The sequence below is a fragment of the Argopecten irradians genome, chromosome 3 (genome assembly GCF_041381155.1).
Source record: "Argopecten irradians isolate NY chromosome 3, Ai_NY, whole genome shotgun sequence".
Classification (NCBI taxonomy): Eukaryota; Metazoa; Mollusca; class Bivalvia; order Pectinida; family Pectinidae; genus Argopecten; species Argopecten irradians.
The window spans coordinates 10,809,268-10,953,446 of NC_091136.1; the positions used below are offsets into that span (position 1 = coordinate 10,809,268).

Genomic DNA, 144,179 nt, shown 5'->3' on the forward strand with positions numbered 1-144,179 from the left:
AATCCAGCAAGTGTTGGTATCGGCCGTGACCCATCAACTGATGTCGCGGCTCAGTAGCTACCGTGATAGGTGAGCGAGCCGATACAGCAATAATACAATAGAAGTAAGTAATTTCCGCTATGATTGGTTGGGATAGCTGCGTGGGCGTGGCTACGATACGAAGAACAATCTTTCACTAGAGATTAATTTCAGGAAATTGCAACAACATACAACACTGACATATATTTTTAATCGGTATTATCATACGTATCTATATAAGTCTCAGTAACAACAGTCATTTCCACAGTAAATAAATTCACACATCATCCTCTCGATGGTGAACTTTAGTGCTAAGTGACAGTTGTTAAGGTGATCAGTGAAATCGTCTACCACGTTGCTATGTATGGTTAAATTTACAATTTATAAGGATATATTAACATTTAAAGGTATAATAGTGTGAAATAGTTTCTGGAAGTAAACAATTATACTTTTGTCACTGGGTGTTTCCGCTGCCACGGCTACTCCGGCGCAGTGGCCTGATTACTATATCCCTGATTTGTGTAGAATCACACTCTTTGTTGAATCAATCTTCTGTCTTCTTTATCCTTTCTTCAAATTCTTTAAGTTATTCCCTACATCTCTGTTCCGCTAGTATCTCCGCTAAAAGACCCTTTCCCACCGATACATGGCACAGCGGGCAACACCACATGGAGTATTGCATCGACGTCAAAACCACGTTCTCATTATCGCCCCGTTTATGCATGAAGAATAATAGCGTCGTTGGCAACGCCGGCATTCTGTCACTTTCACCGTCTGATCTTGGGCGATCGCGCTGCAAATTTTGCAGATCCACGGCTCGTCGACCCACGGTATCGCAAATAAGCCACTTCCTGAGGACTTGCTACCGTTCTTTGAGCCTCTTGATGAACGGAGGGTGATTATCTTTTGCCCCGCTCCTTTGTAATTGTCACCCATGTCCTCTCACCGGCCGTCACCAGGCATTTCTGAAAACTTTCTGATTTTTTTAGCCTCTCGGCGCCCGGGTGTTATGTGTTATTTTGTAGTGAGATGGAGAGGACACTAAATAACCGAAGCCATCACAGTTCGTTCATCACTGATATAATTTACACTTAGATTGTCAGATGAATGCCTCAGCTCTGCCGGAGCTAAGACAATAGCATATGTTGTCCTTTACACCGGAAGTAATGTTTAATAAAAGACTCAAAGTCCCATTCTATTTCATAGTAATTTATTTCAACACTTAATGGGACATCCAGTTAAGAAACCGATTTTAAATTGTGCCAATAATATGAATTACTCATTATTTTAATGGTGATATTTTCTGCTTAATTCATTAGAAAGTTCAATAATTATTGTCCAGTTTATCAAAACAGGTGAAGCAGAGGTGTTGAACATTCTTTATTTTTCATATATATTTTGTAATCCCCCCCCCCCTATTTTTTGCATATAACCCAAATACATGGGACATCAACATAGATTTCACAGGACATATATATTTACTTTTCTATCACAAAAAAAACCATAAGAAACATAACATAGCATGCTGAGTAAATACATGTACATGTACGTAGGAAAAAACCTGTTTACATATTTTGGTTAAGATGAATTTGCGAATTACTATATTTGATAAATTAGTTTTGCCGGCTATTAGAATCTTTTTGAAAAAAATATGTACTTGTACGTGTATTTTGATTGATTTATGAACAGATAAAAGTATTAATTATATTGGTAAGGGGAGGTAACCCAGACTCACTCCACACAGCAGCCATAAAGACAGGGAAAAAAAACAGACAAAAATTCAATTATATTAGTTAGGGGAGGTAACCCAGACTCACTTCACTCAGCAGCCATAAAGACAGGGAAAAAACATATTGATTTGCAAAGCCAGAGATATCTGATAACTAAAAAATCTAGAAGCCAATATGAAAATTAAATGCTAAGCACATGCATATAGATAGAGAAATCATGAACTGAAGATGGTTTGCCAGCCTTCCCAGAAATTTGCTGAAGTGATCAATACTAATATTTTTATGTGCAATTTTTTTAATATTAAATCGATATATCAAATATTTTAATTTCATTGAAAGTAAGCTTATTACTTTTTCTGGAAGAAACATAGATAAGGTATTTTGTATGAAGTTTTAAAAGATCTGGAGGAAAGTAGGTTTGATAATTGTTGTTTTTCCCCAATAGGATTGACATTGGATCTAGTTCTACATTTTCATCGATTGTATTTTGAATTTATCTAATAAGGTGTTGCCAAAGAATTGATTCAACTTTTAATTGATTCACATATCCCTCTATAAAACAAGAAATTTGAAGATTTTACATTAACTTTTTCTTTAAAATTTGTAAAACTTGTAAAAATTTTGATCTGTATCTAAAAAATCAGATACAAATTTCACTCCCTTCTGATAGCATTCTTTCTGGAAGAAGAATACATTGCCTATTTTTAGAGCTGGGTTGTACCAAATAGAAGATTTCAATAATTCTTCATAATTTGTTCTTAAGTTCAAATCCCATATCTATAAGATTTGAAGTGCAAAAATGATCTGTTTCAAATATGGAGATCCATTCAATTTCCTCGGCCAATATCAATCTTCGCATCCAGGTTAATAATTTGATAATAAATTTACTGAGGTCAATCACTTTTAAAAACCCTTTCTTCACAGTATTTGACAAGTGTATCACATTTTATTCTGTCAACAGGCGACAATAGGATTTGAAAGGGATAAAAGAAGGTGGTTTAATTTTGGAATCAATATGGATTTTAGTACAAATATTCTTTCTAATGGTGTAAGAATCCTTTTTTTGATCACTTAACCATACTTTTATTAATCATATTTTATTGCTTTATTGTAATTTATATCAACCATTTCATCCGATTTTAATGGGAATGCTAGCCCCAAAAGATTAAATTTTGTCTTTCCCTATTTTAGCTTCCATATGTAATGATAGACGTCTCTACTGAACTTTTTATTTCCAATCCAAATAACTTTTGTTTTTTAATGGTTTATCTATAAGCCTGATATCTGCCCAAAACGGTCTAGTATACACAAAGCTTCATCAAATGATTTCTGAGATCCATCTAAATGAGTTAACATTCTTACGTTGTACATTAAATTAAAAAAAACTATGCGTGAAAAAGGGCATAGAGAAGCACTCGTTAGCAATTAACCTCTTCGTACTTTTATTAACTTTTATTTATTAAATTTAGCTTATCTCTAGCGAGACATAAATACATAAAGGTTTATCTCTAACAAGACAAGGATACATAAAAGTTTATCTCTAATAAAACATGAATACATGAAAGTTTATCTCCAACAGAACAAGGATACATAAAAGTTTATCTCTAATAAAACATGAATACATGAAAGTTTATCTCCAACAGAACATGAATACATAAAGGTTTTTCTCGCACTGCGAAAAGGAAATCTCAAAGAAAAACGATGATCAATCGGTACATACTGTTTTAATAATTAAAAACAGCGACCAGAAATGTATGATTAATGACTGAATGTACATATCTCTAATGAAATTGATTGTTTGAAGCGTGTGACGTCAACGATTCCATAGTATGACGTCACATGCGCGAACTGTTACATATATGAATGCAGATGAATTGGTCAATCGGAGGCACAAGACAGGATAATTTTACATTGTACGCATTAACGGATGGTTTTATTATATCATAGAGGCGCTAGAAAAAAACCAATCAATTACCTGTAAGTGATCTCAGCCTTAAATTTTGTAACATCCGAACCTCGGCTAACAACTTGTACATTATACAATTATGGCCCTCTGTGGAGGGATACATCTAGAATTGTCTCCCTGGAAAGAGTTATTTTCTCGAGGGCGAAGCCCGAGAGAAAATAACTCTTTCCAGGGAGACAATTCTAGATGTATCCCGACACATAGGGACATAATTATTTTTATTATACCGAACAAAATCAAAAGAAAAAAATCTCTGTTAAAAGAATCCATGAAGATATTTCCCAACAACAACGTTGTTAAATTCGTTGGGCTACAAAAAAAATAAACAACAGCGTTGCCATTGTTGGTTGACGTTGCAGATGACGTCAACTTCCGGTCACGTGCGGAGCTTCCAAGGGGTTATTTCCCTGGGGTTATTTCCCTCGGGGGTTATTTCCCTGGGGTTATTTCCCTCGCCTTCCAATTCCGGGGAAACATCTAACTTATTCAATGTCATGTGATCAAGTTTAATCCAATCAGAACATTCTAAATAAAAGTGAGGTATAATAATTATTATTATTTAACATCTATGGCAAGCCGTTACCTATTAAAATGAAGATATCTGTATTCAAAATAAAGATATTTGTATTTCTACAACTATTAGATATATCTGTATTTGAATTACAGATATCTCTATTTAAAATGGAGATATCTCTAATTAAACACGAAACAGAGATATATCTAATTCAAACACAGATATCTCTAATTCAATTAAAGATATCTTTATTCTAATTAGAGATATCTGCATTTCATTGTAAATAAAGATATCTGCATTTAGATATTTTTAATTCAAATACAGATATATCTAATTCAAATACAGATATCTCTAATTCAATTAAAGATATCTCTATTTCAGATGCAGATATCTCTAATTGTTGTATAAATACAGATATCTTTATTTCAAAATACAGATATCTCTATTTGAATTAAAGATATCTTTATTTGACATGAAATAGAGATATCTGTATTTAACTATCAAATAGGAAAAAAGACTGCTCCCTTGACTCTCCGTTTTGCGCATGACAGAAGTAAACTAGTAGTGACGCAAAATATGGCGGGGAATGCAGACGGTATTACAACGTTATTTCAATATTATTCAATTATAGCTGCAACAGTTCGCTGTGTTTCGGAGAGCAGTTGCCATGTCCTGCTCTTAAGAAATCCAATCCAAATAGCAAGTTTATCGGTTTAATAGACCTACAGTTATCATACATGCATATGGGTTCTTAAAATCCAATCCAATTAAAAGCGTTTCATTAACATTAATCAAGATTAGGGAGTAATCATTATTGTCTTTGTGTTTCAAAATTAGTCTTCGTTCTGAGCAAACACGTGTAAATACATATATCTTTAATTCAAATAGAGATATCTCTATTTTGAATAGAGCTATCTGTATTGCAAAGTGATTGCAGATATCTCTAATTCAATTAAAGATATCTCTATTTTAAAAAGAGATATCTGTATTTGAATTAGAGATATCTGTATTTCATATATAGACATATCTATATAAACAAAATTAAAGATATTTTTATTTGAAATAGGGATATCTTTAATTAAATAGAGATATCTTTATTTAAATTATAGATAGCTTTAATTAAATAGAGATATCTTCATTTTAAATAGAGAAATCTTTAATTAAATAGAGATATCTTCATTTCAATAGGTAAAAACTCAAACGGCTTGCCATAAACATCGCCCCACAGAAAAGTATTTCATTGTCTTGTATTTATATTGTTATGGATATGTTTACATTATAGAATCACGATTGTGTTGTTTTGTATAATCAAACGTAAGTTTCAGAGGCGGGGTAATTTTTCAGATATGTTTGACAATATCTTTTCGTTAAGGTCTTAAATAACAAAAGATTCAAGTATATGGAACAAGTAGTGATGGGTTTACATATTGATGTAAAGACAATACGACATGAAGTGATTAAAACTACTACATAGTGAAATAACGTCAATACGTTTATCTAAAATATTTACAGTCAGTGGTGAATTGAGAGTATAAACCCCGTTGATTTCAACCAAAGGTTACTCAACTTTATTTCTCGATAGATTGAGTATGTCACGCGCAATTTGGATCCGCGCGGATGAATTTATGATGGTCCAAATCAGAAACTTTTGATGTTTTCAGTACCGAACGTACGTTCGATGAGCATGTACATGTATAAAATAGGTTTGAGCACATATATATGTATGTGTGTAAATACAAATGTAGAAAAGCTATATTGTTTATGTTACTACCGTACCTCTTTGAGCAATGCTTCCGTGCGTATGATAAATAAACAATGTTGTACTATGTACAGTTTTGTACATTCCGATGACGTCGCAATGTTTACATGTTGTGTGTCGGTGAGTCTGTGTTGTTCGCTACAACATGTAGATCTACATCCTATTTGTATTTTTAACATCTTTGGTTGTACGCAAATGGATAAATATGTCAGGACAACATCAGTCTTTGAGTTGCATAAGTTTAACCAAAACGACCTATCACGATAATGCATTTTTGTTCGCCTCGGAGGACAGACAAATCCTGTACGTTATCTACTGTGAATCGGCGAGAGTAGGCCTTACATAAACAATGTACGTTTGGGTGTTTCGAAATATCAATGAAATGGAATCCTACAATTGTAGCTTTACAATACTTGTAATAGATATCTCTCATATTTATTAAAGTGTTTGAAACAACAATGTAATAGTCCGGAGGCTTAAGGCTGGTTTTTGGCCGAATCGTGCACATTGTGATACAAGTATGAAATTTGGCACACAGTTACTATGGCCCATTCCAAATATTTTTTGACCGAGACCCCAACGAGATTTCACCTGTGGCGGCCATTGGGGATATTTTTTAAGATGGCCACCATGAAAATTTTCAAATTCAAATATCTTGAAAAGTAATTGCAATAAAAGCCTAATTTTTAATTCTCTGCCTATGTTTTGGGGGTCAGGGCATACAATAATGGCATTATATAGGAAATATATTAATGTCGGCCATCTTGTTTTTTCATTGTGGCGGTCATTTTGGCGGGAAAATCACTCATTTCTCAGTAGTATTTCACCATGATAAAAAGATTGTAACAGATTGTCTATTAATCAATTATTTTAATCCTATAATTATGTTCAAAAGTTGGTATAGATGTGTAGAGATAGGTTTATTAATGTAAAAAGGTTTATTAATGTAAAAACAATATTTAATGGTTGTAAGGAACATTGATTGTAAAAAACAAGATGGCAATTTATAAAGTTGTTTTTTAAAGAAAATAATACAATGTTTTATATAAAGTCCTTCAATTTCAAGCAATCCAATATGTTTTAATTTTACTTTGAGTTTCAATAAACATTAAATTTCTATTATTATGGAAGTGATTTTTTTCTTGTTGAGAAAATTGCCTTTATGATATTATTACAGATTAAGTTACTTCACTATCAATTTACCAGGTATAATAATTACATGAATGTATATTTCTATTTATATATAGAATATAATATCATATTCCTATTCGGTATTTTTTTTAAAAGTAGCAGATTTATAAATAAGAAGATGCCATGCAGACAACAAGAAAAAGGTAAGTAAGTAATTTTTGCTGATTTCACTTAAAGTGTAGATGGAACTTTTTTTCGAGGGCATCGTTTTCCACTCAGCACATTTAACATAACAATAATGACATCAATATTATGATAGGAATCCTTTTTGGTAAGTTACCAAAATTTTACAAACATTTATTTTTTTAATTTGACAACTTAGAACTATTAATTATATTTGTACACAATTTATTCAACTGAATCAAGTTTCTTAGAGATTTGATATATGTATTAAGATATGAAAGCAAGGTCATTTCAGTCCATCACATCATTTTGTTATTAATGATGTTTTTAATACCAATATATAGTTAAAATGTTAAAAACCTGTCGTTTAACAACTTATTAAATAGGCCTACTATTCACAATGAAAAAATAGCCTATGAGTCAAAAAAAAGTGCATTTAAATGTTCCCTCCAATACAACTTATTTATAATTGCTTCGGTGTCATGGGAATTTCATACATCCATTAAAAAGTTCCATGTTAAAAACCTTTAAAAAATTAATTTTCTTCGTGTTTTCTCACTTTTTGTTCTTTCTGATTTTTCATGAATATATATGTTGTCGTGTTTATATAATAAATCCTAAAAAACTGTATTTTAATTAATATAATATATTTTGTTTTTACAGATTCCTTTCCATTCAGACATCATGGCAAAAACGTTAAAACTGGTTGGAAATGACAGCCATGTGTCAGTTTCTGCACCAATTGATTGGAGTAAATGTTTCTTGTGTGAACAAACAACTGATGAAAAACTTATATGCCCTATTGAATATGCACATGGTGGTACTGGTTGCAAAACGCTCGCAAACAACCTGTCTGCTTTCAATGATCTTAGCCAATTACCTTCAACAATAAAACTCGATCGGCTTGTAGACGCAAGTGATAATTTTGAACTTACATTGAATGAGAAAACATGCCAAGTATCACAAGAGTTGCATCTTAAGTACAACAAATAATAAGCTAAAATTTTGAGAGCGGTAAACGTTTACAGTAGTGGGCCTACCTGAGTTTGTACATGTTCCTCGAAACGACGTCCGATACATTTTAAAATCTCCAAAATCCGGAAATGATGACATGGAACTATCTAAACATCCGTGTGTTCAAGAAATTTCTAACGTGAACTGATTAAGTCAAACTCAAGTGATCAAAAAACTGAAGAAACTCTCCGTTGTCACACCTTCTTGACAGAGGCGGTTTGAATCGGACGCCGCGTCACAACTATGTTAAATATCTTGCCACGTTATGAATTGTGTAAGCGTGTGTAATCATACGATATCATGTACCTAAACAGGAAGATGAATATCATTAACTAAGAAGTGAAAAGTTTAAACTCTTAATGTACTCGCTTTTACAAAAATAGAGGCAGCAAAATATAGACCTCATAAGATATCTTGATTTTTTCGAAAAATAAGCATCATAACACAATTTAGGAGAAAATATTCTTTGCATTCCACAACTGTTTACAAATGTACCATCTTTAAAGCTTCGCTTATGTAAATATATTGCATTGGACTATATTAATGATCATTGACACACGGAAATATATATTTGCTGGAACCATAGAAATTTAGAAATTGTAAAATAATCATTTATATGAATAATGTACATAGTATTTTCTTATCCTCAACAAAGAATGCTGTAAGATAAAGCTTAAAAATATCAACTGAAGCTTATTGCAAATCTTATCAGCACACGCGGCTTTGTCGATATACTTTAATTTAGTCTATTGAAAATTCAAGTAAACAAAGTTAAAGTTCAAATATAAATTACAAAACTATTAAAATGTTCACCTTTTCACATTACGATGACTTACCGTCACATAGTCTTTATATCGACGGTGGCATTATAATCCAAGTGTCGTTCTTGGCTCTTTACACCTGTATCTAGTCTCATTCATTCAGTCCCAGGCGTAAATACATAAACTACGTTTTAAGTATTGTATCAACCATTTTAAACAAAACTTACTTCAGGATTTTACACATTTATTTTCAAATATAATTCTTTTAATGAGCTCTCTACTTATCTCCCTCTCATCACTTCAACCATCATTTGACCTCAGCGACCCTCTCGTCCCAACTAACATCTACTATATATATCAACAACTTTGACAACTAAACAACCATCTCATTTTAACCATTTAGTCTCAACCGCCATCTTACTTCTACCACCATCTCATCTTAACCGCCATCTCACTTCTACCACCATCTCATCTTAACCGCCATCTCACTTCTACCACCATCTCATCTTAACCGCCATCTCACTTCTACCACCATCTCGTCTAAACTCCCATCTCACTTCTACTACCATCGCGTCTAAACTGCCGTCTCACTTCTACCACCATCTCATCTTAACCGCCATCTCACTTCTACCACCATCTCATCTTAACCGCCATCTCACTTCTACCACCATCTCATCTTTACCGCCATCCCACTTCTACCACCATCTCGTCTAAACTCCCATCTCACTTCTACTACCATCGCGTCTAAACTGCCGTCTCACTTCTACCACCATTTCGTCCCAACCACCTTCTTTCCTCTACAACTATCTCCCATCGATCACTATTTCAACTCATCTACGATCTTATATAAACTACCATCTTTAAATCTTTACATTAAGCTGTTATGTATAACTTTATTTTAAGAGTATAGAGCCCATAGACTCAATGTTTATCATCAGTGCAACATGTTTTATTCATTTATTCTTTTAATCATCATTTTAATTATTTTGTTCTTCATTTAAGTACATTGCCATATTCTTTAATAATTTAATATCTCTGTATCTTTGTAACACTAACTTTCTATCGAGATATGATTTCAATAGGGAAACAATAGAACAATTGGAATCCCTTCCGTTAGAAATATGATAATTTTTGTATAGTGTATTGCCAATTAAAGACAAAAGAACGTTAAATTCGCTGTAATTCTGATCAGCAGTCTTATAAGCTATAACAATTTTAAAAAATTCAACTTTACGTTGTAGTGATATTGTCATAAAATTATATCGATTAAATTCCACAAAGTAACTATGCATCGACGTGCAATACAATAGTGTTTATAATCATCCTTAAATTTACATATCAAACATTTGTTATCATCAATAAACATCTTTTAAGCAATATTCCATTTGGAAGAATATTATTAAATGGTACTCTTTTGTATAATTTTTTACCATTCTACATGATGATATTGTTGAAATATAAAAAATTCAAATAATCTACAATAAATCGAGCCAGTATTTACTAGTTGAATAAACACCTACCCAAATATCACTACAGTACGAAAGAGATTTCTATTTTCTGATAAAAGTAGAATAAATGAAAGTTATTATTGAAATTTTGTTATTGAACACCGGCAACTTTATATCACAGCAGTTGATCGGGACGTGTTTTGACTGTCACCATCTCCCTTCAGCTTACCTTTCCATTCTTTTGGAATAGCTTTCTTTACATGAATTACTTCACTTATCCAATTTCTTGTTTCTTTCAACTTCATTTCAACTATTCCGTAATTACCAATTATATCAATCCGCGTATTGTAGATAAGGGAACTTCCATTAATTTTGATGTATCTGTTTCCCCAAATGACTTCTCTACAAATATGTCGATAATTATAATCAAGGAATGGTATATTACTTTCTCTGAGTTTCAACTACGATTGCAATATATTGAAATAAAATCTTTGAACACCATTTTAAGGAAGATTGCGTATGTTTCCCGCAGGTATATGAAACAGCATTCTGGTCCCACCTAGTTTTATTTCTAAATGGTACTTTGGAATCACTTTCAAGATGAATATTTAATAAATAATAACCTTTTGATCAAGGATACATTTAAAACATCAATATGGGATTCAACATCCCTAATAAATATACCACCTTCCGATTAATTACCAATCATAACACTAGGTTCAATACCATCTGGTCCATCGCACCAAAACAGATTTTCCTATCATGGACAGTTTTCCTTTTTTGCCCATTTTTAATTAGAGTATCAATACTTTTTATTTTGCCAAATTAAGTTTCAAATATACCTTGAAGTTTGTACCAAAGTGTATACCTAACGACTTGACTTGCGTTACCCAGTTTATATCCATGAAGGTACTATTTCTATTTTTGTTCCAACCTACGTATAACCCCTCCGTCTTCGATTTATCCAATTGAAAACCACATACTTTCCAATACTCACAATTAATAATGCCTTTTTATGTCCCTGTACTTAGAAAATGTAGTGTAGCCGACTAGTTGCGAGGTTATTATTTTCCTATATCGTATTTTGATTCATCTAATGCTTACATCAGTGTTCAATTTCTGAGCCGGTACTTCCGTTGCTAGGACGAAAGTCAAACATGAGAGGGGGGGGGGCAACCTTCCCGGATACCACGTGATACAACGTAACTTCCGGTGAATCCGTTATTATTCAAAGAATAATTGTTATTTTTTGTTGTTCACTGGTGTATGAACTGCATTTTATGAGATATTGTAGATAGCGTGTCATGTTGAAATATGTTACACAATGCAGTTCATACACCAGTGAACAACAAAAATGCTATACACATAACTTCACAATTTTAGTCCACCGAAACCTTAAAGTTTACGTAAAGAATATATTCCTCTTCGAAATCGGAGCTAGATATCTTGCGATATTGACGAACGTCAACAAGCAGCAGCCGACTAAAAATTCGTAAACTTACAAGTATTTATTTCTTTAATTCATTGAAGCAAACAAAATCAGTCTAAACGTAAATGTTCATATTCGATAACATTTATATTATTGTGAAAAATGTGACGAGTCATGTTTATGAACAAAATGGAGCATCAAATTATGATGTATCTCTTACCAAAAATAGTTTTATTAACCGAAAGCAAATTGTATAGTAGGCTATCATCAATGTTGGCACCGTCATTTTGACGTGGGTATTATCAATATATTCATACGATTTTGGTTAATTGTTCATTTAGGAATGAACACTATTCATTTCAGTAACTTCATATAGAAAACACGCAGTGGAAATGTAAATATTTTAACACAGCCTTTCATATTTGTATGTAACACCTTAACCTATATGCTAAAGATGTTCAAATTTGCTAGCAATTTATCACTAAGAAAACTCTTCAAAAAGAAATTAATGAGTTTGAGAAGATAAAAGAGATGATCAGTAATATTTACTGATGTCAGTACTACCAAGATTTACATATTTCTGTACTTAATGTATTTTTTTTAAAATTACACCTATACCAGAACTTTTGGAGGGCATTGTTCTTCAAATTTCCCACACAGTTGAAATGGCGTAAACACAAAGGGAGACTACCCCTATAAGTCATTTCAATGTTTTTTTAAGGTGTGTAACACAGCGGTTTGCGCAAAATAAAGACTCAAAATCCAATTCTATTTCATACTAATTTATTTCAATACTTAATAGGACACCAAGTTTAGAATCTGATTTCAAATTTTGTCAATATGAGTTACTCCATATTTCAATGATGATATTTCCACCTTAATTCATTACAAAGTTAGGAAATAGACATATTCCAGTCTATCAACACAAGAGATGAAATAAAAGTGGAGATATTGAACGTTCAAACGTTTTACACAAAATCTAAATACTATGGATGAAAAAGTCATAAAGAAACACCTATTAGCAATTAACCTCTTCGTTCGTTCATTCATTGAGTTTCGTTGATAACTAGAAATACATGAATACATCAAAGTGTAATTCTAATAAGACAAGGATACATTTAAGATTTAATTCTAATAAGATATGGTTCTAATACACAATGCATCATAGTGCCTGTTTCTTTATTCATTTCCAGAATAAAACAATTAATAAAGTAAGACATATTCACAAATAAAATTCATATGATCACTGCAAAATATATCGTCAAATAGATGATTGAACAGCGCTAGACAGTTCTGATTACCGAGATAGTTATCAGGCTGATATTCAGCCCACGGGGGTCGGTTTCTATTCATCACAACTCCGGTTGTCCAAACGAACGTATCCTCAACTGCAATATCATCAGCTCCAAGGTGGTAATATTCGCTGACTGCCATCACAAGAAAATTCATGAAAGACATTGTACATTTATTATTATAAAACACCGCCCCTCAGAAAAGACATTGTACATTTATTATTATAAAACACCGCCCCTCAGAAAAGTCTTGTATTGTCTTCTATTATTTTGGATATGTTTACATTCTAGAATCACGATTGTGTTGTTTTGTACAATCACACGTACATAACCATTAACTCATACAACAATTTGCTAAAGAATTGTCAGTTAGGTTACGTACCCAAGTTTTCGTAGAGCAGATGAATTATTGATGACTTTTAAACTTATTAATGATATATATGTTACCAATTTGAATTAATTGTTACATTGTTCTATCTTGGCAACCGTATCAATGATACTGCCGTATTATGTAGTAATTATTTATGCATTTTGTTGTCATAATCCGGCTCTCTGATAAATGGCTTGTTTGTAGTTAGCCATATATTAACACTATTAAACAGTATTACGTAGGTAAACTCTAAATGAAGATTGATATAAATATTGATTTAGAATACCAGATATTAATTTAACGTTAATGCATTAATGTAAAATCTATCTAACCAATACTTACTCTGTATGTCTGGCAGTCCGGTAACATATGCAAATTTCTCATCTGTATCCAAAACAACCAGCCTTCCACCATCAGCGTTACAGAACGTCTCGGCGTCCGTGTGTTTAATCCATTGATCAGTAACAACTTTTATGAACCAATCTAATTGGCTGTTGTATACATAGCCTTCAACTTGAGCTAAAGAAAGGAAACAAGATTTTAAATTTAACATGCATTTCATCATTTAAAACCAAATGGTGAAATATCTTTTTTTGTAATATATTTTGTTTGTGTAGATCGTTTTAAAGCTTTTTCTATAATTGAAATACATTTTAACATTTAAGACCAAAGGATAAATATGGAATCAATTATAATATACATTTTTATGTATGAGAGAATCTAATTGAATTAATTGAATTTGATTTTAGTAATAATAATATATGCTTCGGTGGTTGAATGTAGTTTGTAGCATTCTTAGTGGATACGTTTCTTTTGATATCATTATCTTAAAGCGTCTGATAAAAAACGCTTTAAAAACGTCACGAAGTTACTTCAGAAAAAGCACATCTAAAATTGGGTTAATTTAGAAGTTAGGTTCAAAAGCTTATTTCAAGTATTGATATGACTTGTCTTTAATTGCCTTTTAACAATAGCTGCTTGCAAACTTTTGTAAGAATATGCAACGCAAAAAGGACGATTTACCTTTAGTCTTTCGATATTGATTAAGACTAAAAGTTATACTTATATAATTGTTTTTTCTTTGTTTTCATACTAAATCTGACAATCTGATTTTTCGATTTTTTTTTCCATACAACTCTAATTGTACTTATAAATGTGTTTTATTTCATCAAGTTCACCGTAGTGTGGCGAATTAATTATAATTAAAAGCAATGATGTTACTAGTTTTTAATTTCATCGGGTTATGAAATAAATTTTGTTTGTAGAGAAATATAGACTTGCATTATTTACTTACTTAATTTCCGCTTCCAAAGGCGATTTCCGGTTACTGGTGTAGCGGTAAGTAGACTGTTGAAACAATTACAGGTACTGGTAAATGTGTTGAAAGTGGCCGCTTTGGAGTCCTGTTTAACACAGATGGCCAGGCAGATGACCAGAGTGGTCGTAGTACTGGTCAGTACCGGGGAACTGTATAATAAACCAACCCTGGCGACATCTTCTGTCCAGCTGAATCCTTCCACTGTCACCATAGCTTCAATTCAGATATGATGTACCTAAACATATATTTTTTTCATATAAATTATATTATTGAAATAATTTAATGGACCCCCAAGTAACACTGTGACTTTATTGTGATTAAAATTTATCTCATACCAGGTGTAATACTGGTTTATCATTAAAAACACTCATGTCGCATAAGGTTGTATTTCATGTTTTTTTTATAAATATATACACAATAGTATTCTGTATTACATGGCAACCCACGCACATTTCTATTGTTACTGAACGAAATAATTATTTCCTCCTTGTATTTTAACAGTTTTCCCATAAACTATGAGGCTTTACTATATAGAATGCAAATTATGGGATTTGCGTTTGATATATTTTGCAATTTTTTATGTATGGGGAATTAATTTGCAGTTGCGGTTTTATTTATGTCTTAAAATGGCGGGGGAAGACACCGAAATTATTAAGTTGTTATCAAACGGCGAGATATGAGAGAAAAACACCTTCTGCATGTGGACTGAAAGAACGTGGAACAAATTTATTTGAACCGCATTGACTGATAAAGCATTTTCCGGGAGTAGTTATTGGTCAATATCTGCGGCAGTTGCAGGACATTATAAGACTCTTTTATAACAAAAATTATGAAGAATAAAGATGTTCCATTCGAGGGTAAATCCGAGGCATACCGAGAATTGTACAAGATTGTACAAGATTTAATGCAGTGACGTCACGAGGTTGTACTGCATGTAATATAGCCTCAGCCGGCATGAGTGCACAAATGATATGCGGGAAAAAACAATTGATTCATACTATCGGAGTAAGGAAGCATATTTGCGGGAAGTGCTACATATTTGAATTTTGTTATCTCAAAAGTAAAATATTGAAAATGGAAAATTATGAGTATTAAAAAGAATGGAATGAAGATTGGTGCGGTTGAAATACCGTTATAATATTTGATGACTTTGGAATGTCAATCCCATTATTAGAATGTCTTATTAAGGAAGGATTTTCAGTGTGAATTTGATCGAAATGATAAATATTACTTTTAAAACTTTTCGCCCCATATAGTTTACCTATAATAATTCTCAAAATGTAATTATAACACTGCGAAGAAATGGAACGGGAAAATCTTATCTCCGCTATCTTATGAATATTAAAACAGAGGGATACCGAGAGAGTCACGTGATCATCATTCGGAAGACCTCAAAATATATACCAATGCTTGTATGCTTTCGATAGGATTTTCCCATAGAAAAGTTGCAAATTGTTTCGCAATGTGAACTTATTGGAATAAGCATCTGCTGCGAGTGATATAAATAGTGCCGTTTGTTGTATTCGTCACGAATTAAAAAAAAAATACAAAATATTGTGGGGCACCATAGGGGTAATTCTATGAGAAATGAAACGGTGTTTTTGCTGCCAAACAAACTAATCATTTGAATGATTAGGTATAGCTGTTATGAATCATTTCTATCTCAGTATACCGAGGTATACAAACGCCGAGGACAAAACAAATTTCCATGCCCATCTGGCAGAAAACTAAATGGAGACTAATTACATGTATAACCCGACTTACTCCAACAATGTTAGAGGTATAGCACGACGAGACACTTTCGGAACATTACGTCGCGTCTAACTTCTAACTTCCGGTAGGCCATTTACCCGATGCTGAGGGTAATATTTTTAAAGTCTAGATTGTGACAATAAAAAACGTTTAAATCATATTTAAATAGTCATCAATGTCAAATACCTATCTCTTTTTCATAGATTAACAAGTATTTTGACAAAATCAGCCGTAGGTAAAATCATCTTAAACAAATATTAACATCTCCTAACGTTTTTCATGAGCCAAAACATCATGTAGATAGCTATCCGGCCGGTAAATAGAAAAAAAAAAAACGAATTGCAAAGTCCCCAAAATGCTTGACCTGCCTTTACTTTTGCTTGTATTCTGCCCGCTTGAATTCACGTTCCGTTTTTTGTAGCAACCTTATTTAAAACTAGGTCAAAATGTTACCGAAAGGATTCATCACATCTAATCCGCTGAAGTACTATTTTATGAGGCCTCAAATTATGGTTTTAATAGATAAATAGGATAATTAAAACCTAAACTGTAAGTACACATCCATGTTATCACTGTTAGAGCTATTAATATTGATATGATTGCATTTTTCCTTTCGCTTTCACCCGACGTCGGAAACTGCATCAAAGAAATAGGCCTTCGGAAATAAGAGTCGACAGTCAGCAAAGTAACGTCCGATAAAATAACGGCTGACCAGTCGACTCTCTTGTTATGGGAGTAACCCGACTGTGCAATACACGTACCTGGATATTTTTTAATGTACATTTGTATGCATTATAAAGTTACATGTTTATATTGTAATTACCGGTAATTAGTGTAAGCAAACATACTGCACACAACTATACATTCGCAGGATATTCGGCCCCATTGTAAGTCTGGAGACTTATTTCATTATATGCATGTGTGGGTAGAGGCATTACATGTACATATATATATATATATATTATCAATTTGCATTTATATGCTAACTGATGTGTTACATAATTTCATCAAAATAATCACTCCCTTTCTATATATATGAAAAGACACGATATTAAGTTATGCCATTTATTACATCAACAAACCTTTACATTGTATTTACAAAGAAATGTCCTTTCACCCTGTGGGTACAGAAAGTTTGAGTTACAGTTCAGACATCATCGATACTCCAGGGGTTCCGATCACTTACGATCTCTACTTCTACTTGATCGGAACCCCTGGAGTATCGAGGATGCAGTTCAGATCAACGCTGGTCGGTGGTTGTTTTCTGGGTACTCCGGCTTTCCTCCACCATAAAACCTGGCACATCCCTACATGACCATGTCTGTTAATAAAACATTAAACTAATAAAACTGTAGATTTCTAGTTGAAGTCCAATGTTGGGCAACTCCATATACTGACTGTTTTTCAGGGTACTCCGGCTTTCCTCCTCAAACAAACCTGGCACATCCTTAACTATAACAGCCCAAACCAAACCCAATCCATATGAATGAAAGTAGAATGCAAACGAAAACAATGGATTACCCATTTTAAGTATACTACTGTTTCTTTAATTTCTGTAGAAATGCTGTCGTTTTCTGCACCTATTTTTTAACATTTGCTGTCAACAGACTTTTTGGCAAGCATTTTCAATTGGGAAATGAAACCAATGCAGTTCCATCGTCTATGACTTGACTTGGTTGGAAAGAACAACATTGAAACTCCATCTGGATTATCATCGACATTAACTGTTTCATCTCTTTTAGTCTAATTTCACTGTTTTCGTACTCGGAACCCTTTCCAATATGTTGCGCGTGGAGGTCCAGATACATGTATTTCATGAACTCCGGATATTCCTTGTCCACTGAAATCAACATGCAAAATTTTATGAATCACATGTATTTACAGAGCAATTAATAGATGTAATACTCATTTTTCATACATTTAGATCGCATGTCGTATAAGTACTTTACATGGGCTGGGCTTACACTATCTTTGATTTTGGCAAAAAAGTATACTATCAATGAATACCTTAAGCTTAATTAGTGCTGGTGAATCTTCTGATGAAATATTTCCAATTTTATACCATACAAAGACATATTAGGTGGTCTGAAGCTAGTCCCTTTGTCGGGTGTTGATGTCATATTGGATGCAGGGGCCTGTCTCACTTTACTATAGCTATCAAAGCTGAAATAAAAACATATACATGTACATGAAAAACTATGCATAGTATTGAAACAGGCCGAGCGTAGTGTACCGCAGCAGGGCTCAAACCTTTGACCCAAGGCTTACTGGTCCGCCACTTTAACGACTGAGCTAAATGGAAACCCCCCTAACGCGAAGGTAGAAGGCAACCGTAACACTATATATATATATATATATGTATAATAAAACCTGCTATAGTGTTAAATATTTACATGTATATTGTAATGTAAATGAAAAGATGTAGAAATACATGTAGCAAAATATATGACATTCAGTTCAAGTGATAAATACAGCGACACGCTAAAGATTCTAAACATTCAAGGGCTATATTTTTTATCTGAGAAAGCGTCAGATCAATCACATTCTAATTTTATTGACATCATCATGCTCAATGTACAGTAGATTAGCCCTAATCTCTATAAACACACTGGAACTCTATGTTTTGATACAAAATCTACATTGTCAGAATAATTTCCACTCCAAAAGTAAATATATGTCCACACTTATCGATAAACGAGAGCGAAAAACGGTGACCCCGTTATATATTTGCTGTTGACCTCTAGTATCTATGTCACTGTTAACGATAACGATACTCACATGGCGAGGAGGAAAGCTGCTACTTCATGATGGAACTTGAGGTTTTCTCTTTCTTTTACCAAATTCCAATGCTAGATGTTTTCGCCAATAACCACTGTTGACATTCTAGTTTGCTTTCCTTCTTCTCAGATGGGGATAAGTATGACGGCCTTCCACGTTTTCGTTTTGAAGTGGGGGAAGCCATTTTTTTTGGTTTTTTTTGTTTTTTTGTGACCTGCTGCTGTGGGCGAAACCTATGAATTTTAGCAGTACTGCTTAAAATCGAATTTAATCATTTTATAATTTAATTACTTTTAAACCATTAGCTTATTTGCATCGTAATTAACGAAAAGTTCATAACGTTTTATGTTTATTAATATGTATTATAAAGTTCTGCAATAGTCGCGTCAGAGCTAGTTACGGCACATATAACTTTCACAAGTAAAAACCAACTTTTATGTGCCGTTATTTTCATATTCACGAATCAAAAATACATATTATGACTGAAAATGGTAGACTTAAAAACATAACAAAACTTACGTTATCAATACCTGTCCCTGCCATTATATTAAATCGAAAAGGTCTAGTTACGTACTGGATATCCATGGATAATGGAGTTGGTTGAATACTTAATGTTCAGACCAAGCCTAATGTTATTCATGCTTTGATCAAAAGATCAATGAAATCAATTATCTAATTGTAACGTTGGCATGAAAAATCCTCTAACCAAGCGTGCTCCTGTAGACTCAGATCGACGTTTCATTGTTGGATGACTGGATAATCAATAGCAAGGCTTACATTAACGGCTATTTGATGACTTGGTTAGAACACATTTTTTAATCCACTTGAGACTTCGTTTCAGGTGACCTAAAATGTGTTGTAATCGCCTTTTGTCCGTCGTCATGCGTTGTCCGTCATGCGTCGTCCGTCGTGTTTCGTCCGTCGTATGTCCGTAAACAATTTACATTTTCACTTTCTTTTCCAAAACTGCTGAATCATTTTCAATGAAAATTTGCAACATTATTCCAAGGCATAAGGCCAATCAAAATTGTGAATTATATGGTCCCCACCTCCGACGGGGCTTTGGGGGGGCTAAAAAGGGGTAAAATTGACTAAAATTTCAAAAAACTTCTTTTCTACTCACAGATGTGGTAGAATCAAATACGCTTCATAGATAGAAGGATCTTAAGGTCCTTTACAATAATTATGAATTATATGACCCTAGGATCTCCTGGGGAGGGGGTTACGTTTTCTATACTTTATAGAGGGAAACACATTTTTAAGCATTTTTTGGTCATTTGTAAAAAGAAATAAGTACTCTTCATAGATAGAAAGGCCTTAAAGTCCTTTACAAATACTGTGAATTATATGACCCTAGGGTCTCACATTCCCCCTGTTGAAGGGGGTCAAGGTAACTATAGTTTATTAAGGGAGAACACATTTATGATCATTTTTTGCTCAATTTCCTTACACATTGAGTCAACCTCTTTTAGAAGTAGATATAGATCTAAATAGCATTTTAACATCATATCCATATTGTCCCGGCCGACCCCCTGGGGGGCGAGGGCCGAGGCCAAAAGGGGTCAAATTGGCTAAAATTTCAAAAATCTTCTAAAATTCTGGATATAGTAGAATCAAATACTCTTTATGGATGGAAAGGTCTAAATGGATTTTATAAATATTGTGATTCTCACGCTTTCCCCTGGGGAGGGGGGGGCAAGTTTAAGTTAGTTTATATAGAAAAAAACACATTCATGACCATTTTTTGCTCAATTTTCTTAGCAACAAATGAGTCAAACATGATTAGAATAATTAGTCTGAGATAGCATTTTAATATCCATATCGGTCTCCCTGAAGGACCAGATTGCCGGGGCCAGCAGGGTCAAAATAACTGAAATATATAAAAAAAATTATCTGAGTTCACAGGTGTGATGGAAACAAAAACTCTTCATAGGATTAAAAAGTCAGATTTCCGAACTCAGATGACCGTTAAGGCCCATGGACCTCATGTACTTATTATGAGTGGAATGATTGTACATATAAATCTACTATCACTGCGCTCTGATCGATAATCGATATTCCATGTGACGCATTGCTGCATCTGAAAAAATATGGGCACTTGGTCAATCTATACGTCGATGTTTCTGTCCATTTCTTTAATGTCGTATAAGTAATGTACTCTTTGTTATTTATTAACCATACTAGTTTGGCACTGTGTGATATTTATTATAATTATCTAGGATATTTATATTGACTCGGTACAAGTGTATCCATTTTTGTTGATGTTTTGTGGTACGATAGTCTCGTTCGTAGTGTTAATGTAATCAAAGGAATCTTAAGGCTGAAAATTGCATTATTGCGATGTCTTTGGTAATTGAATATGGCTTCATATGTTTCTTATTTGTTAGAATCTTTACCAAAGATTCAAACTTACCTCTTAATAATGAACAAACAATTCAGAGGAGCAATCTAACGAAAGATGAAGAAAATGCCTTTAAAGCCTTAGCAAATGACAACACCATAGTTATAAAAGAAGCAGATAAAGGAGGCGCGATAGTGGTGATGGACAGGGAATTTTATAAAACGAAAATTACAAGCATACTGCTGAATGGGGAATATTACGTCAAGGTAGATGGTAATCAGGACAAATATTCAATGCAAAAAATAAAAAGACTCATCAGCAACAACTTGAATACTACGAAAATAACCAGAAATGGTAACGATTACCTGACAAATTTCGAATTCAATGAAAGTTGCTTTTATGGACTACCGAAAATTCACAAATCAAAACAAATTAAGGAAGCAATACAAACTCAAAATTCAGAATATATATCTTGTTTCAATCGTGATGATTTAACATTCAGACCAATTGTGGGTTGACCGAATTCCCAAACCCAGATACTCAGCAACTTACTAGATATCCTGCTTAAACCATTCTGTTAGAAAGTAATAGTTATGTACGGGATGATATGGACTTTTTTACCCATCTCCCGAAGGAAGTCAATGAAAATTCGTATCTTGTAACGATTATTGTCGTGAATCTCTACACAAATATCACCAAAGAACTCGGACTGAAAGCAATTGAATACTGGCTAGATAATCACCCAGAGAAAATACATCATCGTTTCAAAAAACAATTTATACTAGATGGGATAGAACTAGTATTATCTAATAATACTTTTATGTTCAATGACGAACATTACCTACAAATCAAAGGCACTGCTATGGGCACGAAAATGGCTCCAACGTATGCGACCCTTACACTTTGATATTTTGAAAAAAATCTGAAGAAATGTGGGATACAAACTTCAAACTGTACCTAATCAATAACTGAAAACGATATCTGGATGATTGCTTTATCATATGGAACTTCGATGAAGAACATCTGACAACATTGTTCAATCAGCTTAATATGCTGAATCAAAGTACAAGTTTTACTTTTGAAGTTGATGACAAAAAATACCGTTCTTAGATGTTCTGGTTCTAAAAAAGGATGATACCATAATAACAGATGATGTTTATTATAAACCAACAGACACACACCAGTATCTTCACTTTGGATCGTGCCATCCGCGACACAATAAACGGGCAATTCCATTTCTTGCTCGAAGGATTTGTACCATAGTTAGTGAGAGTGAGATACCTCCGCTTGAAAGAATTAACCATTTATTTGAAATCTCAAAAATATCCTGCCAAACTGATAGAAAATGGAAGCTGGAAAATAAAAGAATTAGATAGAACAATGCTCCTCAGTCCAAAAGAGAATCAACAAACAAAATCTTCAATATTACCATTAGTAACCACAAATAATCACGGAATAAAAACATATCCGTCAGCTAAACAATGTACTCCAAGCAGATATACATATGCAGATAGTGCTGACAAATACAACCATCATCAATAGTAAACGCCAACCCAAATATCTGAAGAGAGCACTATGTAAATCCAACTTCCAAACTGAAGAAAATTTCACCGTAAGAAAATGTGTGGACCCACGATGTGGAACATGCGACTACATTACAAAAGGTCCATCTTTCAAATTCTACTCCAGAACATTCGTACTGAATGCAAATATGTCTCATGATTCGAAAGACCTTATTTATGTAATAACATGCCCCGGATGTCAGAAATTTTACATTGGAGAGACCAGTAATACACTGAGGACTCGTTTCCGTGTACACAAACATATTAATGTACCGGAATACAGGAAAATAAATATAAGTGAACATTTGGACATTTGCGGAAAGAAAAGGTATACTACATTTCCGTTCTATAAAATGTTAAATTAGAATACTATCCAAAGAAAAGAACAAGAAAAACAATTTATTAGAACTCTGAAACCGAAACTGAATCGTTTATTGTAATTGTATAAATCAATTGTTATATGTATAATTACCTCCCTTAAAATGACGTCACAATATACAATGACTATACTGTCATGAAGTCATCTAATGTTGTTAAGCATCTGAAGAACATGATGAAAGCGCTAATGCTAAACTAACAACGTGTTTCTACTTTTTTTTATTTCTATAACGCAATCAATTAATATTCTGTTAAAGTACTAAATATATCTAAGTCCCATTTTAGTGCAAATGCGAAAAGATTTAAAATAACGCAATTCGATGGTTCAATGGCAGAAATATCATAATTACAAGTTGTAGTGCTATATCTGTATTAGCGCTTTAAAGATAGTGCGAAAAGCGAAAAAATAAACTGCCGCTGAAATAAAAATGTTTAGAGTAGCTTGGCTTGTCTCATGCAATGACGACTGGGTCGCCCGTTGTCAGTATAATGTGACCGGGTGGGGTGTATGCTTGGTGTTTTCGGCGGCATGCTTCAGTGATATAGCACTATAAAAAGGGCAACAGTTCCACTATACAAGAAGACACAACATGAATATACCGCAGTCTCCCAAAACACGCACCTCGCACAACATACACGCAACACGCCGCATACATGGGAGGCCGTCCTTACATGACTATAGCTGTTAATAGGACGTTAATAAATCAAACAAACAAAACTCATACAATTAACATCTTATCTGGTTATTACGCTGTCGATTTTCAACTTCCTATTGAAGGTAAAAATATTCACAAGAGAAAATCTTAAATTGTAGTCTACTACGTTGGCTTACAAATGCAAATACCTATAGAAACATTTAGCCTGAACTATCAACAAGGGATTACGTCAATAGCTTATATAGAAATATTCCATCAAATTAAAAAATTAACACTTAAACGACACAATTAGTCGGATTTCAGGGCTTCACCAGTGTTTATATAACACAATATGCTGCATTAAAGATTATTGACACACTCAGAAATATAGATTTGCTGGAACAAAAGAAATTTAGAAATTTACCGGAAAAATAATCATTCATTTAAATAATGTACAGAAAATTGTTTGATCCTCATCAAAGACTGCTGTTAGATACAGGTTATGAATATCCAAATCATGACAGCACACGCGGCTTTGTCGATACACTGTAATGTAGTCTAGTTAACAAGTAAACAATGTTAGGGTACAAATAAATATTACCAAACTATCAATATGTTCACCAAATCACATTACGATGACTTACCGTCACAAAGTCTTTATATCGACGTCGGCAATTCAGTTTATTATCCCGGTGTCGTTCTGTATCTTTAAACAAGATGCCTAATGCCTCATGATATTTGGATAGATAATTTACATAATCAATGATAAATAATCAATACGACAGCGACCAGGTTTATAAAGTAATTAAATTGATGCAGTTATTAAACACTGAACACTATCATTCACTAAATATCTCGTTAGTTTGATGATATAAAGCAATAACGTGATAATGCTCCTACTTACGTTATGTGGTCTGGGAACCGATCCTTGTGTTGTGACGTAGGACTCTGTTGCTCGTTCCAGAAAAACAGATCAGGGGTACATCTGTTTACTGTGATCAATGCTTCTGTTATATGCTACATAGAAACACATCAGGGGTACGTCTGTTTATTAATATCTATTTTTCTGTTTCTCGCTAAAGAGAAGCACCTCGGGGGTACATCTGCTTACTGTAATCTATTATTCTGTTACTCGCAACAGAGAAACAAATCAGGGGTACGTCTGTTTACTGAAATCTATTATTCTCTTACACACCACAGAGAAACACATCAGGGGTACGTCTGTTTACTGTGATCGTGATCAATTGTTCTGTTCCTCGCCACAGAGAAACACATCAGGGGTACGTCTGTTTACTGTGACCAATAATTCTGTTACTTGCCACAGAGAAACACATCAGGGGTACGTCTGTTTACCGTGATCAATGATTCGGTTACTTGTCACAGAGAAACACATCAGGGGTACGTCTGTTAACTGTGTTCTATGATTCTGTTACTTGTCACAGTAAAATACATCAGGGGTACGCATGTTTACTGTGATCTGTTTTTTGTAATACTCGCCACAGAGAAACACATCAGGGGCACGTCTGTTTACTGTGATCAATGATTTTTGTGTTACTGCCACAGAGAAACACATCAGGGGTACGTCTGTTTGCTGTGATCAATGATTAGTTACTTCCAAGAAAAACATATATATATCTGGTCTATAATCTCTTCTCGCCACGGAGAAACACATCAGGGGTACGTCTAATTACTTTGATCTATGATTCTAATAGTCTCTCGCAACAAAGAAACACATAAGGGGTACCTTCCTGGTTTATAATCTGTGATCTCTGATTCTGTTACTCGCCACAGAGAAACACATCAGGGGTACGTCTGTTTACTGTGATCAATGATTCTGTTACTTGTCACAGAAAAACAAATCAGGGGTACGCCATTTTACAGTGATCTATGATTCTCTTTCTCGCCAAAGAGAGAACACACATCAGGGGTACGTCTGTTAACCGTGATCTATGATTCTGTTACTCGCCACAGGGAAACACATCAGGTGTACGTCTGTTAACCGTGATCTATGATTATGTTATTCTCTCGCTTCAGAGAAGCACGTCAGGGGTACGTCTGTTTACTTTGTTCTATGATTCTGTTACTCTCCCGCCACAAAGAAACACATCAGGAGTACCTCTCTGGTCTATAATCTGTGATCTATTATTCTATTTCTCATCACAGAGAATCACGTCAGCGGTACGTCTGTTAACTTTTATCTATGATCGATGCTGTTACTCTTCACAGAGAAAAAAAAATAAAGCTAGAAATAAAAGCTATCAAACTATCGATATGTTCACCAAATCAAATTACGATTACTTACCGTCAAAAAGACTTTATATCGACGTCGGTAATACAGATTATTATCCCAGTGTTGTTCCATATCTTTTAACAAGAAGCCTAAAGCCTGCTGATATTTGTATAGATAATTTGCATAATCAATAATAAATAGGCAATAAGGCAGCGACCGGGTTTAAAAAATTATAAAAATCGATGCAGTTATTAAACATCACGGATCACTTAATCTCTCATAAGTGTTATGTTATAATAATATAACGTGATAATTATCCTACTTAACGTAATGTGGTCTGTGAACTGATCCTAGTGTTATGATCCATGATTCTGTTACTTTCACGCTACAAAGAAAGACGCCAGGGGTACGTCTGTTCACTTTGATCTTTAATTCTGTTACTCTCTCGCCACAAAGGAACACATTAGGAGTATCTCTCTGGTCTATATTTTTTTTTCTACGATACTGTTACTCACCACGGAGAAACACATCAGGAGTACGTCTGTTAACTGTGATCTATAATTATGTTACTCGCCACAGAGAAACACATCAGGGGTACGTCTGTTTACTGTGATCTATGATTCTGTTACTCTCCATAGAAAAAACAGTAAAGGTACAAATACAAGTTAACAACCCATCGATATGTTCACCTCTCTGGTCTGTATTTTTTTTGTCTACGATCCTTTACTCACTACAGAAAAACACATCTGGGGAACGTCTGCAAATGTTGGTCTTTGATTTTGTAACTCGCTACAAAGAAATAGATCAGGAGTACGTCTGTTGACTGTGATATGTGATTTTGTTACTCGCCACAGAAAAACACATCAGGGGTACATCTGTTTACCGTGATATATGATTCTGTTACTCGCTACAGAGACACAGATCGGTCTTTTTACAGTGATCTATGTTTATTTTATTTTGCCACAGAGAAACACATCAGGGTTACGTCTGTTTACTTTGATCAATGATTCTGTTACTCTTTCGCCACAAAGAAACACATCAGGAGTACCTCTCTGGTCTATAATCTGTGATCTATGATTCTGTTACTCATCACATAGAAACACGTCAGGGGCTCATCTATTAACTGTGATCTATGATTCTGTTACTCTCCATAGAAAAAAAAATGTACTAATACAAGTTAGCAACCTATCGATATGTTCACCTCTCTGGTCTATAATTTTTTATCTACGGTTCTTTTACTCACCACAGAGAAACACATCTTGGGTACGTCTGTAAACTGTGGTCTTTGATTTTGTAACTCGTTACAAAGAAATAGATCAGAGATACGTCTGTTTACCGTGATATATGATTCTGTTACTCGCTACAGAGAAACAGATCTGTCTTTTTACTGTGATCTATGTTACTGTTACTCGCCACAGAGAAATACATCAGGGGAACGTCTATAAACTGTGATCTTTGATTCTGTTACTCGCCACAGAGAAACACATCAGGAGTACGTCTGTTTACTGAGATCTATGATTCTGTTACTCGCCACAGAGAAACACATCAGGAGTACGTCTGTAAACTGTGATCTTTGATTCTGTTACTCGCCACAGAGAAACACATCAGGAGTACGTCTGTTTACTGTGATCTATGTTACTGTTACTCGCCACAGAGAAACACATCAGGAGTACGTCTGTTTACTGTGATCCATGATTTTATTACTCGCCACAGAAAAACACATCAGGGGTACGTCTGTTAACTGATCCCAATCATCAGCAACTCCTTATCAAACCTTATTAAATACAAGTCCACTTGCATTTCAGCTAGCGTCAAACATTTGGCGGTTTTGACTTTTAAAATTTAATTCTAACGAATCATAATTTCGAGGTCAGACATAAAAGGTGTACGATTCACTCATGAATTATTATATCGATGGTTACATTTTCGCGATCGCAGCTTTGTGCCGCGGAATAAAAAAAAAACCTATATGGTAACAGTGTATAAAATAACTGGTGACTGTATACAAATGGTCTTTTTCATATTAGGTATTTGATGCTATGCACTTAGATATAACGTTTCCAATTTATATTCTAATACCTGCAACTGAAATCAATATCTGATATGAAATTAACATCTTCTTTCAGAATAGACACTATTCATGTAGCCTACATTCACGTGTAAATGTTACTTCCTTTCATTGTATTCATATAAAAGGAATGAGTGTCAATTTGGGCCCTCTGTTGGCAATGACCGATAATCATTATTTTTTGTTTACAGATACCCGGGGGTTAAGACATCATGATATGACGTATGATTAAGGTCAGGTCGGAGTCCCTTGTGAGTTAGGGGGGTTAAACAGGAGGGGCAATTTTCTGTTTTGTCCAGTTTTGTTGGAACCAAATTATATTTTTGAATGTTTTTTTATGAATTGTAATACATTTATATGTTAAAAATAAAACATTTGGAAAATATAACTTGGTGTCAAAAAAAAAGGTCACAGTGACAAAATTTTTTAAAATGTTGATTATGTAAGAAAAAAAATGTATCTGGTACCATAATATACCAGAAAAAAAATTATATATCATATTAGATTGCATCGAACAATACATTTTTATATTATAAATTTAAAACATATATTGTGGATGAGATGGTATTGGGAAGGGAGAGGAGGGGGGAGGAGGAGGATTACTTTTATATTTTAAAATTCAAAATACATGTATTGCTATGTTCAGAAGTAAGATTATACAAGAGAAAGTGATTATACATAATACAATGCATATTTAAAATATTTACAAAATCATTATTGCATTTGAAAATTTTATAGTTAAGTATTTGAGCAAGTATATGACCCTCTGAACTTAGCAAAAACATTTATTGAAGTTTCAAAGTTTCAAAAATAAAAATCCCCCTCACCTCTACCCCTGCTCCCCCTCCCCAATCCCTTCTATTCCACATTATGCTTTGCCTAAGTTTATGAATTGCAAATATATTGCTTAATCTAATATAATATATAATGTATATAACATTTTGTCAGGTATATTATGGCACCAGATGAACTTTATTCTTAAATAATTGGTATTTTACAAAATTAGGTCACTGTGACCTATTTTCTAACACTAAGACTTATTTTCCAAAATCTTTAAAATTTAACATATAAATTCATTATAATTCATAAAAAAAATAATTCAAATATATAATTTGGTTCGAACAAAACTGGACAAAACAGAAATTTGCCCCTCCTGTTTAATCCCCCATAACTCACAAGGGAATCCGACCTGACCTTAATAAGATGTCATATCATGATGTCCTAACCCCGGGTATCTGTAAACAAAAAGTATTGCTTATCGGCCATGGCCACCAGAGGGCCCAAATTGACACTCAGCCTTTGTATGGGACTCCTTTGTTACAGAGAATCTAATTACAAAAGCTATTGTTTGTAACGACCTTTAGCATTCCGACTTCTTAAAACTCAGCTGAGGTTTTTTAAGACTCTGGCTGAACATCAACAGACTATTACAAAAACGTATTCATTATTGAAATCTTGTGGTTTCTAATCAATCCCATGTTTTATGTGTCGGCAATATTGATTCTACTGTATATACATGTACTTGGTGTTCTGTGTAACACTCTTATAACACTCAAATGGGATTTTGTAAGCAAGCAGCAAAGCTTTCAGACGCGGTGAAGCTTAAATCATCTATAGTTGTTAAATTAGTTTATTATACCTCAAGTGAGAATCCTGCATTCTGATTGGTCGAGAGATATATGGTATTTTACACTATCACACAGCGGGTAACATTAGAACAATAGGAAACAATAGACACGTTCGTAGCAACCCCCTAGCAACGGGTGATAGTGTATTTTTGAAAGTGCAAAATATTAACCGCTCGAAAAAGATGCGCACTCGTTTCTTTTTTCGACGCCATCTTTGTTTTTTGAAGCGACGCTTCAAAATTTATCTGGAGCTATTTAGTAATAGTTTTGCCAAATTACTCTGTTTATCAATAAAAAAATGATATTAAAGACGGAGCTTTCCATTAACGTCTTTTCGCTTACCGTCAAAGCGCTATGTGTTGGTTTTTATGAACCCGTCGGTGATTAGGTGAACGGAAGTAATGCGATTTCAAGCGTCATCGTGACGTCGCTAATGTTGTAAACAGACGACGGGACGAAATCAAAATTCATTGAGATTTACAAAAACGTTAAGATTTAAACAAACGCAGGAGACAAGACAACAAGAATTTTCACTAAATGCTTATTGTGAGTATTCTTTTTTATAATGCAGTGATAGTTAGCGCTACTGAGTAGAAGCTGATATGCTATTCTACTGCCGACGGTGACTGTTCGACTTTTGCTAAAATCAGTTAAAATGTTTCAATATGTTGCAAATACCTGAAAACTATTTTTGTTTCTAGACTTTTGGTATAATAAAATAAATACTTCCTGCATTAGAGGGTGACAGTGCCTAGTGTCACCCCTCGGAATATCACTGTCACCCGAGGCAAAGCCTCGGGTGACAGTGATATCCTCGGGGTGACACTGCCTAGTGTCACCCTCTAATGCAGATAGTATTTATATAATACTACATTTGACACAGCTGTAGGGTACTTACTCCAACAATGTTAGAGGTCTAGCACGACGAGATACTTTTGGAACCTGACGTCGTGTCTAACCTCTAACTTCCGATAGGCCATTAACCCGATGCTGTGGGTTACATTTTCAAAGTTTGGATTGTGACAATATAAAACGTTTAAATCACATTAAATAGTCAGTAATGTCAAATATCTACCTCTGTTTCATAGATTAACAAATATTTTCACAAAATTAGCCGTAAAATCCATCTTAAACAAATATTTACATCTCCTAACTTAAATTTTCATAACCCAGATAAAACTTTATGTCGATAATAATCCGGCCGCTAAATAGAAAAAAAAACGAATTGCAAAGTCTCCAAAATATTCTACCCGCTTGAATTCATATTCCGTTTTTTGTAGTAACCAGCCGCCATATTTAAAACTAGGTCAAAATGTCACTGAAAGAATTCATCACACTTTATCCGCTAATATACTATTGCATGAAGTCTCAAGTTATGGTTTTACTAGATAAATAGGATAATCAATACCTAAACTGTAAGTACAGATCAATATTATCTCTGTTAGAGCTATAAATATTGATATTATTGCCCTTTTCCCTTCCGCTTTCATCCGACGTCGGAAGTCGCATCAAAGAAATAGGCCTTCGGAAATGAGAGCCGACAGTCAGCAAAATAACGTAAGATAAAAAAAAAACGGCAGACCAGTCGACTCTCTTGTTATGGGAGTATAGGGTATTGAGAAATAAAACTGCAGTTTCTAAATCACAAAAGGGATACATTATTTACATGACAGAGTCCGTACCTGCTGACATTATATGCGTAGTAACTGCGTTATTTTACCGTATATGTAAACAATCTCAGCAAAACAAAACAGGACCTTGACACGAATGAAAATATCGTACATAGCGAAAAGTGTCGCACCCCCTTGTACTACCACGTGCATATCTATACTACTCTTCCAATTACTGGTCATTTGTATGACGACTTCGAAAATATTTTTGACCACGTGTGTCGACTTTATTTTTCAATTTCTCATTGTTCTATCCATTTTACATTATCACTTGCCATATTATTTCTATCCTCTAGTATATGCACATCAGCTCTATATATATTACTTGTTCCAATAGTACTCTTTCTTAGTGGTGATATTGAATGCAATCCTGGACGAGCTTTATAGTCTGAATCTAACCTATCTTCCTTTTCTATATTTTCTTTCGACTTCACAACATATCTGAATGAAGCAAAATACATTTTTGTTCACCTCAATGTACAGAGTATAAATCAGAAATACGACGTCCTCTACAGTGAATTATACAGTCTAGATATGTTATCATTTACTGAGTATGGCCTAGTCCTGTTTATACTACTTCTAATGGATTTTTCTGGGTTTTTTTCCACCCCAAGATCGCTACTGTAGACCAGACAGGCAACAAGGAGGAGTGTCTGTATATATAAGTTATAACTTATCATGTGAACGTAGATCCGACCTCGAATTACCTTCAGTCGAATGCGATTGGTTGCAACTAAATATATCTGGAAAATCTATCTTAGAATGAATATGAAAACTCGCACAAACCTCATAACACACTTGTCTCTAGCTGGAAATACATTGAACTCGGTTTCATCACTGGAACATTTAATATAATAATTTCCGGCGACTTTAATGCCAACCTCTTGGTAAAAATAACTAATGACATCTTTAAAACATCTTAACTACTTACAACCTGACACAGTGTATATCCGGTTCTACCTTCTACTCTTTCCTTGATATAGTTTTCTCAAGTGATCCATCATTAATTAATAAATATCATGTCGGCGGGAGCTTTCTTAATCAACCTTTGAGATACCATTTTCGCTTCCAGACATTATAAAATTTAATCCATATAAACCCTTCTCAGAAACTTCCTTAATACTGATATCTCAACTGCCCTCTCCACTTTTATCATCGTAAAAACAAGAAATGGTCAGATTTACCACTCCTGTCCTGGAATTGCAGTTCCCTAAACTCTTATCTATATCATCGCAATTTTATGGTTAGTCCTCGATGGTCAAATTACCATTCTGATGAAGACTCAAAACATTTCCGTCTTTATTGTCCGCATTACCAACAAACAAACAAGAATAATATGTTTTAGAAACCTACGCCATGATCTTTTACTTAATGGTAACCCTAATATGCCCGATCACGACAATGCATTGAAATGATACTCTGGAAAAATAAAACAATTACAAACAACATTTGAATAAAAGCTACATTAACACATTCAGGATTTGTATGACAATCCAAACTTTCTTAACGTAATAATGCCTCAAAATTAAAAATCAACATTCAACCCGAAAAAATGATATGATTAAGATAGTTGCTATGGCATCCTGGTAGGGGTAACCGACCTTCTTGTAAGCCTTCCAACTTACGTTAGGCAACAAACCTTACTTCAGTGGCAATTAGTTTTAAATGAAAGCATGTTTGAAAACAACTATTCTATTGTAAAATTAGTATATGTATTCATGGCATATATTAATTTCAACTGAATTGATCTACAGCTTTTATTCATCGCACTACTTATTTGTCTGATAAAGGTAACATGGTGCACATGATACAATGTTAATGCAATCAAAATACTGTTCAATCTCTATTTGATTACAATTTTTCTCAATATATCCATTGACAAAACATCTGTCTCACCACGGGGAATAGATTTAATTCCAATTGGCCATGCAAGAAAATGAAGGCTGAGATTCGTCTGTTGTACTGTTAGATAGTGAGATAATTGGTACATAAGATTAACAAGCTTTCACACAGACTGCCACATCATCTTGGTACGAACGGGTGGATTAGAGCTTTCACACAGACTGTCATATTATCGTAGATTAGAGCTTTCACACAGACTGTCATATTATCATGATACGAGCGGGTAGATTAGAGCTTTCACACAGACTGTCATATCATTCGTGTACTTATCGAGCGGATGGATTAGAACTTTCACACAGACTGTCACATTATCTTGGTATGAGCAGGTAGATTAGACCTTTCACACAGACTGTCTTGGTACTTATTGAGCTGGTAGATTAGAGTTCTTGGTGGTGTACAAATATTGTTATAGCATTTACGTTCTAACAAATTATGCGATTTTGGTACCATTTTAAGATTGATTAGTTTCGTATCATGAGAAGAATAGCATTCACATACAACATCGCCTGAAAGTAAACTTCAAAATACCCCCACAGTTGAACTGGCGCAAGTTCAAGGGGAGACTACCCCTAACAGGCATTCAATTTTGTTTTTACGGTGTGCAACACAGATGTTTGCGCATAGTTTAATAGGATTTAAAATGAAAAATGATGTACGTAAGCTGCAAACCTCTATGTCCATATCAGATAAGTATACAATCATTTACAGTGACGTCTGGTGTTCAATTTTTCGTTGCAATGTCTGTAGTTAAATCAGTGTTCATATAAAAATAAGTTTTTTTTATCAGTGATCGTCTAAAAGTATTTCAAATTTTTTCACATTCCTGGCATCCACAACATGTTGAGGTAGAGTAATCCATTTGTCAATCACTCGAAAACTGAATTTTTTCTTATCTCCATCGCTTTTTGAAAAGTGTTTTCGTGCGCCCCTTTGTTCACTAATACCATTTGCAGCTGCTGTCTCTAACAAGTTTTTTTTTAATTTTTTCCAATTATACTTGTTAGACTGACTGGCCTTTAGTTTCCAGTTTCCGACTTATCATTATAAAATTACATATATATTTTTTAGAAATCGCTGTAATGTTGGCCTCCTACCATTTACTATGAAGAATCCCTTCCTTTATAATGATTTATTGAAGACGTCAAGATATAGGCTTGGCCATTCTTTTAGAACTTTAGTGTGCATCAGATCTGGACCTTGAGATTTATTCCCATCCAATCTCATGGAAAGGGTGGGTTATCACCTTTTCATTAAAGTCTGGTAAGTATCAGAGGGTTCTTTTATGAAGACGCTACTAAAAAAACTCACTTAGACTTCAGCTTTGCCCTACAATTTCACTGCCATTTTGCTGTCATTTTCCAATTTCCCATTTTACCTGATTTCGTATTTTATCGTATTCTCGAATTTCTGCTCACTGCTTGTTTTCAAGTAACGCTACCACGCTCTGTGTTTCTTGTTGATTTTGCGCAGAATTGTTCCATTTAGTGGCGAATTTCTTTTCTGGGCATTATCTTCAACATTTCCTTGAATGATATCTGTACAATCGCAATTAATGCTCTCTCTCATCTCGTTGTAGTTTCATTTATGGTATTTGAATCGCGCCTCGGTATTGTTTTTATGTATGGTAAAGAAGAAGAAAATCGAAACGTAAAACAAGATGGTCACTGCTATCTATCGGACTATGATATTTTACATCTTTTACCATTTCTGCCTCATTTGTTATTATTAGGACCAAGATGCTGGGTACACTACTTCTAATCTCACACGTGCTGATATAAAGATTATCTGTTACACACTAGGTAAAATTCTCTCCTTCCTTGTCGATTGATGACAAGTATCCCATTTGATGTTATATAATTTAAAGTCACCTAAAATCAATAAATGACTTTAAGTGGTTTAGTATCCAATGGTTAATATAAAATTGTTCAATTCTTTAATATTTTCTGATGACGAGTTTTGGCTTTTTTAAATACATCCTATCAGAAAGCAATCACTTCCCGCTAAATTAATTTAAACCCATACACTATCTTAAAATTAACTTTCGATATTCACCTCTACTCCTCCGAGACTTTCCTTAATGTAAAACCCGACACATCTGTACAAGTGTTTAGTCGTTAATTCTAATAGATAAATGTAATCGGGAATTGAGAAGTATGAGGCCCCCTAACCCGAAAATGTAGAATCACACTTTTTGTTGATTTCATCTTCTATCTTCTTTATCCTTTCTTCAAATTCTTCAAGTAATTCCCTACACTTCTGTTCCGCCAGTATCTCCGTTAGAAGATTATTTTCCACCGATACAAGGCACAGCTGGCAACAACACATGGAGTCTTGCGACAACGTCAAAACCGCGTACTCATTAACGCCTTCGTTTATGCATGTAGAACAATAGCGTCCTTGGCAACGCCGGCTTTCCATCACTTTCACCGTCTGATCTTGGACGATCGCGCTGCAAATTTTGCAGATCCACGGTTCGTCGGCCCATGGTATCGCAAATATGCCACTTCCTGAGGACTTGCTACCGTTATTTGAGCCTCTTGATGAACGGAGGGTGATTGTCTTCTTCCCCGCTCCTTTTCAATTATCACCATTGTCCGCTGACAGTCACCAAGCATTTATGAAAACTTCGATTTTTCAGCCTCTTGGCGCCCGGATGTTTCTGTTAGTAGTGAGATGGAGAAGACTCTAAATAACCGATCATATCAGAATTCGTTCCTCACTGATATGATTTACACTTAAATTGTTAGATGAATGACAATAGCAGCTGTTGTTAGATGAATGACAATAGCAGCTGTTGTCTTTGACACCGGAAGTTATGTTTAATAAAAGACTCAAAGTCCAATCCTTTTTCATAATAATTTATTTCTTTCAAAACTAATGGGACATACAGTTTAGAATCTGATTTTAAATTGTGCCAATAATATGAGTTACTGATTATCTTAATGGTGATATTTTCTGTTAATTCATCAAAAATATAAATAAATATAGTCCAGTTTATCAAAATAACAGATGAAGCAGAGGCATTTTTTTATAATATATTTTTAAATATTTTGCATTTAACATATTTACAAATACATGGGACAACAATATGAATTCACAGGACATATACTTAACATTTCTATCACAAACAAAAACAAAAACATACGAACCATAACATAGCATGCTGAGTAAGTACATGTACGTTGGGGAAAACTATTTGATGCATTTTGGTTAAGATGCATTTGCGAATTACTATATTTGATAATTAGTTTTGCTGGCCATTAGAATCTTTATAGCAAAAAAATGTACTTTTAGGTATATTTTAATCGATTTATAAACAGCTAATAGTAATAATAATATTGATAAGGGGAGGTGACCAAGATTCACTTTACTCAGCAGCCATAAAGACAGGGGAAAAAGCAGTGCAAAAACAAACAAAAATAAAGAAACAAATAAATCATGCATAATACACAAATGAATAGGAGCCTATAGGTACAAGTATATATGTAGACAACAAAGCTAGTGATATCTTATAAGCTAAAAGATCTAGAAACCAGTATGAAAATTCAATACGAAGCATATGCATAAAGATAGAGAAATCATGAATTGAAGATGGTTTGCCAGCCTTCCCATAATTTGTTGAAGTGATTAATATCAATATTGTTATGTGCAATTTTTTTCCATATTAAAGCGATATTTCAAATATTATTAATATCATTGAAAGTAAGCTTACTTCCTTTTCTGGAAGAAACAAAAAGTAGATATTTTGTTTGAAGTATTAAGAAATTTAGAGAAAAGAAAGTTTGATAATTGCTGTTTTCCCCAAGAGAAATTGACATTAGATCTAGTTCTATATTTGTAACGATTGTATTTTTAATCCATCTAATTAGGTGTTGCCAAAGAAATCCTCACATTCCCAAAATGAATGTACTATGCTTTCAGTTTCTATTTTACATAAATTACTTTTGTTGTAATTCTTTTCTTTTTTTAAATACATATTTAGGGGAAGAATTCTGAGATTTTTGTATATATTTGTTTCCAATTTTCTATTTTGAATGTTGGGATTTAAAAGCCATCCAATTCTACAGTGTTTATAGTTGTATTGTGTTGATTTTGTTAGATTTCTATATATATCCTTGCATCACTTCTTGTTTTTTTAAAGAATGTGTATATGATGTGGAATAAAAGGTCTATTAATAATGCAACTTATTTCTTTTTCTATTTTATTTAATCTTAAGGCACTTTTAATCATTCACATATCCCTCTGTAAAACAAGATTACAGTGAATTTTTGCTTAAAATTGGTAAAACTGATCTGTATCTAAAAAATCAGATACATATTACACTCCCTTCTGGTACCATTATTTCTTGAAGAAGGAAACATGGCCGATATTTAGAGCTGGGTTGTCCCAAAAAGGAGATTTCAATAATTCTTGATAATTTGTTATTAAGTTCAAATTCATATCTGACCAGGCCGCAAAATCATTTTCTTAAAATCTACAGTTTGCTTTGTAGTTTTTTGTATAATCTGTTCCCATATCTATAAGATTTGAAGTGATAAAATGATCTGTTTCAAATATGGAGATCCATTCTTTTTCCTCAGCCAATATCAATCTTCGCATCCAGATTAATTTAGACTTTCCATAAATTTGCTGAGGTCAGTCATTATTAAACCCCCTTCTTCATAGTTTTTGACAAGTGTGTCACGTTTTATTCTATCAACAGGCGATTGCCATACAAAGTTAAAAAAATATTCAACATATCAATCTTTTCTTCATTAGAATTCGGAAGGGATAAAAAAGATACTTTAAGTTTGGAATCAATATGGATTTTAGTACAACTAGTCTCCCTAATACTGTAAGAATCCTTTTAGACCACTAAACCATACTTCTATTTAATACATTTATTGCTTTATTGTAATTTATATCAACCATTTCATCCAGATTTATTGAAAATGCAAGCCCCAAAATAGTAAATTTTGTCTTTCCCCATTGTAGCTTCCATCTGTGATGATAGACGTCTCAACTGAATTGTTTACTTCCAATCCAAATAACGTTTGCTTTTACCTGGTTTATCTTTAATCCTGATATCTGCCCTAAACGGTTTAGTATACACAAAGCTTCATCAAATGATTTCTGTGATCCATCTAAACATTGCACATTCTTACGTTGTATATTAAATCTAAAAACTATGAGTGAAAAAAGGCATATAAATATAGAGAAGCACTTGTTAGCAATTAACCTCTTCGTACTTTTATTCACTTTTATTTATTAAATTTAGTTTATCTCTAGCGAGACGTCAATACATAAAGGTTTATCTCTAACAACACAAGAATTTATATAGGTTTATCTCTCAACAAGATAAGGATACATAAAAGTTTATCTCTATCAAGACATGAATACATGAAGGTTTATCTATAACAATACATGAATACATAAAGGTTTATCTCTATCAAGACATGAATACATGAAGGTTTATCTATAACAATACATGAATACATAAAGGTTTATCTCTATCAAGACATGAATACATGAAGGTTTATCTATAACAATACATGAATACATAAAGGTTTATCTCTATCAAATCAAGGATACAGGAAGGTTTATATCTAACAAGACATGAATACATGAATGAACACATGAAGTATTATCTCTAACTTGACATGTATACATGACGGTTTATCTCTAATAACATGGACATGAATACATGAAGATTTATCTCTGACAAGACAAGAATACATAAAAGTTTATCTCTATCAAAACAAGAATACATAAAGGTTTATCTAAAACCAGTCATAAATACATAAACGTTTATCTGTAACAAGACATGAATACATGAAGATTTATCTCTATCAAGACATGTACACCTGAAGGGTTATCTCGAACAAGACAACTTTACATAAAGGTTTATCTCGAACAAGACAAGGGCATTTAAAGTTTTATCTCTAAAAAGACAGAGATAAAAGGTTTATCTCTGTAACAGTTATTCTCATATATCCGTGAAGCTGAGGTCATGATCGTCTCGTTTGATAACTGGTTATCAAGAAAATGGCTACTTGGTCTAATATTCGGTTTTTACCAGAAGGATGCATAAAATACAACATAGTACCTGGTTCCTTATTCCTTTCGCGAATGAAACAATTAATTAAGTAAGATATATTCACAAATAAAATTCATAGTGTCACTGCAGAAAACATCGTCAAATATATGATTGAACAGCGCTAGACAGTTCTGATTACCTAGATCGTTATTAGGCTGTGAGTCAGCCCACGGTGGTCTGTTTCTATTCATCACAACTCCTGTTGTCCAAACGAACGTATCCTCAACTGCAATATCATCAGCTCCAAGGTGGTAATATTCGCTGACTGCCATCACAAGAAAATTCATGAAAGACATTGTACATGTATTATTACTAAACACACCCCCTCAGAAAAGCCTTGTATTGTCTTGTATTTGAATTGCTATGGATATGTTTACATTATAGAATCATGAACGTGTTGTTTTGCATAATCATACGCAAGTTTTCAGAGGGATAATTTTCCAAATATGTTTGACAATATCTGTTAAGGTCTTAAAACAAAAAAAGTCAAATATGTAGAATAATTAGTAATATATTTCAAGATTGATGTAAAGACAATACGACATGAAGTTATTTAAACTACTACATGGTGAAATAACGTCAATGCGTAAATCTAAAATGTATGAAACTATTACGTACAATGTACATTTGGCAGTCCTGTAATATAAGCAATTTTCTCGTCTGTATCCAAAACAGCCAGCCTTCCTCCATCAGCGATACAGAACGTCTCAGCGTCCGTGTGTTTAATCCATTGATCAGTAACAACTTTTATAAACCAATCTAACTGGCTGTTGTATATATAGCCTTCAATTTGAGCTGAGGAAAAGAAAATAAATCTTTTTCTCTGACTGAAATACATTTCAACATGACTGAAATACATTTCAACATTTAAATTTAAAGGTTAAACATTAAATGATTTATAATATACAGTTTTATGTGTAAATTGATCTAATTAAATTGATAGATACATTGATTATAACTATGATAATTTATGCTTTGTTGGTTGTACGGAGTTTGTAGTATTTTATTGATTAGGTTTCTTTGGACATGATCATATAAAAGCGTCTTAAAAATGACGCTATAATCACGTCATGATCTGACTTTACAAAAAGCACACCTAAAATTGGTTAATTTTGAAGTTAGGTTCAAAAGGTCCAACTATCGATATGATTTGTCTTTAATCGCATTGTAACATTAATTGTTGGCAAACTTTTGTATGAATCTGCAACGAAGAAATGAGTATTGGACTAAAAGTTATACTGATGTAAAATTCTTTTTATGAGCATTCATTGTATCATACTGTACATAAAATTTACCATAAAACATTTCAAATATATAAACTAAATACATTTATGAAAACAGAACTATCTTATAGTCATTTTCTCCTGTTGGAAGATAAATAATTTTAGACTAGCATTATTTACATACTAAACTTCCGCTTCCAAAGACGATTTCCGGTTACTGGTGTGGCGGTAGGTAGACTGTCGTAACAATTACAAGTACTGGTTAATATGTTGAAAGTGGCCGCTTTGGAGTTCTGTTTAACCATGAAGAAATGACAACAGATGGCAAGGCAGATGACCAGAGTGGCCGCATTGGGATTTAGGCCGTAAGGGATATAAGGGTGTCACCATATCCCTACGGCCCAATAGTCCGAAGGCCCGTTAGTCCGAAGGCCCATTAGTCCTAAGGCCCGTTAGTCCGAAGGCCCGTTAGTCCGAAGGCCCAATAGTCCGAAGGCCCGTTAGTCCGAAAAGTAGTAAATATTGCAAGTTATAGAGTGTTGTTATAATTAACGTATTTTGACGAAAACATTTTTCGGCACTGCTGATCTGACAATTTCTATGGGCAGCAAGTTGTCATTTCTTCATGGAGCAATGCCAGGTCAAAATTACATCAAAATAAAAATAATAATAATAAAAAAAAAATCATAAAAACTAGATTTGATCGCGATCAAAACATGGGATTTCCATCCAGCAAATAATCATGTTATCGATCAGACGATCGCTATAATATTTTTCTCTTCGTATAAAATCGAACTATCTGTAATGAGCGAACAAACGGTCGAAAGAACGAACAAACGCAAGCCCGAAAGAATTTAGAAAACAATAAATATCGAACGAAAAAAGAAGCAAACGAACAAAAAAACAAACAAACAAAAATGAAAAAAGAACGAATATTATGATTATATACACAATGTATCTGGTTGAACACGGGTATCAACGTGTCCTTCCTTCCACCCGTCTTTTAATCGGACTGTGCAACGTCCGGTTACAGCAGGACACACTGCATGATTCAGTAAAATCTCAAGTAGTCGAAGATGAAGGGACTATCTTACAAAGTTCTACTCATCTGGACTTCGACGCATAAACTTTCTAGACAGTGCACACACTTGTGGTTTAGTTGATGTTATCACTTCCAAGGTTTTGAAGTTTTGAAGTTTGGTTTTCAAATTACATTTTAGTGGAACCGATGCAATAAAATCAACTGAATGGATCGCTGCCTGTCGTGTGAAACATACATGTGTATTGAACGGATCACTGCCTGTGATGGGATATTAAAGTATATCTATAAATGAAATCTCAACTTTTTGTGTGATTTATGTGAAATTAAGCCGTCACTTAAAACAAATTTTGTTTTTATGTAGTTATGAACACGCAACACTGCGCGTCTTAGTACGCTTTTAGAATGTTTTTTGCCTAATATATAGTCAGGGATTTTTATAATGTTTCAGTAAATGTATATAGGTTTCTGGCTTTATCTGGATCTTCAGAAGATTTTTTGAATTTGAATTTGAATTTGACTCTTTGGCTCCGCCTTATATGTACCTTTTGATCTTCTAAATGTATTCCGAATCTTTTACCAAATTACAGCTGTGTCATGGACGTGAGGTTGGGTTGGAGAACTCATTCTACATTTCTTTAATCTTCACAACACAAAAAAGCAACAACAAAAAAACACATCTATTTGGTTCCAAGTCTACTTTCATTCTCTTTTTATATGAAGACCAAGGGGAATAACTGGTACAATTAGAGTTAAGATTATCTCCCTTTGACCACATAATGTAATCTTATCACATTCACACATACAAAACATACCCTCACACAAAATAAAATTGGGCTTACACAATTTTATCCATCGTGATTAAGATTAGAAAAAGCTTTGATACAGAATAACCAAGAAAGAAAACAGCTAGAGAAAAGTGTTTTGTTTTAAATAGAACTTTAAGATTTTGCTGCCTTCTCACAGCAATACATGTTTCAGTATCCGTACACGGCGTGTCACGGTGATGTGTGAAATGTGAGTGACAAAAACCCTAACTTTTGATAAATAACGTTGATAACGGTGATATTATTACCATTGAAGTTGTTATTTCTCCGCCATTTGAATCATATGACCTTGAAATTAGTCATTATATAAACACTGTACATACAGGTCTAAAGGCGCTGAAACGTCTGCCGCAAGTACAAATAAGAATAAAAATTTCGATTATTGATGTCCAATATCTCCGCTATTTTGAATCATATGACCTTGAAATTGATCTTTTTATGTGTCTAAGAACATGCCCTTTCTCATTCAATTCAAAACATTTCTCTTGAAATTTCATAAAGTACGGTAAAATTTACGTTAAAAATGAACGAAACGCCATATTTGCAAGGCTATATTTTCGCCCTTTTGAAAGCTTTGTCTTTGAAATTAAAATCCTTTACAGAATATATGCCAAAGTCTACTTTAAATGATAAAGTCGTTACGAGCTCACAAATTACGAGAAAAATAAGGAAATGAAACACATTGCCATATTAGGATAGCTATATTTCCGTCATTTTTTCTATGTAGCCCCTTTAAAATCCATAACTTCTGAAGACAAATGTTCATACAACATAGGTATGAAAAATCAACACTGTACATACAGGTTTAAAGGCGCTTAAACGTCTCGGGCAAGGACAAATAAAAACAAAAATTTCGATTGTTGATGTCCTATATTTTCGCCATTTTGTGTGACCTTGAAATTAGGCATTTTATGTGTCTGAGAGCATGCTCTTTAATATCCATATAATTTTTTTTTCCATAAGTTACGGTAAAATTTACGTTAAAAAAATGAACGAAATGCCATATTCGGACGGTTATATTTTCGCCACTTTCAAATTCATTACTTTGAAATTACAAGCCTGTACAGACCATATGCCAAAGTCTACATTTACAAAATATCAACACCCTACAGTAAATGATAAAGGTCCTACGAGCTCACTATTTACGTAAAAAAGATAAGGAAATGGAACAAATTGCCATATTTGGAGAGCTATATTTCCGCCATTTTTCTATATAACCCCTTTAAAATCCATAACTTTTGAAGACAAAAGTTCATACAAGATAGATATGAAAAATCAACACTGTACATACAGGTTTAAAGGCGCTGAAACGTCTGCCGCAAAGACAAATAAAAAATAAAGTTTCGATTTTTGATGTCCTATATCTGCGCCATTTTGAAACATATGACCTTGAAATTGGTCATTTTATGTGCTTGAGAGCATGTTCTTTCATATGCGCTTTTCAAAACATTTCTATGGTAAAGTTCATTTTTTACCTTTGTTTGACCTCATTTGACCCTCTAGCGAACTCTTGACCTAGACATAATCTCTGATAACATTTAGTAAGAAAAAAACGTTAAATATCGCGATCTACCTAAATAACGAAATGCACACGTTGAACATCGTACGGTTATGAAGTTATGAACGTTTAAATTTTGGTCGAAAAAAGTCGTTTTTTACGTCTGTGACCTTGACCTGGAACATTTTTGTAAAAAATCGAAAGTTCATTTCAAGATCTTATGTACGTTGTTCATAATGTGTCCAAAGTTGAGCGTCGTACCCTATTCCGTTCGTGAGATATCCTGCTAACAAGATTTGTGGAAATAAGAAAAAACATAACAATAACACGGATGGAAATCCCTAAAAACATAACAATAACAATAGGGATTTCCATCCGTAAATGGAAATCCCTAATAACATCTTACATTTCATAGGACATCTCACAAGCATACATTCTGTGGATTATCTTACAAACATGCAAGCTTTAAATTGTTAGCCTTTTGTACACTATATTGCATTAGGATTAACATTGCTCCATGGATAAATGATGTGTATAATCAAATCCTACCGAAAAATGACTTTTATTATACAAGTAAACTTCGTTATATTGTACAATATATATGGTCAAGGGTACATGAATTTAACGACTTATTTTTTGCTTCCCCATTCTATGAATTGTTTATTCTACCCATAATGATTGAAATGGTCCGCATAATGATATTGTTTGGGTGAAATATTAAACAGGATTGCATTTTACATATAAAAAATAATACTCTTTAATATCAGATACGTTTATGTATTTCAAGATTATGCTCTTTTTGAAAATTCGCTACATTTCGTTGTTTCATATCATTTTCCGTATCAATTCTAGTCACATACATGTAAATACCTTAGCAAGTTTACAACAAATCTTTTGCATCGAAAACTGTAATAAACGTTTGTTTCATTTCAAGTACTGTTCGCATATAAATCCCAATTATATTATCTGTTTTCGGACTATCGGGCCTTCGGACTATTGGGCCTTCGGACTAACGGGCCTTAGGACTAATGGGCCTTCGGACTGACGGGCCTTCGGACTATTGGGCCGTAGGGATATAAGGCGGTCGCAAAGGATACACTGCGGAAGTTAGGATTTTGTTTACTTCATCAGCTGAAGAAATATAAACGATCTGATTGAACAATCTACCGTAATGTAAACATTGACTATAACGGTTACAACATAACTGTAGATATTTAATTTTGGAAAAATATTGCAGTATTTACTCAGTCATGGTTATAAAAACTTAATCTTTCACTAGGCCAAGCATAGCAGCTAGCTTTTTGTAAAACTGAAAAACTGCCGCCGTGCATGCGTTAAGTAGAACGAATGATCTGATTGATTTTGCTAACAATCAAGTTTATTATTTATAATCAGATTCGAAAATTATAAGCAAATACAAAACGAGATCTAGCACTACGTATAACGCTTATACCACTGGCCGACTCGCTGTTAAAAGTCAGTAGATCTAAATGTTAGTCAAATAATTAATATAATAACATGTACAAGCATGATTAACATAAAAACGAAATCCAATCACTATATTTACACTCACACGACTTTTTATTTTTTATTTTATGCAATAAAATCGTCATTTGAAAGTGACGTAATTATTCAATAAAAGTCGGTCAAAAGTGGGAGGAGCTTACTCAATTGAACAGCGAATGATGACGCTTCACGTAAGGTAGAATTATTCATCCGCGACGACAAAAAAGTTCAATATTTTAGTGTAAAATAAACATGACAAACAAAGTAAATTTCAGAGATAATTTTATTTAATCAGATCAGAACTTTAAATATATATTCAATTTTGCTAAAAGTTAATATATAGCGTAATAACATAAAGAAATTGTACACGGACAAATGTGTGAACTCGGTGACCGTTATTGTGCAGCGAGGCGAAGCTGACGCACGCTTACACACTTTAGTTTGCCGAAGTTGTCAAAACACCGATTTTCAAGTAGCTCAATGTGTTTGAGATGTCGTCTGACTTGACGATATAACATCCTTGGGAGCCATGTGATTATATAATCTACGCTTAGATCCATATCGCCATCGATAGATGAAACAAATTCACTTGTGTTCGATGGATACAATGTATTTGTGATGACGCGGAACTGTCAACACGTGGATTATTAGCGGTGCATGTTTTATAATACACATGATTAAAAATACTCAAAGAACAAAGACAAGAGGATATGTTTATAACTGACTTCTATCAGAGGGTCTCACACCCGTCCACCCCAAAGGCTCGATCGTAGGACGAACATAGGCACAGAGGTAATGTTTACATTTGACACCCATCATTTTTAACAAAAATGAAAGCACGTCGCCCCGGTCGGGATATTTTTCCGTTTCTTTATACAATTGTTAATTTAAAAATTGTTTGAATCATATATAAATATAAAACATGTATATATTGTTTACATTTTTCCAAAATTCTATGAAAAACAACAATATACACGTAATGTTGCGTCAAAATGTAAACAAAGCCATGTGTTTCTTTAAAAAAAAAAGTAGTCCTTTTACGTTGCACAGAACATTTCCTTACGCAAGTTCAAAGTTCAATGTTACCATGCAGTTATGGTAAACAAAATCGGCTAGTATTAGCGTATAGTGACCAAGCCTAGCAAGTGTAAATATATGCAGATGAAACTTGATAAATACATTTGATAATGCATTTATGGTGGTTTTTATAATTTAAAAAGTTAGACTACTCTCTTCCACGATGAATTTCAATGAAATTTGCATATGCATGGCAATTGAATATAATTATTGCCTTGGTCTTTTTGTCAACAAAGGAAACAAAAAAGGTACAAATAAAAAAAAAACACCAAAAAACAAACAAAACAAGAAAAAACCCCGAAAAAAACCAACCTCATAGCTTGAATATCAATGTAGATAAATGATCAGTCATGATTGGTCATGATTTGATATAGAGAAGAAAATCTCATAATTGGTCGGCGTTTGAATAGTAACGGCGAAATCTGTATACATGTATAAATGTAGAACGTCCCGAAAAGATAGACTTTTTATAGCCGGCCAAAGAAAGTGCAGCCGAAACCTCGCTCATGTATATTATATCGGCCACACCACCAGTAAGAATTTCAATTAGCTGACGTTCAAGGTGTTTGTCATCATAGGGCTTATTTAAGAAATGATTTTTAGTTTTTGTTGTTTACTGGTGTGTAAACTGCATTTGTTGGACATTCGAAGTTCTCATAGACACTTTTAATTGTCTTAGCGCGCCATGTTGAAATATCTGTCCAACAAATGCAGTTTACACACCAGTAAACAACAAAAACTAAAAATCATTCCTTATATTTACATATCAACCGACTATTTCTTTCAAATTTAATAATTCTGATAAAATAAAACTTTGTTTTTTTTCAATGTCATACGATTGATGTAACAGCAGGTCAAGTGATGGAATTCCGAAACAGCTGGCTCCAATTTGGCGGGAAATGTTGCGAAGTTCAGAGAGTACACAAACTGTACATGTAGTTGCACAATAACACTATCTTTTTCATTTCATGGATGCAATATTTTTCATATATTTTATTTTCGTTTAGTTGCACAATAACACTATCTTAATTTGTCCAATATTGAAGAATTGAAAATACAAAAACAATAAAGTCCAAATCTGATGCGCATTAACACTAATTGCGGAAGTTAGTGTTTCGGTGTATGGATTCTTGCGCGACAACCGACTGCGTTTACGCAAGTGTAAACGATTTCCCAGTTGGTAAGGTTATATAGCAATAAGAAAAACAGAAATGTAAATATATCGCCTTAATGAACGGCACTTTGTATATATGTGTAGAATGATTTTGAAAGGAAAATTATCGCTCTCTCCAACAGTAGTAACCTTTTTATGACGATGGACTAGAAATGTGTTTTTATAGCCGCTAAAGGTACAGTGTAGGCGGGTTAGAAATTTGGTATCTGTGAGTTTCCACCCTTCTCGTATATAGTACCATGTAGAATATGATTTTTATCGTTTTTTGTATCTAGACCTCTAAAACGTCTAAAACAGTCTTAGGACACTCTGGTGGGTCCATGATTATATAATCTGTAACTAATTCTCAGATCCCTGTGCTATGTAACAGATAATATACAGGTAAGCTATGGCAAAGTAATTATAGAGAATTGCAGTATTAGAGAGATAACATAACGGTAACACTAGCCCCCACGTGTTCCTGCCGAGAACCTATATATAGCTAATGCCCAACACCCCTTCCTCCCAGCTAACCTCTCCCTCCATCCCAAGTGTCCAAACGTTAAGTCAGCACTGTGTGGAAGCTGTTGTCAGCGCCTGGTAGGCAGGAAATGTATCCCCCCCCTGGGTGTTGGCCGGTTATCCGGCAATGCAAGTCGTTCAATTTACAGTGTAGCTTAGACTGGCCACCAGACCTTAATTTGTTTCTCAGCAGAGTTCTTTGCTAGAATATCTCCCCCTAGTTTAGAATCAGACATGTAGTAGAGAAAAAAGTTATCAAGCCAAATTCCAGTGATTTTTTTTTATTATTCTAGAGCATTGTGGTCAGTCTAAATTTAGCTGTGCAGCCCCTTTTATGACCCACTCTCCATGTTCCTATTTGCAACGTCGCACAACCATTCCGATTGGTCCAATCTATGGTATAAGCGCAGTGAGCCCGGAACCTTATACGACAACCCACCAATATCCTGTCCTATCGAGGGTAAATTTAAACACCAAGTTAAGCTAGACTGTCCAAGGATACAAACGATAGCCGCTATGATAATACTCATTCAGAAATGCACGCGGAATGTTTATATAAAATGTACATAGCCCTACCCTACCGGTGTTACATCAAACCGATTGAAACAATGAAATGGACCACAGCAATTATAGTACACACACCATAATAAAAATCATCATTAATCATATAAAGCGTGTGACTTATATTACCATAATCCAAATTTGATGCACACTATTTAAAATTTCCGAATAATGCAAGATCTTGTTGGTCCTTTTAGTAAAGACATAATTGTATTATTTCAACAATGTAGCTTTCAAAATCATCTTTTCGAGTCTTTGACCAGCCACATGAAGGAAGGAATTGAGTGATGTACAGATCACCGGAACTCCCTGATATTGATGGTCAGTGTTGGGTCAGTAGTTTCAGGCTTGTCTCGGTAAATATCCAGTTTCATGGTGTTCAAGTCAAATAGGGCTGAAAATATAGTAAGGAATACGTTGGTTTATCATATTTTGTTATTATTATATGCCCTAGTGCACACTTCATAAATAAATAGTGTCTCCTAGAAAAGATTTTATGATGTTATTTAGTAATCAATGTTAGGTTGTCTTAAAAGTGGAAAGCGACTGAAGCATAACGGCGGCTTGAAATGTTGGTAGGCTTTTCTTGACATACAAAACAATCGAGGTAGACAATTCAGACCTTTTGAGTATTCCCTGATAGTTGTTTGCTTTACTGACTGCCGATAGTACTACACGTATGTATTCACATGTATGTTTTGGTATAGGAATGTTTCCATTTGTCACAATTAAGTCTTCAATGAGACACTTTAATAAATTAATGATGGAAAATTGAGTGTACTCAAATACATTTGTCAGCCCAATACAACCTCTTCCTTTTTTCGAAAAAGATTCGTCAGTAAGATTCAATTCCAAAATGTCCATGAAAGTTAGTGAAAAACAGTTCACAAACAGATGTCTAAATTCGGATGTCAAGGATATAAACCCTATATCGTATAATGCAATTGAATTAAAACAATAGTCACAATTTTGATAATAATCCAAGGAAAATACATAATGTCATCTACTTATTCTGAACTATACCAATATCAGGTATAAGCTATACGTGCAGGTTTAATATTTTAAAGTTTAATAATATTGACAGAGGATTTCCATGTACACATCTATTATAAGCTAACCAATGTGAACAAATGTTACCTATACAGCTCGTGGTGAGATAATCCGGATATTTCCCGGTCCTAAACACTGGGAACTCGGAGTTTTCTTGATTAGAAAGAATCCTGATGACGTCACTCTTAGTGACGAGTTTACACTTCTGTTTCCAGGAATCCACGGTGCGTTGTCTCTGTACAGAACTTTCCTCCTGATAGTGTGGCATCGTCAAATAGTTATACCTGTCAAACAATGGCACCGTCAAATAGTTAAATTTGTCACATAATGACGTCAAATAGTTAAACATGTCAAACAATGGCACCGTCAAAAAGTTAAACCTGTCAAACAATGGCACCGTCAAAAAGTTAAACCTGTCAAACAATGGCACTGTCAAATAGTTAAACTTGTCACATAATGACGTCAAATAGTTAAACATGTCAAACAATGGCACTGTCAAATAGTTAAACCTGTCAAACAACGGCACTGTCAAATAGTTAAACCTGTCAAACAATGGCGCCGTCAAATAGTTAAACCTGTCAAATAATGACGTCAAATAGTTAAACATGTCAAACATTGGCACCGTCAAATAGTTAAACCTACCATAATGACATCAAATAGTTAAACATGTCAAACAATGGCACCGTCAAATAGTTAAACCTGTCAAATAATGACGTCAAATAGTTAAACATGTCAAACATTGGCACCGTCAAATAGTTAAACATGTCAAAAATGACACCGTCAAATATCTAATTTGACAACCAAGATCATCCAATGGTTAAAGCTTTATGTGACATAACTGGGCGAAAATTTTTTATTTTTTTTACATTAATCGTCAAACAATTTTAAGCATACCGTCAAATATTTAAATCGGTCAAACAATAGCACCACCAAAATAGAAACCTGCTAAATAACGACACTGTCAAATACTTAAATCTGTCAAACATCGTAAAATATAGTTTTAATCATAACGCAAATGAAACTACTTCAGCCTATCTCAGACCAAGTTACCGAAGGCGACATTTCACAACATTATAGGATGATAACTTACGCTCGTTACAAGCCAGACTACATGTCTTGAAAGGTGAAAATGACTCACAGGTTTGTGTGTGTAAAGAAGTCTTCACATGGATTGATGAAGTGCTGTTCTCCATCCGGATGTCCCGCAATCTCGATACAGGTACAAGTCAGGCCGACACCAGAACCAGGGTGTATCAGGTTGATATTGTACCCAGACGCTATTCCTGTAAATAAAGATAATATAGATACCGCTACACATCAGGGCGACTCCAGAATCAGGGTGTATTAGGTTTATTTTGTATCCAGACGCTATTCCTGTAAATAATCTAGATACCGCTACACATCAGGGCGACTCCAGAATCAGGGTGTATTAGGTTTATATTGTACCCAGACGCTATTCCTGTAAATAAAGATAATCTAGATACCGCTACACATCAGGGCGACTCCAGAATCAGGGTGTATTAGGTTTATATTGTACCCAGACGCTATTCCTGTAAATAAAGATAATCTAGATACCGCTACACATCAGGGCGACTCCAGAATCAGGGTGTATTAGGTTTATATTGTATCCAGACGCTATTCCTGTAAATAAAGATAATCTAGATACCGCTACACATCAGGGCGACTCCAGAATCAGGGTGTATTAGGTTTATATTGTATCCAGACGCTATTCCTGTAAATAAAGATAATCTAGATACCGCTACACATCAGGGCGACTCCAGAATCAGGGTGTATTAGGTTTATATTGTACCCAGACGCTATTCCTGTAAATAAAGATAATCTAGATACCGCTACACATCAGGGCGACTCCAGAATCAGGGTGTATTAGGTTTATATTGTATCCAGACGCTATTCCTGTAAATAAAGATAATCTAGATACCGCTACACATCAGGGCGACTCCAGAATCAGGATGTAATAGGTTATTGTATCAAGACGCTATTCCTGTAAATAAAGATAATCTAGATACCGCTACAATCAGGGCGACTCCAGAATCAGGGTGTAATAGGTTTATATTGTATCCAGACGCTATTCCTGTAAATAAAGATAATCTAGATACCGCTACACATCAGGGCGACTCCAGAATCAGGGTGTATTAGGTTTATATTGTATCCAGACGCTATTCCTGTAAATAAAGATAATCTAGATACCGCTACACATCAGGGCGACTCCAGAATCAGGGTGTATTAGGTTTATATTGTATCCAGACGCTATTCCTGTAAATAAAGATAATCTAGATACCGCTACACATCAGGGCGACGTCATAAACAGGGTGCATCAGGTTAATATTGTATTTAAACGCTATACACCTGTAAACAAGAACCAGGGTTGGTGGTTTGGTCGATTATGTTTATCGTTTTATTAACAGTGGTTTAAGGACGGTCATTGTCACATGGCACCACAAAGGATGCAATGTATATGTATATATAGCGTGTGACGAGTGCCAACTGCGTTAGACAAAGAAATTTAGAACAATATTCTCCCTAAAACGGTAGAGCGTTGTACTAGATATTCATGGTTAGCGACGTTGGATAAGTGCGTGTTTTGGCAGGCTCGCTATATTCACACTTTGTAATTGTTCTGCTCTTGTCCATTTTATAGGATTGTCTCACTGATGCATGATGCCAGAGACAAGACGTTATAATGACAACTTTCATGCTCGATGCTTAACAGAAATCAATCTTATTGAAATTAGACTTGTACTTCCGCTCCACTACGATGGAGTGCATACCGTAGAGCATCGTAGTGTAGCGGAATCACAACTATGAATTTGATTAGATTGAACAGAAATTAACATTTGATAGACTATGAAGTCACCAATACCTTAAAATCAATTATTGACTGACGTTGAAGTATTACCAGACATGTCCAGGACTTACTTTACCAAAGACGTGGTATTTGATCATGTACATACCTGGTGGTTTCTCGATGATGTTGATGACGTCCAGGTAACTATTAGCCGATAGAATTGCTCGCATAAAGAATCGTCGCGCTACAATACAATGCAATGCACATTAGTGGTATCCAAATAACAATATGATAGTATCAGCATCGCTGATCTAATCCACACCTTGTGATGGTGACCGCCTTATATCTCTACGGCCCAATAGTCCGAAGGCCCGTCAGTCCGAAGGCCCATTAGTCCTAAGGCCCGTTAGTCCGAAGGCCCAATAGTCCGAAGGCCCGATAGTCCGAAAACAGATAATATAATTGGGATTTATATGCGAACAGTACTTGAAATGAAACAAACGTTTATTACAGTTTTCGATGCAAAAGATTTGTTGTAAACTTGCTAAGGTATACTTACATGTATGTGACTATAGAATTGATACGGAAAATGATATGAAACAACGAAATGTAGCGTATTTTCAAAAAGAGCATAATCTTGAAATACATAAACGTATCTGATATTAAAGAGTATTATTTTTTATATGTAAAATGCAATCCTGTTTAATATTTCACCCAAACAATATCATTATGCGGACCATTTCAATCATTATGGGTAGAATAAACAATTCATAGAATGGGGAAGCAAAAATAAGTCGTTAAATACATGTACCCTTGACCATATATATTGTACAATATAACGAAGTTTACTGGTATAATAAAAGTCATTTTTCGGTAGGATTTGATTATATACATCATTTATCCATGGAGCAATGTTAATCCTAATGCAATATATTGTACAAAAGGCTAACAATCGGACGTTTTAAAGCTTGCATGTTTGTAAGATAATCCACAGATAGTATGCTTGTGAGATGTCCTATGAAATGTAAGATGTTATTAGGGATTTCCATTTACGGATGGAAATCCCTATTGTTATTGTTATGTTTTTAGGGATTTCCATCCGTGTTATTGTTATGTTTTTTCTTATTTCCACAAATCTTGTTAGCAGGATATCTCACGAACGGAATAGGGTACGACGCTCAACTTTGGACACGTTATGAACGTACATAAGATCTTGAAATGTACTTTCGATTTTTTACAAAAATGTTCCAGGTCAAGGTCACAGACGTAAAAAACGACTTTTTTCGACCAAAATTTAAACGTTCATAACTTCATAACCGTACGATGTTCAACGTGTGCATTTCGTTATTTAGGTAGATCGCGATATTTAACGTTTTTTTCTTACTAAATGTTATCAGAGATTATGTCTAGGTCAAGAGTTCGCTAGAGGGTCAAATGAGGTCAAACAAAGGTCAAAAATGAACTTTACCATAGAAATGTTTTGAAAAGCGCATATGAAAGAACATGCTCTCAAGCACATAAAATGACCAATTTCAAGGTCATATGTTTCAAAATGGCGCAGATATAGGACATCAAAAATCGAAACTTTATTTTTTATTTGTCTTTGCGGCAGACGTTTCAGCGCCTTTAAACCTGTATGTACAGTGTTGATTTTTCATATCTATCTTGTATGAACTTTTGTCTTCAAAAGTTATGGATTTTAAAGGGGTTATATAGAAAAATGGCGGAAATATAGCTCTCCAAATATGGCAATTTGTCCCATTTCCTTATCTTTTTTACGTAAATAGTGAGCTCGTAGGACCTTTATCATATACTGTAGGGTGTTGATATTTTGTAAATGTAGAATTTGGCATATTGTCTGTACAGGCTTGTAATTTCAAAGTAATGAATTTGAAAGTGGCGAAAATATAGCCCTCCGAATATGGCATTTCGTTCATTTTTTTAACGTAAATTTTACCGTAACTTATGGAAAAAAAAATTATATGGATATTAAAGAGCATGCTCTCAGACACATAAAATGCCTAATTTCAAGGTCACACAAAATGGCGGAAATATAGGACATCAAAAATCGAATTTTTTGTTTTTATTTGTCCTTGCCCGAGACGTTTCAGCGCCTTTAAACCTTTATGTACAGTGTTGATTTTTCATACCTATGTTGTATGAACATTTGTCTTCAGAAGTTATGGATTTTAAAGTGGCTACATAGAAAAATGACGGAAATATAGCTGTCCTAATATGGCAATGTGTTTCATTTCCTTATTTTTCCCGTAATTTGTGAGCTCGTAACGACTTTATCATTTAAAGTAGACTTTGGCATATATTCTGTAAAGGGTTTTAATTTCAAAGACAAAGCTTTCAAAAGGGCGAAAATATAGCCTTGCAAATATGGCGTTTCGTTAATTTTTTAACGTAAATTTTACCGTAATTTATGAAATTTCAAGAGAAATGTTTTGAATTGAATGAGAAAGGGCATGTTCTTAGACACATAAAAAGATCAATTTCAAGGTCATATGATTCATAATAGCGGAGATATTGGACATCAATAATCGAAATTTTTATTCTTATTTGTACTTGCGGCAGACGTTTCAGCGCCTTTAGACCTGTATGTACAGTGTTTATATAATGACTAATTTCAAGGTCATATGATTCAAAATGGCGGAGAAATAACACTTCAATGGTAATAATATCACCGTTATCAACGTTATTTATCAAAAGTTAGAGTTTTTGTCACTCACATTTCACACATCACCGTGACACGCCGTGTGCGGATACTGAAATATGTACTGCTGTGAGAAGGCAGCAAAATCCTAAAGTTCTATTTAAAACAAAACACTTTTCTCTAGCTGTTTTCTTTCTTGGTTATTCTGTATCAAAACTTTTTCTAATCTTAATCACGCATGGATAAAATTGTGTAAGCCCAATTTTATTTTGTGTGATGGTATGTTTTGTATGTGTGAATGTGATAAGATTACATTATGTGGTCAAAGGGAGATAATCTTAACTCTAATTGTACCAGTTATTCCCCTTGGTCTTCATATAAAAAGAGAATGAAAGTAGACTTGGAACCAAATAGATGTGTTTTGTTGTTGTTGCTTTTTTGTGTTGTGAAGATTAAAGAAATGTAGAATGAGTTCTCCAACCCAACCTCACGTCCATGACACAGCTGTAATTTGGTAAAAGATTCGGAATACATTTAGAAGATCAAAAGGTACATATAAGGCGGAGCCAAAGAGTCAAATTCAAATTCAAATTCAAAAAATCTTCTGAAGATCCAGATAAAGCCAGAAACCTATATACATTTACTGAAACATTATAAAAATCCCTGACTATATATTAAGCAAAAAACATTCTAAAAGCGTACTAAGACGCGCAGTGTTGCGTGTTCATAACTACATAAAAACAAAATTTGTTTTAAGTGACGGCTTTATTTCACATAAATCACACAAAAAGTTGAGATTTCATTTATAGATATACTTTAATATCCCATCACAGGCAGTGATCCGTTCAATACACATGTATGTTTCACACGACAGGCAGCGATCCATTCAGTTGATTTTATTGCATCGGTTCCATTAAAATGTAATTTGAAAACCAAACTTCAAAACTTCAAAACCTTGGAAGTGATAACATCAACTAAACCACAAGTGTGTGCACTGTCTAGAAAGTTTATGCGTCGAAGTCCAGATGAGTAAAACTTTGTAAGATAGTCCCTTCATCTTCGACTACTTGAGATTTTACTGAATCATGCAGTGTGTCCTGCTGTAACCGGACGTTGCACAGTCCGATTAAAAGACAGGTGGAAGGAAGGACACGTTGATACCCGTGTTCAACCAGATACATTGTGTATATAATCATAATATTCGTTCTTTTTTTTTTTTTGTTCGTTTGCTCTTTTTTCGTTCGATAGTTATTGTTTTCTTTCTTCTTTCGGGCTTGCGTTTGTTCGTTCTTTCGACCGTTTGTTCGCTCATTACAGATAGTTTGATTTTATACGAAGAGAAAAATATTATAGCGATCGTCTGATCGATAACATGATTATTTGCTGGATGGAAATCCCATGTTATGATCGCGATCAAATCTAGTTTTTATAAAAAAATTTTTTTTTTTCTTTTGATGTAATTTTGACCTGGCATTGCTCCATGAAGAATTGACAACTTGCTGTCCATAGAAATTGTCAGATCAGCAGTGCCGAAAAATGTTTTCGTCAAAATACGTTAATTATAACAACTCTATAACTTGTAATATTTACTAATTTTCGGACTAACGGGCCTTCGGACTATTGGGCCTTCGGACTATTGGGCCTTCGGACTAACGGGCCTTCGGACTATTGGGCCTTCGGACTAACGGGCCTTCGGACTATTGGGCCGTAGGGATATAAGGGTGTCACCCTTGTGATAGCTTTACCAAGGTCAATGTGATATATTACATGCTCAAAGGACCATAAAGGAATTTTAGTTTCCTCTACCGACAGATTTATCACAACATGGTCGACACCGCTGGATGTTTGCAGCACAAAATTTTGATGTTAAAATTATTAAAAAATCTAGGGAATGTTACATGTAATAATGTGATACAATTATCTTATATCAGTGTCCTTTCCATTGTATGATACTCGACTCTAAATTTAAATTTTGTCAGCTTTCACAAAAGTAAAAGATTCTTTGACCCCTTTCATAAAATGATATAAAATAAACACTCATTTATGTTAAGATCTTAGCTAGATGTGTAGGTTAATCAAGATTTATTCATTTTCTATTACAGTATATCTATGCGATTTAGCTGGGCTTAGTTGGGTTATATACAAGCGGTTGGTTCTTTCAATGATCATCAAGGCTATATTCAAACGAACTGACGTGCTGAACTGTCCAACTCACGTATGCCTGCCGGATTGATCGACTTTTGGTAGACATTATTGGCCCCGTTCATCAGATCATTCGCCATGATGTTAAACATATTACCTGGCATTGACCCTACAAAGGAACTGTTAATGATATAACGGTCCACAAGTTATCACCAGGGGTTATATACGTTCAGACTTTAAAACATAACGCAAAGATAATGCTTTTCATCACGATTAAATCTTTCACTTGGTGATAATTCAATATATACTTTATACTTTAGAAATCCATTTTCTGACAAATGGTATTTTTTCACTATTAAAAACAGGAACAGACGATTAAATATTTTTCTTCAGTTACAAAAGTTACTTACTTTACACCATTACCACCATTGAAAAGTTTGAGCTTCTAATTTTACTTCAAGTTAAAGATATGAAAAATAATTAATTGCATCCCGAAAAAATTCCGTGTCACTATATCCTATATGGAAGGAAGTACTGATTGCGCATGCATCAAAGGCGAAATAAAGCATTTTATATGATTTTTTGTGTTAATTAGACATATATATACATGATCAAACACCAATTATTGTTCAACTAATGAATATCATTTATGCTTTGTCGGCGGTGGATACTATACTTTAACATTAGAAATGCATTTTCATTATCCCATAAATACAAAATATGAAAATAATCACCCTCGAAACTCCACCAGTGGTTACTATTGCTGTTGTTATGTCCACCCCTGGAATATGTCATAGTAAAACTGAAGGTAGTTATAGTTTAGTTCTTTGATGTACTTAAACAGAATCGAATAACGGTACACTGTGGTTGACTGTGTGGCTTTGAAGTTGAGCGTCGCTCTCTCTGTGATCTTCAAAGAAAGTCTCATTCAGGCCTGTGATTTGTCAATATAGTTCTCCTGAACCGTTTCTAGTTTTACTATGAGATAGTCCATGGATGCATATGCCATCAGTGATAGTAACCCCTGGAGTAATGGGGATGGAATACTATATACATGTATGATGTCATGCTTCTTAAAGTTATATGTGTCGTATTTTTCATACTCATGAATCAAGAAGAGTTCTTAATATGCTATTCACCATCAAAAGTTACCATCACTTTTGAAAATTAAAAATCCTTATAATACGTAGAATAGGTTTTGATTTAACGAATAAGAGCTGAAAAAGATTTTGGCAGAACTTACAAAAATTATTCAATTAGCATCTATAATGCAGTGAAATGAGTACATACGATCAGACTATGGGAAAAAATGTCGTCATTTTTTTCGCCCAGTTAAGACACATATATATACCTTTAATAAAATATAAGTCCAGTTCTTTAACCGCCACCCACCAAACCCCATCCACCCTTTCCCTGTCAGTATATCCTCAATAGAAAGCATATAATAATTACTTTACAAAAATAATAATGTTTGCCTATGTGTTACAAACACTACTGTAAGGATGATGGATAATTACCAGCTCTAGTAAACGACAGGAACCTTTCCTTAACTGTCTCGCCTCTCCGTGTGTCGGTAATGTCCACATCTAACCATACACAAGCATTGTCCATCTCTGGAATGCCATCCTCAGAATGTCCGAGTACAAACTGAATACCAATTTAGTCGACGAGTTTAGACCCAAGTAATTAGACATTGAATGAATCATAAATACGACAATTTTGCCCCAAATTCGAAGAGTTTGATATCATTATTTTTCTTTAAAAATATTTTTCGTAAGCTTAGCGCGCAATTGTTGAGTCCTGGTAAATTTACGTTCTAGAAAGTACAATTTACTGGGTCTCAATTGTTTAATTAGTTTTGAGATTCTCCAGAAATAGAAATGAATAAAAATAACCAAAAATTGATTACTAGAGTGAATGTATAGCGACTCCAACACCTTCTGTAAAATGATTAGAAAACCACTGATAACCAAACCCAGTATAACGATGTATAATATTTTTAGGCCACATGGTAGTTAGAAATATTGAAATCTATGAAAAAAACCCAAAAAACAAGAGAGGCTGTGGCCATTTTCTCGGTATGCTCGGTGTGAACCAAGACTGTTGAGATATGAAACCTTCAAGAACCGCACAGACTCGATTATAACAGCTGAAATCTCAATAGTTCCGTTAATACTAAAAGCAGGCAGTTAGCTCCAACAAAGATTTATATATAATCCAATAATAGGTGTCTGGCTTTTCCCCCCAGATGTACACTGTGAGTATGATATGAGTGAAAGAACCTGAAATACAACATAATGAAATCATAAATCATATGCGTCTGGTATACTAATGCACTAAATAAACTGAAACCATTAACTTACGTAACTTACCGTATCTGTGTCCGGGTCCTAACTTACCGTATCTGTGTCCGGGTCCTGACTTACCGTATCTGTCTCTTGGTTCTAACTTACCGTATCTGTCTCCGGGTCCTGACTAGCCGTATCTGTCTCCGGGTCCTAACTTACCGTATCTGTCTCCGGGTCCTGACTAGCCGTATCTGTCTCCAGGTCCTAACTTACCGTATCTGTCTTCGGGTACGTCTCGGACTATTACTTACCGTATATCTGTTTCCGGGTCCTGACTTACCGTATCTGTCTCCGGTCCTGGTTATCAATTTACCGTATCTGTCTCCGATCGTCTCGGTCCTCACTTACCGTATCTGTTTCTGGGTCCTGACTTACCGTATATGTCTCCTGGTTTCAATTTACCGTATCTGTCTCCGGGTCCTAACTTACCGTATCTGTCTCCGGGTCTTAACTTACCATATCTGTCTCCGGGACCTAACTTTCCGTATCTGTCTCCGAGTCCTTACTTACCGAATCCATCTCCGGGTCCTTACTTACCGTATCTGTCTCCGGGTCCTAACTTACCGTATCTGTCTCCGGGTCCTAGCTTACCGTATCTGTCTCCGAGTCCTAGCTTACCGTATCTGTCTCCGAGTCCTAATTTACCATATCTGTCTCCGGGACCTAACTTACTGTATCTGTCTCTGGGTTCTATCTTACCGCATCTATCTCCAGGTCCTAACTTACCGTTTCTGTCTCGGGGTCCAAACTTACCGTATCTATCTCCGGGTCCTAACTTACCGTTTCTGTCTCGGGGTCCAAATTTACCGTTTCTGTCCACAGGAACCTGGCACGATTTTTTTGAAACTAACAGTATTCATATATATATATATTATAGTATCAAGGGTATGAACTCGACGGTCTAGAAAAACTGACCTATTTTTTTAAAAACGTTGATTATTTTAATAAATGGGTTCTATACAACATTGACGGATATCTTACCTTAAAGAGAAATAATTTATATTTCCATTAAGTGCTTGATGAATAAAATTGGCCAAGTATTGACGAATTTATGGCTTGATGAATCGGTAAATTTACGAAAAAATTGCTAGGTAGACATTTCCCTGTCCGGTCGAAATGTCGTCTCGGCACTAATGGGTACCTCAAAAACCAAGCCAAAATCACAAAATCTACGCTTGTGGTGGTAAACAGTACCCATAACTGTATTCATCCACAATCTCCTTTGGAGGTGTCATGACCCGTACTTTGTAAAAACTCCATTTAAACATCGTGTAGCTCTGTTACATTAACCGTCACAGACATTTCATTTGTTTTTCGGAACGCTTCTCGAGTTTACCCACAAGCACAACACTACATAATTTGCATAATGTAGTCACGATATGTAAAGTCGAGGAGCGTTCCGAGAGAAAAAATGAACATGGCGGTGACGGTTAAAGTAAGTGAGCTTACACAGACTCGAAAATAGAGTTTCTACAAAGTACGGGTCATGACACCTCCAAAGGAGATTGTGGATGAACACAGTTATGGGTACTGTTTACCACCACAAGCGTATATTTTGTGATTTTGGCTTGGTGTTTGAGTTACCCATTAGAGCCGAGACGATATTTCGACCGGACAGGGAAATGTCTACCTAGCATATTTGACGTAAATTTCCTGATTCATCAAGCCATAACTTCGTCAATACTTGACCAATTTTGTTCATCAAGCACTCAATGGAAAGATAAATTATTTCTCTTTAATGTAAGATATCCGTCAATGTTGTATAGAACCAATTTATTAAAATAATCAAGGTTTTAAAAAAAATAGGTCCGTTTTTTTCGACCGCCGAGTTCATACCCTTGATACTATAATATATATATATATATATGTATACTATTGGTTAAAAATTTTCGTGCCAGGTCCCTGTGTTTCTGTCTCGGGGTCCAAACTTACCGTTTCTGTCTCGGGGTCCTCATCTACTGTATCTGTCCCCGGTTCCTAGCTTACCTTATCTGTCTCCGTGTCATAACTTACCGTATCTGTCTCCGAGTCCCTGACATAAATATCTGTACAGCCATTTGATTGAGGATAAATTTGACTCCCGACAGTTGAGGACGCTGCTTCCACAGTAGAATTGTTGCCATATAAGGCAGTTAATTCTGGCTCCAAGTTGAAGAGAAAGAGCTAGAAATGAAGTAATATATTTGGATTTTATGATTGTCTGATTTAAATATCCCAAAATGTAAATTTCTTCTTTTTTTTTAAATTAAAGTTTCTTGATTGCTGTAATGGAAGCACATTTCTGATGGATATTATATTGATATAATATTTTTTTTCATTTTTATAATTGCCCGTTGTAAAGATGCTCCATCGCCGACAGAGCATAAATGATATTCATCATTTTAACAATAACTGATGTTTAATCGTGGAGATGTGCATGCATGTCTAATTAAAACAACAAGAGATCCCCGATGGATCTTGGCGCCCATCAAAGAATGATCTACGTCTGACAATGGAAAGATGGATCTTTTCTCTGCTTTTCAAACGTTTACTACAAATTTCATATAAAATTTGAGAAAGATTCTTTCATTACTTTATGAGATATATCGCAGTAACAAACTTCAATTATCAAAATCCAAGATGATTACCTGTCGACCACCTTGTTCATCGATTGGTCCAAAAATGCAATATGCACCACTAAGTTCCTAGGGGGACATAAATATCAAATTTAAGACAGATCGCTTCAGTTCTTTCTAAGAAATAGCGGTAACAATAATAAAAATCAAAGATGACAGCCTGTCGGCCATCTTGTTCACCGATCGGTCTGAAAATGCAAAATGCACAACTAGGGTTTGGTTTTAATGGTTTAACGTACTATTAACAGCCAAGGTCATGCAAGGACGTGCCAGGTTTGTTGGTGGAGGAAAGCCGGAGTACCCGGAGAAAAACCACCGGCCAGCGGTCAGTATCTGGCAACTGCCCCACATGGGATTCGAACTCGCAACCAATAGGTGGAGGGCTTGTGGTAATAAGTCGAGACATCTTAACCACTCGGCCAGCGCGGTCCCTAAACTAGGGACCTAGGGGAACCTGCACATGAGATTTGAGACAAATCCATTATGTACTTTCTGAGAAATAGTGGTAACAAAACTTCAATTGACAAAATCCAATATGGCGTCCTGTCGGCCATCTTGTTCACCGATCCGTCCGATTATGTAATATGCACAACAACTCCCCAAGGGGAATCTGCACAGGAAATTTGAGACATATCCTTTAAGTACTTTTTAAGAAATAGCGGTAACAAACTTCAATTGTCAAAGTCTAAGATGGCTGCCTGGCGGCCATCTTGTTGACCGTACAATTTAGAATCATGGCAAATAAATGTTTTTGAACCTTTTCAAAGTCTACACCAGCGCCGTCAGCGGTTCCTTCTAACTCCCTCCGATAAAGTGGATAGTGTGACGTCACAGCGTTGAGGAATGTTTGGTAGGTTTGCTTGCCCTCGGTAGAATTTGTGTATTGTTTTAGAATGTTGAAATGTTCCTCCATGTCCTTCAGATATTCGCAGATTTCTTTTTTCATGCATTTCCCCTAGAATGATAATTTACCACAAAACAAATACAATGTAAGAACTAGATTTGATCGCGATCAAAACACGGGATTTCCATCCACCAAAATAATCATGTTATAGACCAGACGATCACTTTGATACGTTTTCTCTCCGCATCAAATCGAAGTATATGTAATAACCGAACGAACGGTTGAAAGTACGGAAAAAAGCACGCCAGTAAAAAAGGAAATCAATAACAACCGAACGAAAAGGGCAAACTAATAAAAAAGAAAGAACAAACTTACGAATAAAATTATATACAATGTATCTAGTTGTACACGGAATTCAACGTGTCCTTCCTTCCATCCGTCTATTATTCTGTCTGCGCACACGTCCTTACATTTAGGACAGACTGCATATGACACGAACATACTTTTAGATATGATTTTATTAACTCAGGCAGACAAACAGACAAACACACGAACAAATGACACTTGACGGACAGATGGATGGAAAGGCAGACACGATACGATGTTTACAATTTGCACACATGGACGAACAAACATCTAGATTTCGACGCATATACTGCAGACAATGACCAATGAACTTTCCATCGATTTTGCTACCTGCTGGGTATAGATAGTGCACATACCTGTAGTTTAGTTGATGTTATCACTTAAAAAGGTCTTTAAGTTTAATACAAGAGGCCCATGGGCCCTACCAGTCACCCGATATTTAATACAAATTAGTTATGTAATTTACTATCCAACTGATGTCTTTTGTTCAATAGATAGGAACATACATCAAATAGGTCTACACACAAAGTTTCATTAAGCTTGGTGCATATTTACTCACGTTACCGTGTCCACAACACAATAACTCCGTAAACAAGTTATCTTAGAGTGGAATCAAGCTTATTTTCAGACCTGTTAAGATATTTCCAATGCTAGCTATATAGTCTATATGCAAAGTTTCATAAGCTCGGATCATATTTACTCAAGTTATCATGTTCACAAGATTCAATAATTATAATTGCAAAGGACAATAGCTCCGTAAGTTACAATTAAATCAAGCTATTTTTCAAACTCGAGATCTTTCCAATGTCAGTCAGAGTCTACATACAAAGTTTCATTAAGCTCGGTGAATATTTTTTTCAAGTTCACAAGGTCCAATAATATTTTAGTGTAAAGGGCAATAAATCCATGAATTACCGTCGAATCAAGCTGATTTTCAAAGTCGTCCGAGATCTTATCAGTGTTAGTCTACATAAAAAGTTGCATTAAGCTTGGTTGATACTTACTAAAGTTACCGCGTTCACAGGGACTGATAGTAATTATTAGTGCAAAGGGCAATAACTTCGTAAATTAATGAAATTTTCGAAATCCTCCGAAGGCGTCCTATGTTAATCTGCACACAAAGTTTCATTAAGCGCGGTTTTTATTTACTCAAGTTATCGTGTCCATAAGAAAATGTTAACGGACGACGGACGACGCACGACGCACGACGGACGACGCCGGACAAACGACAATCGCAATAGGTCACCATGACCTATGATCAGGTGACCCGAAATTGTTGTTCAAATTACATTTTAACTGATTTGATGAAACAAAATCAACTGATTGGATCACAGCCCGTCGTGTGAAACATATGTGTGCATCGAACGGATCACTGCCTATGATGGGATATTAAAATATACGATATCTATTATTAAAATCTCAACATTTTGTGTGATTTATGTGAAATGAAGCCGCCCCATTAGTATAAACAAGTTCTGTTTTATATGTGGTTATTAACACGTAACAATGCGCGTCTCAGTGGCGGCCAGATCTAACAGCATAAGAACAACGATGTATATGTTAATATTATGAAAAGGTGAAAACATATCTTTTTGTAAACTTAGTCCTACAATAAAAATGACGTTGCTAACTACCGTCAGAAATAAATTACAATGTATACAATATTAGATATGAAGCCATCCTGACAAGGATTATTCAAAAGATACAACGAAGTCCTTATGGACATATACACAGGTAAACAGTGGCTGTTTCTTTTCACATAAATTGAACAAAGTGTTGATATTTTATTCATAGATTTGGTATATATCGCCACATTCCATCTTAGGCAGTGATCCGATCAATGCACACGATACAGTGATGCAGCAGTTTTATAAAAATGTATAATAAGAAGAAAAATTTTTAAAAACTAGAAAAAGTGTAAGTGACAACATCAACTAAACCCTAAGTATGTGCACCGTCTAGACCAAGTCGAAATCGACGGAAAGTTAGTCGGTTATTGTCTACGATTTATGAGTTGAAGTCCAGATGTCCCAAACGTGTCAAAATTGTCCCTTTTAAAAACTCTTTTACTGTACATTAATCTTTCAAACAGCGGGTTAACTGTGATGAAACGTAAAGATGGACAACCAAGAAAATTAAAAAGACCCTAGATCATTTTAGCCGGGCTTTTTTCATAACCTTAATTTTATCTTAAATTTAAATCCTTATTTTAACTGCGTTTCGTAGAGGATCGGGCAACCTCTCACATAAGATCACGCTCTGATGTCTTTGTTAATTGACCAATCATAGTACTACTTCAATTTTCTTAACGACGACAAATCAATTTGCAGGAACTGTCATAATTATTTTCTTGTTGGTAGTCAGTTTTCCCAAAGTGCACACAACATATCTATATGCATATGCATGCTGTCACGAGATGTCGTTTTAAGATGTATTTAGGTGAACATAATGAATTTGACTTTAAGCTTGATGTAGTTATTTTACTGTCCTATCTGACCTTTGTTTAACTCGTAGGCACGGAACAATGGAAAATTAAGAAATTGAAAGCTTGTTTTTTTTTTCATTTGTGGGTGTTTGTGTTTATTATTCTGTATTTGCGAACGAACTGTCAACGATCATGTAATGTATTTAGGCTGTTACGTATCTACAACTGATGATTTGTACAGTTACTCCATGCTTTGTTTCAGAGAAGAAGCCGTATTAGCTCACCTTGATTTTTTTTTACATTTCAAAATCATGTTTGTTCCTTGTGTGTTAGGATTAAACTCCTCTGAAGAAAATAAAACAAAGAATAGAGTAAAACTCTGGTACTGTGCTATAAGTAATTTTTTCATCACTCGGACGTAAATTTAACTTGTGTTTACATGCTGCAGTTTTTAGTGTTACGGATATGATTTTGATTGCACAACACAGTGGAGACCAAACGTCAATTGCGTTCAATTAGACAATCGTGGTAACGAACAATGCTGTTACGTATTCATTTCCGCAAATCGATCACAGTCTTATATTGCAATATACTCTAACTCTTAAAAAAAAAAAAAAAAAAAAAAAGAATCTCTTTGCCGGTTTCATTTTTCTTTGAAAAGTGAACAATGGAATGTTTCGAACTACCAGGTCAGCAAGAACAAAATATTTTAACCGATGCATCATTTTCAACATATATATTTTTTTAAATTATAAATAATAGCAAGTAATTGTTGTAGCATACATACCAGCTCGTAGCCAACATCATAATGACTTCCGGTCAGTTTGAGACAGGTAATTGAGCTCGGAATTCTCGGAAATTCTTCCATTGTGCTGTCTACGTTCAACTGATCACCTGGAAAAAAACTAGCCACGATCTTAAATAAACGGAGTTATGAGGATTGAATAATATTTTCGTCATCGTATCCATTCAAAAACTTATACCAAAAACTTAAAAACATGAACTATTTCATAAACAATTGATGCCATTATCATATGTAAAAATAAATAAGATGTAGGAAAAATAATATGGAAACACTACACATCACAATGTGGTGATTTAGCGTATAAAATATGTCTAACTACATACCCTCTTGCCTGCAATACCTCACTTGCGTACATTCTAATTGTACTAAAGTCGTGACTCATCCTGATATGACATGCACAAAGCGAAACGTTCTACATTTATTTCACTCAGCGTATTTTCGCCTTTTAAATAGAGGTGTAACGATACACTGACGTCTCGATACGATATGTTTCTGCTATTGTTGAGCACACAAATATATTTTCATGGTACTTTCGAGGTATTCTGATCAAAATGGACCTTTTCGACTGGATAAGGGAAGAGTTAATACGTCAACATAGGAGGAGTCCAGTGGAACGAACACCTGGAAATAAAATCCCATGTGGAACCGTTGATATAATGAATCGCTTATCGGGATTCTCCATTAGACAAATTTATTTTTCATTAACAAAGATAAATGCGGTGTTTGACGTACTATTTCAAATATTTTTACCTATCGGAAACCTATCAATGCTAACGTACATGTATATGGTTCACGTAATGTGTCATTATAGTAATGTATATTTTTAGAATCTGTTTCAAATTTGATATTCATATAGCTTATCGTTATCAAGGTCATGATCGAAATACCCATAATGCCATGAATAATTGTCAATGAGCAGCGGGCTATAAAAGTACATGTACAATTATTGTAAACTTCCATGGCTATATAATTTCGCGATGTTCATTTCAAACGCGAAGATTAACAGACGTAGATTTAAAAACAGAATGGAAATTTCGATTATTATATATGATGTAGATATCAATTTGCGGAAATATTTTTTAAATTATTTTTTTGCGAAAGAAATTTGGTTTACTGTACGAAAATAGCTTCAGTTTGAATGTACCGGCAAATTATTCAGCAAAACATGTAGCAAAGATTATATCAATAAATCATTTGAGTCATTCGTTGTTGCAAACGGATGGTCCAAGCCAAATAAAATCTTTACTTTCGTGTCTTTGACTACCTCGACAGTATATCGTCATTGTTATGATAGACTAATATAATGCTGAAGAAATGAACTTTCTCTAGTATTCCAAAGACGATGTACAGATTGACTAACGCCAAACGTCAGCTAGACGTGACCCTGGTATTTGATGAAGTTTGGCAGTAACAAAACCGTGAACGGATTATTTTCAGAATCTGTCCTCATCTCTGATGTCAACTAAAGATGCACGTTTTTTATTTGAAAGGAACCATCGTTGATTTGGCGCAAAGATAAGAATCGAATCCGTTTGAAATATAGTTTAACCTTCAAGATATCTAATATAATGTACAGTATATTTGAAAGATATACATATAAAGAAAAGGCATGTAAGCCTTTATAGTTTGATATTTGAATTTGATATAATGATATTTTGGTCTATTGTTTCTACATCGTTCATGTAGATATATGTTTGGGTATCAATACCATAGGATTTTATAAAACCAAATTAGATCAAAATGAGTAAACCTACAACTTCCATTTTAGATTGATTCAGGGCTGATATGACATGGTTTGACTAAGGTAGTATATGCGTTATGAGTTATAAGAATACATATGTAGGCGACTTTTAGGTTTGATATCCTCTTTCCTATGTCACTTTTAACGAAAAAGACACAGCCAAATACAACAAAAGGAAATATCTTATTATATTATATTATAAAGAAATTATGAGATATCTGAAAAAGGATATAGCAATGTATATCTTAATAAAATTGATGTTATTGGTATATGTATTATCTTATCAAACATCTCATCCTCCTTACTCCATGGTTTATCATCACTGTCGTTATATCATAACCTAGAGTATGTCCTATTAAACATGAAACCGCTGTGTGTGACAAAAAATGAGCAGGTAGTTTGATGTACATCAAAACACCATAATAGCGGTACATTGTACGGCTTTGAAAATGAGCATCGCTCTCTGTAAATCATTAAGGAAGTCTCTGCAGGTCTGTTATTAGTCAGTTCTGTAATGACATAATCCAGAGGTAGATGTTACGACAACGAGAGTAAACCATTGAGTATCGGGGATTCATCGGACCTTTCCCTACCATGAGGGTAGGGCAGGGGAATCTCTACCCAAGGAAGAGATTCACGGCGGAAATTTCTATATTGTTTAGACAGCATTCAGCATTGAAAAAGTATCTGATATAGTTTAAGAACGTTAAAATTTAAATTCAACGACTAGATATCTACTCGCGTAATGTGAAGTTCCAAACTATATGCTGACGTCATGGCGAGTGTGCGGAAAAAAAACCCCTGAGCGTTTGCTTCAAAAGACAATTTGACGTTTCAGCATCCAATACAGTCTAATGGTATGTAAAGTTGTTTCCCACCAATCCATAATTAATATTGTTTGATATTTACCATTTGTATAGCAGATTAGAGGTAAGTCATTCCAAAAAACAGTTGTTGGAATTAACTACGGCAGGCAATCCAGTTTAAAAGTGCAATTATTTCTGTCCGATGGGGTAGAAACCTATATCTTTATAGTTGGGCCTGCGTATTCATGCATTTTCATTCTCCGATACATGACACATTTTTGTATACTTTTCAATTATTCCTAACCTTCAGTAATTCAAAACAGTTGATTCACTGTTCATTACTTATACTACAAATGACTTCACAAACGTTGGCATTAAAAGTAATATATGTCTTTAGAAAACAATATTTGATCAGCAAATTATCATGGAAAAAATCTCGGAAAACAGCAACGTAGGGTTGATTCCAAGAAGTTATCTGTTTTGACGATTTTAAAGTCCCGTAACTCTTACAAATATTATTATGACCAGTATCAAACCCATCCTAGACCTAATTGATATAAAGCAATATTCAAAATTTGTATAAAATCGGATAATAAATATTTAAGTAATGGCACGGAAATCAAGAAGTTATCTGTTGTGACGATTTTAAAGTCCCGTAAATTTTGCAAATATTGACGGATTTTGACCAGTATCAAACCCATCCGAGATCTCGTTTATATAACGCAATACACCAAATATGATTGAAATCGGATAATATAAACACTTAATTTATCGCACGGAAATCTTTTCTCGGACGACGCCATCAAAGTGATACCTAGCTACATTTAAACAGGTTTAAATTACATGGCAGGAGACACAAAAATTAGGATATTTCTCACTCAGAACTCATCGTCTTATAACGAGGCCTGATGTGTTCCGATTGCAGTTAGCCTTAGACTGGATTACCTGCCTTCAGGACCGGTCCCACCGGCGTTTAGGAAGATTTTGGAATGAATTGCGCACAAAATTGGCTGATATTCGCTGAACATAGGCAATATTCGTGAATCGCACTTGTATCTGTCTCTCAACATTCGCACACGTCCGCAATTATCCGCAATGGTATGTTTTTCCGTTCCCAGGATTTTTGAACTGCACAAAATATTGATTGCGGAAATCATTCGCATTAGATACGCTATTCGTACGCAATACATACTCAATACATGCTTACTATACGCGCTGTATATCTGCTGCTATTCGTTGATATCCGCAACTGACTGGGATTTGCGGCTTTATAGCGAACTGGGACAGTGTGTAAAATGAGTGTATAGCGTACCTATCACGTTGACATCACGAATTAAAATAATTTGTAGCGAACGCATATTGAGGTCAGCGTTTGTATTGCGTGTTTTGCATTTTATTTGAGAATAATTTGCGAATGTATAACAAACGTGTTGCGTAAACCAAAACTACTGTATAAATATGGCAAAAATCGACATATTTGTCTATTATTTCCTGTCCGTCGATTTGTTTGTTTGTTTGATTAATTTACGTCCTATTACCAGCTATGGTCATGTAAGGACGGCCTCCCATGTATGCGGTGTGTTGCATGTATGTTGTGTGAGGTGCGTGTTTTGGGAGACTGCGGTATATTCATGTTGTGTCTTCTTGTATAGTGGAACCGTTGCCCTTTTTATAGTGCTACACCACTGAAGCATGAAGCCGAGACACCAAGCAACACACCCCACCCGGTCACATTATACTGACAACAGGCGACCAGTCGTCCCACTCCCTGTATGCTGAGCGCCAAGCAGGAGCAGAAACTACCACTTTTATAGACTTTGGTGTGTCTCGGCCAGGGGACAGAACCAGAGCCTTCCTCACAGGGGCGAACGCTCAACTCAAGGCCAAAAGTGAGGCGTTGCCAAGGGAGGTATTAGGAAAGATCAAGTCAGTTGGGAAGAAGAGAAAAGATAAGATCCTAAATTTAGTCCCCTTTTACGATCATGCTGTAGGGGCAGCAGGTACAATTCTAACGCCCTACCTGCAGGCGTCGAGAAGTACAGGTGTAATAATGGGTCATCGGCAATAATACCAATGCAGCGTAACAATGGTATCCAACAACATATTAATCTACTTGTTCAAGTCATTAAATTGTTTCAAAGACAGAAAAGAAAAAGTTGTCTGCTATGATTTGAATTTGAAACAGACTGGACCTTCTTTGTATCTAGAGGAGGTAGGATGAAAGTTGCAGCTTGCTTACCTTTGTTGCAGTCGTGTTGTTGTGAAAAGCGATACCGAAAGGCCCGAGCGCGCTTCTTTTACCTCCGTAATTCAGATGCCCTACATGCGCAATACAACAGTTCTTTCCGCTACATCTGCGCAATGCATTATTAATAGATTCGTAATATTTCCGTAACAATCGCAATACTTCCGATCTATTTCCTCAATATATGCGTTATATATTCGTAATTGTTTGTTATGTATCCGCATTGTTGGATAATCTTACCGATTGTACAACTCACGGGAGAGCGTTCGTTATCGTATTCGCTTTTACTCGTGAAATGTCCGCATTTGTTCGCAATAAATTCGCAGAATGTTATTAATATGTCCGTAATTTATACTTGAAAATTTGTTATTTTACGCCATTTTTGTTGCGGATGACAACGAACGGCCAAAATTTATAAACTAAATCCATCCGTAATTAATCCGCTCTTCAGAAGGACATGGCATTTAGTACCAATTCTCTCCGCTAGGAGGCGCTCATAAATACTATTTATATTTGTATTTTCGGAGCGAAGCCTAGCGGAGAGTAGAAAAGCTACGGCAGGCAATCCAGTCTACAGTCAGCCTTGGCATTTTTCATCACTAGTATTGTTTTCACGTGCTTTTAGCTCTAACGAACTAGTCCAAGTACAAAGTATGTTAAAGTTAGCATGCCAATACATTGCAACTGTGATGCAGCTGAACAAAAGTAACTTGATGAATTGTTAGTATGCGTAAAAACTAACTATACATGTACATGTATTTATAATTGACATTATGTAATTTGTTGAGCTACTTGTTGACCAGATTTGGCTTTATAAATGCATGAACGTTGATGTTCTTCTGACATTTAACCTTTTGTCCTGAAAAATAATTTTGTATACTTTACAAATTTTCCAAGTAACCCAGTAGTATACTACCAGTAAGAGGTATAGTTAGTTATAATATATACTAACACATTTAATCAAGTTACTTTTTGATTTGCACGCAATATAGTACATTTACATTGTATGAAGGATATCACTATACACTGAAAATGACATTTTTGAATCAATATCAGTTCAAACTGTAAAGATATAAATAATTATATACATAAAAATAAGATATATGATGCATTATACGACTGAAATCACAACAAAGTCTTTTTTAAGATACTTGAAAGGGTCTTAATATGCTACTAACACTTTGAATTAGTTCATTAAAAAGGTAATGCTTACAGTTCAGTTGGAGCGTGTGTGGTGAGTACATCATGTTAATGTAGGTCTAAATAGTCGATTTTATTTTGCACACCGCTTGCATTTTTTTATCATTGAAAGTACATTTAGAGCGTGGCCATATGGTATAAAGCGTACGTTCCCAGAAAAAAACCCTCGAAAAGTGCATGATATATGCAATTAGTATCTAATTATTTCGTGATATTGATGATACGGTAGCGATTTTCGTATTATAAGTTTATAATTTGAGAAAGCAATATACTTAGATAAAATGAAAAAAAAAAAAATGAAAAAAACCCAAACGATAAGCTATTATCGCAAACGTCACACTGAACACAATGTCGGCAATAGCTGGACACCATTCATACAGTGTAAATAAAATTTGTTATATAAAGTGAAGGAAAATTGAAGATTTCAAATGTTTTCCTGTAATGTGTTTAGTACTTTTCTTGGACTTTTGGTGTGTAATGTACTGGATATTTTAGGACTATAAAACTTCCTGTCCCTAGTCTTTGCTTGGAATGCTACTTTCAAGTTGTACACGAAGCCATGGGATCAAATTATTATGTAAGTTTCACAATAGTGACACGCTTCTCGTAGCAAATAACTCGAACTTTGAAAGTGATTGGCAATTGCCTTTTCCAAGTAGAGAGCATCTCAAATAATGTTGACATTATCTTAAGATATAATTACAGGCTATGAGTAGCAATACGTAAAGTATTGAATTATATTTACATTTACATTTTCTTTTTGCTATAAAACCTTGCTTACCAACTGTGAAGTCGGTTCACGGGCACGAATAAATACACCGGAACACTAACTTCCGCAAGTACAGTAGTGTTAATGTGCATCATATTTGGATTTTTCGGGATGAAAATATGTTCGTTTGTGGATTTTCATCACAGAAGAACCAGAGAGTCATTTCTTTTCCAGTTCAGTACTCTTTTCCTTGCCCAACAGGCTAACCTGATGGCCGTTTCTTTCCAGTTCAGTACTCGTTTCCTTGCCCAACAGACGTACATGATGGTCGTTTCTTTCCAGTCATTGCCCACCAGACGAGTCTGATGGCCGTTTCCTTTCCAGTTCATTACTCGTTTCCTTGCCATAAAGAAGAACCTGATGGCCGTTGTTTTTTTTCAATTCGGTAATCGTTTCCTTGGCTACAGTAGAACCTGATGGCCGTTTCTTTTCCAGTTCAGTACTCATTTCCCTGTCCTACAGAAGAACCTGATGACCGTTTCTTTCCAGTTCAGTACTCGCTTCCTTGCCCATCAGACAAACCTGATGGCCGTTTATTTTCCAGTTTAGTACTCGTTTCCTTGGCCTACAGAAGAACCTGATGGTCATTTCTTTTCCAGTGCAGTATCCGTTTCCTTGTCCAACAAACGAACCTGATGGCCGTCTTTTCCAGTTATCGCCAAATAGACGAACCTGGTGGTCGTTTCCTTTCCAGTTCAGTACTCGTTTCCTTACCATAAAGAAGAACCTGATTGCCGTTTTTACCAGTACAGTTCTCGTTCCCTTGCCTACAGAAGAACCTGATGGTCGTTTCTTTTCCAGTTCAGTACTCGTTTCCTTGTTATAAAGAAGAAATTGATGGATTTTTCTTTCCAATTCAGTACTCGTTTCCTTGCCCTAAAGAAGAACCTGATGGCCATTGTTTTTTCAATTCGGTACTCGTTTCCTTGCCTACTGAAGAACCTGATGGCAGTTTCTTTTCCAGTTCATCATTCGTTTCCTTGTCCTATAGAAGAACTTGACCGTTTCTTGACAGTTCAGTAATCGTTTCCTTGCCCAACAGAAGAACCTGATGGCCGTTTCTTTCCGATTCAGTACTCGTTTCCTTACCCTAAAGAACCTGATGGCCGTTGTTTTTTTCAATTCGGTACTCGTTTCCTTGTCCTACAGAAGAACCTGATGACCGTTTCTTGACATATCAGTACTTGTTTCCTTGCCCAACAGAAGAACTTGATGGCCGTTTCTTTCCAGTTCAGTACTCGTTTCCTTGCCCAACAGACGTACCTGATGGTCGTTTATTTCCAGTCATTGCCCAACAGACGAAACTGATGGTCGTTTCCTTTCCAGTTCATTACCCTTAGTTTCCTTACCCTAAAGAAGAACCTGATGGCCGTTGTTTTTTTAATTCGGTAATCGTTTCCTTGCCTACAGTAGAACCTAATGGCCGTTTCTTTTCCAGTTCAGTACTTGTTTCCTTGTCCTACAGAAGAACCTGATGGCCGTTTCTTTCCAGTTCAGTACTAGTTTCCTTGCCCATCAGATAAACCTGATGGCCGTTTAATTTTCCAGTTTAGTACTCGTTTCCTTGGCCTACAGAAGAACCTGATGGTCATTTCTTTTCCAGTTCAGTATCCGTTTCCTTGCCCAACAAACGAACCTGATGGCTTTTCCTTTCCAGTTATCGCCAAATAGACGAACCTGATGGCCGTTTCCTTTCCAGTTCAGTACTCGTTTCCTTGCCATAAAGAAGAACCTGATGGCCGTTTTTTCCCAGTTCAGTACTCGTTCCCTTGCCTACAGAAGAACCTGATGGTCGTTACTTTTCCAGTTCAGTACTCGTTTCCTTGTCCTACAGAAGAACTGGATGGCCGTTTCTTTCAAATTCAGTACTCGTTTCCTTGCCCTAAAGAACTTGATGGCCGTTTCTTTCCAATTTGGTACTCGTTCCCTTGCCTACAGAAGAACCTGATGGCCGTTGATGGTCGTTACTTTTCCAGTTCAGTACTCGTTTCCTTGTCCTACAGAAGAACCAGATGACCGTTTCTTGACAGTTCAGTAATTGTTTCCTTGCCCAACAGAAGAACTTGATGGCCGTTTCTTTCCAGTTCAGTACTCTTTTCCTTGCCCAACAAACGCACCTGATGGCCGTTTCTTTTCCAGTTCAGTACTTGTTTCCTTGCCCAACCGAACAACCTGATGGTCGTTTCTTTTCCAGTTCAGTACTCGTTTCCTTGCCCAACAGACAAACCTGATGGCCGTTTCTGTACCAGTTCAGTGTTTGTTCGTTTCCTCGTCTAACAGACAATCGTTCTGATGGTTGTTTCTTTTCCAGTTGAGTATTTGTTCGGTTCCTTGACTATCACACGAACCTGAGGGTTGTTTCTTTTCTAGTTCACTATTTGTGCCACAAAATGACTGCTTCGTGTTCACGGTGTGAACTAGTTTGAAAGAATGATAATAATTTGAAAGCATAGCAATTTTTGGTTAAAGTTTGCAAAAGTGTGACTATGTAGAAGGCTAAAAATTGTTCAATATTTATAATGTGTGATTATTTGAAAGCATGGCAAAGGTTGATTCCTATTAAAATTTCATAGTGAATATAACAATACATTTTACTAATATAACATATTTATTCAACAATTTTTAAATTCGTTACACGAAAAGTTAAAGTAAAACAAAGACCTATACCACCAAAAGTGATCTACGTAATGCCATAATGTTGGTTAACTAGTATTTTCATCTCGCCATCAAAATAATTGTCCATTTATATATCAAAATTTAGGAAATTCAAATTTGGCAAAATTCAAAATTTTTGTTTCATATCCAAAACGCAAATATTTCATTCCAAAACTTAACTTTCTGTAAAAAAGTTTATAGTTCATATCTGGTAGGCAGTAATTTACATACTTATAGAAAATATTGAAATACACACAATTAAACCACATATCGATTTTAGTCCAGCAATTTCAACCAGACTCCCTTCACTTACAATACAGTACCTAATACTCTGTATCAATGAGAATGTTTAACATTCCTTAATTCTTACTCGTAATGAATAACAACTGGGATATATCAAATACCCAACAATAAATAGACCTCCTCCAAACACCCAATGGGACAGTTTAATAATATAGTATAGATAAGAAACATATGAACACCTTAGTACAAAGATATTTCTTTAGTGTATAATCCTGCTATTACCTTATGAATCCATCATGTTTTTTTACTATTTTGAAAGTGTGTTGTTACCATTGTAACATTAAGAAATGTAATTTTTTTTAAATTACTAAAGGGCAAATAAGCATGCCTTTTTCACCAATACATTTTTTTTCACCAATACATTTCAAATTTTTAAATATGCTAATACTGATATTTATTGATAATTTTTTTCGAAGTTATATGATACAAAATATAGTGGTGTTAAACTAGAATGAAACTTGATGAAACTCATCACTATGTTTTAATTGTTGCCACCTAAGATTTGCAGAACTGAAAACTTTCAAAACTTCCTTCATAAATTCTGATACAAGGTAAGCAGTCATACAAATTACTGACATCTATATAACACAGACTTATTATACATACAGTAATGAGGAAATAAATGTCTGTTGGCATAGCTAAATATTCTGGTGATGAATACAGCGTAAGCATAATGTGATGGAGACATCAACAAATACATTAAATTATACACACATAAAAGGCAACACACACTCTTCCTTACAAAGGAGACCAATTACTTGCAATTAATCTTCCATTCTTCATACCAGTTTATCTTATATTCTTTGGAAATCTACCAATTTATCTTCCATTCTTCATACCAATTTATCTTCCATTCTTTGGAAATCTACCAATTTATCTTCCATTCTTCATACCAATTTATCTTCCATTCTTAGGAAATCAACAAATTTATCTTCCATTCTTTGGAAATAACATGTATTCCTTTCTCTCCCTTTCACTATGTCCTTGCAAATTGTTATCTATTTAAATTTTTTAATTCTTAATCTCATGATGATAAAAAATATTTGTAGAAAGAGTTGTTCCTTCTTTGAAAATTAACTGCTTAAGTCCAGATTGCAACATGAAATACACGTGTTTACACATTATCCGAGGATTTCATACAAGACATTTACACAGGTAGTATTACTTTGTGTACTGCTTCATCTCACAGCATCATCCATGGGAATCCATTGTGAAAATGTCCCCCATATAAATAATCAGACTAGCATCAACCAAATACAGCCTACCTAGACCTGGTTCCAGTAGTTTACAAATCTTGATTTCTTAGCGTCTTATAGCAGCCTGGCTTGGATGGGCTGGACTGTAGTTCACCCTCAGATGGTGATCCTTCATCTGCGTGGTTCGTGGCCTGCATGGCGACGTAACCGAGCATCTCAAGATTATAAGACATTTCCTTATTGTTCTCCTGGCCTTGGTTATCATAAACCACTTTAACATCATGTACCTTGTCTAGTGTCCTACCCTCTGATGGAATGTTGATGGTTTCAGACAGAGGCTGGATTGGTGAGGACACAGCAGTGTTAGAAAGGACTGCATAATCACCAGATATAATTCTGATATCGGTTACGGTGGTGGCTGACGGTGAGTCAGTGTCTGTTGATTTTGAATCATTTACATTGATTGGTAGAGCAATAAATTTCACAGAGCTTTCACCTTCCCTTGTAGTTGGTGAAGCATTTCCAGCATCCGTTTCCATAGTAACCTCATAACTTTCCTCAATGGTTTCAGTATCCTGTGTTTCCATGGAAACAGGATCTGTTTGCTCTTGTTGGGCTGATCCAGCAGCATGTGACGATGAGGCGGGAGGTTGTTTGTCTGGTGTCGGGGACCTGCCCTCTTCTTGTTCTGTCAGCTGTATACTCTCATAGCGAACAGTTTGGAGCCTCATATACCCATCCTCATGTAACTTGTATCTGTCAACATAGTAGAATATGTATTGATACTAAACTCAACATTGGGAGCCAAACTTACCTGATACTGTAAACCAAAGTTCTTAAACGACTACATAAGTTGTCAATTTCCATTTCAAAGCAAAGTAGAGGGGAGGGGGGGGGGAGGGGTAACAGAATACTATGCTTCACCATTAAATAAACATCTGCTAACATGAGCTTTTACTCCATTAGTCTATATATTACATGTGTGATTTCATTTTTTTCCCTAATTTTAGTTTAGTTTGATTGGTTTAATGTCCCATTAACAGATTTATTAGTGAGGGAAAGCCAGAGTACTGGGAGAAAAACCACTGTTCAGCAGTCAGTACCTGGCAACTGCTCCAGATAGGATTTGAACTTGTGACCCAGAGGTGGAAGGGCTTGTAGTAATATGTTGAAACATCTAGCTTTTAAGCACTCAGCCACTGCAGTGCTAAACTTCAAATCTACATCAATAGGGGAAAAAACATGTTTCCTGATGGGATTTTGATATTGGCCATAGTATACAGACATTCTGACCATGGTGCACGTGCCATAGAAGTAGGCACCTAATTCAGCAATATCTATATACAGATATATTGTTTAAGCTCTCCAGATACTAGTGTGTTGATCTGGAATTTGACTTAATGAGCTGAAGCCTCTTTTTACCTGAACCGAGAGTGACCTGACGGCCAGCGAAATTTGTGTCGTTTCTTCAGGTGGACAGTCAACTTTGACCCTCGGCTAAATACAGACTTGCATACATGGCAGGCATACTTCTGTACATCCATTTCCTAAACATAGAAACAAATCAATTCATTACATATTTCATATTGAACAAGTTGTTACTTAAAGGCCATATCAGTTACCTTTTTGTTTATGCTCCTTAGACATCTGTAGACATAATTGATGTATTTATATATAAAGGAACAAGGTCTGTGAGTCATGAGAACTTGTAAACGTACCTGGTGTGTGCGTTTGAAGTGGTTAGACAGACTACTGTAGGTACGAGCACCGTAGTCACAGTTGGGGAAGTGACATTGAAAAGGCACCTCCATGGTGTGGCTCTCCATGTGTTTCCTTAAATCTGCAGAAGTCTTACAACTGAAACACATAAAATCATATAAAGTAAGTAATGTACAAACCTACCACAAATATCGTGAACTTCTAGGGAGTGTTGTTTAAGTTCAGACTAAATTTGAAAGATGCAGAGATGAAGACTACAGCATCTAGCAATAATTTCTTCTAATGATACTTCTTGCCTCGGCTTTTAACCATATATTCTAGTTTTGACCCTTGAAATTGACTCCTTTTTTAGCCTTAAGACTTAAACTTGTAGCAGAGACGATTAACCTTAATTTTTTGTGCTAACCTTCGAGATAAATTTCTGGTTTATACCATTATCCTGTAATTCACCTGTATTTCTAGTGTTGACATTTGACCTGTATTTCTAGTGTTGACTTTTGACCTGACTGACCTGTATTTCTAGTGTTGACTTTTGACCTGACTGACCTGTATTTCTTGTGTTGACATTTGACCTATATTTCTTGTGTTGACTTTTCTAATGTTTTGTTTCTGACCTATATATTTCTATGGTACCTGACTTACCTAGCTTCCGATCTATATATTTCTATAGTACCTGACTTACCTAGCTTCTGATCTATATATTTCTATGATACTTGACTTACCTAGCTTCTGACCTATATATTTCTATGATACTTGACTTACCTAGCTTCTGACCTATATATTTCTATGATACTGAGACTTACCTAGCTTCTGACCTATATATTTCTATATACTAGACTTACCTAGCTTCTGACCTATATATTTCTATGATACTGACTTACCTAGCTTCTGACCTATATATTTCTATGATACCTGACTTACCTAGCTTCTGACCTATATATTTCTATGATACCTGACTTACCTAGCTTCTGACCTATATATTTCTATGATACCTGACTTACCTAGCTTCTGACCTATATATTTCTATGATACCTGACTTACCTAGCTTCTGACCTATATATTTCTATGATACCTGACTTACCTAGCTTCTGACCTATATATTTCTATGATACCTGACTTACCTAGCTTCTGACCTATATATTTCTATGATACCTGACTTACCTAGCTTCTGACCTATATATTTCTATGATACCTGACTTACCTAGCTTCTGACCTATATATTTCTATGATACCTGACTTACCTAGCTTCTGACCTATATATTTCTATGATACCTGACTTACCTAGCTTCTGACCTATATATTTCTATGATACCTGACTTACCTAGCTTCTGACCTATATATTTCTATGATACCTGACTTACCTAGCTTCTGACCTATATATTTCTATGATACCTGACTTACCTAGCTTCTGACCTATATATTTCTATGATACCTGACTTATCTTCTTACCTATTTCTTCTGACCCTATATATTTCTATGATACCTGACTTACCTAGCTTCTGACCTATATATTTCTATGATACCTGACTTACCTAGCTTCTGACCTATATATTTCTATGATATGACTTACCTAGCTTCTGACCTATATATTTCTATGATACCTGACTTACCTAGCTTCTGACCTATATATTTCTATGATACCTGACTTACCTAGCTTCTGACCTATATATTTCTATGATACCTGACTTACCTAGCTTCTGACCTATATATTTCTATGATACCTGACTTACCTAGCTTCTGACCTATATATTTCTATGATACCTGACTTACCTAGCTTCTGACCTATATATTTCTATGATACCTGACTTACCTAACTTCTGACCTATATATTTCTATGATACCTGATACTTGACTGACCTATATATTTCTATGATACCTGACTTACCTAGCTTCTGACCTATATATTTCTATGATACCTGACTTACCTAGCTTCTGACCTATATATTTCTATGATACCTGACTTACCTAGCTTCTGACCTATATATTTCTATGATACCTGACTTACCTAGCTTCTGACCTATATATTTCTATGATACCTGACTTACCTAGCTTCTGACCTATATATTTCTATGATACCTGACTTACCTAGCTTCTGACCTATATATTTCTATGATACCTGCCTGACCTATATATGTCTATCTATGGTACCTGACTGACCAATATATTTCTATGATATCTGACTAACCTTGCGTCTGACCTATATATTTCTATCAGGTTTGACTTACCTGTGTTCACAATGTTGACACTTAAAGGGTTTGTCGTTGGTGTGTCTGTATCGTAAGTGTGACTTCAGTCCAGAGGGGGTTGGACAGGTCATCTCGCAGCAGGGACACTTGTACTGGTTTACTGTCGACAGATGTAATGTTACAGTATAGGGTTGTTTGATGTACAAAATGTTTAAGGTAACTAAATTAACGAGTTGTTTCCATTAATCACAAACGATTACTGATGTCAATGATAATGTAAATCAACTGAATTTGAGAAACATTTCTTTTTCTTATATAGAGTAAAACAGTTACCGTGGTGACGAACATGGTCCCGTAGTAACCTCTCTGTTGAATACCGCTTGTTACAGTGGGAACATTGGTAACATTGGACTGAAAACACAACATAAAGTATCATCAATACACAAAGTGGAATGCTTTAAGTATCAAATGTAAAGCTGGAAGACTACAGATTTGGTCAATCATCGAGGAAAAGAAATGTTGGTAAGCTGTAGCTATGAGATGCAAACCAGAACCAAATTGACCAGGACTTTTCACAAAGTAACCTTGACCTCTGACCCGATATCCCTGACAAATATGGTCAGACAATACTTGTATAATCCAAAATAACTGCTAAATACAGTCATCAAAATATTCAACAACAAAAAATGTAAAACTTTGCCATGCACATTTTACCTGTGATTTTGACCCCTGTCCATTTATATCAGTCACACCTTTGCTAACTTTGATTAATTTTGCTTCATTAGGTCAAAGAAAAACATAACATTGAATTTATTTTGATACTGTGACCTTGACCACAACCTTAAATCAATCATTCTGAATGGGCTATACAGTAAAAGCAAATGTTATATTAATTTCTAACCAGATAAAAACATATAGATTTATGTGTACATATTAACCTGCACAGCTTCATATATTGTACTCATTATAAGCTGGTCATAGGTGCAAGTGAGCTTGTTATCTAGCACACATGTATTATACTCAGTAACCAGTACAAAGTTGTTGTATGATCAAAATGAAATAAACTTATCTTTAGCCTATACAGTTATATTAAACTTATTAACCTATACTAGAGTCAGGGATCAATCTAGCTCTGATTTATTACGTAACCGTTTATGGGTAAATTTCCCCTCAAGGCACGAATTCCCCTCAGGCCTAAAATTCCCCTGAAGATTTGAAAATTCCCCATTTGAAGCTAAAAAATGACCGCTTTTGTAACACAATTTCCCCTGTGACTTACTTTTCATTATTTTTTTAAGACATTTGTTTGCAAATTTCTTCATATTTATCATATAGCTATTGCATATTTTATGATAAACTCATATTTTTCATTATTGAGCTTAAGATCTTGCTTTACTTAATGTAAAAATAAAGCTAATTGTTTTACAGTATTTTTTCGTCAAAATGAATATAATTTTGGCCCAAAATAAGAAGATTCAAATTCCCCTATATTTCGCCAAATTTTTCCCCTATTTTGAAAAAGGGCAGTTTCCCCATAAACCTAGATTGGTCCCTGTAAGAGACATATGTGTTGTACCCATTAACCTGTCCATGTTAGGTGTATTTATTAACCTGTCCAGGTGAGGTATACTCATTAACCTGTCCATGTTAGGTGTATTTATTAACCTGTCCAGGTGAGGTATACCCATTAACCTGTCCAGGTGAGTTGTACCCATTAACCTGTCCAGGTGAGGTATACCCATTAACCTGTCCAGGTGAGTTGTACCCATTAACCTGTCCAGGTGAGGTATACTCATTAACTTGTCAAGGTGAGATATACTCATTATCCTGTCCAGGTATGTTGTACCCATTAACCTGTCCAGGTGAGGTGTACTCATTAACCTGTCCAGGTGAGATATACTCATTAACCTGTCCAGGTGAGTTGTACTCATTAACCTGTATAGATTAGGTGTACCCATTAACCTGTCCAGGTGAGATGTACCCATTAAGCTGTCCAGGTGAGATGTACTCATTCTGTCCAGGTGAGATATACTCATTAACCTGTCCAGGTGAGTTGTACCCATTAACCTGTCAAGATGAGGTGTACTCATTAACCTATCAAGGTGAGGTGTATCCATTAACCTATCCAGGTGAGATATATTCATTAACCTGTCCAGGTGAGTTGTACCCATTAGCCTATCCAGGTGAGATATACTCATTAGCCTGTCCAGGTGAGTTGTACCCATTAACCTGTCCAGGTGAGATATACTCATTAACCTGTCCAGGTGAGTTGTACCCATTAACCTGTCCAGGTGAGATATACTCATTAACCTGTCCAGGTGAGTTGTACCCATTAACCTGTCCAGGTGAGTTGTACCCATTAACCTGTCAAGGTGAGTTGTACACATTAACCTGTCCAGGTGAGATGTTCTAATTAACCTGTCCAGGTGAGTTATACCCATTAACCTATCCAGGTTAGGTGTACTCATTAACCTGCCTATGTGAGTTGTACTCATTTACCTGACCAGGTTAGGTGTACTCATTAACCTGTCCAGGTTAAGTCATTAAGCTGTCCATGAGAGTTGTACTCATTAACCTGTCCAGGTGAGGTGTTCTAATTAACCTGTCCAGGTGAGGTGTACTCATTAACCTGTCCAGGTGAGGTGTATACCTCATCTTAACCTGTCCATGTGAATGTCTAATTAACCTGTCCAGGTGAGTTATACCCATTAACCTATCCATGTGAGGTGTACTCATTAACCTGTGTATGTGAGTTGTACTCATTAACCTGACCAGGTTAGGTTGTACTCATTAACCTGTCCAGGTGAGATGTACTCATTAACCTATCCAGGTGAGGTGTACTCATTAACCTGTGTCCAGGTTACTCATTAACCTGTCCAGGTGAGATGTCATTAACCTGTCCAGGTAGTGTACTCATTAACCTATCCAGGTTAGGTGTACTCATTAACCTGTCCATGTGAGTTGTACTCATTAACCTGACCAGGTTAGGTGTACTCATTAACCTGTCCAGGTTAGGTGTCATTAACCTGTCCAGGTGAGGTGTACTCGTTAACCTGTCCAGGTTGAGGTGTACTCATTAACCTGTCCAGGTGAGATATACTCATTAACCTGTCCATGTGAGTTGTACTCATTTAACCTGACCAGGTTAGGTGTACTCATAACCTGTCCATGTAGGTTAGGTGTACTCATTAACCTGTCCAGGTGAGGTGTACTCATTAACCTGTCCATGTGAGTCTACTCATTTACCTGACCAGGTTAGGTGTACTCATCAACCTGTCCAGGTTAGGTGTACTCATTAACCTGTCCAGGTGAGGTGTACTCATTAACCTGTCCATGTGAGTTGTACTCATTTACCTGACCAGGTTAGGTGTACTCATTAACCTGTCCAGGTGAGGTGTACTCATTAACCTGTCCAGGTGAGTTGTACTCATTAACCAGTGTCTACTTGTGAGTTTGTACTCATTTACCTGACCAGGTTAGGTGTACTCGTTGACTTGTCCAGGTTATGTGTACTCATTAACTTATCCAGGTGAGTTGTACTCATTTACCTGACCAGGTGAAGTGTACTTTTTATCAGTGACCTATATAGCTAGGTGGCCGACTAACAGGGTTGCTTTACTGATAAGTTGTGTGGGCTGTATGCATGCAGTAATCTCTGACCATCTGGTTACTACTAAACTCAGTGACAATGCCAAGTACATTTCCACTTGGTTAGAGTCTCTGATAACTTGTAAAACACACTGTAAATCAATAAGTCTTAATACAAAGCAATAATGATTGACACTACATAATTATGGTAGGTTGATGTTTATCTTCTGGTAAAGATGCTACTTATACGTATACACTGCTTTCATAAACAAGACTAGACAAATTTGTATTTTTCTTCAGTTACAAAACTTACTTAATTTACACCATTATCACCAATGAAAAGTTTTGAGTTTCTTATTTTGCTTGCAGATAAAAATATCAAAAAATAACAAAAGGCCCAATTTTTTTTTTTTTTTTTTTTTTTTTAGTAAATCTGTTATTTAGTAATTAGTGATTAAAAAATCACAAAGACAATTTGACCCCACCATTTTTGTTAAATTTTGAATCCCAATCATATAATGATGCTATAGATACCATACAAATATGCTATTCAATACCAAGTTTCAGAGAGAAAGTAATCAATATGAAAATAGAAGCCTAATTAACATTTTTGGCCCCGTGCCTAAGGCCCCAGGGGGTCAGCCCTATCATTTTTACAATTTTGAATCCCCTACCTATAAAGATGATACCATTGCATTATGAGTGCTATAAAATGCTTAGCTGCAGAGAAGTTGTTAATATGGTAACAGCCAAATTGATCCCTTTTGACCCCACCCTTCTGCCTACCGGGGGTCAGCCCCATCATTTGTACAATTTTGAATCCTCACCCTATGAGGATGCTACTAATGCATTATGAATGCTCTCCCACACTTTGTTTCAGAGAAGAAGTTGTTTAAATGAAAATAGCCAAATTGACACCTTTTGACCTCGCCCCTCAGGCCCCAAGGGGGTCAGCCCCATCATTTGTACAATTTTGAATCCCCATCCCATATGGATGCAAATATTGAATTATGAGTGCTCTCCCATGCATGCTCAGTTGCAGAGAAGAAATCGTTTATAAAGAAATAGCCAAATTGACCCCTTTTGACCCAACCCCTCAGGCCCACTGGGGGTTCAGCCCCATCATTTGTACAATTTTGAATCCCCATCCTATAAGGATGCTACCATTGCATTATGAGTGCTATCGAACCCTTGGTTTCAGAATATAAGTCGTTTATATGGAAATAGCCAAATTGACTCCTTTTGACCCCCCGCCACTCAGGCCCCAGGGGGTCAGCCCCATCATTTATACAATTTTCAGTCAGTAACCCATAAGGATGCTACCAGTCAAATTTTGTTGAATTCCAACCAGCGGTTATGGAGAAGGAGTCGATTGTTGATGGACGCCAGACGCCGGACGTCGGATGCCGCGGTATCCCATAAGTTCACCTTGGTGCTTCAGACCAGGTGAGCTAATAAATTGTGTCCCCATAAAAAAATCTATGTCCCATATGAAACGAAATACTGATTGTGCATGTATGTGAAGGTGTGCGAGTGTGTATATGATGAGGTTTGTGAGGCTTGTGTGGGTGTGATCTGTAAACCTTAGTACTATTGTGAAGTGCGAGTGGTAAAGATACTTATACACATATAGGGGTGTTGGCAATATAATTATATATAGTACGTGAATCAATGTACCCCACCCACCTAATCCCTATCTCTCGCTCTCTCCTTTTCCTTTTCATCTACAGGTATGTATGAGTAGTGCGAGTGTCGATGCAAGTACCTGAATGAGTGAGACTTGAGTGTGAGTATGGATGGTAGAGTAGAATGCAGTTGTCTGATATAGATTTCCATTTTGTGTTGTTTTTTTTTTTAAATAGAAAAAAAAAAAAAATTTGTACCTGTATAGTTTTTATCAATTGATATAAGATGTTTTGATGTGAATGATCATAGCTAAGTATTTTATGATGATGAATCTTTATCATGATGTTACAGATGATGATGATGATGATAATGATGATGACTAATGTTTAAAAAATGATGATGATGATGATTCATGATCTACGACAACATGATGGTATGATGATGATTTATGATGATATCAAGATGAAGATGATGATGACTGATTATATGATGGTGATGGATGATGATGATGATGATGATATGATTGTGATAATGATTCTGTTGATGATTGATGATGATGATGATGATGATTGTGATGATGATGATGATGATGATGATGATGATGATGATGATGATGATGATGATGATGATGATGATGATGATGATGATGATGATGGAGGATGATGATGATATCATGATGATGATGATAATGATGAAGATGACATGATGATGATGATGATATCATGTATTGTTTGTGTTCAATATTGATGTAGATATCTATTTGTGAGGATAATTATTGTTTTGTAAGGATGATTGATGATGTGAATGATGGGAATTAATTGATGAGGATGAGGACGATGATGTGTGAATGAGATATTATGTATCAATGAAATTGGAAAAAAAAATAAAAATTGTGTCCCCATAAAAAAATCTATGTCCCATATGAAACGAAGTACTGATTGTGCATCCATTAAAAATAAAACAAGTTTAATATTTCAAATTATATTGTGTAAATCAAACATGCATTTGCATGAGTAAACACCAATTTTTGTTCAAATGATGAGTATCATTTATGATGTGTTGGCGGTGGAGCATGCACTATTGACACTTTTTCCCCTACAGATATGAGAATGTAAATCCAATTGTTAACAATATTATGATGAAATAAATTACAAATTATACAAAAATGCTGTTCTTGAAATTTGTTTATAACATTCCCCCTTCTTTACTTCAGAATTTCATCAGGAATGAAAAAACAATGGTTCATAATTCAGAGACTTCTCTGTCAACTACTCTAAATACAATCAAAACTAGTTACACATTCTCATCAGTTATAAAGGAAGGTACATAAACTGAAGTGACATCTGAGCAATTTGCCACAAGTTTAACCCTTAACCATAAAAAGAGACTAAGGTCACAATCATAGATTTGAAAACATGTGAAAGTCCCATTTCTCCACTGTAACCACTACTGGCCCAGTATAATGACCCTTGAGCTGTAGATAGATGGACAGTGAACTCTCATGATCAGTACAGATCATAGGTGTAAAAGGCCACAGAAGGTATCTTCAAACGGTCATATCAAGGCATTGTTTTGTAAATAAAATAATTTGTTTACCTTCTTCAGACAATAGGTAAATGTTATAGGTATGGTCCAATTTCGAAACTACAGTAATTTTTGCACAAATTTGACCTTTATGTTGTTGACATTGGATACTGCAGGTATATTTTCATGATCACCATACTATCAATCAGTTAAAAGAAAGTGGGACTTCAATATTTTTGGCAATTATTTGATCATTGTCCTTCCAGTCAAGGTCACAGTGCACAGCACATTAATGGCATTAGGAGGATGCAGCCTTTTCACCATACATGTATTTTGGTTCAGAAGTATTAGCTTATAGAAATGATATCATAGTTGCCATGTTAAGAACTTCCAAGGGTAAGATGAAAAGGAAGAAGCATAAATACTGAAATAGGTCTGTATTTAAAGATGCTCCACCGCTGACAAATGGTGTTTTTCCACTATCTAAAACAGGAGCAGATGATTTAGTATTTTTCGTCAGTTACAAAAGTACTTACTTTTACACCATTGACAAGTTTGAGCTTCTAATTTTAATTCAAATTAAAAGTATGAAAAATAATTAATTGCATCCCGAAAAAAATTTGTGGCACTATATCCTATATGGAATGAAGTACTGATTGCACATGCACCAAAGGCAAAATGGTAAATTATTTCATATTATTTTTTGTGCTAACTAGATATTTATATACATAATTAAACACCAATTATTGTTCAAATGATGAATATCATTTATGCTCTGTCAGCGGTGGAGCATCTTTAATCCGAAGGGAAAGGGGAACATATAAGTCATTATAGTATAAAATTACTGAAATACCACTACTCATGTTTATTTGAAAAAATCTAGTATTGAGAGGCTTAGTCACAATAACATTCCTGTTATGAATAAGATAAACATTCTCACTTCTTTAATGTGTTTTTCATTGCAATTTTATGATGAAAATAATCACCAATTTTTGTTTTTCTATTTGGATCATAATAATATCTTTTTCCTTTTTCTTTCTGTACCTTATCTGAATGTTTAGTATTTATGTTCATAGAGGTTGTGGATTTTGGTACTCCGGAGTGTCCATCTGGTGATTTTCCCTTTGAATACGGCTACTTAATTTCGCGATTTCCGTTTCAAAACATTTTAAGTTCGCGGAGATATTTTTTTCGCAGATCAGACAATCATACTATTTTCATTATTTTTCACAACATAAAGTATTTATATGGTATTACATATCTGTTTTTGTGAAACAGATCATAGCTGTTTACCTGTGTTTGTAATTAGAAGGTATCTCATTCGTAAGCGTTAATCCTTATACAAACACGTACAGTACGACAGAATAGAACTCATGATATCAGACATATGAACAATGGAATCTGCCAGTAATGGCTACGATCAGTATGCTTTGAGTTGTCTTTGGGTAAACATGTCGGTATTAGTGTAGTTAAAACAAAACAAAACAACATCTACTACATGTAGCTAAAAAGGATACCATAACACAAAATTCTGAGACTTGAGATAAAAAAACTCAGGAACTGAAGTGACCCTAACTGTCCCCTTAATGAAACGAAACAAATGCACCGATAATGATTTCCGCCTGGCAGGTTATGGCAGCCGACACAAACACGGTCTCATGCGGACGGTAACGTTCTGGGATTATCAGGTTTAGTTTTACTGAACTTTGAATTATTTATTTAGTTTGAATATAGATATTTTACTTCTGAACAAAAATAATCATCTTAATGCTAACAGAACATTTTTGAACTATACAGTCATACAAATGCAAATGTATTAATAATAATTTGCGCAGATTTACTTTTGCGATTTCTAGTCCATCGCGAAATTCGCGAAAGTAAATCGCATGCAAATAAAAGTTGGTTTACAGTATTAAGAAATTCCCTAGTCCTTTCAGTATAGGTTGTCTCCAGCATATGCATCCTTGCTACGATTCAGATCACAGTTTTAATGTGTATATAGTACCTGTGTAGTGATGAGCCTATATTAGGCAAGATGATGATAAACCGGACTCCAACACATATGACCTGTCCATCAGTGTCAAGTGGTCAGTGAGCAAGCCACATTACATCATCTGTCTATAAATAATCAAACCTACACACCCAAGTGGTATATATATATAGGTCGGCAACAATATTGTAATTCACAATCTACTTAAACAATGCACATATAAGTGACTGGTTGTATTTGACGTGGTGCTGAGATCGAATTTAAACAAATGAAGCGAAAATAACCAATGGACGATGAATGCGTAGCGTCAAAACACACCGATAGAATTTCACCGCCTAGTGGAGGATAAACACCTATTTCCATCAGAATTTTACTTCCACCGTTTGAATCTCCATTAAGCATGGATATGAATGAGATACACAAATATGAACTCACATGTGTTTAAATCTCTTCTTATCAATTATCAGGCTAATTAACTAGTACTGCTGTTGAAGACGAATCAAAGTTCTGCTCATGTCGTTACTTAAGCTTCATATTTCAGTTTGAATGCTACAATAGATATCTGCAATTTCATAGTCAACTGATATCTTGTATATTACAACCAAGATGAGCTTGTCTTTTGTTTCTGTGACATTTTCATGTGATTTCTATTTTGTTTACAGTCCTATTTTGCTTTATGATAAATTTCTAGAACAGTACTGACTGAATTAATCCCTATATTTGATGATTGTTTCAGTAAAACTATACGTAGTGATGTTGATCTAAGTATTATTACAATCAATTAGTTTTGCGTCACAGGATTAACACTTCATTCATAATAACAGTGCAGTGAGTGTTTTGTTTCTACACACCGCCGTGGCGACTTTGAGAGTGGCGGTGACGTTGAGAACAGGTGTTCCTACCTCTTCAGAGATTACGCTACAACACCAATACTAACATTTCATTTAATCCCTCACTGATAAGCAAACTATCGCAAGGGCTTCAATCAACGCAACACTTTTAAATAAAAGTTATGCTTCTCTGATCTGTCAATTTGGTGCTTGTCTACATAAAGACTGATACTGTGAAAAAGTTATACATAAACCCAACTGGACATTGACAGTAATACAGCAGCACCTATAGCCTGACCTGTATCAGCCAGAGTGTTTCTTCGCCTGATCAGGAGAATCTACAGCTTGTAATCTTTGGGAGCGCAGTACAGATGTTATAGAATGTGACAACTTACACTGTCTTTTGATACAGAAAATCAGCTCTCTTTAACAGATTTTACTGATTCATTAATTAATTTACATTTTTTTTTATATATAAGACTATGCTTTAGGATAGATTTGAATGTAGTAATACTAGCGTATCACTGCATTTTTGTCCATGATGTATTTTCTTTACACTATGCTGTATCAAATCCTATATGTAAATCGAGAAACAGAAAGAGCTAAACTGGTTGCCATGGAAACTAGTGACATGACCTCAAGAGGAAACATTAACATTGTTATATATTTTGTGTTTGGTCTATACACATTAATCCAGCGTTTCCTTGGAAACATCAATTTGACAAGCAGAGCTATCGTTATGGTGATACTGAATTGCGCTTTTGTACAAATATTGACCTTTTACCTCGAGCCTGACCTCTGGGGAAGTTTGTTAATATTTGGATACTTCGCCATGGCAACAAAATGGCTGCCAAGAAGACAATTGTCAACCAGGAGAAAAGCTGTTCTAATAACTGGTAAGTTTCAACAATAATAAATTTATATATAGCAAGAAAGGAAACAAGGCACTTAAAAATCTAACAAACTTTATTTCTTCATCCAAAAGTGCAACTGTTAAATAATGAACAATGTATGAAGTTCTAGATATTGAGGGATTGTGGATGAACACATTTATAAAGGCTTATTTTCAACTTTAACCAATATCTAGTTATATAAATATCTATATTAATATTTTAATACTATCTGGACTTTAAAAAGTTTCTTTCAAAACAATTGCAAAATTGTCTATGTTTAAAAAAAATTGTTTTTAAATTTTGTCTGAAAGTTTAATTGAGCAAATTCAAGATAATCTCCAGTATATGGATACATATATCCCACATGACAACCCTGAAGGCCAGTAGTACTAAATGATTGTATATATTTATTTGGTTTGTACAGACGTCGACTAGTGTGATCGGTGCATAGTATTATCAGTGACCGAGTTACTTAGAGATAAACAAGCAAACTCCCATACCCATGTTTTGAACTTATAACCTTCTAGGTCTAGGACCTGGCGCGCAACTACTGTCCAACAAACTTTAACTCTATAATTAATTTTAATGACATTTGTGCGATAATGATATCATTGAATATTTTATCAGTAGACATTATTTGTTCTTGAGCACATAATAACAAAATTCCAGACGCCATACTTTGACCCAGTAGTATGCACTGATTAGAAATTGTTGTTGTTGTTGGTTTTTTTTTAAAATTCAAGTCAGAAAAGTTCAAAATATTCTTTAGAAGTTTTTTTTACTGTTCACATATAATATATTGTTAGCACCAGTATAATTAAATAGAGACTACTTAATGGACATTATTGTATTCTTCACGCAATAAGCTCCTCTAACCTAGATATTAATGAAGGGAGTTTAAGGGGAAGGGTCTCATTACCGAAAGTTGGCTGAAGTTTGTTCATACCCCAGAGTTAGAAATTCTGCAAATTGAAATTATTTACTAAACACCTGCAGTCAGTGAAACCAGGGGAAAAATTTACTTTCTTCATGCAATAAGCTCCTCTAACCTAGATATTAATGAAGGGATTTTAAGGGGAAGGGTCTCATTACCGAAAGTCGGCTGAAGTTTGTTCACACCTCAGAGTTAGAAAATCCGCAAATTAAAATTATTTACTAAACACCAGTCAGTGAAACCAGGAGAACAATTACTACCATTTGGTGTGATGGAGTTACTTCAACATGACCTAAAGTCCTTCAAATCATGTCGGTCATTGCAGTTGTTATTTCGGTTGGCCTTGACCTTAAGTAAAACTTCATCCTTAGTATAGTACTTATATATAGTACATATGTACTTATTTATATATAGAACTTATATCTTTAGGAGAGCTAATGTTTACAAACTGATAATAATATTTGAAACAGTTACCATATCTTACAACATTAAATACATACCTCTATAGATAATCAAAAATTTAACCTCATCAAATAAACACCATATTTCATCAATAGTCAACTTTGCTTTAATTCAATTGAATTCAATAATGTAGTATATATGGTGTGGAGAATTACAAAACTCACAAACCCACCTTTCCCCATTTATATGAATGCCTTATAATAAATAAGCACAATCCACAGGTAAGGCGAAATTGGCATGATATTTCAATTTCAAACAATTTTACTGACAATGTCAAAAGGATGAGACATCAGGCATTGTCTATATATAAATAGGCTTATATCCCAGTAAGATGTCCTAGTGACATCAATGGTATCAGTATACTTAGGCCAAAAAAAAAAATTGTCTGTTTAAGGTTACCCGACCGACTCAATTTTTTTTCCCACTTTTCTACAATTTTTTTTTTTAAAAAGTTGGGATTTTTATCTCAGACTCCAGTTCCGGCCACCACTTTAGAGTTAAAGAAACAAAAATTCCGACTGACGGACCATATTTTTTTGGCCATTGTTGTAACCCTAAACAGATATCTTTTTTTTTTGGCCATTATATACAAGTATGCCATAAATTTCTACTACAGTATATTTATACTTGTTTTAGTTCTGATTTTAAAGTTTAGTATCGGTACAATGCTATGTTTTTCAATAATCTAATTCCATGATATAACACAGGGTGTGACCGAGGAATAGGCTTCAGTTTGGCCCAACACCTTGACAGACAAGGATTCCATGTATTTGCTAGTTTCCTAAACAACAGAAGCGATGAACAGCAACAGCTAGTAAGGAGTTGTTCAGAACGACTACAAACTATACAGATGGATGTGAGCAGTGTACAGCAGGTGGAGGAAGCGGCCAATCATTTGGCTTCAGAGATCAGGTGTCAAGGTAGGTCAGCCAATCATGTGACTTCAGAAGTCAGGGGTCAAGGTAAGTCAGCCAATCATGTGGCTTCAGAGGTCAGGGGTCAAAGCAAGTCAGCTTATCATGTTGCTTCAGAGGTTAGAGTTCAAGGTGATATGTAAGTCACATAACATAAAAACAGTGATGAAGGTCATTATGTTGGTAAGTATTGCAGGGTTAAATCACATAAAGATTTGTAGCCACGGTCAGTCAAGTCTCAGTGGTAAAGGTTAGTCAAGTTTAGTTTCAAATGTAAAATGTCATAAATCATTTAATGGCTAACAATGAAGTCAAGGTAAGCCACAGAAGTCTGAGGCAGACTGTACAGTCAAAGTTCAATGGCCAAGGTTATGTCTCATGGTGGGGCATTGTACAGTATCTTATAATATATATATCTCCATTTGATTTGTGCTCAAGCCATAGCACTACTTTAAGTACACAATAATATTTTATACTCTTATAACCGGATAGAAAAAAATCAATTCATCAAAAGTTTATTTTCCTTGCCGTACCAAATTTTGAAATTCTTGAAATGCAATATTAAACCAGCTATATGGTATTACAATTGTTCTTGAATTTTTGAGGTTTAGAACATGTATCGTATTGTATTTCTGGTTATGACACAATCAGGATTGAATTTTATATTCCAGATTTAGAGTTCTGGGGAATCGTAAATAATGCTGGGATCTGCTACATTGGCAACGTGGAAATAATGGCCAGAGAGGACATGAATAAAATCATGACTATCAACTTTTTTGGTCCAATTAATGTTTGTAAAGCATTTCTTCCACTGTTGCGTCAATATCGTGGTCGTCTTATCAATGTCGCTAGTAATGCAGGTACGTAATTATTGGTGTTTTCTTATTGATCTAGTATTACAGATCAGCTAACATTTGTTAATGATTTTAGATACACTACCAGTACATCAATATCAGAATTGTCTGAGTCATTTAAGTGTATAACAAGAGGCCCATGGACCTTAACGTTCACCTGATATTTGATACAAATTAGTTATGTCATTTACTTACTTACAGATGTCTTTTGTTCACAAATTAGGAACATAGATCTAATGTTTAAACTGTTTACTTGATAGGACTGGTCCCTGTGCCGGCTAATGTATAAACTATTCACTTGATAGGGCTGGTCCCTGTGCCAGCTAATGTTTAAACTGTCCACTTGATAGGACTGGTCCCTGTGCCGGCTAATGTGTAAACTGTTCACTTGATAGGGCTGGTCCCTATGCCAGCTAATGTTTAAACTATTCACTTGATAGGACTGGTCCCTGTGCCGGCTAATGTATAAACTGTTCACTTGATAGGACTGGTCCCTGTGTCAGCTAATGTTTAAAACTGTTCACTTGATAGGACTGGTCCCTGTGCTAGCTAAAATGTTTAAACTGTTCACTTGATAGGACTGGTCCCTGTGCCGGCTAATGTATAAACTGTTTACTTGATAGGGCTGGCCCCTGTGCCTGCTAATGTTTAAACTGTTCACTTGATAGGGCTGGTCCCTGTGTCAGCTAATGTTTAAACTGTTAACTTGATAGGGCTGGTCCCTGTGTCAGCTAATGTTTAAAACTGTTCACTTGATGGGACTGGTCCCTGTGCTAGCTAAAATGTTTAAACTGTTCACTTGATAGGGCTGGTCCCTGTGCCGGCTAAAGTTTAAAACTGTTTACTTGATAGGGCTGGTCCCTGTGCCGGCTAAAGTTTAAAACTGTTCACTTGATAGGGCTGGTCCTTATGCCGGCTTATGTTTAAACTGTTTACTTGATAGGACTGGTCCCTGTGTCAGCTAATGTTTAAACTGTTCACTTGATAGAGCTGGTCCCTGTGCCGGCTAATGTTTAAAACTGTTCACTTGATAGGGCTGGTTCCTGTGATGGATAATGTTTAAAACTGTTCACCTGATAGGACTGGTCCCTGTGCCGGCTAATGTTTACACTGTTCACTTGATAGGATTGGTCCCTGTGTCAGCTAATGTTTAAACTGTTCACTTGATAGGACTGGTCCCTGTGCTAGCTAAAATGTTTAAACTGTTCACTTGATAGGGCTGGTCCCTGTACCATTGATGGGAGTGTACTGTGCCTCCAAAGCTGCACTGGCCACCATGTCAGAAGTCTGGCGGTTTGAGCTACATCGCTGGGGGATCAAGGTTGCCACGGTAATACCTAGTGGCTACAAGACCAATATAATGGCGTATGATAAAGCTGCTGTGGCTGATCGATGGTGGGAGAAAGCGAGTGACATCGTCCAACGAGACTATGGCAGGGAATGTTTCAACATTAAATTTAAACAGAAAAGTAAGCGCAAACAGGCAATAAGTATATGGTGAAAAGAGTATTTTTTGTGTGCGGTATGTTATTCAGGCACATACATATTTATTTCCACTATATGAAATGGTGACACTGGCTAGCTAACTGTGACAATTTGACTAAACTAGAAACATTATCAGAATATAATTTTGTTGGAGGACACCACACAACTTTGTCAAAATTGGAGAAAATTCAAATACTAAATAATTAAAATCTAAATAGATATTTTTTATTTCTCTTTTGTCTTCTTTTGCCCCCTTCAAATATTGTCTGAATAATCAGTGCCTTTCTTCATAAAGATCTCAACCTGTCAAATTATATCTTTTCAGACCCACAAGACATGCTGAGTGCAAACTTCTCTGAGATCCTGAACAACATAACTGACGCCCTGTTGTCTGTGTATCCCAAGTCATACTACTATAACGGCTTCCTGGCTCGATCTCTTCCCTTCCTTTACCTACATCTTCCGTCTGTTATTGGCGACCCCATAATGTCTGTTCTCACTGACTGGTTCGACTTCAAACCCAACTCAGTCACGTAACAACAATTTCTTGTAGATTCTGGATCCATGGGTACTAGTCCAAACCTAATGTATGGAGCTTGTATAAAAAGGAAGATAACTCTTTCAATTCAATTTATTTCCTGTGTCTTATTTTTGCTGACCAATACAGGACAGATATAAGTAGCTACATACCCCTCCCCATTTCATAGTAGAGGCATACCATATTTTCCGTAGTATAAGCCGCGACTTTTTTCCTTGAAAATTGGGAGTGCGGCTTATACACTAGTGCGGCTTATCTGTGGACGAAAACCAAAATATGACTATGCTTTGGCATTATTACGTCGTGATTTACATGTGAAAAAGTTTTACTCGCCAGTTTTGTAAAGTTATACATTGAACAAATCACTGTAAAAGTGTTTAAAAGATAAGATATGCAATGAAAATATATAAAGATAAAAATAATAATGTACCAGATACATGTTCAATTGTAAATTTGTTTAATTCATGGAAAATCGGCCGACTGAAGCGTGGTTGTTTACAGTCACAACACAATGGCGGACTGGTTTCGCTATCGATTTACTGCAGGATTGTTACCAAGAAATTATTAACTAAAACGTCAAAAATCAAAAAATATCAAACAAGTTAAATACATTATTTGAATATAAAGTGTGTGCAAGAAATGTTGGCAGACAGCGAAAAAACAATCTTCTGAATGACTTCTAACTTGCACACGTGTTACACACGGTCAACATGTGTATTTCTCGGAATCCTGTTTCTGTGATTTCAATGAAATAATCAGCAATCAAGTTTATACCCGTGAATTATATGTAATATAGAACATTATAGCGATGTTATTAGCATCAAACAGTCTAAAAAACATTTAATCGATCTCTGCAGCGGCAAACACCACGAGGTCATAATCCGGAAGTTTACAAAAAAAAGGCTTCGGTGAAATGCATCATGGGATATTTATTTGACAAACAGAGGAAGAACACTCTAAACGAAGTTGATTGATACAGTAACTCTTTACACAAAGAAATATTTAATACACAAAATATATCAGAAAAAAAATTTAATCCATTCCTATGCATACTGAAGAAAGTATTTTACCGGCGTACTGAAATATGAGCGAGAGTAAGCATGAACTCCAATTGCACACGTGTTACACATATGTCGGTCTACAGGGGAATTTCCTGGAATCCTGTCACCGTGATTTCAATGAAATATTAAGCAATCAAGTTTATACACGTAAATCACATGTAATTTAGAACATTATACTGAGTGTAAACATCGCACATTTATATTAAAATCATTTAATCGATCTCTGTAGCGACAAACACCACAAAATCATATCCGGAAGTTTACAAAAGTAAGGCTTCAAGAATTGCATCATGGGATGGCAAGTTGACAGAGAACACTCTAAATTTTTTAGTAAATGATTCAAGCCTTGATAATACAATAATCCTTTACACATCAATATTATTAATACGCGAAATATATCAAAATAGATATAAAATAAACTTATTTGCATACTGAAGAAAGTATTTTAACCTGCATGCTGTAATATGAGAGAGAGTAAGCGTGAATTCGTACGGCCGCCATGTTTGTTTACACACAAGTAGTCTTACGTAATGGCAGAGTAAACAACGAACAGAAACATGACAAAATCCATTTTGCTAAAGATATTTACATCATTGTGAGTTTTATTTGTTATATATTTACAGAACAAGTTTACAGACAGATTTCGTGATTCTAATCGATCGATAAGCATTACCGAACTTAATTAAAGATGGTTACGTGGGTCCATGGGCCTAACTTTGGGGTGCTGCTTATATAACGATACGTCTTATACGTGAACAAAACTTGAAAAAATCGTAAAAAAGGCCTCTGCGGCTTATACACAGGTGAGGCTTATTGTCCGGAAAATACGGTATAAGTACATGGTGCAGACTTCAGGTGCTATATATATGTGACATTTGGTGCTCAGACCAATTTTAGAAGGAGACATATACATGTACACCATGTGTTTTGATCACAAGGATTATTTTCATTCATCAAAATCTAATGTACAGACCTTGTAAAGTGTTTTCTTTAACAATCTAGCAAATTACAGTACAATTTGATGGTTTTCTGTTAATAAATGGCGTCATTTCAGTCAGGTCTATTCAACATTCTGGTGACCAAGACACCGCACCGTCCAACCAAAACATGACATCACTTTCACCAGGTGTGGGGCTAGTCATTATCAAACTGTCTTTTCATGATGATTCTATAGGTATTGACTCCTGCTTCATCAATGTTAATCAGGCTAGAGAATTGTTGTATGATCAGGCTGTTTTCCTTTTCAGTGTTATATTGTATGAGTGAGAATATCAATGATGTCAGACTGTGGTAACACTTTGTTACCATTATAACCAAATAAAGCATGTTGGAAACTTGTTGAATGTTAAATGCCAATAAATGGAACCCTTGAAAAGACTTTAACAACACTATTTGAGTTAAGGTCTTGGAGTCCTACTAGTTTCAGTTCATGAAGTTCAACTGTAGTAGTTTTTTTTTCAATTTGTTGTTTGATGTGCGACATTGATATGAATGGCATAAAAAATCTGTGATGTACCTCATAAACTTGACATATCAATAATTGAAATTATATGGGTATTATAATTGTAATAGAAAATATACCATTTAAATTAAATGATAATCACAGTCTCCATGGAATTTCATACTTATGGTCCAAGGAGCTCTCAAATGGGTCGTTTAAATGCAAAGTTTAGAAAAAGGTGACTTGCACATTGATACCTTAATTTAATATTGAATGAAAATTCATGTTATTTTAAATGAAAAATGTGGTGAATAAATACATCATCTTTGTGTTTAATATGTCTTTTTCTTGTCATATTTCTATGCGAAAAATATTTCTATTAAAGCTCCCTGTAGCTGTACTTTTTAGACCATTTACAATTTCAGACCTGTAAGATAAGATAGGTCTATAATGAGTTAAGGGGAGATAATCAATCATAAGATTCAGTTAGCATAAGTTTATGTGAATCATGATACAGAGACAAATCCATTTCAGACCAGTGATATTCTTAATTAAGACAGGAAGGGGAGATATTATATTCTATTTCAAACCAGCATTAGATACAGTCCATAATAAAAAAAGAAGGGGAGATAATCTATCATCAGCATAAGATGAAATCTTATGCATCTAAAATTAGCATAAGATACATCCTATAAATAAAACAAAAAGGGAAGATAATATATCATCAGTTTCAAATTAGTGTTGGATACAGTCTATAAGGAAACAAGAAGGGAAGATAATATATCATCAGTTTCAAATTAGTGTTGGATACAGTCTATAAGGAAACAAGAAGGGAAGATAATATATCATCAGTTTCAAATTAGTGTTGGATACAGTCTATAAGGAAACAAGAAGGGGAGATAATCTATCATCAGTTTCAAATTAGTTTTAGATACAGTCTATAAGGAAACAAGAAGGGAAGATAATATATATCAGTTTCAATAGTTTAGTTTTAGATACAGTCTATAAGGAAACAAGAAGGGAGATAATATATCATCAGTTTCAAATTAGTTTGGATACAGTCTATAAGGAAACAAGAAGGGGAAGATAATATATCATCAGTTTCAAATTAGTGTTGGATAACAGTCTATAAGGAAACAAGAAGGGGGAAGATAATATATCATCAGTTTCAAATTAGTTTTAGATACAGTCTATAAGGAAACAAGAAGGGGAGATAATATATCATCAGTTTCAAATTAGTGTTGGATACAGTCTATAAGGAAACAAGAAGGGGAGATAATATATCATCAGTTTCAAATTAGTGTTGGATACAGTCTATAAGGAAACAAGAAGGGGAGATAATATATCATCAGTTTCAAATTAGTGTTGGATACAGTCTATAAGGAAACAAGAAGGGGAGATAATATATCATCAGTTTCAAATTTAGTTTTGGATACAGTCTATAAGGAAACAAGAAGGGAGATAATATATCACAGTTTCAAATTAGTGTTGGATACAGTCTATAAGGAAACAAGAAGGGGAGATAATTATATCATCAGTTTCAAATTATGGAGATACAGTCTATAAGGAAACAAGAAGGGGAGATTAATATATCATCAGTTTCAAATTAGTGTTGGATACAGTCTATAAGGAAACAAGAAGGGAGAGATAATATATCATCAGTTTCAAATTAGTGTTGGATACAGTCTATAAGGAAACAAGAAGGGGAGATAATATATCATCAGTTTCAAATTAGTGTTGGATACAGTCTATAAGGAAACAAGAGGGGAGATAATATATCATCAGTTTCAAATTAGTGTTGGATACAGTCTATAAGGAAACAAGAAGGGAGATAATATATCATCTGTTTCAAATTAGTTTGATACAGTCTATAAGGAAACAAGAAGGGGAGATAATATATCATCAGTTTCAAATTAGTGTTGGATACAGTCTATAAGGAAACAAGAAGGGGAGATAATATATCATCAGTTTCAAATTAGTTTTGGATACAGTCTATAAGGAAACAAGAAGGGGAGATAAATATATATCATCAGTTTCAAATAGTGTTGGATACAGTCTATAAGGAAACAAGAAGGGGAGATAATATATCATCAGTTTCAAATTAGTGTTGGATACAGTCTATAAGGAAACAAGAAGGGGAGATAATATATCATCAGTTTCAAATTAGTGTTTAGATACAGTCTATAAGGAAACAAGAAGGGGAGAGATAATAATATCATCAGATAATATATCATCAGTTTCAAATTAGTGTTGGATACAGTCTATAAGGAAACAAGAAGGGGAGATAATATATCATCAGTTTCAAAAATTAGTGTTGGATACAGTCTATAAGGAAACAAGAAGGGGAGATAATATATCATCAGTTTTCAAATTAGTGTTGGATACAGTCTATAAGGAAACAAGAAGGGGAGATAATATATCATCAGTTTCAAATTAGTGTTGGATAAAGTCTATAAGGAAACAAGAAGGGGAATGATAATATATCATCAGTTTCAAATTAGTGTTGGATACAGTCTATAAGGAAACAAGAAGGGAGATAATATAATCATCAGTTTCAAATTAGTGTTTGGATACAGTCTTAAAAGGAAACAAGAAGGGGAGATAATATATCATCAGTTTCAAATTAGTGTTGAGATAGTCAGTCTATAAGGAAACAAGAAGGGGAGATAATATATCATCAGTTTCAAATTAGTGTTGGATACAGTCTATAAGGAAACAAGAAGGGGAGATAACATCAATCAGTTTCAAATTAGTGGGATACAGTCTATAAGTGAAACAAGGAAGGGGAGATAATATATCATCAGTTTCAAATTAGTGTTGGATACAGTCTATAAGGACAACAAGAAGGGGAGATAATTAATCATCAGTTTCAAATTAGTGTTGGATACAGTGCCTATAAGGAAACAAGAAGGGGAGATAATCTATCATCATCAGTTTTCAAATTAGTGTTGGATACAGTCTATATTTAGGAAACAAGAAGGGGAGATAATATATCATCAGTTTCAAATTAGGTGTTGGGATACAGTCTATAAGGAAAAACAAGAAGGGGAGCCCTTTAATATATCATCAGTTTCAAATTAGTTTTAGATACAGTCTATAAGTAAGGGAAAAAAGGAAGGGGAGATAATATATCATCAGTTTCAATAATTAGTGTTGGATAACAGTCTATAAGGGAAACAAGAAGGGGAGATAATTTAATCATCAGTTTCCAAAATTAGTGTTTGGATAAAGTCATATAAATAGGAAACAAGAAGGGGAGATAATATATCAATCTCAGTTTCAAATTAGTGTTGGATACAAGTCTATAAGGAAACAAGAAGGGGAGATAATATATTCTCAGTTTAAATTAGTGTTGGATACAGTCTATAAGGAAAACAAAGAAGGGGAGATAAATATATCATACTACAGTTTCAAATTAGTTGTTGGGATAACAAGGAAACAAGAAGGGAAGATATAATATATCCATCAGTTTCAAATTAGTAAGGTTTAGATACAGTCTATAAGGAAACAAGAAGGGAAGATAATATATCATCAGTTTCAAATTAGTTTTAGATACAGTCAAATTAGTTTTAGTTACGTCTATAAGGAAACAAGAAGGGGAGATAATATATCATCCAGTTTCAAATTAGTGTTGGATACAGTCTATAAGGAAACAAGAAGGGGAGATAATATATCATCAGTTTCAAATTAGTGTTTTAGATACAGTCTATAAGGAAACAAGAAGGGGAGATAATATATCATCAGTTTCAAATTAGTGTTGGATACAGTCTATAAGGAAACAAGAAGGGGGAGATAATATATCATCAGTTTCAAATTAGTGTTGGATACAGTCTATAAGGAAACAAGAAGGGAAGATAATATATCATCAGTTTCAAATTAGTGTTGGATACGTACATTCTATTAGAATGAATATATGTACCTGGCCTACTATATCTTTCAGTCGGGTACGAATTGGTCCCTATGTGTCGAAGTGGAGCACTGCCTCCGAAAATCACTCGGGCACAGTTTTCTATACTTTATTGTAGGTTTCCAATTATTTTATGCGTATACATGCATTTACATATTATTTTTGTCCAAAACAAGCATAACTACCATTCTTAATATCTACCGTACAGCTCATGCGACGTCAAATTCACAATTTGCTGACTTGCCGTTTAAACTCCCTTCATAAAGTCTTTCATATGTATTATGTAAAAAAATAATGTCTCGATGAGAATTTGATAATCTATGTGGTTCAGTTTTAGCTACAATATTGCAGCTAACAGTCTATAAGGAAACAAGAAGGGAAGATAATCTATCATCAGTCTAAAATTAGCGTTAGATACAGTCTATAAGGAAACAAGAAGGGGAGATAATCTATCATCAGTTTCAAATTAGTGTTGGATACAAGCTATAAGGAAACAAGAATAGGAGAGATTAATCTATCTTTCGTTCTAAAGATTAGCATTAGAATCTATCAAGGAAGGCGGAGATAATCTATCATCAGTTTCCAAAAATTAATTGGAGATCAGGCTATAAAGATAACAAGAATAGGAAGATACAGTCTCAAATTAGCATTAGATACAGTCTATAAGGAAACAAGAAGGGGAGATAATCTATCATCAGTTTCAAATTCGTGTTGGATACATTCTATAAGGAAACAAGAAGTGGAGATAATCTATCATCAGTTTCAAATTAGTGTTGGATACAAGCTATAAAGAAACAAGAATAGGAAGATAATCTATAATCAGTTTCAAATTAGTGTTGGGTAGTCAGTCTATAATGAAACAAGAAGGGAAGATAATCTATCATTAGTTTCAAATTAGTGTTAGATACAGCTTAAAATGAAACAAGAAGGGGAGATAAGCTAACATCAGTCTCAAATTAGTGTTGGATAGTCAGTATAATGAAACAAGAAGGGGAGATAATCTAACATCAGTCTAAAATTAGTGTTGGATACAGTATATCATGAAACAAGATGGGGAGATAATCTATCATTTGTTTAAGACCAGTGTTAGATACAATCTATATAGTGAATCAAGAAGGGGAGATAATCTATTGACATCTGTTTAAGACTAGTGTTAGTTTAATAGTTATATCAGGAACTATATAGTGTTTGAACATCTGCCTTTCAGACTAGTATTAAGATAAACTAGTGTTTGACTAGTATTAATAAAATCTATGAGAGATAACTCATCATCTCATGGAACCTATTTGTTAGAAACTAGCAGAGTAAATTGAACAAACTAAATTGAAATTATGGTTTATCATAATTAGTTATAATTAACATCGATCATAAAAAGGTAAATTACATACCATTTGTTTCAGCCTGCCGCTTGACATGATCAATAAATTTACACCGCGCGGAAAAGAGGCCACCACATGTGGGGCAGGCTATCACTTTTTCTTGTGTATGGCTCCGTAAGTGTTCCTTTAAACGCCACCTAGTGTCCGCCACAAAGTCACAGCCTAAAATTTACAAAAAATCATTTAGCAATTATAAGATATTATATTATCGATGAATTTGAAAATCCTATTTTTGTCAATAACACTATGGACTTCCAAGACATTGCTTTATGCTCAAAAATCACTTCCGAATTGCACAAGAAAGCAAAGCATTACACAACTCTTTAACTTTATCTCACACTTAGAAATTGTAGTTACTTTCTTTAGCAGAGTTAATTCCCTTCCCATTCACATTTAAAAGTTACTTATCTTCCTATTCACATTTAGAATTTGTATTTGCAGAGTTCCTTCCCTTCCTATTCACATTAAAAGTTTTTTTATTTTAATTACCTTCCCATTCACATTTAGAAGTTTCTTATTATAATTACCTTCCCATTCACATTTAGAATTTGTAGCCACAGAGTTGCCTTTCTTTTGCTTCTTAATTTCTTCACAATTTTCAGCATGGTTATCAACATGGCGGTAAAACACCTCGGGGTTGTCAATTATTGCCTGTAAATATATAATAGGTCTATAATAAGATTGCAATATATATACAGTACATAAATCCAGACTTTTCCTTAAAGGCTCTAGTCTAGTTTATTCCTTTCTGTTTATTGATAGTCTCCTTATGCAGCAAAGGGGAAGGAGGTTGTTGTTTAACGTCCTATTAACAGCCAGGGCCATTTAAGGACGTACGAGGTTTCTTGGTGGAGGAAAGCCAAAGTTCTCAGAGAAAAACCACCGACCAGTCCCTGGCAACTGACCCACATAGAATTCGAACTCTGAACCCAGAAGTGGAGGGCTTGTTGCGATATGTCGGGACATCTTAACCACCCGACCTGTGCAGTAACAATCAGTGTTCACCGTAAAACCTTTTATCTCACTGTAAAAATGTAATAATACAATATTCCTCAAAGGAATGGGTAGGGTCTTGGAATAGCCTGACGTAAATTTTCAGCTTGGGCTAGTGGAAAATAGCCATACTAGGGGGCTAGTAAACTTTTTTGATAATTCAAAACGAAAAACATCAATATTAAGTCATAATAATACATAAATCCAGACTTTTTGAAAGTATCTAGGAACACTGAGTTATGTTGATAATTTTTGTTGTAAAATAGGTGAAAAGTCATGCATACGTACCATGTGAAAATTACGTTCTTGGTGGAGGAAAGCAACCAAGTTCTAGAAAAACATGGAGAAAAAACTCATCTCAGCTATCAGATGTGTAACTGTTATAGAACTGGAATCTATTGACCCACATAGGATTCGAATTCGGAACCCAGAAGTGGAGGGCTTGTTGCGATATGTCGGGACATCTTAACCACCCGCCCGCGTGCAGTAACAATCAGTGTTCACCGTAAAACCTATTATTTCACTGTGAAAATGTAATAATACAACATTCCTCAAAGGACTGTGTATGGTTTGGAACCATTTGGCCCCCAAATCTAACAATTTTTTAAACTAAGTATTCAGAAATGAAATTATAGGATTTGAAATAATTAGTACATCTCTGATTTAATTATAATAAAACTTTGCAGCTTTAAGTTGCTATGATAACCATCCAAAGATATACGTCAATTAACTGAATTTGAAAATTTAATCATTTCTTTACCTATTTTTTGATAGTTTTTGTCTAAGAAACATAGAACACAGCCTTGAACAAACTTAATATTTTTCACAGAATATATAGGTACCTCAAACACATCTGGAGAAATATTAAGTTTGTAGAAGAATGTGCTCTATATATGGTTAAAGAAAAACTTTCTAAATGAAAAACTTGAAAAATTGACTGAATTTCCTTTTTTCATCATTTTTGCATATTTAGCATACTTATTATACTTATTTCATCAAAGATGTACTTGATATTTAAAGTGAACAGTCTGGCAAAGAAAACCAGTCTAAATGCGTTCATTGGCCTTCCAAAAGTTCTCACATATTAATACGACGGTCAAGTTCTGCCTAGTTTCCCAGTTCTGACCATTAAAGTAAAGAAAAGTTGAAAGCATTGAAAGCGAGGCTGTGTGGAAATGTAACCACAGACATAGTGAGCCGGGAGGACGTTTTAGAATTCCCATACTTTAAAATAATTTTTCGTACACAGACAGATTTTGACGAGAGATTTTATTTTTCCATTTCATAAGAAATTATACTGGATACATTCACACCATTTTTACCGACTTTAGCCATCCTTGCCCGACTGTTCACTTTAACAATTTAATTACTAAATGACAAGTTTGATGGATAAGGGGCCAAAAAGCATTGAAACTGTGCATAAGTCCTTTGCTTTCATTTAATAAATCCCAATGACTGTGGTTTAGACTATACTCTCTTGTTCTACAATACTCACCTCACAGTTAAACCAACCACACTGAAGCCGCTCTGGAAGTTCTGGAATTAGGTTTCTTGTGTGCGTATCTAATAAACATTGGTCCATTCCAAGTCGGTTTAACAAGAGTGATCCAATGCATTTGATCTTGACATGAAAACAGTGGAAATAGGCATGTCTGAAGAAGTCATAATTCTCCCCCTGTACTTCAGTGCCACACTCTCGCCAGCTACACTGGAAACCATCCTCTGTAAAAACAGGTTTGTAAAATATTAACAATTTTCTATTCTTTCATAGAGGCAGCAGTGATCTTGTTATGGCATATTACAAGTAGACCTTCACCTTTTATGATCAGTAACAGGTGATGGCAAAAAGTAAAATTCCATTAATGCCCTCCACGCAGGGCTGTATTGGGAATCTGTTTTTTTCTTTCTTACTGATATTCCTTATTCTTTTCAGAACTTTAGACATACCTACCCGCAATATTATCTGTATGACAAAGGTGGTTTGACATATGTCGCAGGAACAGCTCCATTTCGGTAAAGACATCATGACAGTCGCCCCATTCACATGGGAGAGAAAGGTCTGTTTTAGATATCTTTACATCTGATCGCACTCGTTTGTTCCTTTTCTCCTTTGGGGGCATCTGTACAGATCACCTCTAAGCACCGCCAAGTTAAATGTCTAAGGCCTAGATATATTGCCAAAGAAAGAATAAAGAGGTCTTTATCACAATTTTACCAAAATAACATTGTACAAAAACAGAAGATCAAATACAAAGTTTAACACTATTATATCAATTTGTAGAGGGAATAAGATAAATTTAAATTCATATATATGTATGTCATGACGTAATTAATAAGTGAAAGTGGGGAAAATACACTGTATGACATGGTTTCAAAACCTTAGGACCTCCAAGTTTTTCTTTCAATTCGTACAACTGTACTAGTAAAAGGAAAGTGACAGCCTGTCTCTGTAATTCATGAGCTACAATTAATCTTATCAAAATATACTCATACAATATTTTGACTCTGTTTCAAAGAGGATCAGAGTAACAGAATGAGAATAACCTGTAGGGGTCTGTTATTAGAATGACTCAGCTGAAATCCTTTTTTGTTTTGGTTGAGAATGAGAATAACCTGTAGGGGTCTGTTATTAAAATGACTCAGCTGAAATCCCGTTTTGTCTTTGTTGGCAGAACCACTGGTTTGTCATACTAGTTTACAAACTCATAGGTTGGACAAACTATGGGTACTGTAATAGTCCTGTATTTTTAATAACTAAATAATTACTTCCAATGTAGGATTCAGGGCTCGAATTTCAGGCTGTTTTACTTGCTTTTTGCAAGTAGATATACCAGAATAGCAAGTGAAAAAAAATATGCACTTGCTTATTTTAGCAAGTGGTTTTTATCAGGGACAACTGTAAAAATGGCACAATGATTCTGAAAAATTGTTGTAATGGAAAATATGGGGGCCCAGTTCTTACAGTAATGTTGTTGATATTTATTATGTACTTATACATCTCACATCATCATGCAAAAATAAAGGATTTTATATATAACATAACTGTAATTTGAATACGGATATTAATTATAAGTAAAAAATATATTTTAGCAAGTAAAAATTTATGGCACTTGCTATTTTTAGCAAGTGGCAAAAAATGTAAAATTCAAGCCCTGGGATTGTTATTCATATGCGGATGTGCTCACAATTCTGTACACACACATATGATATTATGGATAATAGCCCTGCATTTGAGTAATGGTCCTGAATTTGAGAAATCATTAAGTTAATTAAATAATTACATAGATCAAGGACTTATAAATCCTTGTAGGACTGTAACTCATATGCAGGAGTGTGCCCAACACTCAAATATTGTGTACAATATTAATTATTTTGTAAATCATGTATAAAATTTGGCGTATTTTACATGGCCTAAAGAACAAACTGAAGGTTTGTTGAGCACTGTCCCTATTATCTGATGACCTTGCTACTAAATATTGAACACCCTTAAAAGTAAGACCAATAGCATTTCCCGAAGTTGAAGGAGACACAGGGTCAGGTTACTAATGATGACATATAAGATAGGTCACGTCTGTTTACATACATAATATGTAAGATAGGTCAGGTCTATTTACATACATTACACAAGGGGAAAAAGCTCCGTGTAATGTATGCAAATAGACATGAGTTATCTTATATATATCATCATTAGTAACAAGGTCCTGTTATTCAAATTTTCCTCAGCCATCAGGGTCATATAGTAAAGACAATATCTTTAAATGGTATATTAATGGATATAGGATGAAATATATGAAACGAGAAATTACTGTAAAATGTTCCAGAACTTTCTTTCCAATATTCCAATTGAACATACCACAAAATTCTATAGTATTTTAAGTTTTCGTCCGTTGTTTTGGACAAGGTGCCTCGGCAGGACTTGATCAATGGCGGGAGTATGATCTAGGTCTGCAAGGCGCTTGACATTGAAGGAAGAAAGAAACTCTAAAAATCAATATCCACATAGCGCTTGTATACCGTAGTTATGCTTACAAAGATCTAGGCCTATCCTATTATTTTAAAGTAATGTGTAGCGGAGGCCCAGAAAATAAAGATCTTTGGCTCATTTTAAAGCCATTTATATATATAGAAAAATATGCCAAGGGTGATAACAACATTGTATATGTCTGAAAATGATAAAGTAAATCTAACTTGTAACATTCTCCAATATTGTGTACAATATTAAATTTGTAAATCATGTATAAAATTTGGCGTATTTTACATGGCATAAAGAACAAACTGAAGGTTTGTTGAGCACTGTCCCTATTATCTGATGACCTTGCTACTAAATATTGAACACCCTTAAAAGTAAGACCAATAGCATTTCCCGAAGTTGAAGGAGACACAGGGTCAGGTTACTAATGATGACATATAGGGCCTGGTTACTAATGATGACATATACGATAGGTCACGTCTGTTTACATACATAATATGTAAGATAGGTCAGCCCTATTTACATCCATTACACAAGGGGGAGAAGCTCCGTGTGATGTATGCAAATAGACGTGAGTTATCTTATATATATCATCATTAGTAACAAGGTCCTGTTATTCAAATTTTCCTCAGCTATCAGGGTCATATAGTAAAGACAATATCTTTAAATGGTATATTAATGGATATAGGATGAAATATATGAAACGAGAAATTACTGTAAAATGTTCCAGAACTTTCTTTCCAATATTCCAATTGAACATACCACAGAATTCTATTGTATTTTAAGTTTTCGTCCGTTGTTTTGGACAAGGTGCCTCGGCAGGACTTGATCAATGGCGGGAGTATGATCTAGGTCTGCAAGGCGCTTGACATTGAAGGAAGAAAGAAACTCTAAAAATCAATATCCACATAGCGCTTGTATACCGTAGTTATGCTTACAAAGGTCTAGGCCTATCCTATTATTTTAAAGTAATGTGTAGCGGAGGCCCAGAAAATAAAGATCTTTGGCCCATTTTAAAGCCATTTATATATAGAAAAATATGCCAAGGGTGATAACAACATTGTATTGTCTGAAAATGATAAAGTAAATCTAACTTGTTGGCTGATCAAAATACAACACACATTAGGCCTACGACACGTTAACGTTACGCATAGTTAACCATTAGCTTATTTTAGAAGTTAGTTTGTAAAATTTTTAATACCCATTTTAGTACTTTGGATGAAAACATTGCTGATAATATGAAAAACATGAATTATGAAACACAGGAAGGCATCATAAATATTGACAATCATGAATACAAGCTGATCCATGATTTATCCATCCTGTGATTTATCTTTTTTTTCCTTTAAGCTTAAAATGGTGATGATGAATCGATGATGGGTCTAACACTGGTTAAGGTCTTATCAAAACTAAAAAGGAAGAAAGCCACTGGTGTATATTTGTAAATTGTAGATGGCATATCATGCAGAATTCTGAAATAATGTCAAAACTCTAGCTCTTTGATCGTTTGAAGTACAATATGCTCATGTAACCCAGGTAACCCCATGTCTCTTTAGATAAAAGTATATGTAATTACAGACCAGTTAGCATACAATATCTCAGAATTTCAAAAGTTTTTACGTCCCAGTATTTGATAAGTTTTTGATAGATTTCTGCATAATCAGCTTTCTACATATTTTAATAATATTTACCATGCAATTTTTAGCGGCTTTAATATGACGGGCTTTTGGTGCCAGACCACATCACTGCGCATGTTGGAGGACTGGCGGCAGGCCTTGTATGGTCACAACCATGTTTGGGCCATTTTGATGGATCTCTCCAAGGCCTTCGACTGTCTTCCACATGACCTGTTCCACAGGAAGCTGCAGTCGCACGGTATCTCTGGGGAGCTGCTATAGGTCTCATGAGCCGCTATATGTGGCACCAAGCAGAGGGTGGTGTTGAATTGGGAGGCAACACCAGTAAGTAGCTGTCTTTCAAGAAAGGTATATATTACTTAGTAATTAAGGAGGCAACTCTGTGTAATTATCCAGATGACAATATTCTGGACTATTTCAATCAATATCAAAAATTTGAAAGAATGTTTTAGAGGCGAGTATTCTAATGTTTAGGAAAGACACCTATTAAAATGTCACTAAAAAATCTATTCAAATTAATCCTTATAATTTAATTTACTAAAGACAATCTCTTCAATATTCAAAATTAATTTTGGGACTCTTTTGTCTATGAAATCATTACGCCGTCATCTAAGCCAATCAGAAGCAACGTTACAAACGGCGACGCCATTTTTTCCTTTATGGGTTGATAAAGTAAATTTTTAAGCCAATGAAAATGATCGCAACAAGCGAAATTGAATTATTAGGTATTGATATAGGCAAGCTATTAAGATTTGATAAACATGGTTTCAATGTATGTAGGAAAGCCTCCCAACAGTTAGCAGTTACTAAAAGGTTGGATTTCCTTCCAAAAACAACCAAAATGTTAATTAATAAGAGTGTCCCCTTATTTGGCATTTCTGCAGCATTTCTGGAACCAGGGCAATCGAAAAGGTGCAAGAAAGGGGTTTGCAATTAAATGGCCATACATACAACCTGAAAGAACTGCTTACTATAAATCAAATATACATTTTTTCCATGTTCACATGATGATACTCATGGCTTGTGAATTTTAAAACAAATTAACAAATCTGCTCCGAATGATATTTGTAACGTTATCAATAAAAATGAAAACTCATATAGTTTCAGGCCAGAAAATACAGCCCATGTGCCAAGGGTAAACACCATCAAGTATATATTGGGGAAAAATATCCTTCAGGTACATGTATGAGTCATCCCGCTTATGGAACAGCCTTCCAAACTTGCGCAAGGTAGAAAATTCGGAGACTGCTTCGTAAGTTGGATATCCCGAACTGTTATTGTAATATTTGTTTCTTTTTATTAATTTTACAGGCATGTGGTGTATTAAGATAACATTACAACTTCTGCTCCAAAAACTGATGTTTGAAATCTTTTATAGAAGTTTTGCATACTGCTTTTCTCTGATATGTATGTCTTTACAATTTAATACAGCTTTTTAGTTTCTACTGCATTTAATCCTTGTTTCTTTATTGTTCAACCTCAAGCAACAGATTTGTTTTAATTCACACTATATTAGTGTATATTATGACGATTGTTACTTTTTTCTATGGTAGTTTTTATGTACATAATTACGCCCTCCAGTGTTTTAATTTCTACTCAGCAGTTCATGTATCTATAGTATATTAGCTGCATGCTGTGATTTCTTTTTTGTTGCCATTCAATTTTGTTGCTTTTGTCTGTATCTTTAATGTATCTGTATATATGTATGTATATTTACAATACTACTTTACTTTTGTGAAGCCCTTCGTAGTTTATGTTCATTGTTTAAAGATGCTCCACCGCCGACAGAGCATAAATGATACCCATCATTTGAACAATAATTGGTGTTTAATCGTGTATATATATGTCTAATTAACAAAAAAAAAAAAAAATAAAAAAAAAAAAAAAAAAAAAAAAAAAAAAAGATTCCTTTGGTGCATGCGCAATCAGTACATCATTCCATATAGGATATAGTGCCACGGAACTTTTTCGGGATGCAATTAATTATTTTTCATATTTTTAACTTGAAGTAAAATTAGAAGCTCAAACTTTTCAACGGTGGTAATGGTGTAAAGTCAGTAACTTTTGTAACTGAAGAAAAATACTAAATCGTCTGCTCCTGTTTTTGATAGTGGAAAATACCATTTGCCAGCGGTGGAGCATCTTAGAGCATCTCATTAAGATTTGACGATAAATAAAGTTTCTTGTATTCTGTACAAAAGACACATGCCTAGCCAGTGGCTGACTCTGTGGCTTTGAGGATGGACGTCACTCTCTCTGCAGTCTTCAAAAGAAATCTTTGCAGGCATGTCTTTGCTTCAGATTTGTTCTCCTGAACCGCCTCCAGTTTTACTATGAGATAGTCCAGAGGTGGATATAACCCTGGAATACTGAGGATGGAGTATTATACACGAGTTTTTCCCATACTTTGATCCTATCCCGTTAGTTTGGTATATTTACGAGTCCATGCTCCATTGTGAATAGCGGAAAGCGCTACCATATGTGTGTAATATTGTATTTTTTAAATATATCTACACTCCATTTGGACTTGTATATTTGTTTACTATATATTCCGTCTTTGCATATTACAGAGTTAGCTCCCTTGCGGGTAGGTATCCATTGTGACGTCATTAGTCTATTGGCACAATTCACGTCTGTGATAACTCTGTAATATACAAATACATATACCGTCTTTGCATATTACAGAGTTAGCTCCCTTGCGGGTAGATATCCATTGTCACATCATTAGTCTATGGGCGCAATTCACGTCGTTTTTTCTCCGAAAAGTATGACGTTACGCTCGCAAACACATGACGTCACAATTAATACCTACCCGAAAGGGCAGATAACTTTGTAATATGCAAATACATATTCCGTCTTTGCACATTACAGAGTTAGTTCCCTTGCGGGGAGGTATCGATTGCTACGTCATTATTTTGTGAGCGCAATTCACGTCGTTATCTCCAAAAAGTATGACGTTACGCTCGTAAACACATGACACAATCAATACCTACCCGCAAGAGCAGATAACTCTGTAATGTGCAAAATCAGAATAGTGATGAATGCGAAATAGAAAGGGAATTTCAAGGCTTAAACTTTCTCCTGCATATAAAAGTTATGGGTATTCTCAAATTTTACTGACATTAAAAAAAATCGCTATTGCTTGTACATCAAAATGGATTTTATTGATTACCAATCAGAACAATAATAAAGAATTTGTTTTGAATCTAATTAGCGAAAGCGTAAGCTATGATCATATCTATTGCCACTAAGCAAACAAATAAATCACAACTTTTCTGTAATTCCAATTAGCATGCAATGAAACGATATTACTGTTTACAACATTAGAAAAAAAAATATCATTGAATGGATATATCAGGTTAATGGGGTAATGAACGTAATCAAAAAATTAATATCTTATTTGTCCTACACCGATGCATGAATTACACCATACTACAACATTTGAATTTGCCTACTTCGATAGCAATTGTTTTTATTACATATATATCGCCATTTTAAACAATTCTGCATTATAAAGTTCTCAAGAAGACATTATTGCTCAACTCGAGCTTTGTTGACATTTGTGGGTGGATCTGGAACATAATTAATAGCCAATGACAGTTCATTCAACATATAAGTAAATCCATTGACACTTTCGTATATACATAGTACATGGCTCTCTACAATTACATCACAACTCTGTAATAGCTGTCTACTGCTTTCTTTTGCTTATCTGTACAAACATATGTCGAAATATTTTCATCCAACGAATCCATTGTGGTACAATTTGAACAATAATATGAGAAAATGAATAATATTCTATAAACAATCATCAGAAGTAAAAACATGATATACGAGACCATATCCTTTACTAGAAATGTCATACTGCCATAAGGATCGTCTTTACGGCGCTTTAAAGATTCAACTCTTTATAGATAGAATTCTGGTATCTAGCCTTTTAAAACATTTTGCAAGTTAACGCAGAAAAGGTTGGTCTTTCTTATTCGGTAGGATGGTGGACCGTGTGGTTGCTGTTTGGTCCCATTTAAATATGTATTATTTTTCAATATTTTAGATTAAAAATATCCTAAAATGTAAAACTCAAGGAGAAAGATATATCATTTCTCACATTAATGTTTAATATTTCAATTACAAAAAATCTAGTAAAAATTTACAGCACAATAATAACCAATACAGCTAAATTATTGAAGTAAAATGGTGAAAATTTGGCTCCACTCAAAGCCAAGAAATACACATTTTTTAAAATGGCTTTAAACGTTAAATGGGCACATCTTAAAACATGTACAAATACTTCTACTAACAATAGAAATATAAAATATTTTTTCATTATTCACTCAGATAAGAGAATATAGCTAATTTTTGTTAGCAAGTTGCACATCATTCTCAATTATTTTTTTTAACTTACTGGTGTTTTCTCAATATTTCCTTCATTCAAACACAAGCATAAATAAAAAAAAAAAAAAAAAAAAAAAAAAAACAAAGGAATACATATATATATATATATATATATATACAAATACATATTCATCATTTTCTAGATAACTGTTATTAAATTCCAAATTCCACTTGCCTTACCTTTTAAACTATTATATTGGACTTTTAAGGACACGGCCGGATGATCTGTATGTTGTATTTGTGTCGGTCTGATATCACAACTTTTAATATTATTTATACATTTTTCGATCAGAAAGAAATCGAGCCTACTAGCTTCTCCAGCATATTTTGTTCTCCATGTGATTTTTTTGAATGATACGTATCCTCCATATGTCAATTAAGCTGTTATGTTTTGATCAGTGCTTAAACCCGTACGTGTTTCCAAACACCCTGTTTCTGATTTTTTGATATTCTATCAGTTTTACCATTTGTTTCATTAAAGTCTCCACCTGCGATAATCATACACTTGTTTAAAAGCATTCAGCTTGTTTTTTTTTAAAGAATACATTTCTATTTTTTTTTCTTCATCATTTGAAGCTTTCAGATTTAACAAAATATAGAAATTGTCTTCAATTCTAAATTGAGCATGTCATATCTACCTTCATTATCTGACTTACTGTCTATTATAGATATTGGTGCTTTTTTTTACTAATCATAATACATACTCCTCTACTATTTGTTTTACCAAAACTACAAAACTTTGCAAAAAATCTGTTGATTTGTTTGTCCCAGAAAATTGCGAAAAAAAATTATGTCCAAAATGTTGATGTTTTTTTCATATTTAAATCTGTTTTCTTTGTCCCTAGTCCCTGTACATTTAATGTGTCAGTAGGTGTAGCACATTCATGCAAAAGTTTAATTTTATGTGATTAATTGTTTCGATTTACTTCTATCCTTGCCCAATCAGTCGGTGTCTGGTCCATTTTGCTGCCCTTACCGCTGACTTAAGGAAAACGTTCCATAGTTCCAACGGTACAACGGCATTAAATATTTTTATTTAAAAAATGTAAATGTCACCTTGCTACAGATGTTAATCAATTTTATTCGAAAATCTCAATATTTCTATTATCTAGGTAGAAACAAGACCTTAACGTGAATGAAACCTCAGAGGTGTGCATCGTTACATGTATAGAACGTTAATCATTGAACTCCTTAGCAGGGACACGGACTTCGTTTGAGATTAAGAACATTTTTTTTTCTGATACAAATGTCGATCTTAAACTGTAAATATCACCAGTTATGTACCCCTTCTTAATACTAGCCGCAATGTATCGCTCGATCGGTTTAGAGTCAGATTAGTAATCAAGTGGTCAAGATTTCGATCCCTGGCAGAGACAGTGATTCAATTTATTATAAATCCTGCACCCTTTTACACATATTTCCCGGTCCTATGAGTGCGTGACCAACAAACATTTGATTATAGAATGAATCGCATGAGATATCATCTGACAATGATAAGGTTAACCTTGACTTCTTTCCGCGATCTTGGTATATCATGGGATTTTCATCTTAATGTGGTCATGACATTAAGTTTTTCGGGTCAACAAAGAAACTGACTTTTAAGGCATGCCTACATGTATCTTCAGCGACTTCAATACACTCTTATACCAGGTCTTCAACAGGTCGACATACGTGTGGCGATAACCCTTATACCAAGTCTTCAACTGGTCGACATACGTGTGACGGTAATCTTATACCAAGTCTTCAAGTGGTCGACATACGTGTGGCGGTTACTCTTATACAAAGTCTTTAACAGGTCGACATACGTGTGACGGTAACCCTTATACCAAATCTTCAACAGGCCGACATACGTGTGGCGGTTACTCTTATACCAAGTCTTCAACAGGCCGACATACGTGTGACGGTAACTCTTATACCAAGTCTTCAACAGGTCGACATACGTGTGGCGGTAACCCTTATACCAAGTCTTCAACAGGTCGACATACGTGTGACGGTAACTCTTATACCAAGTCTTCAACAGGTCGACATACGTGTGACGGTAACTCTTATGCCAAGTCTTCAACAGGTCGACATACGTGTGACGGTAACTCTTATACCAAGTCTTCAACAGACCGACATACGTGTGGCGGTAACTCTTATACCAAGTCTTCAACAGGTCGACATACGTGTGGCGATAACCCTTATACCAAGTCTTCAACAGGTCGACATACGTGTGACGGTAACTCTTATACCAAATCTTCAACAGGTCGACATACGTGTGACGGTAACTCTTATACCAAATCTTCAACAGGTCGACATACGTGTGACGGTAACTCTTATACCAAATCTTCAACAGGTCGACATACTGTGTGACGGTAAATATACCAAGTCTTCAACAGGTCGACAATACGTGTGACGGTAACTCTTATACCAAATCTTCAACAAGACCGACATACGTTGTGACGGTAACTCTTATACCAAGTCTTCAACAGGTCGACATACGTGTGACGGTAACCCTTATACCAAGTCTTCAACAGGTCGACATACGTGTGACGGTAACTCTTATACCAAATCTTCAACAGGTCGACATACGTGTGACGGTAACTCTTATACCAAGTCTTCAACAGGTCGACATACGTGTGACGGTAACTCTTATACCAAGTCTTCAACAGACCGACATACGTGTGACGGTAACCCTTATACCAAGTCTTCAACAGGTCGACATTACGTGTGACGGTAACTCTTATACCAAGTCTTCAACAGGTCGACATACGTGTGACGGTAACTCTTATACCAAGTCTTCAACAGGTCGACATACGTGTGACGGTAACTCTTATACCAAGTCTTCAACAGGTCGACATACGTGTGACGGTAACTCTTATACCAAGTCTTCAACAGGTCGACATACGTGTGACGGTAACTCTTATACCAAGTCTTCAACAGGTCGACATACGTGTGACGGTAACCTCTTATACCAAGTCTTCAACAGGTCGACATACGTGTGACGGTAACTCTTATACCAAGTCTTCAACAGGTCGACATACGTGTGACGGTAACTCTTATACCAAGTCTTCAACAGGTCGACATACGTGTGACGGTAACTCTTATACCAAGTCTTCAACAGGTCGACATACGTGTGACGGTAACTCTTATACCAAGTCTTCAACAGGTCGACATACGTGTGACGGTAACTCTTATACCAAGTCTTCAACAGGTCGACATACGTGTGACGGTAACTCTTATACCAAGTCTTCAACAGGTCGACATACGTGTGACGGTAACTCTTATACCAAGTCTTCAACAGACCGACATACGTGTGACGGTAACCCTTATACCAAGTCTTCAACAGACCGACATACGTGTGACGGTTTACTCTTATACCAAGTCTTTAACAGATCGAAAATACGTTCTGTGACGGTAAATCTCTGTACCTATATCAGGTCAACAGAACCGACATACGTGTGACGGTAACTCTTATACCAAGTCTTCAACAGACCGACATACGTGTGACGGTAACCCTTATACCAAGTCTTCAACAGGTCGACATACGTGTGACGGTAACTCTTATACCAAGTCTTCAACAAGTCGACATACGTGTGACGGTAACTCTTATACCAAGTCTTCAACAGGTCGACATACGTGTGGCGATAACCCTTATACCAAGTCTTCAACAGGTCGACATACGTGTGACGGTAACTCTTATACCAAGTCTTCAACAGACCGACATACGTGTGACGGTAACCCTTATAACAAGTCTTCAACAGGTCGACATACGTGTGACGGTTACTCTTATACCAAGTCTTCAACAGGTCGACATACGTGTGACGGTAACTCTTATACCAAGTCTTCAACAGGTCGACATACGTGTGACGGTAACTCTTATACCAAGTCTTCAACAGACCGACATACGTGTGACGGTAACTCTTATACCAAGTCTTCAACAGACCGACATACGTGTGACGGTAACTCTTATACCAAGTCTTCAACAGACCGACATACGTGTGACGGTAACTCTTATACCAAGTCTTCAACAGGTCGACATACGTGTGACGGTAACTCTTATACCAAGTCTTCAACAGACCGACATACGTGTGACGGTAACTCTTATACCAAGTCTTCAACAGGTCGACATACGTGTGACGGTAACTCTTATACCAAGTCTTCAACAGGTCGACATACGTGTGACGGTGACCCTTATACCAAGTCTTCAACAGGACCGACATACGTGTGACGGTAAATCTCTTATACCAAGGTCAATCGACATACGTGTGACGGTAACTCTTATACCAAGTCTTCAACAGGTCGACATACGTGTGACGGTAACTCTTATACCAAGTCTTCAACAGGTCGACATACGTGTGACGGTAACTCTTATACCAAGTCTTCAACAGACCGACATACGTGTGACGGTAACTCTTATACCAAGTCTTCAACAGGTCGACATACGTGTGACGGTAACTCTTATACCAAGTCTTCAACAGGTCGACATACGTGTGACGGTAACTCTTATACCAAGTCTTCAACAGACCGACATACGTGTGACGGTAACTCTTATACCAAGTCTTCAACAGGTCGACATACGTGTGACGGTAACTCTTATACCAAGTCTTCAACAGGTCGACATACGTGTGACGGTAACTCTTATACCAAGTCTTCAACAGACCGACATACGTGTGACGGTAACTCTTATACCAAGTCTTCAACAGGTCGACATACGTGTGACGGTAACTCTTATACCAAGTCTTCAACAGGTCGACATACGTGTGACGGTAACTCTTATACCAAGTCTTCAACAGGTCGACATACGTGTGACGGTAACTCTTATACCAAGTCTTCAACAGTCCAACATACGTGTGACGGTAACTCTTATACCAAGTCTTCAACAGGTCGACATACGTGTGACGGTAACCCTTATAACAAGTCTTCAACAGGTCGACATACGTGTGGACGGTAACTCTTATACCAAGTCTTTAACAGATCGAATACGTGTGACGGTAACTCTTATACCAAAGTCTTCAACAGGTCGACATACGTGTGACGGTAACCCTTATACCAAGTCTTCAACAGGTCGACATACGTGTGACGGTAACCCTTATACCAAGTCTTCAACTGGTCGACATACGTGTGACGGTAATCTTATACCAAGTCTTCAAGTGGTCGACATACGTGTGGCGGTTACTCTTATACCAAGTCTTCAACAGACCGACATACGTGTGACGGTAACTCTTATACCAAGTCTTCAACAGACCGACATACGTGTGACGGTAACTCTTATACCAAGTCTTCAACAGACCGACATACGTGTGTGACGGTAACTCTTATACCAAGTCTTCAACAGACCGACATACGTGTGACGGTAACTCTTATACCAAGTCTTCAACAGACCGACATACGTGTGACGGTAACTCTTATACCAATCTTCAACAGAGTCGACATACGTGTGACGGTAACCCTTATACCAAGTCTTCAACAGGTCGACATACGTGTGACGGTAACTCTTATACCAAGTCTTCAACAGGTCGACATATACGTGTGACGGTAATCTTATACCAAGTCTTCAACAGGTCGACATACGTGTGGCGGTAACTCTTATACCAAGTCTTCAACAGACCGACATACGTGTGACGGTAACTCTTATACCAAGTCTTCAACAGACCGACATACGTGTGGCGGTAACTCTTATACCAAGTCTTCAACAGACCGACATACGTGTGACGGTAACTCTTATACCAAAGTCTTCAACAGGTCGACATACGTGTGACGGTAACTCTTATACCAAGTCTTCAACAGGTCGACATACGTGTGTGACGGTAACTCTTATACCAAGTCTTCAACAGGTCGACATACGTGTGACGGTAACTCTTATACCAAGTCTTCAACAGGTCGACATACGTGTGTGTGACGGTATCTCTTATACCAAGTCTTCAACAGACCGACATACGTGTGACGGTAACTCTTATACCAAGTCTTCAACAGGTCGACATACGTGTGACGGTAACCCTTATACCAAGTCTTCAACAGACCACATACGTGTGACGGTAACTCTTATACCAAGTTTTCAACAGACCGACATACGTGTGACGGTAACTCTTATACCAAGTCTTCAACAGACCGACATACGTGTGACGGTAACTCTTATACCAAGTCTTCAACAGACCGACATACGTGTGACGGTAACTCTTATACCAAGTCTTCAATAGACCGACATACGTGTGACGGTAACTCTTATACCAAGTCTTCAACAGGTCGACATACGTGTGACGGTAACTCTTATACCAAGTCTTCACACGGGTACCGACATACGTGTGACAGTAACCCTTATACCAAGTCTTTCAACAGACCGACATACGTGTGACGGTAACTCTTATACCAAGTCTTCAACAGGTCGACATACGTGTGACGGTAACTCTTATATACCAAGTCTTCAACAGACCGACATACGTGTGACGGTAACTCTTTATACCAAGTCTTCAACAGGTCGACCATACGTGTGACGGTAACTCTTATACCAAGTCTTCAACAGACCGACATACGTGTGACGGTAACTCTTATACCAAGTCTTCAACAGACCGACATACGTGTGACGGTAACTCTTATACCAAGTCTTCAACAGACCGACATACGTGTGACGGTAACTCTTATACCAAGTCTTCAACAGACCGACATACGTGTGACGGTAACCCTTATACCAAGTCTTCAACAGGTCGACATACGTGTGACGGTAACTCTTATACCAAGTCTTCAACAGGTCGACATACGTGTGACGGTAACTCTTATACCAAGTCTTCAACAGACCAACATACGTGTGACGGTATCTCTTATACCAAGTTTTCAATAGACCGACATACGTGTGACGGTAACTCTTATACCAAATCTTCAACAGGTCGACATACGTGTGACGGTAACCCTTACCAAGTCCAACAGTCTTCATAAGTGTGACGGTAAATCTTATAACATAACAGACCGACATACGTGTGACGGTAACTCTTATACCAAATCTTCAACAGACCGACATACGTGTGAGGGTAACCCTTATACCAAGTCTTCAACAGGTCGACATACGTGTGACGGTAACTCTTATACCAAGTCTTCAACAGGTCGACATACGTGTGACGGTAACCCTTATACCAAGTCTTCAACAGGTCGACATACGTGTGACGGTAACTCTTATACCAAGTCTTCAACAGTTGTCGACATACGTGTGGCGGTAACTCTTATACCAAGTCTTCCAACAGATCGACATACGTGTGACGGTAACTCTTATACCAAGTCTTCAACAGACCGACATACGTGTGACGGTAACTCTTATACCAAGTCTTCAACAGACCGACATACGTGTGACGGTAACTCTTATACCAAGTCTTCAACAGGTCGACATACGTGTGGCGATAACCCTTATACCAAGTCTTCAACTGGTCGACATACGTGTGACGGTAATCTTATACCAAGTCTTCAAGTGGTCGACATACGTGTGGCGGTTACTCTTATACCAAGTCTTCAACAGACCGACATACGTGTGACGGTAACTCTTATACCAAGTCTTCAACAGACCGACATACGTGTGACGGTAACTCTTATACCAAGTCTTCAACAGACCGACATACGTGTGACGGTAACTCTTATACCAAGTCTTCAACAGACCGACATACGTGTGACGGTAACTCTTATACCAAGTCTTCAACAGACCGACATACGTGTGACGGTAACTCTTATACCAAGTCTTCAACAGGTCGACATACGTGTGACGGTAACTCTTATACCAAGTCTTCAACAGGTCGACATACGTGTGACGGTAACTCTTATACCAAATCTTCAACAGGTCGACATACGTGTGACGGTAACTCTTATACCAAGTCTTCAACAGGTCGACATACGTGTGACGGTAACTCTTATACCAAGTCTTCAACAGGTCGACATACGTGTGACGGTAACTCTTATACCAAGTCTTCAACAGACCGACATACGTGTGACGGTAACTCTTATACCAAATCTTCAACAGGTCGACATACGTGTGACGGTAACTCTTATACCAAATCTTCAACAGACCGACATACGTGTGACGGTAACTCTTATACCAAGTCTTCAACAGACCGACATACGTGTGACGGTAACCCTTATACCAAGTCTTCAACAGACCGACATACGTGTGACGGTAACTCTTATACCAAGTCTTCAACAGGTCGACATACGTGTGACGGTAACTCTTATACCAAGTCTTCAACAGACCGACATACGTGTGACGGTAACAAATCTTTATACCAAAGTCTTTCAACTGGTCAACAGACGACATACGTGTGACGGTAACTCTTATACCAAGTCTTCAACAGACCAACATACGTGTGACGGTATCTCTTATACCAAGTTTTCAATAGACCGACATACGTGTGACGGTAACTCTTATACCAAGTCTTCAACAGACCGACATACGTGTGACGGTAACTCTTATACCAAGTCTTCAACAGGTCGACATACGTGTGACGGTAACCCTTATACCAAGTCTTCAACAGGTCGACATACGTGTGACGGTAACTCTTATACCAAGTCTTCAACAGTCAACATACGTGTGACGGTATCTCTTATACCAAGTCTTCAACAGGTCGACATACGTGTGACGGTAACCCTTATACCAAGTCTTCAACAGGTCGACATACGTGTGACGGTAACTCTTATACCAAGTCTTCAACAGGTCGACATACGTGTGGCGGTAACTCTTATACCAAGTCTTCAACAGACCGACATACGTGTGACGGTAACTCTTATACCAAGTCTTCAACAGGTCGACATACGTGTGACGGTAACCTCTTATACCAAGTCTTCAACAGGTCGACATACGTGTGACGGTAACTCTTATACCAAGTCTTCAACAGACCGACATACGTGTGACGGTAACCCTTATACCAAGTCTTCAACAGACCGACATACGTGTGGACGGTAACTCTTATACCAAGTCTTCAACAGACCGACATACGTGTGACGGTAACTCTTATACCAAGTCTTCAACAGTCGACATACGTGTGACGGTAACTCTTATACCAAGTCTTCAACAGACCGACATACGTGTGACGGTAACTCTTATACCAAGTCTTCAACAGACCGACATACGTGTGACGGTAACTCTTATACCAAGTCTTCAACAGGTCGACATACGTGTGACGGTAACTCTTATACCAAGTCTTCAACAGGTCGACATACGTGTGACGGTAACCCTTATACCGGTCTTCAACTGTCGACATACGTGTGACGTAACTTAATCTTCAACCAAGTCAGCTTCAACGGTCGACATACGTGTGGACGGTAACTCCTTATACCAAGTCTTCACAGTGGTCGACATACGTGTGACGGTAACTCTTATACCAAGTCTTCAACAGTCGACATACGTGTGACGGTAACTCTTATACCAAGTCTTCAACAGACCGACATACGTGTGACGGTAACTCTTATACCAAGTCTTCAACAGACCGACATACGTGTGACGGTAACTCTTATACCAAGTCTTCAACAGACCGACATACGTGTGACGGTAACTCTTATACCAAGTCTTCAACAGGTCGACATACGTGTGACGGTAACTCTTATACCAAATCTTCAACAGGTCGACATACGTGTGACGGTAACTCTTATACCAAGTCTTCAACAGGTCGACATACGTGTGACGGTAACCTTATACCAAGTCTTCAACAGGTCGACATACGTGTGACGGTAACTCTTATACCAAGTCTTCAACAGGTCGACATACGTGTGACGGTAACTCTTATACCAAATCTTCAACAGGTCGACATACGTGTGACGGTAACTCTTATACCAAGTCTTCAACAGGTCGACATACGTGTGACGGTAACCCTTATACCAAGTCTTCAACAGGTCGACATACGTGTGACGGTAACTCTTATACCAAGTCTTCAACAGGTCGACATACGTGTGACGGTAACTCTTATACCAAGTCTTCAACAGGTCGACATACGTGTGACGGTAACTCTTATACCAAGTCTTCAACAGGTCGACATACGTGTGACGGTAACTCTTATACCAAGTCTTCAACAGGTCGACATACGTGTGACGGTAACCCTTATACCAAGTCTTCAACAGGTCGACATACGTGTGACGGTAACTCTTATACCAAGTCTTCAACAGACCGACATACGTGTGACGGTAACTCTTATACCAAGTCTTCAACAGACCGACATACGTGTGGACGGTAACTCTTATACCAAGTCTTCAAGTCTTCAACAGACTTCGACATACGTGTGACGGTAACTCTTATACCAAGTCTTCAACAGACCGACATACGTGTGACGGTAACTCTTATACCAAGTCTTCAACAGACCGACATACGTGTGACGGTAAATCTTATACCAAATCTTCAACAGACCGACATACGTGTGAGGGTAACTCTTATACCAAGTCTTCAACAGGTCGACATACGTGTGACGGTAACTCTTATACCAAGTCTTCAACAGACCGACATACGTGTGACGGTAACTCTTATACCAAGTCTTCAACAGGTCGACATACGTGTGACGGTAACTCTTATACCAAGTCTTTAACAGACCGACATACGTGTGACGGTAACTCTTATACCAAATCTTCAACAGACCGACATACGTGTGACGGTAACTCTTATACCAAGTCTTCAACAGACCGACATACGTGTGACGGTAACTCTTATACCAAGTCTTCAACAGGTCGACATACGTGTGACGGTAACTCTTATACCAAGTCTTCAACAGACCGACATACGTGTGACGGTAACTCTTATACCAAGTCTTCAACAGGTCGACATACGTGTGACGGTAACCCTTATACCAAGTCTTCAACAGACCGACATACGTGTGACGGTAACTCTTATACCAAGTCTTCAACAGGTCGACATACGTGTGACGGTAACTCTTATACCAAGTCTTCACAACGGTCGACATACGTGTGACGGTAATCTTATACCAAGTCTTCAACAGACCGACATACGTGTGACGGTAACTCTTATACCAAGTCTTCAACAGACCGACATACGTGTGACGGTAACTCTTATACCAAGTCTTCAACAGACCGACATACGTGTGACGGTAACTCTTATACCAAGTCTTCAACAGGTCGACATACGTGTGACGGTAACTCTTATACCAAGTCTTCAACAGGTCGACATACGTGTGACGGTAACTCTTATACCAAGTCTTCAACAGACCGACATACGTGTGACGGTAACTCTTATACCAAGTCTTCAACAGACCGACATACGTGTGACGGTAACTCTTATACCAAGTCTTCAACAGGTCGACATACGTGTGACGGTAACTCTTATACCAAGTCTTCAACAGTCCGACATACGTGTGACGGTAACTCTTATACCAAGTCTTCAACAGGTCGACATACGTGTGACGGTAACCCTTATACCAAGTCTTCAACAGACCGACATACGTGTGACGGTAACTCTTATACCAAGTCTTCAACAGGTCGACATACGTGTGACGGTAACTCTTATACCAAGTCTTCAACAGACCGACATACGTGTGACGGTAACTCTTATACCAAGTCTTCAACAGACCGACTTACGTGTGACGGTAACCCTTATATCAAGTCTTCAACAGACCGACTTACGTGTGACGGTAACTCTTATACCAAGTCTTCAACAGACCAACATACGTGTGACGGTATCTCTTATACCAAGTTTTCAATAGACCGACATACGTGTGACGGTAACTCTTATACCAAATCTTCAACAGGTCGACATACGTGTGACGGTAACCCTTATACCAAGTCTTCAACAGACCAACATACGTGTGACGGTATCTCTTATACCAAGTCTTCAATAGACCGACATACGTGTGACGGTAACTCTTATACCAAGTCTTCAACAGGTCGACATACGTGTGACGGTAACTCTTATACCAAGTCTTTAACAGATCGAAATACGTGTGACGGTAAATCTTGTACCAAATCTTCAACAGACCGACATACGTGTGACGGTAACCCTTATACCAAGTCTTCAACAGACCGACATACGTGTGACGGTAACTCTTATACCAAGTCTTCAACAGGTCGACATACGTGTGACGGTAACTCTTATACCAAGTCTTCAACAGGTCGACATACGTGTGACGGTAACCCTTATACCAAGTCTTCAACAGGTCGACATACGTGTGACGGTAACCCTTATACCAAGTCTTCAACAGGTCGACATACGTGTGACGGTAACTCTTATACCAAATCTTCAACAGGTCGACATACGTGTGACGGTAACTCTTATACCAAGTCTTCAACAGGTCGACATACGTGTGACGGTAACTCTTATACCAAGTCTTCAACAGACCGACATACGTGTGACGGTAACTCTTATACCAAGTCTTCAACAGGTCGACATACGTGTGACGGTAACTCTTATACCAAATCTTCAACAGGTCGACATACGTGTGACGGTAACTCTTATACCAAGTCTTCAACAGGTCGACATACGTGTGACGGTAACCCTTATACCAAGTCTTCAACAGACCGACATACGTGTGACGGTAACTCTTATACCAAATCTTCAACAGGTCGACATACGTGTGACGGTAACCCTTATACCAAGTCTTCAACAGGTCGACATACGTGTGACGGTAACCCTTATACCAAGTCTTCAACAGGTCGACATACGTGTGACGGTAACTCTTATACCAAGTCTTCAACAGGTCGACATACGTGTGACGGTAACTCTTATACCAAGTCTTCAACAGACCGACATACGTGTGACGGTAACTCTTATACCAAGTCTTCAACAGGTCGACATACGTGTGACGGTAACTCTTATACCAAGTCTTCAACAGACCGACATACGTGTGACGGTAACTCTTATACCAAGTCTTCAACAGACCGACATACGTGTGACGGTAACTCTTATACCAAGTCTTCAACAGACGACATACGTGTGACGGTAACTCTTATACCAAGTCTTCAACAGGTCGACATACGTGTGACGGTAAATCTTATACCAAGTCTTCAACAGACCGACATACGTGTGACGGTAACTCTTATACCAAGTCTTCAACAGACCGACATACGTGTGACGGTAACCCTTATACCAAGTCTTCAACAGACCGACTTACGTGTGACGGTAACTCTTATACCAAGTCTTCAACAGACCGACATACGTGTGACGGTAACTCTTATACCAAGTCTTCAACAGACCGACTTACGTGTGACGGTAACCCTTATATCACGTCTTTAACAGACCAACTTACGTGTGACGGTAACTCTTATACCAAGTCTTCAACAGACCAACATACGTGTGACGGTATCTCTTATACCAAGTTTTCAATAGACCGACATACGTGTGACGGTAACCCTTATACCAAGTCTTCAACAGGTCGACATACGTGTGGACGGTAACCCTTATACAAGTCTTCAACAGACCGACATACGTGTGACGGTAACTCTTATACCAAGTCTTCAACAGGTCGACATACGTGTGACGGTAACTCTTATACCAAATCTTCAACAGACCGACATACGTGTGACGGTAACTCTTATACCAAGTCTTCAACAGACCGACATACGTGTGACGGTAACCCTTATACCAAGTCTTCAACAGACCGACATACGTGTGACGGTAACCCTTATACCAAGTCTTCAACAGGTCGATATACGTGTGACGGTAACTCTTATACCAAATCTTCAACAAGTCGACATACGTGTGACGGTAACTCTTATACCAAGTCTTCAACAGTGTCGACATACGTGTGACGGTAACCCTTATACCAAGTCTTCAAAGAACGACATACGTGTGACGGTAACCCTTATACCAAGTCTTCAACAGGTCGACATACGTGTGACGGTAACCCTTATACCAAGTCTTCAACAGGTCGACATACGTGTGACGGTAACTCTTATACCAAGTCTTCAACAGGTCGACATACGTGTGACGGTAACCCCTATACCAAGTCTTCAACAGGTCGACATACGTGTGACGGTAACCCCTATACCAAGTCTTCAACAGGTCGACATACGTGTGACGGTAACTCTTATACCAAGTCTTCAACAGAACACGTGTGACCGACTCTATACAAGTCTTGTGACGGTAACGGTAACCCTTATACCAAGTCTTCAACAGACCGACATACGTGTGACGGTAACTCTTATACCAAGTCTTCAACAGGTCGACATACGTGTGACGGTAACTCTTATACCAAGTCTTCAACAGGTCGACATACGTGTGACGGTAACTCTTATACCAAGTCTTCAACAGGTCGACATACGTGTGACGGTAACTCTTATACCAAGTCTTCAACAGGTCGACATACGTGTGACGGTAACTCTTATACCAAGTCTTCAACAGGTCGACATACGTGTGACGGTAACCCTTATACCAAGTCTTCAACAGGTCGACATACGTGTGACGGTAACTCTTATACCAAGTCTTCAACAGGTCGACATACGTGTGACGGTAACTCTTATACCAAGTCTTCAACAGGTCGACATACGTGTGACGGTAACTCTTATACCAAGTCTTCAACAGGTCGACATACGTGTGACGGTAACTCTTATACCAAGTCTTCAACAGGTCGACATACGTGTGACGGTAACTCTTATACCAAGTCTTCAACAGGTCGACATACGTGTGACAGTAACTCTTATACCAAATCTTCAACAGGTCGACATACGTGTGACGGTAACTCTTATACCAAGTCTTTAACCGGTCGACATACGTGTGGCGGTAAATAACTTTTGTGGAGCCATTCATCAATATCATTATACAGTCGTTTGTATTTCTCAGATGGAGAATGCATTCTTTTACACAACTCACAGAAACCAATATTCAGGTCGTCGTTGACCTTGAAATATCGTCGCCAATGAAAGTAATTCTTGAATCTGCCCTCATCTTCCGACAATTTCCGTAAAAACCTACCTAACTTTTCAATAGATGAGAAGTTTGAAGTGTCTATATAAGAGCCAGGAGGGAGAAATATAGAATAGTTAGCACTTCCACGAGTAATTGGGATTGAGTCTATTTTTTGTGCGAACAGATTAAAACTTTTTTCTGTCATATAGTCTTCACAGAAAGAATTTTCAAATGATGCATAAAATTTATAATTCCCGAGACATCCCTTCCATTGTGCTCTTGGACAATGAAGCTTACCACATCGGCCAAAAATATCGGTATCAATGTATTTTTGAAGTTCATTTCCATATTTCAGTCTTTGACTTTGCACTCCGCAATGTGAAACTATCCAACCAATGTTTCTGGTCTTATTCTTCCAAGGAATAGCTGGGGAATTGTCAATGTTTGTATTATTTCTGTGGGTGAAAAACCCATATGGTCTAAAGATATCCGAATCACGTCTATAACTGAATGTCCAGTTGAACAACCGCTTCCACTTTTTAAAATTTGTCGGCATTAGAATTGGAGGTTCTAGATCATGGAAAACCCAAGTTTGACCTTCGTATTTCTTAAACGGCGCGTCTACATGTAGATCTGGCGCGTGGAAAATAACTACGTCACTATCAGCGTAACTCGATGATGTCACCATTTCACAGCTATCTTCACACTCGTCGAAAATGTTCAGACTGACCCAGGGTGGTTTGCTTGGGTAGTTGACACGCTTAATAGTTTTATGTGTTGGAGGAAGGAGCCGAAATATCGGCAGATTGAAGTAGTTTGAGACAGCTGTTCCGTGGTAAAACAGGATGCATGTCACAGTCCCAAGTAAAAGATAGACCAATAGTACCAAACCTATTCTAAAAAAACAAAACAAAACAAATTTCTGTAACAATAGCAAACATAAAATTTACTGCAATATGGATAAATCAAAACGTGATACTGAAAATGCCAGATAATTACATTGTATACCAACAGTCAAAATATATGGAGATTTGCTTTAGTACATTTTTCAAAAGTTTAATAGGAGAAATGTTTTTGTAACATGTTAAATATGGAAAAAATGGCTGAAATGGTGCATTTTGTATATGAAAGATGTAGCATATGTTGCGATTCTGAGACAAAATAAGAGCACAATGTATTATAAAACAAAACTGTTATATCTTGCTATAAGAAGACAACTGTATATCATAAAGTCTGCAAAAAGTCATACATATAAAACAACCCATTAGGGAAATATAGTTTTCATTTATCGCGTATATGGTCAAAATGACAATATTTCTATAAAATCCAATATGTTCTCAATTAGTCATCTTTGAGTGACATTCAATCAAAAACGAGCATAGTGACATATGCTATGTTCCTTCGAGAATGCATTTTGATTGTTCAATATATGTAATTCATTTGGTAGGGAATTAACATAATCGACATCAGTATTTACACCATAAGATAATAGATTAGTCTTAAAGCTGACAATGCAAGTTAAAATTATTAAAATGATTTTTTTTTAAATAAGTATACTCGTTTTAAGAATCGTTTATGAGACATTCCCCGGTTGAGGACAGCCATTTTTGTTTTACATTCCGACGACTCGCCGACCCCTATATAAAGCGCGTGAATCGACACACGTGCGCTCATTCATGTACCTATACACCTAGCATTCCACAGTATATATCACCTACAAATAGGTAAACAAAACCCTCACCTGTATAACTATATGGGACCTTTTTTTTAGCAATTAACATGTCAACTCCTCTAAGTTGTCATTTAGATGTTTCTCAAAATAAAATTTCAACGCAAGTGAATAGAAATCCAAACAATAATCCGTCCACATATCTCTACGTATGTCATCGTACCCGATGCACTCAACTGACCGTATACAAGTGACAACGTACCTGACCCGAACGAGCGACAACTATCAAGGACACACACGTGTCGATGTACATGAACGTGTAAAACTTCGTATATATAAGTGTTTTATTAGTTCGTATTGGACATATGTTGGGATATAGCTGACAACACATTCATCCATTACTTCAATGAAATATTGGCAGGTTAGTGCAATGTTTATTTTCAATTTGACATTGTTATTTCCAATATCGGGGCATGTGTAATTGGGACAAGACATGTTTAGAATGACACACGTGTGTCAAGTGTCCCGTGCTTTATTCAGGGGGTTGGCCAGTGAAGGTTACTAAGCAGAGCAAAAGAAAAATGGCTGCCACTTCCTGAGATACCACACTGTCATAACTAGGGGATTTTTAAAAAAAAATTCAAATGCATGTTTTTAACTTGCATTGTCAGCTTTAAGCCAATCAAAAAGCTCGTTATAAACAGGAAAGCAGGATTGGATCATGTGTAAGAGACTAACTGACTTGTACTATATGACATACCTTCTAACACTGATACCTTTTGACGTCATAGTCAAGATGTGATACTATACACCTCGGTTATCAAGAAATTTGTGTTCTTTGATAGGTCTTAGTTTTTACTGAAATAAAGAGAAGTAATTTGTCATTCCTTTTTAAACGAAATTTCATACTCACGAATTAATAAGAGCTTTTGATATTTTATTCACCATCAAAATTACCAGATATTTACATCTTCAGTACAGTGAAATGATTACATACATTCATACCATATAGCCAAGTCTACAATTTCATTTCATATTTCACTAGAAGTGTTTTTAGTAATTGTTAAGTGGTTTCTGCAGGTATGTTTCTATTTAAACATAAAAAATACATTCGGTGTTGAAACTAATGTTTATAAGGCATCCTACATGTTTGTCTTAACATTTGATTTATTTCCCCAGCTGATCCATTAGATCCAAAGGTGGTGTTGCAAAACCCCGATTTTAATCTTCAAATTTTGCAGTGTTATATATCTAGGTACATTATTATTTAGCGGACAGCTGAGTGATTACCGCAGTCAGCGCACTTATGGAGGTTTTAGTGAACATCACCGAAACAAATCGTATTTAATTATGTTGACTTCAAATTGATTTTTCAACCAAAAATAGTCAGCGCACTTGTGGAGGTTTAAGTGAACATCACCGAAACAAATCATATTTAATTATGTTGACTTCAAATTGATTTTTCAACCAAAAATAGCAAACTTTTGACAAAATAAAAATTAACGTTATTGGGTTTTCACCAAATAGATGTCATGCTATCATTTTTTCCATCTTTAATAATCATTTAAATAAAACACATGACAAACTTATAGCAGATATGTTTTGGAAAAACGTTGAAATTCGGAATATTCTAAAGAAAAGAGAAAAAGAAATGTCTGCGAATTGACTGTATATTTAAAATTAACAACGTTTACCATAATAAAACAACAGTTAGTGATATGTTTTGTAAACCAACATATATTCTATAAAATTAGTGTATTTTTATTCTTGAATTGAAGAACTAGATATGCTCTTACGTGAAAAAATGTTCCTTTTTAATATCAGAAATCAAACAATATTTAGAAAGAAATGTTTTTTCGTTAGCAACTCGATCTCAATAGATACAAATTAAGATTATCCTTCCCTCTTAGGTGAATAAAAACTATTTGAAATTGAATTCAAGAAGATTAAAGAGCGAAACAGAATTACAAATAGCACAAAGGCTACAATCTTAATTTGACCAATCAGGACCCTCTATTTTGTTACCAGTACAACAAAGTGGTTTTTTTAAAATAATAATATCTTCTTCGGCATATCTAATAACCCATATGTACCAATTTCACTTATATCTCAATTTCAACCACCCAGAGTCGCTCATTTTGTTACCATGGACATAAATCAATCATTTCGAAATTGTTCCTATGCTACATCAATTTTCATGTAAATCTGACAATATCTAAATTTGAACCAATCAGCGGCCTCCATTTTGTTACCATGGCAAGCAATATTTTTGAAACTGTTACCATTATATTAATCTTCCGAAATAATTACTATACACTAATTTTCACTTAAATTGAACTCTGGAATCTTAAACTAGAAATGTTTAGCTAGCAATAGAGTTCTGTTGCTACCTGCACTCGCTATATTTAAATCACCCCAAAACTGTTTCCCTGTATTTTTATTCTGAAACTAATTTACATATAGACAGAGAATGTCCTGAGAGTATTATTAATGCAGGGTAAAATTTTGTACGTTTAAATAAAATCATATAGTGGCCTTAATACGCTGCCATAGAAATGAAATGACAAAGGGAAATATTCCTTTTTCTATTTTTCCCAAAAATCTTTAATTTTTTGTTAAAATTATACACAAAACTTTCCTTTTAAAATCTAAAACAAAGGACTTAGACACAAACTATACGATCTACTCAACTGATTTATTAATAAAATATGTAGCTATTTAACAAAGGGTGACCTATTTTGAAATTTTTGTGAAGGTAGTTTAAATGAAAAAAAAAATCAGGCCCTTTGGGCCTTTTTAAAATCACAAAAGGTAAAAAGTAGTTTTAAAGGGGCAACTAGTAGTACTTTCGATATGCAAAGTTTAAAGAACATTGGGCTGTGAGAAATTTCTATGGGATTTTTAACATTAGCTTGAACACCACATTTACCGAAACTAGCTGGCGACGTTTTAACTAATTTACTTACATGATTCAAGATTTAGGATAGCCCGAGAGATTCGAAAATCTATCGTATCCGAATCCGGCATTTATGTACCTGTGTTACCTGTTCATTAGCTCCCTTGGTATCTTTGTGTAATCTGTTTACGTTCGCACTAAGTCATAACCAATTCTTTCTGCCACTAACATTTCTGAAAAAAATGGCATACAAAATAAAGATACATTGTCATGCCGTTGATAACCGTTGTTTCTTTTGTAAAAAAAACCGTTCTTGCTTACCTTCACGCTAGTTTTATGTCTCACTCACTTATCTCAATCATACGGTATATGTTACATGTTCGTTAAATTCCTAGAGGACTATGACACAATATAGAATCCACATATCCTTCTTACAGAACGCCGTCGACTGATATCAAACTTATTTTTAAAAAAAAAGTCTTCTAGTTCCTTCTAGCCTGATATATGGTCCTGTTACATAATGACTGTTATGTGTCAATACATATCGTTACACATTCCCATGCTTTTGACAGATTACGTAAGTCTTAGATTAGATACACGACCAGTCAGGTGTAATGTCTATTTTGATAAAAGCACAGAAATGTAACGTACCGGCGGGGGTTGTTACCAAGATATGCTTTGGTCCCTATTATGAATTACCAACTATACTACAGCAGCCAATATATACAGATAAGTTAGGTTACAACCAGCAACACTAGTCAATGTTCTATGTACAATAAACGTTATCAATAAGCACAATACGACAGAGTACCTCTCTGAACTAAAGTACACTATGTGAAGGGAGACAACCCCTGTATGCTTATACAACCACTATAGGTACACAGGGCGCAACACACCTAGTGCTGATCACGGCCCTCTATAACACACATACGGGACAAACGAGACTGATGCTACGACCCTAAGAGTACCGGACAGTACTAACACTACACACCGACCCAAAATGTGGTCACTACAACTCGGAGTCTGCTGACTGCGAGCGTGTCGCTAACACCAGTGTTGACGGTCCTACTCACGACCTACCTATGTCGTGAGTCGTGAGTGTTCACGACTATCTACAGTAGTCGTGAGACGATGTTGCGAGTAACTCACGACCTATGTACCTCAACGCACTTACTGAGGTTATAATATAATAGCTATGAACCACAATGCTCAGAACACGATAGCTACTTATATTAATGGAAGTCCCTGGCCACGACACCGATCAAGGCAATGCTTATTCAGCAACTTCTGTCTTTCAGTGCCGTTAACCAATAGATTATATGCAAGAGATCTTACCAAACGGACGACCAGTTCCCAGAATGAAATCACTCTCGTGTGCCGGCTGTATTTATACTCTGCGAGGGAAACAACGCCATCTATTGTTAATCAGGAAAACGAGTCACTAAAACGCTTTACTGATACCGTTCTTAATGAAGCACCTGATCGACATCGATCACCAAAACACTCGTACGGGGAAACACATACATTACACATGCGACGCAAAGGTGAGGCCTACTTTCGCCACATTACCCACGCCTCCGAAAAACAAGCGACCTCGCTTGCAAACCAACATTCATTAAGCATGAAACCGACAAATTATGTACAACTATTTACAACCGCCTTCACCACAACATGTACCTCCGATATGTATTTCCTGGACTGTGTTCGAGGAAACAGAAGTAAAGAATCCCTTGCTCATAAGCTAATATGTTTTTGCAAAGTCAGAGTGCCACGCTGGTGGGCGTCTCGCTCGCCCAGTCCGCCTTGAGGTTACTAGCGTGTCCTCATCCTTCTCATTATCTGATGAGGTGCTGTCTGCCAACTCCCCTGAAGAGTTCTGCATTGTCTCCTGTGATGTTGTAGCATCTTCTATGAAACAACTCTCATCAACCTGGACCTTTGCATCCTTCAGTCCGCTACGCTCCCTGGCACTTTCCCCTTGAAGAATCTGCATCTGTCTTCGTTTCAGCTGGTCTGCATGTACCACTTGAGACTTCCCTTTACGACCACAACGTACCCTGTATGTTACATCAGTCAGCTTTGATAATACTCTAAATGGTCCACGCCATCTGCATGCCAACTTAGGACTCATTCTTGTCTTCACATCGGGAAAGAATACAAAGACTTCATCACCTGGTTTAAATTTTTCCCAGGACAGTTTGTTGTCATGATTCCTCTTCTGTCTCTGCATAGCTCCCTTCATGTGATCCCTCACTAGTTGATGGGCGTCCTCCATGGTTTCCTGAAGTTACCAAGCCCACTGGTTCTGAGGGATAGCTTTCATGCCTCTGGGGATGGCATACTGGATATCCAGAGGGGTGCTGGTCTCTCTGCCAAGCATCATGAAGTTTGGAGTACTCGACGTGGTCTCGTGCAGACCTGTACGCCATCATGACATAGGGAAGTTGTTGGTCCCAATCAGTTTGATGTTCATTGACTACTGTTCTTAGCATGGATATCAATGTTCGGTTGAACCTTTCAACCATTCCATCTGTTTTTGGGTGGTAGGGCGTAGTCCGTGTTTTCTTGATCTGAAGAAGCTTGCACATCTCGCTGAACAAAGCACTCTCAAATTGGACTCCCTGGTCGGAGTGTATCATGTTTGGAACACCGAAGCGGCATATGACCTCCTCTACCAGGACTCGAGCTACAGTTTGAGCCTCCATGTTCGGTAGAGCGTGACTTTCGGTCCATTTGGTATAATAGTCCGAAATTACCAAAATGTGTCTGTTCCCATGATCAGTTTCAGGCAGCTCACACAAAATGTCTATTGCTATGCGCTCCATAGGAAGTCCAGTTTCAACTACCTGCATCGGAGCTCTCTTTGTCTGGTTAGGAGTTTTGCCTCTACAACACTGTAGGCAACCGACAACATAGCGCTTCACATCAGCCTGAATCCCCGGCCAGTAATAGGACTGCCTGATCTTTGCAAGTGTTTTTCTCAACCCCATGTGTCCTGCAGCCTTATTGTCATGGGTATGCTCTAATGCAGTTCGTCTTTCCGATTTGGGAAGGACAACTTGTGAGGTCCCATTAGGACTTTTCCTATATAGCAGGTTATCTTCCAAGGATAATGCCTCAAATTGAGACCAAAGCGATTTCACAGTCATGTTGCGACTCTCAATACTCTTGAATGGAGGTTTCTTCCCGTCCTGTACCCACTTAATGACAGCTTTAATGTCCTCATCTGCTTCTTGCTGGCCCTATAGATATGGCTTTTGTTCGCGGTCTGCTTTGGGTGATTCATTCTTTGTAACCACCCCGCAACAGTTTTGGGCCTCATGACACTCTCTACCAGTGTCCAAACTCTTGCTCTCCCACTCAGGGTCAAAACCACACTGTCTACAAGGTATCCTGCTCATGGCATCAGCATTCAGATGTTGTTTGCCAGGTCGATGTACAATATTCATATTGTATGAACTTAAAACTTGTAACCACCTAGCCATTTGCCCCCCTGGATCCTTAAAGTTCAATAGCCATCGAAGCGAGCTGTGATCCGTCCGGTGAATCGTCTTCCGTACAAATAGTGTCGCAGGTACTTGGTGAAATGTACGACCGCAAGCAACTCTTTCCTGGTGACGCAATACTTTCTTTCTGCCTTTGTCAAAGCGCGGCTAGCAAAGGCTATGGGCATCTCTACCCCATCCACTACTTGGGAAAGTACTGCACCGATGGACTCATGACTGGCGTCCGTGTCCAAGATGAATTCTTTTGTGAAATCTGGGTGTGCCAACACGGGAGCTGTAACCAGTGTTTCTTTCAACAGCTCAAATGCCTGCTGGCAAGCAGGTGTCCAGTCAAACTTTCGGCCCTTCTCCGTAAGTTTATGAAGGCACTTAGCAATTTGAGCAAAGTTCTTTATGAACCGTCTGTAGTAACTACAGAACCCAAGGAAGGACCGTAGCTCCTTCACATTGTTTGGCCTTGGCCATTGTTCGACCACTCTTGTCTTACTAGGATCGGTAGCAATTCCTTGCTCAGAAACCACATGGCCCAAAAACAAGACTTCATCTTTGCACAGATGGCATTTCCTAGCCTTGAGTTTTAATCCAGCACTCAAAAGTCTGTCGAACACTTTCTGAAGGTTGCTCAACATTTCTTGGAACGATCTACCAACAATGATGATATCATCCAGGTAGATGAGGCATATCTGCCATTGTAAGCCAGATAACACTGCTTCCATCAGCCGCTCGAATGTTGCGGGCGCTGATGTCAAACCAAAAGGCATTACCCGAAACTCATACAACCCAGTGCGTGTGGAGAACGCTGTTTTGGGTTGGTCCTCTGGCTCTACTTCCACTTGCCAGTACCCGGAGTTTAAATCTAGGGTCGAAAACCAAGAACATCCTGCCAGCTGATCCAAAGTTTCATCGATCCTCGGCAACGGATAGGCGTCGGGAATACTCACAGAGTTCAGTTGCCGATAGTCGACACAGAACCTGATCGTACCATCCTTCTTCTTCACTAGAACCATTCCCGAGCTCCATGGACTTGTTGACTTCTGTATCACCCCGCGCTCCAGCATATCTTCGACCTTTCTATCCACCTCTGGTCCAAGGTTTCCTGGAACTCTTCTTAACGGCTGCTTAATGGGACGAGCATCCCCTGTGCAAATGCGATGTTTAACAACATCCGTACATCCAAGGTCCGAGTCTGTGACTGCAAATAGTTTTTCGTACCTCTTCAATAAACTCAACAAATCCTGTTGCTGTGCTTCGGTTAGATTAGCCTTAGAGGCTAAGAATAAATCATTAAGATCTTGCCTCAGTGCAGTATCCCCTGTTGTCATCTCCGATTCCTGACTATTGACTACCGTCTGTATGGCACAAACTTGACCTATGGTGGTGCCAGGGTATATCTTTTGTTCTTCTGCTCCGAGATTCATCATACGCACAGGTACAGTAGGCATGTTCTGAACTAGTGACCTTCCGACTAATGCTGTGCCTCGTCGTAAAAAGGTTTCAGCACCTTCAACTAAAAGCATTTCTCCTTGGATATGATCACCTGGTGGGGTGCACACTTTCCCCGGCACAATAACCTCACTATTTGCCGGTAACAAAACTTGCTCTGTAGAGTAAACTCGAAAGCAACCCATTGCACCCTCGTACTGGGTGGCGATTTCAATACCATCCAATACTAAACGACCTTTCTCAAAGTCTAGAGACCCATGCCTCTCCTTCATGACATCAAGCCCTAATATGCCATCTGTACTGATTCTGGCTACGACTGCTTCTATATTCATATTCTTGCAGGCTTCGAGTCGCACCATGAAACTGCCACGCGCGACAACATATAGCATGTCACCTCCTGCCGTGAAAATATCTTGGTGTACCTTGGTAAGTCTCGGTCTCGCTGATGAAGTGATGCTATCAAACACTCGTTCTGAGATTATACTAACAGTTGCCCCGGTGTCTACCAAGAGTTTTACCTTGGATCCATGTACATCTGCTTCTATGTACATACCAGCTTCATAAGCTGCTGCAGAGGCACCAATTGGAGCTTTAGATAGCTTCTTCTTACGCCTCACTCCAACTCGCTGGGCTGTTGGTCTGCTATCCTTTTTCTTAAGCTGTGGGCATTCCCGCTGGAAATGTCCTTCTTTCTTACAATTGTAGCAGTTATTTCCACTCGGTCTGCGCCTCCTCTCTTTCATTTTCTGAAAATCTGTCTCCAGTGTAGCGAGTTTCTTCTGAATATCTTCCAACAGTTTGACCATCTCACTGGACTCAGATTGTTTGGTAATAGCACTACCATCGCCGGCACCAGCCCCTTTGACATCACACACGCTATTCCCTGTCTCAGTGGTGGTGGCACGTAGGAAATTACGTCCATCTCTATGTTGTTTCTCACAACGGTTGTATGCCTCGAGTTCCACTGCTAACCGGGTTGCATCGGTCAAATTGCGGGGACGAGCTTGTTTTATGCGAATTCTCATGTCAGAATCGCTCAATGCCTCTATAAACTGCTGCTTAGCAAGAGTCTCCCGTACATCACTGGACACTGTGGGGTATGCCAGCTTTACCAGCCTCCTAATTGCTTGTCCTAGCTCAGGCAGTGTTTCTGAAGCCTTTTGCTTTCTTTCCATAAGCTGTACGCGGTATAGCTCTGTCTGGTCAGGCGGAGAGAAGCGCTCCTCCAATGCAGTCATCAAAGAGTCGTAATCCTGCTGCTGAGAGACATCGAGATCCCCAAGTATACCTTGAGCTTGTCCTCGTAAAGCAACAGCCAGGTACAAACCCTTCTCATAGTCCGACCAATTGTTGATTCTAGCACATGCTTCAAAGTGCGATTTATAATCAATCAATGCTGTAGTACCATCATAGGTCGAGGCTTTAACCGATACATATTTAGGAGATCTGTCTGAGTTGATGCTCCTTCGTTGTTGACGTGTATCACCTTTCCTATAAGTCACTGGGCCATCATCTCCATTGCTCTGATCATCATCAAATCTCAGGCCACGAGATTTCCTATCGTTGCTGTTGGAGTGAGTTTGACTACTCGTAGCATGCAGTGGGTTATGCAACATCTCCATACTATGTTGCTTCATAGATGAAATCTGGCTCCTTAGCATCTTGATCTCAGATTCAATTTTATGAGTATCCTCACTAAAACTCTTTCCATTTAGCTCATACCCAAACTCAGGGTCCTTGGTTTCAGAACTGGGTATAGTCATGATACCCGAGTCCGACATTCTCAATATTCCGCTGGACTTGGTCACAGGGGTCGAGTAGTCACGAGCCATTGTGTCAGAGACATCATGATCATCATCCAAATGTTGGCCATCTGAAGCAGTTTGAAGGTCCTGACCGATATCATAACTGTACTTTGCTGCCATATTTACAATATAATTTTGACAAAATAACAACGACCTCTAAAATATCAAATATTTTAATGTATGTCTCAACACACAATAACTAACAGCAAACTATGAATAAACAATACATGTACTACTGTAGCATAGAGAGTTAAAGGTTAACAGGGATCCCGCAACGCTGCCATCAAATTTATGTAACGTACCGGCGGGGGTTGTTACCAAGATATGCTTGGGTCCCTATTATGAATTACCAACTATACTACAGCAGCCAATATATACAGATAAGTTAGGTTACAACCAGCAACACTAGTCAATGTTCTATGTACAATACACGTTATCAATAAGCACAATACGACAGAGTACCTCTCTGAACTAAAGTACACTATGTGAAGGGAGACAACCCCTGTATGCTTATACAACCACTATAGGTACACAGGGCGCAACACACCTAGTGCTGATCACGGCCCTCTATAACACACATACGGGACAAACGAGACTGATACTACGACCCTAAGAGTACCGGACAGTACTAACACTACACACCGACCCAAAATGTGGTCACTACAACTCGGAGTCTGCTGACTGCGAGCGTGTCGCTAACACCAGTAGGCCGGGATCTAGGGGGGGTCTACGTGCACCCCCCCCCACAACTTAACGAACCAAGGTTTTTCTGAAGCCTTATGACCCACTGATAACGAAATCGAGAGGTAACATTGTATAAACTGGGATGAACTCCCGGTTATGACGTCATCAAGATGGCCGCCATCTCGAATTTCACTAAAAATTGAAAAATAGTCATAACATTAACATTTTTCAACCGAAGAAGACAAATGAGGTATCAAAATGACCACAATAGAACAACAAATACATATCAGGACCAAAAATCCAATATATGTAGTTATTTCTACGCAGGAAATGAAAAAATCGGATTTTAAAGCTCAAAAATGGTATTTTTTCAGCAAATTTGTCATATTTTGTTTGACGCAGCAAAAATGTTGTCCCAACAATCTATTATTTCTAAAAAAGTTTTTTTGACCTCTTATCAATCAGTTAAAAACAACAACAACAACAAAAACCAATGTTAACATTGTATAAGGTTCCGGTTATGACGTCATCAAGATGGCCACCATCTCGAATTTCACTAAAATTGAAGAATAGTCATAACACTGATATTTTTCAACCGAAGTAGACAAATGTGGTATCAAAATGATCACAATAGAACGACAAATTCATATCAGGACCAAATAATCCAATATGTGTAGTGATATGTACGCAAAAAATAAAAAAAATATAATTTTAAGCTCAAAAATGG

At 36.1% G+C, this 144,179-nt stretch overlaps 6 protein-coding genes across 11 annotated transcripts; 1 reads left to right on the top strand and 5 right to left on the bottom strand.

Moving 5' to 3' along the window:
* Nucleotides 1-12,760: 12,760 nt before the first annotated feature.
* LOC138319912 (uncharacterized) lies at nucleotides 12,761-15,162 on the bottom strand. The gene is made up of 3 exons (XM_069263028.1): nucleotides 14,910-15,162; nucleotides 13,958-14,134; nucleotides 12,761-13,380 (listed from the first exon to the last, which is right to left on the bottom strand). The coding sequence occupies exons 1-3, from the start codon at nucleotides 15,142-15,144 to the stop codon at nucleotides 13,157-13,159; spliced, it is 636 nt and encodes a 211-aa protein (XP_069119129.1). The 5' UTR covers nucleotides 15,145-15,162; the 3' UTR covers nucleotides 12,761-13,156.
* Nucleotides 15,163-39,995: 24,833 nt separating this feature from the next.
* LOC138319465 (pulmonary surfactant-associated protein D-like) lies at nucleotides 39,996-41,530 on the bottom strand (the record flags this gene model as incomplete). The annotated part of the gene is made up of 3 exons (XM_069262620.1): nucleotides 39,996-40,219; nucleotides 40,573-40,749; nucleotides 41,362-41,530. Coding segments are annotated over 3 exons (570 nt in total), but the record flags the coding sequence as incomplete, so codon positions are not given.
* A 6,604-nt stretch (nucleotides 41,531-48,134) lies between these two features.
* Nucleotides 48,135-72,856, bottom strand: LOC138317537 (beta-alanyl-dopamine/carcinine hydrolase-like). 4 transcript variants are annotated; one of them, XM_069259282.1, is made up of 10 exons: nucleotides 67,744-72,856; nucleotides 67,403-67,509; nucleotides 63,738-63,935; nucleotides 62,379-62,528; nucleotides 59,535-59,664; nucleotides 58,070-58,186; nucleotides 53,383-53,460; nucleotides 51,549-51,693; nucleotides 50,498-50,694; nucleotides 48,135-49,754 (listed from the first exon to the last, which is right to left on the bottom strand). In XM_069259282.1, exons 2-10 carry the CDS (start codon nucleotides 67,481-67,483, stop codon nucleotides 49,657-49,659), a joined length of 1,194 nt encoding a protein of 397 aa, XP_069115383.1. In that variant the 5' UTR covers nucleotides 67,484-67,509; nucleotides 67,744-72,856; the 3' UTR covers nucleotides 48,135-49,656. The 4 variants fall into 4 exon arrangements, with proteins under 4 accessions (XP_069115383.1, XP_069115385.1, XP_069115382.1 ...); XM_069259284.1 differs by adding an exon at nucleotides 64,200-64,306 and having other exon boundaries at nucleotides 67,403-72,856; XM_069259281.1 differs by having other exon boundaries at nucleotides 67,403-72,856.
* Nucleotides 72,857-76,770: 3,914 nt separating this feature from the next.
* LOC138317539 (histone H4 transcription factor-like) lies at nucleotides 76,771-111,475 on the bottom strand. Of its 3 annotated transcripts, none has more exons than XM_069259286.1 (10): nucleotides 111,392-111,475; nucleotides 108,611-108,824; nucleotides 108,155-108,381; nucleotides 106,194-106,317; nucleotides 105,676-105,828; nucleotides 82,574-82,651; nucleotides 82,280-82,400; nucleotides 80,054-80,192; nucleotides 79,758-79,882; nucleotides 76,771-79,091 (listed from the first exon to the last, which is right to left on the bottom strand). In XM_069259286.1, the coding sequence occupies exons 2-10, from the start codon at nucleotides 108,777-108,779 to the stop codon at nucleotides 78,425-78,427; spliced, it is 1,803 nt and encodes a 600-aa protein (XP_069115387.1). In that variant the 5' UTR covers nucleotides 108,780-108,824; nucleotides 111,392-111,475; the 3' UTR covers nucleotides 76,771-78,424. The 3 variants fall into 3 exon arrangements, with proteins under 3 accessions (XP_069115387.1, XP_069115388.1, XP_069115389.1); XM_069259287.1 differs by lacking the exon at nucleotides 111,392-111,475 and adding an exon at nucleotides 110,513-110,598; XM_069259288.1 differs by lacking the exon at nucleotides 111,392-111,475 and adding an exon at nucleotides 110,466-110,485.
* LOC138317538 (D-beta-hydroxybutyrate dehydrogenase, mitochondrial-like) lies at nucleotides 91,742-97,970 on the top strand. The gene is made up of 5 exons (XM_069259285.1): nucleotides 91,742-92,694; nucleotides 94,795-95,007; nucleotides 95,673-95,861; nucleotides 97,073-97,324; nucleotides 97,666-97,970. Exons 1-5 carry the CDS (start codon nucleotides 92,337-92,339, stop codon nucleotides 97,875-97,877), a joined length of 1,224 nt encoding a protein of 407 aa, XP_069115386.1. The 5' UTR covers nucleotides 91,742-92,336; the 3' UTR covers nucleotides 97,878-97,970.
* Nucleotides 111,476-131,245: 19,770 nt separating the features above from the next.
* On the bottom strand, nucleotides 131,246-136,434 carry LOC138319914 (alpha-(1,3)-fucosyltransferase C-like). Its single transcript, XM_069263029.1, has 4 exons — nucleotides 136,336-136,434; nucleotides 136,154-136,247; nucleotides 133,879-133,976; nucleotides 131,246-132,345 (listed from the first exon to the last, which is right to left on the bottom strand). Exons 3-4 carry the CDS (start codon nucleotides 133,905-133,907, stop codon nucleotides 131,286-131,288), a joined length of 1,089 nt encoding a protein of 362 aa, XP_069119130.1. The 5' UTR covers nucleotides 133,908-133,976; nucleotides 136,154-136,247; nucleotides 136,336-136,434; the 3' UTR covers nucleotides 131,246-131,285.
* Nucleotides 136,435-144,179: the final 7,745 nt, after the last annotated feature.

What these genes read in the sequence shown, in the direction of transcription:
- LOC138319914 (XM_069263029.1), bottom strand. Translation starts at nt 133,907, where the DNA reads ATGACGTCAAAAGGTATCAGTGTTAGAAG. An exon ending in AAAGGTATCAGTGTTAGAAG is followed by an intron (nt 132,346 to 133,878) that starts GTATGTCATATA and finishes TTGTTTTTTTAG; the next exon opens with AATAGGTTTGGTACTATTGG.
- LOC138317539 (XM_069259286.1), bottom strand. Translation starts at nt 108,779, where the DNA reads ATGCCCCCAAAGGAGAAAAGGAACAAACGAGTGCGATCAGATGTAAAG. An exon ending in GTGGTTGGTTTAACTGTGAG is followed by an intron (nt 106,318 to 108,154) that starts GTGAGTATTGTA and finishes ATATATTTACAG; the next exon opens with GCAATAATTGACAACCCCGA. An exon ending in GGACCATGTTCGTCACCACG is followed by an intron (nt 82,401 to 82,573) that starts GTAACTGTTTTA and finishes ATCTGTCGACAG; the next exon opens with TAAACCAGTACAAGTGTCCC.
- LOC138319912 (XM_069263028.1), bottom strand. Translation starts at nt 15,144, where the DNA reads ATGGTGACAGTGGAAGGATTCAGCTGGACAGAAGATGTCGCCAGGGTT. An exon ending in CCTTTGGAAGCGGAAATTAA is followed by an intron (nt 14,135 to 14,909) that starts GTAAGTAAATAA and finishes TCCTTTCTTTAG; the next exon opens with CTCAAGTTGAAGGCTATGTA. An exon ending in CGGACTGCCAGACATACAGA is followed by an intron (nt 13,381 to 13,957) that starts GTAAGTATTGGT and finishes TTGTGATGGCAG; the next exon opens with TCAGCGAATATTACCACCTT.
- LOC138317538 (XM_069259285.1), top strand. Translation starts at nt 92,337, where the DNA reads ATGATGTATTTTCTTTACACTATGCTGTATCAAATCCTATATGTAAAT. An exon ending in TTCAGAGATCAGGTGTCAAG is followed by an intron (nt 95,008 to 95,672) that starts GTAGGTCAGCCA and finishes TTTATATTCCAG; the next exon opens with ATTTAGAGTTCTGGGGAATC. An exon ending in CAATGTCGCTAGTAATGCAG is followed by an intron (nt 95,862 to 97,072) that starts GTACGTAATTAT and finishes TTCACTTGATAG; the next exon opens with GGCTGGTCCCTGTACCATTG.
- LOC138317537 (XM_069259282.1), bottom strand. Translation starts at nt 67,483, where the DNA reads ATGGAAGAATTTCCGAGAATTCCGAGCTCAATTACCTGTCTCAAACTG. An exon ending in TGAGTTGGACAGTTCAGCAC is followed by an intron (nt 53,461 to 58,069) that starts GTCAGTTCGTTT and finishes ATTGTATTGTAG; the next exon opens with CGCGACGATTCTTTATGCGA. An exon ending in TCTCACCACGAGCTGTATAG is followed by an intron (nt 49,755 to 50,497) that starts GTAACATTTGTT and finishes CTATATTTTCAG; the next exon opens with CCCTATTTGACTTGAACACC.